This window comes from Myxocyprinus asiaticus, chromosome 34 (genome assembly GCF_019703515.2).
Source record: "Myxocyprinus asiaticus isolate MX2 ecotype Aquarium Trade chromosome 34, UBuf_Myxa_2, whole genome shotgun sequence".
Taxonomy (NCBI): Eukaryota; Metazoa; Chordata; class Actinopteri; order Cypriniformes; family Catostomidae; genus Myxocyprinus; species Myxocyprinus asiaticus.
Genome location: NC_059377.1, coordinates 6,733,144 through 6,877,322, shown reverse-complemented (window position 1 = coordinate 6,877,322; position 144,179 = coordinate 6,733,144). Strand labels below are relative to the sequence as shown.

General features: G+C 38.9%; 1 protein-coding gene across 2 annotated transcripts; it reads left to right on the top strand.

The window, feature by feature from the left end:
* The first annotated feature begins 26,269 nt into the window (after window positions 1-26,269).
* LOC127425688 (AT-rich interactive domain-containing protein 1A-like) lies at window positions 26,270-133,154 on the top strand. Of its 2 annotated transcripts, XM_051671907.1 has the most exons (20): window positions 26,270-27,451; window positions 66,607-66,819; window positions 77,611-78,156; window positions 79,632-79,748; window positions 113,752-113,992; window positions 114,198-114,272; window positions 115,320-115,484; window positions 115,692-115,998; window positions 116,798-116,937; window positions 117,104-117,201; window positions 117,589-117,798; window positions 117,961-118,165; window positions 126,382-126,514; window positions 126,675-126,847; window positions 128,787-128,928; window positions 129,251-129,361; window positions 129,517-129,613; window positions 129,742-130,537; window positions 130,627-130,757; window positions 130,901-133,154. In XM_051671907.1, the coding sequence occupies exons 1-20, from the start codon at window positions 26,570-26,572 to the stop codon at window positions 132,809-132,811; spliced, it is 6,693 nt and encodes a 2,230-aa protein (XP_051527867.1). In that variant the 5' UTR covers window positions 26,270-26,569; the 3' UTR covers window positions 132,812-133,154. The 2 variants fall into 2 exon arrangements, with proteins under 2 accessions (XP_051527867.1, XP_051527868.1); XM_051671908.1 differs by lacking the exon at window positions 79,632-79,748.
* The last annotated feature ends 11,025 nt before the right edge of the window (window positions 133,155-144,179 follow it).

Sequence of the window (144,179 nt, the reverse complement as noted above, 5' to 3'; positions counted from 1 at the left end):
TAGAAAGTAACTTAAAAGGAATAATTAATGTGATTAGTTTTCCTGTTAAGTAATCCATAAAGTAATCTGATTACAATATTAGAGAAGTAATTACTGGGTTGTAAATCGATAATTTTTTAAAATCTAATTAATTACATGGTGTGCCGATTAATTAATTGCAATTAATCACAATTAATCGAATGTAAATATTTGCTGAGAAAGCTCCTCAAATAAAATAATTCAATATATAATGATGAAATAATTATAAATAGTTGTATTTAAATAATTACAAATAATGTATGTATATATATATATATATATATATATATATATAATTATTAGAGCTGTCAGAATTAACATGTTAACGCATGAGATTAATTAAAAAAGTTTAATGCATTAATATTTCTTAATCACGACTAACGCATTTATCATTAATACAGTATAAACCAGCAAAAACACTGGTGTGAAGGGCGGAGCCTTTGTAATGTATCTGCCCAGAGTCGTTACACTGATGCACACGCCACAGCACCAGTGACCTTCTACCAAGATGAGCCTACAAGCTTAGCATAAAATAGCATATGCAGCGGTGCTTTAGACAGTTCACCATTACGTCTAAATAAAAGAATCTCTGAAAGCACTTCCCTGTCAGTGATAAAATTATGGAAGTAGTTCTTAAAGGAAAGGAGTGCTGGTGTTGCGTCGGAAACGCTATGGAAGCGGATAGCCATAGTCTGCCGGCAGATTAATATTGTGGAGGATGAGAGTTTAAGAGATTTAATGCCCATTGCAATGAAAATGTAACCTATGGGGAGACTAGTTCTTTCAATAAGTCCACTAAGTTCCACTTAGACTTTGGGAAACGTTTAATGTTACTTTAATTGGAGATATTAACTAAAAAAAAAATTACGCGATTAAACGTGATTAATAATTGTTATTTTAATAACACTCATTTAAAATATATATTATTAAAAAAAATTATATTCAGATAATTTGCATTACATTATTGTGGCAGAGAAGTTAAGCATTGATAAGACAATAAAAAAAGTGGCTTTAGAATCCAATGTTTTGTTTATTTGCATAATATTGAACATAAGCCGATCATTGGCCTATGGTTCACAACAGTTCATTTTGCAATTGAACTTGGCAATCAGTCTAAGATTTATTATGAGGGCTTGTCTAAGGACGCGTCAGTGTACACCTTCGTCAGACGTATACATTTGGAGCGTCTTACTTTTTCATAAACATTCTATTTTTAGGTTGCTGTGTCAAGTTAAACAGTTTAATACTTAAAAAAACACATCTTGAGATCCCTATATTCGGATTTGCACTCCAAGCTGTGTTTTGAACGCAAGAACGTGTCATTGTGTTGTGCTGCCTACTGAAGGGTTGGTTTGTTCACTGCATAAGCTGCGCATTGCTTATACAGCTGAAGTTTCGGTTACTTTTTTGAGTAATTTACCTAATTCTCAAATTGATAATAATACATTTAAAATTAATAATTTGATTTAGCAAAACATGCTGAGTAATCCAAAAGTAATCTGATTACCTACAAAGTGTAATATAAATGGTTACTGATTACAATTTATGTCGTGTATTCAATACCGGATTACATTTCAGAAGTAATCTACACAACACTGAGGTAAGTTGCATTTGTTTATTTGCATTAACATTGTTCGTTGTGTGCAACCATATCAGAACAGACTTGCAACCCCTTTTTGGGTCACAACCCAAAAGTTGAGAACCACCATAATAAAGTAACATTCATGGGGCAAAAATCTGCGTAGCTTTCTTTAAATGTTTGCGGGCACAGAATTTGGGGAGGCCTACCGAGAGTGAAGAAAAACCCTCAAAAGGTCAGGACAATTGAGCCTCAATGGTTTACATTAAACAACCAATATAAAGACTCAGAGCTTGGAGGTGTGCCTGGTAAAAGCACAATCAGTGTGCAATGCTTTCATCAGCATTTCAATGAGGTGTATGAGAAACCTTACTCCTGCCCGACTATACCTCCCACCCCCTCACCTTTTTCAGTCTTTCCCCTGGGGCAAAAATTCAAACCGGCCCCTCCAAACCTTAAACCCCTCATGGAGTGTGATAGCCCCCTGCAGGGGGCATGTTTTGTTTTCACAGTTGACTGGTGGGTGGTATACAGAGTTCAGTATGCGAGTTTAGGGTCATGCCTAAAGTGTGTCATTCCATACAGAGATATCCCAGCTGTCTCTGCTGCAGGCCACACAGTGAACCATTAAAGATTAGGAGGAAATGAGAGGTGAAGAATCAGAATGAGCTTTATTGCCAAGTATGCTTGCACATACAGTACAAGGAATTTGTCTTGGTGACAGAAGCTTCCAGTGCACAAACAATACAGCAACAAGACAGAGATAATAATAAAACAATTTAATAAAAATATAAAGTGAACAGAAAATAAAGTATATATAGAAATACACAATAGGACAATATATCTGTCTATCTATCTATCTATCTATCTATCTATCTATCTATATATATATATAGACGTCTGTACAATATACAAATACAAATCTGATATATACAGAAGCAAGGGAATGTAATGGCAGAAGAGGTGTGGTATGTTGGATAAATGTATATAGACTAAGTTGTGTATTGCACATTTTTGCTCAATGGGCAGTTTTAACTGTTCATGAGATGGATAGCCTGAGGGAAAAAACTGTTCCTGTGCCTGACGATTCTGGTACTCAGTGCTCTGTAGCACTGGCCAGAAGGCAACTGTTCTAAAAGGTAGTGGGCAGGGTGAGTGGGGTCCAGAGTGATTTTTCGTCATTATGGAAGTGTACAGTTTTTGAAGGGAGGGCAGGGGGCAACCAATAATCCTCTCAGCAGTCCAAACTGTCCTTTGTAGTCTTCTGCACCAAACCAGACAGTTATTGAAGTGCAGAGGACAAACTCAATGACCGCTGAGTATAACTGTATCAGCAGCGCCTGTGGCAGGTTGAAATTCCTCAACACACAAAGGAAGTACAACCTCTGCTGGGCCTTTTTCACAATGGAGTCAAAGTGGGTCTCCCACTTCAGGTCCTGTGAGATGGTAGTGCCCAGGAACCTGAATGAATCCACTGCTTCCACAGTGCTGTTTAGAATGGTGAGCGGGGTCAATGTTGCTAAAGTCCACAATCATCTCCACCATTTTGAGCATGTTCAGCACAAGGTTGTTTTGACCACACCAGTGAGCTAGCCGTTCAACCTCCCTTCTGTATGCAGACTCATCGTCATCTTGGATGAGACCGATGACAGTAGTGTCGTTTGCAAACTTCAGGAGCTTGACAGAGGGGTCCTTGGCAATGCAGTCATTTGTATACAGGGAGAAGTGTAGTGGGGAGAGCACACATCCCTGGGGGGTACCAGTGCTGATTGTACAGGTGCTAGAAGTGAGTTTCCCCTGTCTCACTAGCTGCTGCCTGTCCGTCAGAAAGCTGGTGATCCACTGACAGATAGACGTGGGAAAAGAGAGTTGGTGTAATTTATTCTGGAGTATAACTGGGATGATGGTATTGAAAGCAGAACTGAAGTCCACAAAAATGATCCTTGCATATGTCCCTGGTCTGTCCAGATGTTGCAGGATATGATGCAATCCTATGTTGACTGCATCATCCACAGACCTGTTTGCTCGATAAGCAGATTGAAGGGGATCTAGAAAGGGTCCAGTGATGTTCTTCAGGTGGGCCAACACCAGTCTCTCAAATGATTTCATGACCACAGACGTCAGAGCGTTAAAGGCCCAAACATACTGCGAATGCAGACGCACCTTGCTACACAAGCTCGATTCCACGTAGTGAAATGTGTCAGCGCTCAATTCATAACCCAACGCAAGTACGTGCTGCATTCTCTGCATTGCCGCAAGGGGCGCTAGAGCGGATTTTCTTCTTTCAACAAACACCGTCTGGGCCCTGTGCTTTAGAGATATGTGATACCAGCAATTTATCCCAAAGTTAGATGTTTACTAATAAAATATGATGACATAAACTCTACATTTTTACATTTTCCTAAAGGAAATGTTAACCTAAAATTTTTAATTCTGTCATAATTAACTCACCCTCATGTCATTTCAAACCCGTGTGACCTTCTCATGGGGAACACAAAAGAAAAAAAATATTTTCATTCCGGTCCATATTTTCAATACAATAGCAGTTTTATTGGGACTCATTTTAAAGCTTAAAAAGCCCAATAGTATCATAAAAGTCATCCATGTGACTCCTGTGTCACATTCCAAGTCTTTTGAAGGCATACGATAGGTTCTGGTGAGAAACACCAGTCAATTTCAATGAAAATCTTGATGGTTCTTGCTAGGATGTTCTGGTTGGTTGCTATTGTGCTGCTATGCAGATTCTAGGGTTTTATATGGTCGCTAAGGTGTTCTCAGTGATTGTAAGCATGTTGCTATGCACTTGCTAGGGTGTTGTGTGTGGTTGTTATTGTGTTGCTATGCAGTTTCTAGGGTTGTATATGGTCGCTATGGTGTTCTGAGTGGTTCTTAGCATGTTGCTATGCACTTGCTAGGGTGTTGTGTGTGGTTGCTATTGCGTTGCTATGCTGTTTCTAGGGTTTTATATGGTTGCTAATGTGTTCTGTGTTGTTGTTAGTATGTTGCTATGAAGTTGCTACGGTGCTGTGTGTGGTTGCTATTGTGTTTATATGCAGTTTCTAGGGTATTATATGGTCGCTAAGTGTTCTGAGTGGTTGTTAGCATGTTGCTATGCAGTTGCTAGGGTTTTATGTGATAGCTAAGGTGTTATGAGTGGTTGTTAGCATGCTGCTATGCAGTTACTAGGGTTTTATGTGGTTGCGAAGATGTTCTGTGTTGCTGTAAGCATGTTCCTGTGCAATAACTTGGATGTTCTGGTTGCTATAGCAATGCTTTGTGGCTGCTAATAGTTTGTTGTATGGTTGCAAAGATGCTCTGAGTGGTTGTTAACATGTTGCTATGCAGTTGCTAGAGTGTTGTGGGTGGTTAGTACAGGGTTGCTGTGTGGGTGCTAGGGTTTTGTTATGTGGTTGGTAAGAAGTTTGGATTGGTTGTCAGCATGTTCCCATGCTGTTGCTAGGATGCTCTGGGTGGTTGCTATTGTGTTGCTATGCAGTTGCTAGGGTTTTATGTGGTTGCTAAGATGTTTTATGTTGTTGTTAGCATGTTGCTATGCAGTTTCTAGTGTGTTGTGGGTGGTTACTATTGCATTGCTATGCGGGTGCTAAGGTTTTGTTATGAATTTGCGAAGAATTTTGGATTGGTTGTCAACATATTCCTATGCGGTTGCTAGGATGTTCTGGGTGGTTGCTATTGCATTGCTGTGCAGTTGCTAGGGTTTATGTGGTTGCCAAGATGTTCTGTATTGTGTTAGCATGTTGCTATATGGTTGCTGGGATTTTCTGTTATATTGCTATGTAGCTGCTAGGGTTTATATGGTTGCTGAGGTGTTTTGATTGGTTGTTGGGATGTTTCTTTGTGGTTGCAAGGATGTTCTGTTTAGTTACTATCACATTGCTCTGCGGCTGCTAGGGGTAGTAATGTGATTGCTAAGATTTTCTGTGTGGTTGTTAGCATTTTCCTATGCAGTTGCTAGGGTGTTCTGGGTGGTTGCTAGGGTATTGCTATGCAGTTGCCAGGGTGGTTGCTATGAGGCTGCTATGGTTTTGTTCAGTGGTTCCTAAGGTGTTCTGAGTGGTTGTAAGCATGTTGCTTTGCGGTCGCTAGGGTGTTCTAGGAGTTTGCTAGGGTATCGCTGTGCAGTTGCCAGCGTTGGTTTGGTTGGTTGCTAGGGTATTGCTATGCAGTTGCCAGGGTGATCTGGGTGGTTGCTAGGGAATTCCTATTTGATCAGTGGGATTCTGAGTGGTTACTTACTGGCCCAAGTCAAAAAGGGGCGGGTCCCTCCTTCAATGTAAGTCAATGGGATTTTTTTCAGCCCGTTTTATTATCCACCTGGTGAAAGTCTGATAGTTTAGGAAAGTAATAACACAAATGGTGTGGGATGAGTTAAGCACCAAAGTTTATTACAAAAGGGGTTTGTTTAAATCCATAACCTTATGAGCAATAATAAAAGTGACGCTTACATCAGCAACACCACTAATTATGTGCGTTTTAATAAATACAAAAAGACAGTTTTCTGTATTGCCATATAATTTATTTTCTGGATATTTTTTCTCTGTATCTCTGTACTCAGGATAACACTGCTCAAGCTCAGTAGCACATTGCCTCCCCTCCCCCTTCCTTTTGCAGATCAAACTGCGCAGTTAATATATTCCCTGCATTTGAATTTTGGGCCCTGGGTGCACAGCGCTGCTTACATTGCAAACAAGATAAAGTCTAAAGCAGAACCCTACATGAGCAGAGGAGCACATAGGCTCTTCTGCACACTACCAGACTCTTCAGAGACAATGCTTGAGTATTATAACCAAAAAGCACAGAAAACTCATAGGCTCACTTCACAATGTCACACAGTTACCAATACTAGCTTGATCTGTACCTTGGCTGCACGATTACTTTCTTTTGCGGAACAAAACAAAGAAATATTTTAATTAATATCCCAATCCATCTATTCAATGGCTGTCGACAGGGACTCCACATGAATAGTGCTTGCAGAGAAAGTCTTGTTTGCTTTTAGCACTGGCATTATCCACTTAAGAATAATCATCAAGAAAAATTAACATGTTAATGCCTGCGATTAATTTCAAATGTTTAATGTGTTAATTTTTCTTAATCGCGATTATTCTTACGTGGATAATGCCAGTGCTAAAAGCAAACAAGACGCTGCAAGCAATTTCCATGTGGAGTTCAAAGCGGCAAATCATTTAAATGCGGCTTCACTATAAATTTCGCCAGCTCTAAAAATAATATTATGTGGTTAATTACACGTATCGCGGATGTTCTGAGGTGAAATGTCCACTGTGTGGCACTAAAAGCGAGTTTAATTTTCTCCCAAACAGATGAGGTTTTTAAGGTTAATGCTCTATCGATTCTTTAAATAAAAAAAATCTACCTTCCTACCCTAAACCTTATAACTAAACCTAACCGATGAAAGCAAATGTGAGAGGAAAAAATGCAATTGCTGAAGCAACCACGTAATTTTGTGGTGCTCCTATGACACTTTTGGCTCACAAAATAATTTAATCAATCTCTTGGTTTCTATTTTTGCAACAACACTCAATGTTGCTTCACCCATTGATAAATATCACTGGTCCAAAATCCAACTTCTCGTAATAATACATTAAACATTAGATGTGTTCTGATTGACTCTGTTTGTTAGGTTCAGGGGGTCATGTCTTGTCTCCTCTTTCTCTCTCCCTGAGGTACTGATGATATCTTCAAATGCATTTTTGACTGTTGATTCTGAGAACTGAGGGAATTCCTAAGAGTTCCAGTGTGAAAATGCCTTGGGCGAGGTGAGTTTCAAGACAAAACGAGGAGTTCCTCTCAAAGAAAGAGCATTCAGACAGGACCTGCTTATATGCAACCTGAAAATTTACTTTAGCTTTGTGTGATTGTATGCCAGGGTGACAGTTACGGATTTTCCTGCTCTATTTTCACCTTTTGAGTGAGGGGGATCTCAGCGATATAGGTGGCATGGAGATTTGACTTGCTGCGACCAAACCGTCTCTATGAAAAGGGATTAAATGGCCACTTAGCATTTAGCGATAAAGCTGTCACAGCAGTATTTGAAAGCCAGCATGATCTTATTCTGTTTTTAAAGAGGCTGAACAGTACTCACCTGTAGAAAGAAAAATCACAAAGGAGATCTTTTTAATATCTAAATTGTTTCTCTTACAAAGCAGACTTAACCCATATAAATATATGCTTTTATTTTTTTATTTTTTTTGTGGAGCATTAAAGAAAGATTTATGAAGAATCTCTCAGCAGCTTTTTCCCCCACAAAATGCCCCCTAAAAAGCTCCGTAAAGACTAACTCTCAAATCAAGTATGAAGCCAGATCTACAACCTGACATGATGTTTCAAAAGGAGACATTACAGTGAAAAGCTCCAGTGAAAAGCAAAGTTTTCAATCAATAGTGACTTAAATTTAAGTATGTTTGTCACACAAAGTTGTCATACGGCTTCAGAAGACTTGAAACATGTCACACAAGCCATATGAACAACTTTAATGATACTTACATTTTTTTTTTTTTTTATGGTGTGTCATAGCTTTGGCAAATATGAACTTTTGTTTTAAGGAAAAGAGCTGATTAAATATTCTTTAAATGATCTTTTTGTGTTCCATGGGCAAAACTAACAGCAAACACAGGTTAAGGTGAGTAAATAATAACAGAAGTGATTAATAACAATAAATCTTCAGATTTCCATACAGTAGCAAGAAAAAGTATGTGAACCCTTTTGAATTAGCTGGTTTTCTGCATTAATTGCTCATAAAATGTGATCTCACCTTCATTAAAGTCACAATTATAGACAAATAGGATGTGCTTAAGCTAACAACACACAAACCATTATAATCTTTAATGCATTTATTGAACACATCCCATTAAACATTAACAGTGCTGAGGAAAAAGTAAGTGAGTCCCTAGGCTTAAGACAAAAAAAGAAAAGAAAAGAAATTAATTTGAGTCAGGAGTTGGCAAACCTGGCATCCAATTAATGAAATTAGATTGGAGGTGTGGGTTAGAGCTACTTTGACTTATAAATGCATGCAAACGTTTTGAGCTTGCTATTCACAAGAAGCATCTGCTGACGTGGACCATGCCTTGCGAAAAATATATCTCAGCAGACCTATGATCAAGAATTGTTGCTATTCATAAAGCTGGAAAGGCTTACAAAGTTATCTTGAAGAGCTTAGATATTCATCTGTCCACAGTTAGACAAATTGTCTATAAATGGAGATGATTTAGTACTGTGGCTACTCTCCCTAGAAGTGGCCGCCCAGCCAAGATGACTCAATGGGCACACCGCAGAATGCTCAATGAAGTAAAAAAGAACCATAGAGTGACAGCAAAAGACTTGAAGGAATCAGTGGAACTGGCTCTCTGTTCACGAGTCTACTATACGTAAAACATTAAACAGGCATGGTGTCCATGGTTGGACACCATGAAGAAAGCCGCTGCTTTACAACAAAAACATTCCTGTGCACCTGAAGTTTGCCAAAGACCACCATGACACTCCACAATGCTACTGAGAAAATGTTTTGTGGACTGATGAAACTAAGGTTGAATTGTTTGGGAAGAACGCGCAGCACTACGTATGGAGTAAAAATGGCACTTCATTCCAACATGAAAACATTATCCCAGTGGTGAAGTACGGTGGAGGGAACATCATGATTCGGGGCTGCTTTGCTGCTTCAGGGCCTGGACTACTTGCCATCATTGAGGGAAAATTTAATTCCCAAGTTTATCAAGATATCCTACAGGATAATGTCAGGGTTGCTGTGCACCAGCTGAAGCTCAGTAGTAGTTGGGTGATGCAGCAGGACAATGATCCTAAACATTGAAGTAAATCCATTACATAATGGCTTCCGAAAAAGAAAATCCACCTTTTGGAGTGGCCCAGTTAGAGCCCAGTCCTTAACCCAATAGAGATGCAGTGGAATGACCTCAAGAGAGCCATTCACACTAGACATCCTAAGAATATGGCTGAGCTGAAGCAGTTCTGTAAGGAAAAATGGTCCAAAATTCCTTCTGAACGTTGTGCAGGTCTAATCCGCATTAGACCAGGCTGGTCTTCTCTAGAGTTTCAGAAGAGAACTACTGTAATTCTCAAGCTGTTGTCAGATTTGCAGAGATACCAAAGTCTGCAATCAAGGTGAAATTTTAAAATGACAACTCAAACACTTCTCATTAAAATCCTCCAAGGCCAAATTACTTGGGCTATGCGATCCAAATCCATTATACACCAATCAGCCACAACATTAAAACCACCTGCCTAATATTGTGTAGGTCTCTCTCGTGCCGCCAAAACAGTGCCAAACAGCATCTCAGAATAGCATTGTGAGATGATATTCTTCTCACTACAATTGTACAGAGCGGTTATCTGAGTTACCGTAGGCTTTGTCAGTTCAAACCAGTCTGGCCATTCTCTGTTGACCTCTCTCATCAACAAGGCATTTCTGTCCGCAGAACTGCCGCTCACTGGATGTTTTATGTTTTTGGAACCGTTCGCAGTAAATTCTAGAGACCGTTGTGTGTGAAAATCCCAGGAGATCAGCAGTTACAGAAATACTCAAACCAGCCCATCTGGCACCAACAATCATGCCATGCGATTATCTAATCAGCCAATCGTGTGGCAGTAGTGCAGTGCATAAAATAATGCAGATACAGGTCAGGAGCTTCAGTTAATGTTCACATCAACCATCAGAATGGAGAAAACATGTGATCTCAGTGATTTGGACCATGGCATGATTGTTGGTGCCAGACGGGCTGGTATGAGTATTTCTGTAACTGCTGATCTTCTGGGATTTTCACGCACAACAGTCTCTAGAATTTACTCTGAATGGTGCCAAAAACAAAAAACATCCAGTGATCGGCAGTTCTGTGGACGGAAATGCCTTGTTGATGAGAGAGGTCAACAGAGAATGGCTAGACTGGTTCGAACTGACAAAGTCTATGGTAACTTAGATAACCGCTCTGTACAATTGTGGTGAGAAGAATATCATCTCACAATGCTATTCTGAGATGTGGGTTGGTGCTGTTTGGTGTATAGCTCTATACTATTACTGTATGTCAACAATTGACTCATATTTTTACTTCTTGGGAATTTTAGGAGCAACATTTTTTTAGGAGCAGATACTTAGATGAAGTTGATACTTATATGAAGCATAACATGGAACTCCAATAAGAAAGATCAACCTCTGAGCAATAAAATCTTTCCTGTGGCACATTTAATGGTGCAAATATGGAAAGCATTTAAGCGACTTGTAGACACTTCTGGCTGGAATCAAAGCCATGTGAAAAAATTCCAAATAGAGTAATATTCCAAATGTAATATATGACATTTGAAAGTATGGGCTATACAGATGTTAATATATTACATTAAGACCAGCTAAGAATACAATATTCATACTTCACTGTAACGTCTGTATTTCTTTACACAACCACTAAGAAGACTATTCCGTTTAGTCTTAAGTCTTTAGTAACATGTTTGTTTCTCTCTTCAGAGCCCAATTTCAGCTCTTAAACTTTAACTGAGAGTAGTGCTTTGATAGCATACAATCTTGCAAAAGAGCAGCTGCTGGCAGCTACCATAGCAGTAAGTCAGTTATGTAAATTTCAAGTGTATATCAACCAAATGCTGAAACGGTCCTGTTTTACTACACAATGACATCGCCAAATACGTCCAATGAAAATTAGATTCCATTCTTTTTATGACTGGACTGTTTGGATTAAATATCAAGGTTGCAAACATATTTTTGTGTAAATGTGTGTGTGTGAGAGATCAGTCTGGGAATGAGCTAAAATTCAGTTGCTCCATTCAAAGTGCCACTTCCTTCCTCTGCACACTCCAGACGGTGTGTTTTACCACTGCCCAACAATCCACTGGAAGGGCCCAGTCATGCCGCTACTTGTGTGTCATTTTGGTGTGACATATGGTTCCGTGTACTAAATCAATGTTCTTATAGAGTATATATTGTTGTTGTTAGCATGAACTCCCAAGATATGTTGCTTTATGTGCAAAATAGAGCACAACAGCAAAAAGCTATATGCAGCAGGCAAATAGTGCTGAGTTTTGTGAATAGGGCGCAATCCACGTATAATAAGCCTACTTTAAATAGAAAGGAACACTTCGTGTAAGTGCTGAAAAAATTACAATGACTTAATTTAAATATTTACAACACTGCACTATACCAGATGCTGCATGCAAATGTGGTGCAACTCTTTAGTGGATTCTTCTCTCAGTGTGTTCTTTTCGTGCCAAACCTGACTCCACTCTTGTTAGAAAATTCCACTCTGGATTATTGAGTTGTTTTGGCAATCCAGTAGCTCCATTCCCAGACTGGATTCCATGGGATTTACACAAAAAGGAAAAAGTACCTGCCATCTGTAATTTTTTCTCATGCCAGACAGTTTTACTGTCTTTTGACAGGGTCATAAAAGATTATTAATTGATAGCACTTATACACTTGCTTTATCTATTCATACAGTTAAACATTTGTTGCAGACCAGAAAACCTAAGTGTGGTTTACAAGCCCTCTCAGTGAATCAATGTACAGTTTGAGGGAAACTGTAAATGTAGCAAGCATGCAAAGTTGTGTGGTTGACACACTATGAAGCCTATAGCCTCACATGCCTTTACTTTGGTTAAGGAACAAAACCTGTGGCTTTCACCTCAGAGCACTCTAAAGACACTGTGGTTTATAAGGTTTCAGCAGTTTTGAGCATCAAATAAAAAGTGTGATTTTCTTTCTAAATGTTCTATTGAAACTGAGAGAGTGCATGTACTGAAGTTTGGGCCAAATCTTCACTTCTTAACCTTTGGTAAAGGGCCACACTCCAGAAAGCCACTGTCTACAGTGAGAATGCGACAGTGATTTGAGGCTTTATGAAACTGTAACATCACAGGCCATCACTGTAACATCATTTTCACACCTTTTAGAAAGACGTTGGTCTGATAAATGTTGTAAAAGTCTTTACCCTCAATTTCATTAGACTGTGACCACAATTAAGCCACACTTAAAATGTGGCTTTTATTCTACGGAATGATAGCACAGATACAAATAATCAAGTAATGCATTTTATAAGAGAAGAGAAGATGACCAAAATAGCCAAATTTGAAAGAACAGATCCTGTTGATGATGTGGACACAGTTGTTTTGGTGTCATATTTCAACCGCTTTGATCACAGCTGCACAATTATCATTTTCTTAAGTTACAGCGCCCCTCAGCATTGGAAATTGAAGAAATTTTGGCATGTGACCTCAGAATGTTCTGTTGTCCATGTGTACTAAGTTTTGTTAACCCTCCTATTGTTTTAAGAAACTGCACCCTCCTTTTGTCCTTCAGGTCATTTTTGACCCGTATTGAAAACCATTCAAAATGCATACATTTTGATTAGTGTACAACAGCACTAAAGACTCCCCTTAACGAAAATCTGATTTAATGTGGTTCCAAAGCATATAATGATATGGAAATATATATATATATATATATATATATATATATATATATATATATATATATATATATATATATATATATATATACAGGTGCATCTCAATAAATTAGAATGTCGTGGAAAAGTTCATTTATTTCAGTAATTCAACTCAAATTGTGAAACTCGTGTATTAAATAAATTCAATGCACACAGACTGAAGTAGTTTAAGTCTTTGGTTCTTTTAATTGTGATGATTTTGGCTCACATTTAACAAAAACCCACCAATTCACTATCTCAAAAAATTAGAATATGGTGACATGCCAATCAGCTAATCAACTCAAAACACCTGCAAAGGTTTCCTGAGCCTTCAAAATGGTCTCTCAGTTTGGTTCACTAGGCTACACAATCATGGGGAAGACTGCTGATCTGACAGTTGTCCAGAAGACAATCATTGACACCCTTCACAAGGAGGGTAAGCCACAAACATTCATTGCCAAAGAAGCTGGCTGTTCACAGAGTGCTGTATCCAAGCATGTTAACAGAAAGTTGAGTGGAAGGAAAAAGTGTGGAAGAAAAATATGCACAACCAACCAAGAGAACCGCAGCCTAATGAGGATTGTCCAGCAAAATCGATTCAAGAATTTGGGTGAACTTCACAAGGAATGGACTGAGGCTGGGGTCAAGGCATCAAGAGCCACCACACACAGACATGTCAAGGAATTTGGCTACAGTTGTCGTATTCCTCTTGTTAAGCCACTCTTGAACCACAGACAACGTCAGAGGCGTCTTACCTGGGCTAAGGAGAAGAAGAACTGGACTGTTGCCCAGTGGTCCAAAGTCCTCTTTTCAGATGAGAGCAAGTTTTGTATTTCATTTGGAAACCAAGGTCCTAGAGTCTGGAGGAAGGGTGGAGAAGCTCATAGCCCAAGTTGCTTGAAGTCCAGAGTTAAGTTTCCACAGTCTGTGATGATTTGGGGTGCAATGTCATCTGCTGGTGTTGGTCCATTGTGTTTTTTGAAAACCAAAGTCACTGTACCCGTTTACCAAGAAATTTTGGAGCACTTGATGCTTCCTTCTGCTGACCAGCTTTTTAAAGATGCTGATTTCATTTTCCAGCAGGATTTGGCACCTGCCCACACTGCCAAAAGCAGCAAAAGTTGGTTAAATGACCATTGTGTTAGTGTGCTTGACTGGCCAGTAAACTCACCAGACCTGAACCCCATAGAGAATCTATGGGGTATTGTCAAGAGAAAAATGAGAAACGAGAGACCAAAAAATGCAGATGAGCTGAAGGCCACTGTCAAAGAAACCTGGGCTTCCATACCACCTCAGCAGTGCCACAAACTGATCACCTCCATGCCACGCCAAATTGAGGCAGTAATTAAAGCAAAAGGAGCCCCTACCAAGTATTGAGTACATATACATTAAATGAACATACTTTCCAGAAGGCCAACAATTCACTAAAAATGTTTATTTTATTGGTCTTATGATGTATTCTAATTTTTTGAGATAGTGAATTGGTGGGTTTTTGTTAAATGTGAGCCAAAATCATCACAATTAAAAGAACCAAAGACTTAAACTACTTCAGTCTGTGTGCATTGAATTTATTTAATACACAAGTTTCACAATTTGAGTTGAATTACTGAAATAAATGAACTTTTCCACGACATTCTAATTTATTGAGATGCACCTGTATATATATATATATATATCATTGTATAAATATATTACCTATATAACTACAATTTCTGGTTTATTCTGCTTGTAGAAAATCAACAGTGTATTTTCGAACATGCCTATTTCACAAATGAATCTCTATTGTCAAAATGGGCCCACTTTGTACGCACATTGCAACAAATCCCTTCCCACTAACGTCAAACAATTTGTTACAAATTTATGCAGTTTAGAAAGGTGCCGTAATAGTTTTTTCAATCATCTAATGTTTTATGAGAAAATATATTCAATAGGTCTTTTACCATTGGGGGGGCCTTTAGCCCCATGGTACCCTATCATGTAAAATCATGTTAGTAAACTTATTTACTAATATATTGTTCAAAACTGTAAAAAATAAAATAGAAATACTCACATGTCCACACACACACATAGACACACACACACACACATATTCCATATTTGTGTGTTTGGACATGTGCATGTGTGCACAAAACCCGTTTGAGAGGAAAGTCTGCAATTTGTGGGAAAGATGCACTATGCAGTGAAGCAGGTGGGGAAGCTAGAGAACAGTATAGGGCTAGGGGCTAAATATTTTAGGTCAAATTTGATTCATAGATGTACAAAAAACTATTTAAAGCTGTATAACATCCAGAAAATCTTGAAAGTGAAAGGTCACAACAGGTTCTTCCTATACAGATAAAAATTTATCTTAAACATTTATATACAAAAATACATTTTCTTTTTTATTTTGTTTGTTTTGACGGTCTTGACAAGGTCACAACATTTGGTTCCAGTACCAAAAAGTATGGGGTATTTATAACATATTCTTTACCTGTCCCGGGTCAAAAATGACCCTAAGACAAATGTTAAAGGAATAGCACACCCAAAAATTATTAATCATTTACTCACCCTTATGACGCCTCAAACTCGCATGACATATCCATACAATGCAAGTCAATGGGGTCTAACACTTTCAAGTTCCAAAAAGGATGTAAAAGGTAATCCATACAACTTGAGCAACTGAAGCGATATGATCAGTTTTAGATGAGAAATAGACCAAACTGTAACTTCTTTTTCACTATAAACCTTGACTTCAGCAGTCACCTTGGCGCACCATGATTTAAAGCTCGATTACACTTTCTCGTGATTGACGCATGCACATGCACAGAATCTAAATAACTTTTTATCAGAAACCTATTGATTATACTTACCAAATTTTGTGCGAATCAGACAAATGGCCTAAAATGTGTTCGAAAAGGTACATATACATTTGGCAGATGCTTTTATCCAAAGCGAATTACAGTACCAATCCCCCTGGAGCAACCTAGAGTTAAGTGCCTTGCTCAAGGACACAATGGTGGTTGAACCAACAACCTTCTGCTTACCAGTTCAGTGCTTTAGTCCACTACACCACCACCACTCCAGAAAATCAACAGGTAGGTTTTTCAAAAGATTTAAAGTGGTAGAAACATTTCTAGCGGAAATGAAATCCACTTGACCATATGATTTGGGGGTACTTAGGGATTCAGAGGAAATAAAAAGTTGGTATTCAGCTTCTTGTAGACACCTTAAGGCCTTTGCAAACCAAATGTGGATTTTCGCAGCGATTAACATTTTGAATCGAAACAATAGATTCCTAGCCAATTCACACCTGAAGTGAACATTCGTGTCCATAAAGCTAGGTTTTTTTTTTTTTTTTTTTTAACGTGAGTGTATCATTTTTTTGTTTTCACTCCGCGATTAAATGCCCTGACCAATAAAATATGAGCTTTTGATCACGTGTCAGGAGCCGCTGCAGTTACCAAAACCAGGCAATTGGTGGCGCTAAAGCACAGAAAGCTGTTTTGACCACCAACATTAAACACTGAAGAAACGAGGAAGAAATCCTTAATCAGCAGTGAAGATGTGTATTTAATTAGCATCAAATGCCTTAAAAACTGAAACTTTTTTTTTTTCCTCATTTGGGTTCTCTTGATATTGCTGCATCACTGCCATGTTTTATTGCTTGGATTATACAGGCTCTTAGAGTGTTTAGATGTCGTCACATAATTTGTAGCATGCAGGGTTTTGAGAAAATGTATAACAAGTAGATATACATGGCAATAAGATACAATCAATTTTGTTCTAATTGACAACATTTGTTTTAACAGTCATTATGTGAGTGCATTATGCAGTGTATTTAGCACAAATAGGCCTATATGAAGTTTGCGTGGCAGTGGCTGGTGCAGCTTGTAGAGAGAGCAGTTTATTTTTTCGATCGGCACAGTAGAGAACTTGCTTGCTTGTTTTTCGCACTATGATTCCATGGTTGTTTACTATTTTTCTTCTCATTTATGATGGGCGGAGGGCTGACCAGCTGAAAGGTCCTTCGCCACCTTCTGTACTGGTGTAAAATTGCTTTTCGATTACCACCACCTACTATAAAGGTGTGCCCTTACAAAAAAATCTAAACTAGCCACAAGCTTGCCGCAAATTTGCCACTTGTTATTTTCACATACAAATGAGCTTATGATTCGCCACAAATGTTTGCCAGAAGTTTGCAGCTCTTCACTGGTAGTGGTGAAAACCTTTGGCTACAATGGACAATATGCCACAAAGCTCATTTGCATGTGAAAATGATCTGTGGCGAATTTGCGGCAAGTTTGCAGCAAATTTGCAGTGAACTCTCAATTTTTGTAAGGGCGAATGTGTTAACAGCAGTCATTCGCCTTGCTTTTTTTTTTTTTATTCCCTTTTTCTCCAAATTTGGAATGCCCAGTTCCCACTACTTAATAGGTCCTCGTGGTGGCGCGGTTACTCACCTCAATCCGGGTGGTGGAAGACAAGTCTCAGTTGCCTCCGCTTCTGAGACAGTCAATCCACGCATCTTATCATGTGGCTCACTGTGCATGACACTGCGGAGACTCACAGCATGTGGAGGCTCATGCTATTCTCCACGATCCACGCACAACTTACCACGCACCCCACTGAGAGCGAGAACCACTAATCGCGACCACGAGGAGGTTACCCCATGTGACTCTACCCTCCCTAGCAACTTGGCCAATTTTGTTGCTTTGCTTAGGAGACCTGGCTGGAGTCACTCAGCACACCCTTGATTCAAACTCGCGACTCCAGGGTTGGTAGTCAGTGTCAATACTCGCTGAGCTACCCAGGCCCTCATTCGCCTTGCTTTTAATGTGCAAGGGCCATTCGATTCAATCCTGAAATTTATTTCATCTCGTTTAGTGTGCAAAAGTCTTTACTTATGTATACAAAGTTAAATGACCATCGGTCATTTGCAGTTTAAGTAATAAGGTGCTGAAATTTGATCTGCAGCTGGTGGCCATTTTTGTTGATTTGTCCAATCAGTGGCTTTGTCCAAAAACAGGAAAATGCTGCCTTCAGAGGCTCAGTACAGAGGTAGTAAGGGATCAAGGCAAATCCGAATCCAATGTTCGCTTCACATCCTGTCTACTGACATACCTTCATCTAATTGATTTTTGAAGGCATTATAGATGTATCCTTCACTGCCTACAGTATGACATCCCACAATCCTCTCTGTGCGGTTCCACAGCGGTTTAGCTGAAGAAAGAAAATGGCTGCCGAAGAGGCAGTTTACAGCTTGTTTGTGTATAAATGTAATGTTTTTTCCACTTTTTTGCAACATTTGATTCCATTTCTAGTGAGAAATTAGTAATGTAGTTGTTATACACTTGGTTATCACCAAAACTCTCTTGATTTTGTTCTAGATTTTTATACCTCTGTTATTGGGTTGGACTGAATGAATGCTGGTATCCTAGCAACGAAGTGACAAATGCTGCCTAGGAAGCCTGTCCGAAACCAGTTTCCTGAGGTACCTTCGTACGCAAATGCTGTCTGTTGAGTCATTGACTGATAAGTTAGCGAGGCAACAAGGCAGCTACCTTAGGATTCGGATGCAGCCAATACTTTGAGAATTAAAGTACTTAAATCAAAGAAGATGCCAGCCAAATTCCATCTTTCTTGATGAAACAGTTGCAGAGTTATGACATATATTTAGTTATAGCGCCGCCTATGGGCAGAAGTGGAAGAAATTTGGTGTGTATTCTCCAAATATCAATGTGTTAAAGTTTACCAAGTTTCGTTAAGTTTGGACTTTGCATTTAAAAGATATAGGTCGATAAATGAAAATTGGCCACAGCCAAACATTTTATTGGCTTGTAACTCTTCGAAGCGCTTTGACGTATCAAAATGATTTTGATAACTTTTTCTCAGGAGGGTCTGTTGATGATGTGTACCAAATTTCAGTTTTTTGGACACTGTCTGGTTGTCAAACATGTGCATAATGTGCTTCATACAGCCACTAAATATCACCCTGACACTAATTGGTCATTGCAAAATTGGCTCAGAAAGTGAAATTAGTTCTGACAAAGCATCGTCATTTTTTGGGAATTCATAAATGGAATTGTGACTTGAGTGTAAAAATACATTTTAGGGCAACTGTACAGGCCCTAATACATTTTAAATATGTTCTTCTCTTTTAGTTAATTAAAGATATATGATGGCTTATAATAATTGTTTAAAAGTCAAAAACATTCATTTTAAGCAAACAGAGCTTCTCTAGCAGTAATACTGTTCTTTAATCAGCGTATGCTCACATATTCTCAACAGGTTGTTATTATAAATAGCTTCCACTTACTATTCCAGTGAGAGTATCTGCCTAATATCTAAATAAGGGTGTAAATCTTGCGATTACAGTGTATTTTTGGCCAGGTTCCTCTTGGATGTGTTCCAGGCTTGTCATGTGGAGACTGGGGAGAGCCCTCGGCAACGGACCGCAGGTAATGCATCACGCTCAGGCTCATGGGTAGGTGGTGGGGGTGCAGAGTAAACAGTCGTAGATCACTGTCCCGTCAAAGATGGGCTGTGTCACGGTGCCCATGCGGGGAACTCACAGCCAGGGGCCTGACACTATCTGACTTTGAGAGAGCTTTCCATCTGAGTTCATTAGCAGGGTTTTACAGCATTTATGTGAGTTTAACCAGTGGTTCTCAACTGGTGGGTTGTGGCCCAAAAACTGAAATAATAAAATGCTACTAACCATATTATCATGCATAGTTAAGATAAATAGGCTTATCAACTTTTAAAAGAGAGGAGAAAATGCTTTCTGTATCTCTTGTTATTGACTGCAAAGGCGGTGCGTCAAATCAATCTCTATAATAATTTGGCACAAATGCATTAAATTTATAGCATTGTTAAAAGAGAATATCGTCCTTTTTAAGGACCAAAAGTAATAGCAATTTGCTATATTAACTGGGAAAAAAAAATTTCTTCAAACTCTGTGATTTAGCAAAATGGACAGGTTGGATGACACACCCTCATCCTCGAAAACCATCGACAAAACTACGCAAGGTAAAAGAATATACAACCCAGACTACATTAAATGAAGGATAATTTGCAGCGATGATAAAAATGGTTTATGCCAGCCATGATAGTAAATTATTGCCTGCCCAAACCATTAAAATTCAACAGACATTTAGGCCATGTCCACACTCAACACTAATTTGTTTTCATTTGGAAAACGCTTGCCATTATTTGTTTTATTTATTTATTTTTCTCCCCATTTTGGTATGCCCAATTCCCAGTGCGCTCTAAGTCCTCGTGCTGGCGTAGTGACTCACCTCAATCCGGGTGGCAGAGGACGAATCTCGGTTGCCACGCACAACTTACATGCGCCCCACCGAGAGAGAGAACCACATTATAGCAACCATGAGGAGGTTATCCCATGTGACTCTACCCTCCCTAGCAACCGGGACAATTTGGTTGCTTAGTAGACCTGGCTGGAGTCACTCAGCATGCCCTGGATTCGAAATTGCGACTCCAGGGGTGGTAGTCAGCGTCTTTACTCGCTGAGCTACCCAGGCCCCCAACGTTCTCCATTATTGCATACTTTGGAAAACGGTGATGTTAGGAACTGAAAACGGATTAATTTTTCTGTCATGTTAATAATTCTGCATGTCATTAGGCCTGTGTAGTTCATGATGATACAGTATTAATAAATGTTTCCATGTTTGATTTTAAGAAAATTTTTGTTTACTTTTTTCGTTTAACAGTTTAACTGTGTTGGGTCGCCACTTGACGTACAATATAGAATTTGAGTCCTAGAGCAAAACCAGTTGAGAACCACTGAGTTAAATAATACTTATTCAGAAGCTTAATTTATCCTTGGATAACTATGACTAAGAGCGTGAATGTGAAAATGCATGTAGGTGTAAAGATCTGATTCATCCGTTTCAAGTGGAGCGAGCTGGTGGCCAAGCATTTCTGTTGCTATTAAACCTGGTCGCTTAGTCTGAAAGCCCAGGAGTTTAGTCAGAGCCAAATGTTTCAAAGGAGAGTGGCCCCTAAAGTCAATGACATTCAATGAGCTCGGCTTCTAAAGGCCTTTGTGTTGGATTCTTAGCATTGAACTTAAATCTTTCCTTTACAACTGCCTATCTGCTTAACCACAGATATAATGCTACCTTCCTTTTTGAATAGTCTGGCCTCAATTTATTCATTTATTTTTTGTGTTTTTCTTTTACTTAAGGCAAGTTGACATATGTCCATGGACTTATTTTGAACAACATCAAGATTTTCACTTATAATTTATATGAATGAATGCACTGCATGCAGCAACTGGTCACCATTTCTTTTAATTTTATCTGCATTTTTAATCAACTTTTGTTGCCTTCACTAGTTCATTTTAAAGTGCACGCAAAGTAATTACTAAAGAAATACCAAAATGCTGTTTAAAATAGTTTTAGATGGAATACAGCACTTCTCAAAAGTATATCACGTCAACTACCTTATGTATGGCAAGCCCTTTCAACATTTAATCATACGTAGGATATGAGTTATAGATATCAACGATTACATTTTTTTCAGTTAAAATGGTAATTTTCGGAATTACTACTAGTAAAAGTGCTAAGTTTTGATATCAGTACTTACATTTGCACTTGTAAAAATGTTAATTCTTGATATAAAATTTTTTTGTCATTACTCATGGAAATACCCATACTTGATGTAAAAAAAAACGACATTTCAACTAGTAAAAAATATATTACTAGAGTTGTCGATTTAACGTGTTAATTCAGTGATATAAAAAAGAATGCAATTAATAATGTCTCTGGACAGTAATAAGGAAAATTCCTTCCATATAGGCAATTCAAGCTTGAAGTACCACCTGTTTTCTCCAGGGGGCAGTAAACGAAACTCCAGCTGTATAGGCAACGCGCATTTTATACAGAGAACAAACCACACTTACCGAAAGCAGACAACACAAGGTGAGAACACGTTCTTGCGTACAAACACAGCTTGATGGAGTGTAAATCCAAATGCAGGGATCTAAAGATGTATTTAATTAGACACAGCGACCTAAAAACTGTATGTGTATGACACCAACGCAACCGAGATGCTTCAAAAGCATCCTTAGACAAGCCTTTATAATAAATGTCAGACTGATTGACGAATTCAATTTCAAAATGGATTGCTGTGAACTGTAGAACAATGACTATGTTCAGTAATATGGAAGTAAATTATATATTGCATTATAAAGACACTTTTTGTATTTTCTTTTTTAATGCTTAACTTGTGTGCCTAAATAATGTAATGCATTCTGTATTACTATATACAAAAATATATAGTAATATATAGTAATATATATATATATATATATATATATATATATATATATATATAATTATTTAATCATTATATATTGAATTATTATTTGAGGGGCTTTCTCAGCAAATGCGATTAATTCAAATAAATAATCGGCATACTATGTATTTAATCCAATTAAAATTTTAGTCGAATGACAGCCCTAATAATTACTGATCTGTTACTGCATTTTCTCTAGTACAATTTCACAATGATTTATCATTTACTCCTGTTCAAAATACAATTAAAGACATCTATAATTACTTTCTTACTAATTCCAATTTAACATATGAGCAATGTACAACTTACTAGTAAAAACGATTTTTTTATATCAATAATTACATTGTTACTAATGCAAATGTTGATTCCTGATACCAACAACTGACTTCCAACTAGTAAAAATGCTGTTTCTGTTATCATATCTGTTATCTGATTTTCATTATGTTAACTTAAGATATCTGGAAATTAATTTCAGATATCAATTAACTGACACGTAATTAAAGATATTGTAAAAGTCTTTCTTACTTGTGACAATCACATTACAGATATCAGTAATTATATTTTTTTAAATTCAGTCATTTTTGATATCAAGAATGGGTATTTTGATATTAAGAATGAACATTTTAAGTAGTTCAAATCTAAGTACTCATATCATTAATCAGCATTTTTAATAGTAGTAATTCTATTGCTGATATCAAGAATTGGCATTTAAACGTGATTAAATGTCAAAAGGGCTTGCGATACTTTATATAAACTGTTGAATTATGTTACAGACTGATTCATAGCAAAGCTGAAGGAGTATATTTCAATCAGGGATCGATAATAAAAGTAACTTGCTAGAGTAACTGGTAAAAATGCTTTGGAAATAATAAAATGTAAACATTAAGTTGATTTTAAATGCAAAAAACAGTGCGAGAGATTCTTGACCCCCCCCCCCCCACACACACACACACGGCCCATCTGTCTACATTCTACCAGCACAACACTCTCAGTTCTGCTGATATAGTCAGCCACTGACTGCCCCTCCTCCTAGACACACACACACACACACACACACACATAGATACAGACACACTTTTTTAAACACATTTTGAGTCTGTTTCACTTTATAACAGTAACAACTTGTTTCTAAGCACTGACTCAGGTCAGGTTGTTTGGCGCCTTTTGCAGGCGCATGTTCTGCATTGTAGAGAGAAAGAGAATCTGCGCTGTGCATTCCCATCCCCCACAGCCAGATAGCAAAGTTCTGCTGCTTTTGCAAGCACATAGCCAGCCACTGCTGTGAGAAAGCGAGCGAGAGAGAGAGAGAGAGAGAGAGAGAGAGAGAGAGAGAGAGGCAGACAGGCAGAGAGAATGAGAGGGGGTGGGGAGAGAGACAGGGAGAGAGCCGCACTGTTTGAGTGGGGGAAAGAGCGTGGCTGTTTCCATTTGGTTATTGGCTTTGTGTACTCTCTGAGCTCACCAGTATCTCTTTACCAAACCAAATAAACGTTGTGCTTCAGAATTTGTGCTAGGATTTTGGTGTGCCTGATTTGATTGCTGCGGCCTACGCAGTTTTTTTTCTTTCTCTCTAGCTTGCGCTGCATTTCACTTTTTTTTATTTTTTTATTTTCACTTCCTGCTCTCGGTCCATCCCCCATCCTCTTTCCCTTTCCATCCCTCTCTCTCTCTCTCTCTCTCTCTCTCTCTCTCTCTCTCTGAAACACATGCGCACATACACATTAGCACACAGGCTGTAATTTCATGCTGTCCTCAAACATTATGCTGCTGCAATAAACCCTCTTATTTGCTGGCTGAAATACACAAGAAGGCATTATGTCCTAAACATTTGGATATGCACTGTAATGTATAACAATGATGCTATAGTATTGTATCTAGTATTATTATATTTATTTCTTTATTAGAGGTGTTTTTTCCATTATTAGTGGTGATTTGAACAAACCATTAACAATAGGTGTTAAACTTTGATGAGTAATGACACCCCAATTCATGTGGCTTGTTGAGTACAGGTGTACTATCACTTTTATAAGCAATCAGATTAGTGATTTTCATATAATGGATGAGAAAAATTCCATAGACCTCGATCGAAAAGTGACCACACATATCTAAGGGTCAAAATATCGAAAAGACTTCAGGGTAGGCTCTTTTGACTTGGTCTAGCAACCACTATGAAAACCTGAGCAACCGCCTAGAAACACCATAACAACACTGTAGAAACCACTCAGAACACCAGAGGCAAGAAAACAGTCAGGCCAACTCCAAACACCTAGCAAACACCCAAAACACCCTAGCAACTACCTTGCAACACACTAAGAACCACCAACACCTTGTCAACCGCATAACATCACCCTGGCAAACACTTTGAACACTTTAGCAAACGCTTAGAAACCCCCTAAAAAACACCATAGCAAACACCCAGAACACCCTGGCAACACACAAAAACCACTCAGAACACCTTATTAACCTCATAACAATGCCATAGAAACCACATAGAACACCAGAGGCAGGAAAACTGTCAGGCCAAACCTAGCAAACACCCAAAACACCCTAGCAACTACCTAGCAACACATTAAGAACCACTATCACCTTAGCAACTGCCTAGCAACACCCTAAAAACGCCATAGAGATAACTGGGGAAATTGTCAGGCCAACTCCAACCACCCAGAACACTCTGGCAACACACTAAGAACCACTCAGAACACCTTATTAACTGCATAACCTGGCAACAACTCTGAACACCTTAGTAACTGCCTAGCAATACCCCAAAAACACCATAGCAAGTACTGGGAAAATTGTCAGGCCAATTCCAAACACCTAGCAAACACCCAGAACACCCAAGCAACTACATAGCAACATACTAAGAACCAATATCACCTTAGCAACTGCCTAGCAACACCCTTAAAATGCCTTCTCAGTACTGGGAAAATCATCAGGTCAGTTCCAACCACCCAGCAAACACACAAAACACCCTAGTAACACACCAAGAACCACTCAGAACACCTTACTTTGAACACCTTAGCAACTGCCTAGCAACAACTTAATGAACACCCTAGCAGGTACTGTAAAATTATCAGGCCAATTTCAACCATCCAGCTAACACCTAGAACACCCTAGCAACACACTAAGAACCTCTCAGAATCCCTTAGCAACCACCTTGCAACACACTAATAATGCCAAGGAAACCACTCAGAACACCAAGTACTTGGAAAATTGTCAGGCCTACTCCGCCCAGAACACCCTGTCAACTGCAAAATAATGGTCGGGCATCCTAGCAACTGCCTGGCAACATCCTAAAAATGCAGTTAAAAAAGAAGGAGAAGAAGAAGAAGAAGAAAAAAAAAAAAAAAAAGAATACCCTAGCAAGTGCTGAAAAAATTGTCTTGACTTACTTCAACAATCACAAAACAATGCCCTGTGCAACCACTGTGAACGCCTTAGCAACACCCGAATAATGCCTTAACAAGTACCGGGAAAATTGTCAGGCCAACTCCAACCAACTAGCAAAAACCCATAACACCCTAGCAACACAATAAGAACCACTTAGAACACCTTATCAAGCGCAAAACAATGCCTTGGCAACCACTCCCAAACCCTAGCATCCAGTAGCTGCGAGTTTTGCCTGGTTTTCTTCAGAAAATTTAAAAATCCAGTTTTCTTTTTAACAGGTAAAATAATTTTGCATTCAATGATTAAAAAAAAAAAAAAAAATCCATAATACTATTTTCATTGATCGTTTCACATTAAAATCCAAGGTTCATCGACACAGTTAGGTTTTGCCCATTACACGGACTGCAAGCCCAACTATGTGAAAGTACCTTGAAATGACACGCTTCTCTCTCCGAGTCCGGATCCGCACCGCGAATCAACTCCATGCCGCGTTTTGCGTGTGACCGCGCGCTTCAGTAAAATGGCTGTGTCTCGCGGAGCCTCGTGCTGGTTTGATCGGTTTCTCTCTCGCGCTCTCCTTCTGTAAGAGGCCCCCCTCCACACACAAACACATACGCATATTTGTGTCGGTTAAATTCACTCCCGGGACGTTTATATTCTCCGCGAAACTTTTTGGACTCAAGAGTCGTGTTCGGGAGAGAAGACCGAATTCGGTCAGAAAAGTCGAGGGAATGATACGGGACACGGGCACGTCTTTATAAGAGCGTTGTATTTATATTCAAAGTGACTTGCAGTGAAAGAGAGGGAGATCATGGCCGCTCAGGTCGCCACTCTCAACACTAGCCCGCCCGCCGAACTCAAAAAACCGGAGCGGGAGCCGCAGGAAGACTCGGTGCTCGGAGAGAAGCAGCCGGAAAACAAGGAGCCCCGCGCCGACGGCGGATCCCCGGGCCAGAAGGAGCTGCAAGACGGGGTCGATGTGGGAAATGCTGCTGCTGGGGGAGGAGGAGACCCTGACATGAAGATCGGAAACGGGAACCCGTCCAGGGTGAACAATAACCAGAATGATTCCGGCGGACCTGAGGGGAACAACCACCCCGGCATGGCTCACCACCACACGGGCGCCTTCCCTCCACCTCCTTACGGCTACAACCAGCACTACAACCGGGCCCCTTTTCATCAACATGGCGGACAACAAAGCCCTGGCATAGCAGGGCCGGCGGTGATGGACCCATACCCGCCCAATTCGCACGAGCACGGCTACCCCAACCACTTCAACAACTACAACCCCTTCCCGAACCGGACTCCGTACCACCAGGGCCAAGGCTACGGCATGAATTCCCCGCGGAACAGTCAGGCGCCGGCGGCCGGGGGGCAGCCAGGCAAACAGCCGCCGCCAGGAGGAACCGCTCCGATGGTCGCTTCCTACAACAACCAGAGGTTTAACATGGGAACTCCTCAGCCCACCTCCACCCCGACTTTAAACCAGCTCCTGACCTCTCCCAGCTCCACCAGGAGCTACCAAAACTACCCAACCAGTGAGTACAGCAGCCAGGAAGGAGCTGCAAAGGGACCAGGGGACATGGGCAGCAGTAGTCCGTATGGTGGGGGCCATCCGGGCTGGCAACAAAGAAGCCATCACCCTTCTCCCATGAGCCCGGGAAACACTGGACAAGCCCTCAGCAGAAACCAGGTAAACTTCGCTGCCCTCAGTGCTGGTTAAACTGCGAGAGAAAGAGTCTGCCATTGTTTCTGAGTCTGCTCCAAAATGGCTGCCTATGTTTTTCATGCTAACATTAGCAATGTAAGCAGCTTTTATTGGCTGTAACCAGCATATATATATAATATGACTTAGGGGTAGGTGTGTAAAACGCATGTCCAGTGCTCGGGCAGGGGTGATGGGGGCATGAGTTTGCATGAGGAAATTGAGAAGTAATGCTAATTTCGAGGCAGGACTCGCTGCATGCATGCAGCAAAAAAAGACCTGCACAAGTGCTGTTTTGGAAAGCCCAGCTTTGTTGTTTTTGGTATTTGCTGTGTGGAAAGTTTTCACGTGTGTTTTTAAAAGCCAGTTCGCGGCTTAAACCGCTATACTGAAGCATTTTTTTGGGTCTGTTTCTTTAAGATACACAATTCTCTCGCAAATCGTTTTTACACGGCTGGTTTATTCCCACCCTCGCTGAGGCGACCAGAAATCTCTCAAACCGATGCTAAAACAGCACTTCATTACCACCAGAGAGGTAAAACTGGACTTTAAAGCCGCATTAGTACTAGTTAAGATCCATTTGACTGGAAAATGTCGTATTTGGGAGTGTTTCGAGGCGTTTTTCGGCCGTGTGTGTGTGTTTGTGAACAGTCTGAGTGATGCGAGTTAGTGCAGCGGGCTGCTTTGCTTTGGGATTTGAATTATGGAGGTAAAATCCTTCTGTCAAAGGCAGGAGACAGTTGGTCTTGGGTTGACACGCGAGCTCAAATCTGATTGGCTGCCTCATCTCCTGCGCCTGGCCATTTATAATTCCATCTAATGCAGCAAAGAGCCCCGGCGACGAGCTGCTCCACTTGCACTCACTGTGTGCATGGATGCATTTAAAGCCTCTAATTAACAGTTTCAACGCTTTAGATGGTTGCTTAATACTTGCAAAGAGATTCTCAAAAATCATGTTGATTAATAAGATAATAAAATGTCATTTTTATTAAAATACGAGGCACAATGTTTACCATAAGATTGGTGCTTGCATTTGCGTTGAGGTTTTTATTAAGGCTTTTGTACTATGAAGTTTTAGACGCATAGACCAATATTATGAATGTTTTGTTGATATGCAACTTTGCATTTAATATGAGTTCTGAGAATTCAATTTATCTACCTACTAGGTTACATCTCGTTTCTTGTCAAAGTTCAAGATAACTACATCCAGATTTTCAATATTTCTTATTGGTCTGTGCAGCTTTGTACCTAATCTTGCTCATTTTTTGCCATACTAAACACTAATAGAGGTATTGTATTAATAAGAATACTTGATCTTATTTTCTATAAGTTGTTTCCCCAATAAAGATTCTTCCATGCATTTAATATGAATAATTTTTGTTGATATGCAACTTTGCATTGAAATGCATGCCATTAGAGGACTTTACATGTCAGTGGTGCACATGTTTTCTTTGCATGGCCTGACATATGGAATAATATGAGTGTTAAGGAGTTATAGTGGTAATACATGTAATAATATAAGGAATTCCTCATTAGAATTCCAATTACTAGGTTGCATGGATGTTTATATCTGTTTATCTGAATTCAAGCCATCTACATCCAGGTTTCTTAATATTTAAATTGCTCTATGCGGTTGCTGACTTATCAGATGCTATTTTTTCGAGTTATTTGAATAAGAAGATTTGATACGAATAGGTGTCTAGTTTTTATAAAAAAATTTTTTTTTTTAATTTAGAGTCCTGCTTGCCTATATCATGAATCTGTTTTGTCGATATTCAACTGCAGGAAATGCAATGCATTTAATCAGTGTTACATTTCAGTGATACCCTGTTTTTTTTTATTTGCATGGCTTGACATTTCCAATAATGTCAGTTAATTGGTAATTGAATTAGTATTAGCGATAACGTACACCGATCAGCCACAACATTAAAACAACCTGCCTAATATTGTGTCCCGCTCGTGCCTCCAAAACAGCACCAACACGCATCTCAGAATAGCATTGTTAGTGCCAGGCGGGCTGGTTTGAGTATTTATGAAACTGTTTGAGTATTTATGTCTCCTGGGATTTTCACGCACAATAGTCTCTAGAATTGACTCCAAATGGTGCCAAAAAAAAACATCCAGTGAGCAGCAGTTCTGTGGACAGAAATGCCTTGATAATGAGAGAGGTCAACAGAGAATGGCCAGACTGGTTTGAACTGATGAAGTCTACAGTAACTCAGATAACCGCTCTGTACAATTGTGGCGAGAAGAATATAATCTCAGAATGCTATTCTGCGTTGCGGGTTTGTGCTGTTTTGGCGGCATGAGGGGGACCTACACAATATTAGGCAGGTGGTTTTAATGTTGTGGCTGATAGGTGTGTGAGATAAGGAATTATATCATAATTTGAATACCATTTGCTAGGTTACATGAATGTTTATATTTCTTATTTGAATCCAGGCCATCTGCATCCAGGTTTCGTAGTATTTTAAATGCTCTGTGCAGCTTCTAACTAATCAGATGCATTAGGTGTGACCATTTCTATTATACACAGTATCTCTGTAGTATTGAAAGTAGCATGCTCCGAGTTCATGCCCAGTAAACGTGTTTACAACCAAGTGTCACTGCTGTTTCTCTATCATCCTGTTCTCATTCTAAACCTGTGACGATCAACAACACTAATATTCTGTGTCTCCCGGGCTCGTGTCATAAATGCTCACCTTTTTGAACCCTCAGGAATTCCTGCTGTTGGGGATATCTGGTTTTGAATGAGAAAGTGCTTGAAGATGCAGTTGTTCTCATTTCTGAAAAGTGTTTTTAAATGACGCTCATTTCCAGTGCAACAGATCTTTCCCTATTGTGTCGTTGCCATAAAGTGTATGGTAAACATTTATATAGACATACCCTGTATAATATTTTAGGAAACAAATATGAAAGTCTTGGACTTTTAAAACTTTTGCATTTGTGACAGTTCCGTTAATGAGAGCATGTTAAGTTCACAGTGACATTATTTTGTTAAATATAATACGTGATTCACTTATAATTCACAAACATTGCACATTAAGCATGCAGTTACCTACTTACAGGTTTAAATACTTAATGTTGTTTGTATGCTTTTTGCTTTTGTAGACAGAATACAGATATGTATGGTCTCTGAATATTGTTGAACATTTATTGCTATTAAAGGTAAACCTTAGGCCACATCCACACTAATATGTTTTCATTTGAAAATGCATTAATTTCACAAAGTTTTGGCCTTTTGTCCACACTAAGACGGCGTTTTTGTCCAGCGAAAACTGAGTTGAGGGGATACATTTGAAAACATCTGCATTGTCGTGTGGACAAGGAAAATGGAGATATTTGAAATGATGCATTTGTTGTCACATGACGCAGTCACGCAGGCGATGGGAAGTTTACTAGGAATTGCTGTCTGGCGGCGGAACAAGAGGACAGTTGTGTTTCAGACTGTACATGGAAATGATGCAGGGACAAGCTGCGTTTAGTATTTTTGCATTCGCATTAAGGGGATTTAAGCGTTTTCATATGTGTGGATGAGCAACTTTTGAAAAAGACAGTGTGGACTGAGAGCGATTCAAAAAACCAAATTGTCGTATTCAGATTTATCCGGACAGCTCTCTACATTGCGAGTAAATCACTCGCATATGCAAGTAAATTTCGCACTATGTGACCAAAAAACATCTGTTATTAACCACTGGCAAGTAAATATTAACATTTCACTCACCAGTGATAAGAGTTGTGTAGTGTCGAAGCACCGAGGCCCTTTTACTGAATAAAAAGCTGTAGATTAAGAAGTCGGATTCAGCCTTGTCTTTCCCTGCATGCTGTCTCATGAGCGCGCAGGTAAAAGCAATTGTGTCTCATTCAGTTGAACTCCGAGCATCTCAGGGAACTGCACCGTGGATGTCACGAGCAGCTCTCTTGAGAGCGTGTGAAGTTGAACCACTTCTCAAGCGCTCTGATGTGCACGCTGTCTACAGAGGCTTGCGCCAAACTCCCGCGAAAATATAAACAAGGTATAAACGTATTAATTTTGGGAACGCAAAACGCTCCAGTTTCATTTAACGGCCATGTAATGGCAAATGTCCATGGTCATTGTGGGTTTATTCACGCAGTGTTAATAACAAGCAGTGAGACAGAGGAGATGCCCTGCTCTATTTCTGTGGAGATGATAAAATGCAAGAAACAGAATCTCAAAGTCTTCCTTCACATACTTTGTTTTTCCGCGTGCCTTTCCGTCTTACTCACGGTCAAGCGCTCTAGTCTTTCAAAGTATGCCATTTGACCGCGAGCCCATACAGGCATCTTTGACTCAAGTGCAATACGACTTCTTCGTGTTAGCAAAAGGCCAAGCGCATGCGCCAACAGCATGCAAAGACGCAAACTGTCGTGCGTTTAGAAAAACTAGGCTGCATGCAGACACGCACTGTGCGCGAGATGTAGCGGCATACAGAAACTGATGTATACGTTGGCCTTTAAGTTTTATTGTACAAAGTTGCCAATTGAGATTGGTCATTTCTTTTGTGGGCATGTTAGATTATCTCAAACATGTCAGATGGAATTTGATGACACATTTTCTGTGTTGTTTTAAGGGAAAAATCTATGTAATTCTCTGGAATGTATTTTAACATTGTAAAATGTGTTGAAGTCGAGAGTACTACGCTCTTATTGGTAGTTGAAAGCATATTCACATTAGCTAAAATATTTAATAAACACACAAAGGACTTGTAATGATGACTGTTCTAATTTAAATTGGTGGGTGAAGATTCTAAGGAGTTCTTGTTATATCTTTGATGATTGTGGATGTGTTTGTATTAACTGAACTGATTGGGCTGTATGACAGCACACAAAAACAGTTACATCTTGTGTAATCATACTTTCAGTCTCAAACAGAATCACTACATTTCTGCATGTATTTGTGTATTAGAAGCTATCATTTGGGGGCTGTTTATGAGCAAGAGAAATTGTGCCTGGGTAAAAGGTTTTGTGACCAGATGTTTGCATGAATGTTCAAATAGACTTCTTGGGCTTGAATTGTAGATGATGTGTAATTTTCAAAAGCAACCAGCCATGTCCATATCTATGGTAATATTGAAGTAAGCAATTTTTGTATACAAATTTAAGAACTTCAAGAAAGTTTAGACATTGACTGGTTGATCAAATAACCTGAATTAACAGTGTACTGCTACTAGGGCTGGGTATTGATACAGATTTCCTGATTCAATTCTGATTCACAAGCTTTTGATTAGATTCATATGGATATATTTTACTTGGATTATAATGGCCATTTTGCTAACATATGAAAGAAATTCTCACCCAGCTAATGCTATTAATTATACAGGCAGGGTTTTTCCTGCATTGAAAATTTTTCGGCAAAAAAAATGAATGATATTCATCTGACGTTTGCCGCTTTATACGCATTGACAAAAAGTTTGCAGTTTCATATTAAATATGCTAATTTATTAGTCAGGGCTCCAGACTGCGACTAAAATGGTTGCAAATGCGACCAAAAATGATTGTGACAATAACTTAAAATCTAGTTGCCATTGGCGACAGTCGGGTTGTGTGTGTTCATATGTGGTTTCGTCAGATATCATCTTGTGAGTTATTGAATACATCTTTAGAGTGCACACCACCAGTGTGTCTCACGCCACTTTTCACCCATTCTGTTTCTAACGAGCTCGCTGCACCGCACGCAACAACAAACCCAGCGCGAGAGAGTCGAACAAATGACTCTTTTGAACCGGGTCTTTTTCATGAATCGCCCGAAAAGAACTGAGAGTTTGAACTCAGGAGCTCATGTTAGAAGTTTGAATCAGATTCACGAATCAACCATCAGTGAACTCACAACTGGGAGTGCAGACATTTCAAAATAAGAGTCCCATGTGTATTTCGGGCTTCTTTATAATGAAAAGTCCCATATTGTGTACCAGTTTTTGTTCTTCTGGTAATTATTGATTGGGATTGGAGTAGCACAATAAACTGCATTGGCATTTCATTCAACTTGCACTCTTGTAGTCTCTGTGTCTGGGCCATCTGGTAACAGTAAAAGACTAAGGCAATACTGTAAAACAATTTGTATATACATATATATATGATATCAAGCTTTTGACACTTAGGACAAATGAGGGACATGTAAACAACTATTACACAAGGCACAAACATTCATTGATACTCAAGAAGACAACAAACTACTATATGCATACTATATTTTATGTAATTATCTGTAATGTAGATTGTGAAGAGCAGTATTAAATAAAATCTTTTATCTCTTATATTTGTGTAAATTATTAAAGGGGTGTGAACATTTGAGACAAAAGGGAATGTAAACTTATCATCTCAACTATATATACCGTAATTAAACCTCCGATTAATGGGTTATCATCCGTCTTCCTTTTCTTCGGCTTTCTATCTTCTTTTTTTAAAATATTTTTTAGCCCCAATTTAGAATGCCCAATTCCCAATGCACTCTAAGTCCTCGTGGTGGCGTAGTGACTCGCCTCAATCCGGGTGGCGGAGGACAAATCTCAGTTGCCTCCGTGTCTGAGACCGTCAATCCACGCATCTTATCACGTGGCTTGTTGAGCGTGTTACTGTGGACACATAGCGCGTGTGGAGGCTCACGCTATTCTCCGCGGCATCCATGCATAACTCACCACGTGCCCCACCGAAAGCGAGAACCACATTATAGTGACCATGAGGAGGTTACCCCATGTGACCCTACCCTCCCTAGCAACCGGGCCAATTGGTTGCTTAGGAAACCTGACTGGAGTCACTCAGCACGCCCTGGATTCAAGCTTGCGACTCCAGGTGTGGTAGTCAGCATCTTTACTCGCTGAGCTACCCAGACCCCCTTTCTATCTTGTTTCTGAACAGCAATCTAAATCGAGCAATTCTGGGATACAAATCCATGTATTCCATCAATAAATATATTATATTGCATATTTTACATTTAGATACATATTTATTGTTTAATGCATAATTTATACTATTTACAAATATTTACATTGATTTGTAGAACAAGATCTTAAAAAATTGGTTTTGTCTCTAAGAAAATTGTCAGTTTTGTAAAGGGCGTAACGAGCATATTAACGAGAGAGGACTCGAATGGCTTCTTTACCTCATCCGTGCAATTTATGATTAGAATTAAATGCTTATGTTTTGTGGTTTTTGATCAACAATTGACTGTAAAGAACATGATTCAATGATGAATTATCTCATCTTTAGACACACATTACACAAAATTAGTCCAACTGAGCTTTTACTCTCAACACGCAGTGAAAGGATGCTGAACTTCTGTACTACTCTGGTAAGTGAAATCTGAACATTTATCAGCCAGTGGCAAATCACAGACATTTTTAGTCTAATAGTGTGAAATTCTCATGCAAGTGATTTACTTGTGTTGTAGAGAGTTGCGCATATTTAAGAATCAATATCATGATCGTTGAAATGAAGGTCGCGATGCATCGGAAAATTGATATTTTAACCCTGTCGTAACAGCCACAGTAATCCTTTCAATTTTGTTTTTCATTTACAAGCAAATTAACTTTTCAGTGAGATTAATTAGCAGAGAGTTGTAAATGCATCCTGTAGGTGAAATGAGTAAAACCTTGAGAAAAGACCAGGAATATTTTTAAATGTCTCTGCACATGATACTGTAATCCAAAAAAAGAGACGTAAACCTGTGTAGATATGCAATATCAACCCCCTTTTGATAACACAAGTACTAGATGTCCCTCCGGGCTCATGAAATAATGGAGACATGTATTCCACAATGTGCAAATATTGCTGTTTATTCTGTGCATTATTATACTGGTGCGTCAATTGATATTATTGTATTTGGGTGTTTCTTCAACTTTGGGTACTTTAAGCATTGTGGACTGCATCACAGGAGATTTATGTCATTTGTGTAATTTTTTTCTGGAAGTCATGTAAATTCCCACCGCAGTGTCATTTCCAGCACATCTCAAATTCTGTATTGTGTTTAATAGAAATCTGTAGTGAAAATCTAATTTTTTATGTTTTTGAAATAAAATACTTTGCATAATTTTGTATTTGCATTGTATGCCATAAAAAAGCATATTTTATGGCATACAATTTATGTATTAAATAATTTAACAATTAAATAATATTTTCACACTTTTTGCATAGTTTGGCAAAATTACAGCTTGATTGGAAATCAAATAATACTGTGGGTTTACTATGGTACATATTTTTTTGTTAGTGCTACATATAATGTGCTCTGACCACATAGATCTATTTCATTGCATTTAGCCTATGACTGGGATATTCTTTGAACTGATCTAAAACCAGTTCTTTCTGACCCAGACTGTGGCATTGGTCTTAAAGGTGAAGCATGAGACTGCTCTGAGATCAGTGTTTATGATAATAATGCTGGGAGAGTCCTGGCAGTGAAGGGCACTGTCTTGTTGCCTGCGGGGTAATGAGTGAACTGTTGCTGCCACAGCACACTGTCTGCATTGCTGAGTAATGAATCTCCACATGCTGCCTCTGTGTGTGTGTGTGTGTGTGTGTGTGTGTTTGTGTGTCACAGATACTTAGGAAAACTGCTCTGGGAGGGGGGTGTTTTTGTGAATGATCTTTGCTGGCTGCTGGTGACAGCTGTGCATTTGTGAATGTGAGCGTGAGCGTGCACATGCTCTGTATGTGGACGCCGGGGGAACCGCTCTGACCTGCTCATGCTTCATGCGAGTCATCATCTGATTTTTATGCAATTTCAAAATATGTAAAAAAAAAATAACAAACATGGAAACATTACTGTTGTGATGTTTGTTTTTTTAGTAATAAATCTAGGGATGCGTTGATCGATTGGCCACCAATTTTGTATGGGCCGATATTCACGTCGTATGACTCGATCAGTGATCGTTAATTTGGCCGATCGCTCATATCATGTCACGAAAACGCACAGCTCCTTTAAGTCTTGAGCGGCATTGTTATGGCATCACGGAGCATGTGGGGAATACTGGCATCAGTATTGCCATGTCCGCTTATTATAAGCGATTTTGGGCTTGTTTTTTCACGAAGTCGCTTAAAAATATAAGAAGTTGCGGTTTTTTTTGGGCTTGTTTCCAGAGTAGTGTCACGTTTTTGGGCTTGCTGATACTTTGGCTCCCAAAGCACAATAAACTGCCATCCACCACTAATAGCAGCTGCCAAATAACCCCATCTACTGTTCGAGCCACGCTCTACATCAGTGTTGTCAAACACACAAATTCTGAACTCGCGGTCTCGCAAATACATGCCTATGCATGCTTTTAATCTGAAACTGGATCGGTAAGTGACAGGACAGCCCAAAACAAATGAGACATTGTTATGCAAGTTCTACTCTACACACAAGCAATTTCAAGCTAATGAAATATTTAGAGTAAAGAAGAACTACACAGTATATATTCTTTATAGACTTTACATTTTTTAATATTCCCTTATTTTAAGGGTTTCCATGACATTGGGAACCGTTTAAAGAGCAATGAGTGTGTGCTCCCCTTTTTTATCTCCATAATATCCATTATTATTATTAAAGCAGTATAAAGTTGATTCATGATGGAGGACTCAATGCTGATCTGTGATTAAGACCTGGAGACCCTCTATAAGCAGCCCCCCCAAAAAACCATGCAATTTATTTATTTATTTATTATTTTCGCTTGTTTTGGTGAGGCAAGTTGCTTATTTTGGGCTTGTTTTTGCAGACCAGGTCGCTTGTTTCTCTTTCAAGATCTGGCAACACTGACTGGCAAAGTGTGTAAGACAGTAAACTTGATTCAGCAGTTAAGAACGATGCAGTGGGAGAGGTATGGCGAATATGAAAAGTTTGTGTACTGTACTGTTAATGTGGCGTTTCACACGCTACAAGGCAAAGGGAAAACAGCGCGAGCTGTGAAACGGTCCTTATTATCGTAATGACGACAGCTTCTCAGTCTCCGCCAGGCATATGTTTCTCCGTAATAATGCAAGTTACGAGATGTGGCGTAATTCAGACATCTTTATTAAATATCTCCCGATTAAATTACATTAAAAATAGTAGCACCTGTGGAGTCCAGTAACATGCACTCTTTCTCCGCTTTCCTTTCATCTCTTGCCCTCATGAGAGAGAGTGCGTGTTCCCCTCATTAAAGTTTAAGCAGCAACAAGTGAAAAATGAACTATTAATACAATCATCCAACTTAATGAAAAGACAGGGATGGAATTTATAAATATAATAATTCTTTATACAATATTAAGATATCATAATATAATGTATTAAATATAATGCAAGAATAAAATACAAATAAAATGAGGAATAATGACAATGAATAAAAACCACAAATGTCACACGTTTAATTGCACCTGTAGGTTATCAGTTTGTCTTCAGTTTGACACTATGCTTCATTTTTTTATAGGGCTTTCTTATCTTAATATCAAGAATATTTTGTTAGCCTATACTTGTTTTAAAGTCTTATTAAAAAAAAGCTTTTTTAGTAAGCCTTTTAAACTTTTTAATCTGTTTTTGTAAGCAAAAACTAGGCAAAGTGATATTACTGGGAAGAAGAAAATTGAAATATTATTAGTGACAGTGTGCAGAAAGCTTACATGTAGCCAGTTATGACAGAGATCCTGATAAAAGCTGAAATTATCGGGATCGGTATCGGCTGATCAGGTGGCAAGAAGATTTGTCAGAACATCCCTAAATAAATCATCCATAAACCTCTCTTTATTGCATGATGAACGCTCTTAGCATACAAACTGGCGGAAAATGAACATGATGCAAATGCGTCATCAATTAAAACCATGTTAAAAATTAGCTTTGAAGATGTTCTTTTCGGAATCGTTTGCTTTTAGTCCTCTGAGAATAATTTGAACATTGTGCAGCTTCTCATTCTTTCTCATGAATGGTCATACTTTACCTGAAAATCATTTAGCTATATCAGATACTTTTATACATAAAAGTTGAAGATGACACGTGTTGGTGGTACCTTGTGGTCTGAATCATCACAGCAACAAGCCGCAACTAGGGATGCACCGATCCGATACCTGGATCGGTATCTGCTCCGATAATAACGTTTTTAGATGGATCCGGTATCGGTCAGACGAGCCGATCCAAATCCGATACTGTGTGTTAGTCATGTTCGTTACTGTCAAGCTCAAAAAATGACATAATAGAACCATTAAAACACAATTAAAGTAGTTAATGACTCGTGCATTTTATTCAAAGCCACTTGAAGATGTGCAAAAACTCTGTGAATCACAAAAGGCTGTGTTTTATAAGTAAATATAAAATGCACGCGCAGCTCCAGCGCGTTATTGAATGGCGCTGCTCTGTTTACACACACACCCACGGCTATTTTTAGCCTTCACAGCGGTGCGCAATATTTGAGCGCTACTCACGAACAACATCTCAGATGTAGATGCTCAATAGTTCGGAGGTGCATTTTTACCAGAATTTGAATAAGAAGCGAATTAAACCACTGTGAACTTTCCTACAAACAGACACATACAGGACTTCCTGAGGAGTTTAGAATGTCAAAATAAAAGCGTGTAGGTTTAAAAGTTAAAGGTGCACGATTGAGATATATTACTATATATTATTATTATTATTATTATCATTTGTTTACAAATTATAATATTTAAGTTGAATGGGTTCCAAAATATAACTGTGTGAATGAAAAGTGAGCTGATATCTTACAACTAAATTGAACAAAAAAGAGATCTGTCCAGATACAAGTTGAGAAAATTTAGCAAAGAAAAAAACAGCTTCTTTTCTACTGATGACTTATACTGGAATTACTATTAATTTTGCTGCTACATTATCCAGTATACTAGTTAAAAATAAAGTTTTTCTTAATAAGCTATACATTTATATTGAAATAATGTGTAGTTAGAGGTTTGTGTTTCTTTACATATTAAAGAGTACTCCCAATTAGTTCCACGCAATAATATAAAGATATTCTAAACTGATTATGCAAAAATCAACACTGGTATCGGATTGGGATCGGTATCGGCCGATACTGAGATTTCCGATATTGGATCGGAAGAGAAAAAGTGGTATCGGTACATCCCTAGTTCCAACACAACGCACACTGACTTTCTGTCCGGGGCAGAGACAGCTCTCAACACTCTGGAGAAGCGCACAGCACAAGACGAGTTCTTCCTTACAAACAGCTAGATGGAGTGCAGCTGAATGGAACTGAACACAGGGTCTTCAAAACTGGTTTCAACTTAATGCAGCGTATTAAAAACACAATGGTTATGGCGTCTCCTGTCAAGTCAACTGCAGTTTGAAAATACACAGTTCAGACAGCCATGATTAAAAAAGTGTTGCAAGATAATTACTGTAACCTGTAGTACTCAAGTAGACAATACCATAAAGCTCCTTGTTGCATACTGTTTGCATTATATTGTAAGTGTTAACATCTAGCCAAATTCTTAATTTCACTTTTATGTTCGTGCATATAAAAACAGCTTTGGCTAAGCATTCCTTGTCATTTTTCTGCAACTGAAAGTGAGTGGTCACAAAAGGGCTTCACAATTAATTTGATAAATAATAAATCTTATTATTATGTCTGCCACCAGGGGTTGGCGATATAAGCAAAAATTAACATCATGATATTCTTTAAATTATTGGCTGGTTACGATATCAAGATTTACATATTTTAATGGAAAGTGATTAAACAAAGAAATTGTTGTGAAATTCCTGAAATCTTTGGTTGGTAATGATATATATCACAATATACAACTTTTTATTGAAAGTGATTAAAAAAATTTATGTTGTGATATTCTTAAAATGTATAGTTTGTAACGACCACGATATACACATTTTATGGAAGGTAATTTAAAAATTAAGAGAATTCATATCACAATATTCTTAATTTTTGGTCAGTGACGATATACATTATATCATGATATACTTAAGCGATATCACATAAGCAGGAGTGCGATACGGCACATCAACAATAATTCGGCTGAATCACAGCAGTGCTGATTAAGGGCCATAACATGACTGTGAGTGTGATATTGCTTGTATATGACAGTTCAATGAACAAGTACATTTTTAAAAATTGAGTACGGTCATAAAAAATGCATTTGTGCATGGAACTACTTTCTTACGCGACAGATCAGAATCTGCTGTTGCTAGTTCAAACCAAATGATGCGTCCAAATCTCTGTTAGTAAATAAAAAATGTCACTTTAGAACTAGTATGTCGGCTTGGACTATTTCAAACAAGTTATTGGAGAAACAAGGATGTGTGTGTGGGAGAGAGAGATATGGAGCGTGTGCCATCACCTGTGCCACTACCAAGCAGAGATGCTGTAGTGTGTTAGTCAGCTTTCAGAAGATAATGTCATTTTGGTCAAATGCATCCTATTTTCTCAGTGGACAAATAGCAGTCCAAGCACGGGTATTCCTCCATATTTCACAGTAGCTGGTGCGCAAGAGTCTTTCACTATAGAAACCGCAATCTCCTCTGCCATTTTCAACAGTTATGTCCTCTCTGATATGGAAACTCCAGTAAGAGGTAAGCGCCTTGAGTTTGTGTAATTAATCAGTCTGTTGTATCTCTCTCTGATGAGCCTTAATGCTGAAGTTGTGCGTTTAAAGCAGTTTAAAGCTACTTCCTAGTTTTATTAGTGTAGTAGTTATCCGAGCGATCACGTAGTGGTGATGAATGAAAACACTGACTGATGCTGACTCACTTCACGTCACCTGAACTGGCTTATGTTACACACAAAAATGGTCTTTTGCCACCACCTGCTGGCTAAAATCAGTAAAGTCACAAAAATAAATGTAAAGGGACATCTGCACTGCTCTTACACTTTAGTTTAGAACTGCACAAACACAAGCGGAGTGATTAACACAGTGAAACGTCCGAGTGCTAATGGTGTGAGACCATCAGTGCTCATGGAATGTCTCTTGTCCAGTCAGATTCGTAGACCGGAACTAACTGTTACAAGCCTTTTCTTTGATTCTGGACCCCTCTGCCAAGCTCCTGAAGTGCCCCCCACCACCATCCTGAACAGCACTGTGGCAGCAGTGGAGTCATTCAGGTTCCTGGGCTATACCATCTCACTGGACCTGAAGTGGGAGACCCACATTGACTCCATTGTGTAGAAGGCTCAGCAGAGGTTGTACTTCCTTTGCCAGCTGAGGAAGTTCAACCTGCCACAGGAGCTGCTGACTCAGTTCTACTCAGCTGTCATTGAGTCTGTCCTGTGTACATCTATAGCTGTCTGATTTGGTTCAGACAGAAGGAAACTACAACGGACAGTCAGGACAGCTGGATTATTGGTGCCCCCCTGCCCACCCTCCAAGACCTGTACATCTCCAGAGTGAAGAAACGTGCAGGTAGATTCACTCTGGACCCACACACCCTGCCCACTCCCTCTTTGAACTGTACACTTGGCATTAAAGTTCATTCTGATTCTGAAACCCCTCCATCATGTAGGCTATTTGTTTGCATTATTTTTACATTAAAATATTAATTTTTCTCACAGCCAAAAATCCAAAGGTAACTAATAATGATAAAAGCTAATATAATTATAAAATTATTTTTTTTGTAGTGCAACTACTGATTGTAATGCATTTTGTGTAACTGCGATTAGAAACGTCTCGGTTGACACATTTCTAGTGGAATATAGATTTAGCGGGTATATCGCCCACCTCTAGCTGCCACAATTCGCTGTACATAAAAATGGTTGATTACAGCATTCCATTTAGCACTACTCTTGCAACAAAACTTTTTTTTTTTTTTTTGCTGTGGCAACTGATCTTAAACAGCTAGTGTGAAATAATCTGATCCACAGGTGCGTGCTGTATGTTTCACTTGTTCGTGGTGCCACATGAATAAGAGTACTGAATAAACACCACCTGACACCTAACCAAATAAGTTTACAGTTATTTTGGATCCACTTTGACTGTGTACACCCAATTACACTGCACTCAACCAAAACGTGAAAAAAAACAAAAAAACAGTGCTCCCATTGTAATCATCAAGGCAGTTATCATTTCTTGAAGTGTAGACACTGTAAATAAGAGATTTCAGTGTTTCCCCTAGAATGTTTTTCAGCAGCGGTGCTGTTGTGTGCGCGTCCACAAGCCCGCAATGCCGGACCTGTATTAACGGTCAAAGAATAGATTAAAACGGGTGTCAAACTCAATTTCAGCCTGGGCCACATCAGGGTTTATTTGTGCCCTCAAAGGACCCGTTGAAAATGTGGCACCAGCACCTGCTTTGGTAGCACCCATGCAAATAATATTACATGTTATGTGCATTGAAATGCATATTTGACAGTACAGCATTGATTTTGAGGTTGGGATGCAGATTAAAATTATGATATTAACAGTAACATCTGTGGAGAAAATGAACACCTTTTTTATATGGCTAAATTGAAATGTTCTGACAGTGTGACTAAGTTGGGTCTTCTTTACAGATTCCTTTCATCAGGATTTTACTCAAACTACAGTCATCTCTTCGAATTTATGAAGGCAAACAAAACAACTTACATTTTCCTACAATCAGAGAGCATTACAAGAGAACAGATTTTACACAGATGGGAAACTGATAGCTTGGTCCATAATTATGAAAATGCACCATAGTTCTTCCATAGAATTCCTAGTTTTAACAATGATATTTGTAATAGTTCATGGTAACTATAGGTAAAAGCATGCATGGCTCCTGACTATGGTTTCTATATAAAGAACTATGGCATTTTTGTAATGAATAAACGGCAGTTTAAATACATTTAGAAAGTTTTTCTGCCACAGCTACCATAGTAATACAGTACTGTTAGTGTTACTGCAGTAAATCCATGGTAAAGGTTTGTAAGTGTTGTGATTTTTAGAATTGAAAAGCCTTCAAAATGTATGTTTTTAAACTATTTTCATCACCGAGACATAAGAGTTTTGCTACAGACAATTCTGTACCGCATTCAAATGGGTTTCGCGATCCCCGACACGCATCTCACTGGTTCACAGGCACATTTAAAATAGTCTGTTGTTGGGTTGAGACAGACCACACTTGCTCTGTCCTCGTGCTGCTATGATTAAGCCGTGTTGATAATTGACCCGTGTGGCGCTGTTTCATTCCACTTTTGAAGCGAGCAAAGTGCGCTCCAAAACATACAGGTGACAGGGGAAGGCTCATTTATATTCACGAAGAAAGCGCTAACTGATTGTTCAGTGAAACGTTGCGATCCCCTGCTATCCTACGCTTCAGAAATGGGCTCGCAGGCTGCTTGAAATGAAGCGAGTTTAAAACGTGTTATGCGGTGATGTCACTGTAAGTAAGTGTGTGTGTTTGTGTGGTGTGGTCCCTTTCTCAGTGTAGAAAGCGCACAGCTGACTGGGGCTGGCAAGCGTTATGTTGTGTCTATAATATTAAACGAACCATGTGAAATCCCAACATAATTCAGCAGTGGCGCTGCGCCGATGCAAAATGCATATAGGGGAAACACTGAGATTTATTTTGCAATCTAGACAGCTTTGTTTAATTTAATTTAAGCGTTTGTATGAGTCCAGTACATAATTGCAACAAACCACTTAAGAAATCTATAAGTGAAAATGAGGGTATTTCATAAGCAAGGGTAACCTGGTCCACGGATGTCCTCCTTTGTTTTTACTTTTGCTGATTTTCATCTTGGTAGGAGGAAGTTCTGTATGCTGTACAATGAGGAACATCTCAGATTTGAGGGTAATGTATTTTCTTTTGACATTTATTTTTAAAATGTAGCAGATTAGCAGTAATTTCCTCCAAACTTGTGGGCCCCAGAGTCTGCAGTCAACATTTACGTGACGTGTGTGTTGTGTGGAGAAATGTATTAACCTTTTACTGGCTTATGGAGGCAGCAAAATAAATCAAGAATGTGTACGGTAAACCCAAGTGATATGAGCTTAAGAATAGGTGGGAAAGGTAGCTTCATACTTTTCTTTGTCTGCTTTTTAGGTAATGACGTCAAAATATGAATGGGTGATTCTAACGAAACCTTTCAAGAAGATGTCCAGGTCGGGGGCCTGGGTAGCTCAGTGGTAAAAGATGCTGGCTACCACCCTTGGAGTTCGCTTGTTTGAATCCCAGGGTGTGCTGAGTGACTCCAACCAGGTCTCCTAAGCAACCAAATTGGCCCGATTGCTAGGGTGGGTAGAGTCACATGGGGTAACCTCCTCATGGTCGCTATAATGTGGTTCGTTCTTGGTGGGGTGCGTGGTGAGTTGAGCTCGTTCTTGGTGGATGGCGTGAAGCCTCCACACGCGCTGTGTCTCTGTGGCAACGCGCTCAACAAGCCACTTGATAAGATGCATGGGTTGATGGTCTCAGATGCGGAGGAAGCTGAGATTCGTCCTCCGCCACCCGGATTGAGGCGAATCACTACGCCACCACGAGGACTTAAAAGCGCACTGAGAATTGGGCATACCAAATTGGGTGAAAAAGGAAAATAAAATAAAAAAATAAAATAAAATAAAAAAATGTCCAGGTCGTGTTTTAATCCAAAATGAAAAGAAACAAATAAGACTAGCTATATTTGGCATAGAAAAAAATAAAGCCTATTTTTAGGACCATTAAAATTTACATTTTTACATTTTTAGGATGGTTACACACATTTTACCCACAATTCTCAATACCAAATTGATATATTATTTAAATTGTATAGTATGTATCAGAGTGGTAATCCCTTGGAGCTGCCTTTCATTTTTGCTGATTTCAATTAAAAAATAATTGTACAGCAGCATCTTTTCATTGTAATTAGAGCTGCCAGAATTAACTTTTAACTTTTAAAGCATTAAGTTTTCTCTTTTTTTTGGGGGGAGATTTCCCCCCTTTTTTCTCCCAATTTGGAATGCCCAATTCCCAATGCGCTCTGTCCTCATGGTCGCATAGTGATTCGCCTCAGTCCGGGTGGCGGAGGACGAATCCCAGTTGCCTCCGCGTCTGAGACAGTCAACCAGCGCATCTTATCACGTGGCTTGTTGAGCGCGTTGCCACGGAGACATAGCGCGTGTGGAGGCTTCACACCATCCACCGCGGCAACCACGCTCAATTCACCATGCGCCCCACCGAAAACAAACCACATTATAGCGACCACGAGGAGGTTACCCCATGTGACTCTACCCTCCCTAGCAACCGGGCCGATTTGGTTGCTGAGGAGACCTGGCTGGAGTCACTCAGCACGCCCTGTGATGCGAACTAGCGAACTCCAGGGGTGGTAGCCAGCGTATTTTACCACTGAGCTACCCAGGCCCAGCATTAAGTTTTCTTAATCGCGATAAAAGCATTTACCGTTGATACAGCATAAACCAGCATAAACACTTGTTGGAAGGGCAGAACCTTTGTGATGTGTCCGTCCGGACTCATTACACTGATGCACACTTCAAAAAACACACAACAGATAGAAATCAAGTATTTTTCCACCTATGTAAGGCGCATTTTAATTACCACAGGAGCACGTCAATTCTTAACTGTCACCAAAATGCGGAATGAGACGTTTTGTCTGCTAGTGCTTTTTATGTGGAGTTCAAAGCAGCTCTTGACACTGACCTAGCCGTCCTGACATGAATCATAAACGTGGCTCCACTATTGCTGTAGGAAAGCGGATAGCCATAGCCTACCGGCAGATTAATATTGTGGAGGATGAGAGTTTAAGAGATTTAATGCGCATTGCAATGAACATGCAACCTATGTGGGGACTAGTTAGACTTTGGGAAACGTTTAATGTTACATTAAAAAAGCATTTCTGTGTTACAGTAATGAGAATCATCATTGAAAATGTGAGGAATAAAAAGTAAATTGCGATTCGTTACGGTAATGAAAATTGGGGGGTAAAATGAGCTTTAAGTGTCTTAGTCACATTGCAAAAATTCTTAATGGTCATAAATAATGTAGCCTTCATATTCTTTATACGGTATAATTTTAATATTTTTTGCATCAATTTGGGGTTAGATATAACCAGGACATTTTCTTAATAAGTTTCATGAGAATTAGCCCAGATGCATTCCTGAATAGCCTAGATGTTCAAATTATGTTGTATGAGCTGGTACTATTATTGAGCACTAGGCAAAACCATGCTGCAAGAGTCACTTTTTGCTATGTCACATCTTTTTATTTGTCATCTGTCAGCAATTGAACATCATTGACTCTGCTCGTACTCTTGTTATGAGTGTGAACGGTGAATTCGCCTAAACAAACAATCTGGCAGCTGGAAAAGATGCTTTAGAGTGGCACGGCCTTGTCTCCAAATGTCACCGGTGTTTAACTTGGTGGGAAACGCACTTGAGTGCAAGTGTGTGGAGGGTTACAATTTCTAGATGCAAGAGAAAATTTGGTGGCAAACATAATTCGATATGTAGAAGTCAATTTTGACAGGTTTACATGTTTAGAATGGTTGCACGGTAAATGCAAGACAATTTTTATGCCCATTATGGAAGGTGGTGTCAATGTTGTTGAAGGCTGTAGCGTTGGACGGCACCTTTGGCAGTGAAACCTTTAAATAGTGGTTTGGATTTTGTGGTGATTTCTTTACCATTACTCATCGTTAAGCCAGAACGAACATGATTTAGGCATGGTATATTATGCCGACTCGATGAATGCAAAATGTTTGTAGCGTGTGTGTATTATATGTGTGTGTGGAGTCTTACTATCCACATAAACACTGGCCTGTAGATTTGCATGCAACGGTATTTGAGCAATATGCAAAGGATGGGTGCCACTAAACAAACCTGTTGTTGACATGTTTTTATTTAGCAGCATAACATAAATCACCTGTTGTTTAGACTAAATGATTTTTAATGTAAGCTGTAGTTCTGTATGATGAAAAAAAGACCTAAGTCTGTGTTCTTGATGTAACATCTGGCTTGTTCTCAAGGTTGTTAGTAGGGATGGAACGATAAAAAAATTATACCTGAACTATCAGTATCGGCCGATACCGATACGATACCAGTGTTGTTTTTTTTCTTAATGAGTTTAGAACATCTATAATTCACTGTGTGGAATTGAATGGGAGTACTCTTTGTATAAAGAAACAAAAACCTGGAATGGATTATTTCATGCTGACTGCATATTTATTATTAAACAGCCTTTTGCAATTCACTAAGCTTTTGGATGACTGTAATTGCACTTTTCCACTGCATGTTACGGTTTGACTCGACTCTGCTCGCTTTACTTTTCTGAGCTTGCTTTTCCACTACAGTTTAGTGTCGCCTCAACGTGGGTGGGATTATAGGCTGATCGTCATAGTTGCGTCACCCCATCCAGATCTCGTTGGATCTTCTCCTCGGCTACTAACGAGAGGAACGTCTGCACCTCGTTTATTGACCATGGCATGGTTTTACGCACAGCCATTTCTTTTTATAATTCGAAAGTCGCATGAACAAATGACACTGCTATTGCTGTTGATAACTTTAAAACTAGCAGGTTGATGTCCCGTGTCGCAAATCCAGTGACGCTGGTAGTGTCGATTCTCTCTGACCAATCAGTGATCTGCTGGATTTTGACGTCACATTTAGTATCGGCTCGGCTCGCTTGGAACCTCGACCGAGGTGGTACTAAAAAGTATCAGGTACCAGGTACTATCCACAGTAGAAAACACCAAAAAAGTGAGCAGAGTCGAGTCGAGCTGTACCGTGCAGTGGAAAAGCCTGAATAGAATGCACTAGTTATATGGACTACTTTTATGTTGATTTGAAGGTTATGTAATAATTTGAGCTTAACAGTAACATAAATGACCAATGTGCGGTATCGGATTTGGATCGGGCTCATCAGACCAATACCCAATCCGTGTAAAAATGTCAGTATTCAACCCGATACCAATTCAGGTATCGGATTGGTGTCATCCCTAGTTGTTAGTAGGAAAAGGATTTGTATTACACCAATGAAAGCCTTGGTTAACTAGATAGGTGCTTTATTTTAGGGTTTTCTGTGGCTAATTTGAGACTGGAGAGCAGTGTGCTGATGAATGACAATGTCTGTATAAATATATAATATATGGGAGTTTCTTCAACTTTGAGCACTGCTGACTGCTAGAAAGTGAAGTCTTGTTAAACCATTTAACACTCTCGCTTTTTGTCTACTACCAATGTCCAACAGTGTATGTACATAGATCCCTCAATTGTCCTAAGTGTCAAAAACTTGATATCATATATATATATATATATATATATATATATAATTTTAATTGTTTTAAATATTGCCTTAGTCTCTCTTTACTGTGACTAGATGGCCCAGACACAGAGACTACAAGAGTGCAAATTGAATGAAATCCCAGATGTATTGTGCTACTCCAATCCTAAACAATAAGTTATTTTCGGGTGATTCATGAAAAAGACCCGGTTCAAAAGAGTCATTTGTTCACGACTCTCTTGCGCTGGGTTTGTTGTTGCGTGCGGTGCAGCGAGCTCATCACAACAGAATGGGTGAAAAGCGCCGCAAGACACACTGGTGCTCGCTCTAAAGATGATATCTGATGAAACCACATATCCACACACACAACCCGACTGTCGCCAATGGTGACTAGATTTTAAGTTATTGTCGCAGTCAATTATCAAAAGTCGCAGTCTGGAGCCCTGCTTCAGGAATTTAGACCCATAAAGATATGTTTAAAGTCCTTCAGACTTGAGTTATACAAATGCAGGTATCTTCTGACCTCCTCACACGCATTCTTGACGTGCACATCCACTGTTGTTTACACATTTGTCTCATATGTTGTTTGAAGTTGAGTTGACAACAGCCTTTTAATGTTGTGAAATGCTCTCATCTGCCTTGCTGTGAACAAAAACCCGCTCTCATGGGGTTATTTTAACTGTGTATAGTAAATTGTAGCGGTCAAACATAGAGGTATGTGAAATTACACAAATGTGCAATTAAAGTAAATCTGGGGTGCTTTAAATAATACGATCACGATAGCACACCTAACTGAACTCAGAGCACATCTGTCACTCAGGGCACCAGATAGATAGAGTTTGAAAACACATGTGTAATACAACAATCCCGTTTACATGTATTTAAGAAAGACACTACAGACAAAACAGCCGTGCACATAGACGCAGCACAGCGGGCAGTGCGTTGAGACTATTTGTTTTTTTAAATCGCAGCCATCTCTGTTTGAAAATCACACTGGGTCATTTTGTGATTTCGATTTTATTTCGGTTAATCATTCAGCCCTAGCCTATACATACTTTTGGGGGAAAAAATGTATTTATAGATATTAAGGGCAAAATTGTTTGGGGCAGTCGTATTTTTAAAAAAATTGCTAGAAATCATTTTTCACAAAGTATATATTGAAATGGTTTGTGTTTTTCACTCTTTTAGATTATCGTAGTTTTTAACATTTACTATCGTCATTATTTGTATTTTTATAATTTATTTTCAAAGTATTGAAAGTCTGGGTCAAGGCTAAAACAATAAAATTTGTACATTTTAGCAAAAATAAATGAAGGCTTGGTAAAAAGTTTCCAATTCTGTTTTAGTGAGACCCTTCAGATGTCAAACAGAAAAATGTAAATCTGTTAGTTTTAATAAAAACCAATCCCTGGGACATGAAAATGCTTGAAGTTGAAGAAACACATACCCACTAATGTAACACAATGTAAGGAAATTTAAATGGACACATTTACTTAATTCACTAAAAATACTTGAACAGAAAATGTGTTCTATCCACTGACAAGGCTCTCTGTAGATTTTGGAACTGACATTAGGCAAAATGACCATTTCCAATAATCGACCAGGTAGGCACAATTATTGGCCAAAGCTGATAATCTCAAAATGCCCAAATATCGGCAGATTAATCGGCCTGTCACTAATTTTGTGTTACAGGCCATATCTGGAGCAGTTCTTTATTGAACTATCCACCTAAAGTCATTCTCTCTGCTCTATTTGGCTGAATACCTTAGAAGTGCGATCTACACATATTGCCCTCCTATCTGATCAGACCTTCTCTGCATGAAGTCTTAAAGTCTTTTCTTCCAACTTTTTTGTTTTTTGTTTTTTTTTTGTACAAGCTCTTCTGAGGGGGTCTGAATGGGAACAGTATTGCTGTCATCATCCCTAACTTGTGTCTGTCACCACAAAACAATGAAAGTAACCACTGGGATTTCAAAAGCACAGCTTTGATGGGTCTGGCTGATGGATTGAAATCAGTTCAGCAGCTAGGAATTGTCCTGTTAGTTTGATTTCCTCACTCTACTGTCATTGTAGTCCATAACATTCTTCAAATGGGATTGGAATAATATTTTATTACAGGATGATCCCATATAATTGTTTGTTGATTATCCCATGTAGATTTCTGAATGTGAAGATTGAAGATCAGTTTAACATCTGTGCATCTCCTACTTTCCCAGCTAGTTTATTAGATTCATTGGGGTGTGTACTGCACCAAGCCTTTTTCATTTGCTCCAAATCTTCAGAATTCTATAAACATTTGGATAAACATCTTGATTGGTGTTTTTTATCGGTAACTGTCATGCAGTCCTGCTCGGATGAGTAGAGTGTGTTTTCGACTTAAAAAGTCCTCCGTCCTTGAAATCCTGTGTTGTCACTGGTGGTAGTTGTCTGAAATATAGCTTTGATATTCCTCAACTTAGTGAGGTTTAATTGAGAATTGAGGGAGTACTGCTTTCTCCTTCAGAGATTTCTTTACAAATAAAGAAAATTTGCTGTTTAAATCGCAGTTGAGAAGATGAGACTTGAGAGGATGGAATCTCATTTAAAGAGCATCTGATTGCAGAGAAAATCAGGGAACAGATGAGGTGAAAATATTGCTGGCTTCTGTTCGGAACGGCATGCTTTTAACCTCATTTACCTAATTTAATCCCAATTTACTCCTGTTTGTCATTCTTCTCCCACTTTTTTGCAAGTCCATTTATGTTCCTTAATATAAGCTTCAGTTTCTTTGTGCAGAATATAGTCTTATTTTGTTATTTTTGTGAAATTTGACCCGAGCATTTCATCATGAGTTTTCCCTATAGTGTAGCACTCTCAGCTCAATTTAACACATTTTACCGTATTTAAATCTGTAACACAGAGTTCCATAGGGTTTTCCACCCAGATTCAGTGTGGGCTCAGCTATAGTGTACAGACTAGGATAGAAATAGGCATCTATTTTTTCTCATGAATCGCAGTCTGCATTTGAGCGATCCTGTTTTCGATTCTTAAAATCGCAATAGCGATCTTTTCCACATGCTGCTCTTGGCTGGATAACTAGTAGCTTTAATGCATTATAATCATACTGTGAAGACCAGTAATTTAAGTCGTTTTATGTTACCTTTTACTACTTTTTTACAATTTCTGAATGTTTACTTGAATACTTATTAATGCTGTTAAAAACTTTGTTGTATTTTTTCCATTGTTTTCTTTGTAGTTTGAATTTTTTGAAAATAGACATAATTTGAAGGCTGAGACTTTGTTTTATGAAAAACAATACAAAACATATCAAGTTTTTGACCAAATATATTTGTTTTCCCCAAAAACGTCCCATTGTGACTTCTGAATCAGATTGATAGTGTCACATGTTTTTTTCTTTTTTATTACATCACAGCCTTTTAATTATCACATGAGGGCATATTTTATTAACTGCATTAATACATTAATTTGATCACGAATATGTCAAATTCCTTAAAATTCTGTTCTATAGTTAATTCTATTTTTATATCTGGATTGGGTGATTCCATCCATAAAAAACCCTGCAATTTAAAATGTGCATCTTTGATTTTTTTTTTTTCTCCTATTGCTTGTAATTTGTTTCTTCTTATTTCATTACAGACTGTTTACTTCAACAATTACTACTCAAATTAGTTTGCCTAGTATTTGGTTTGAGTATCAAGATTGTTATTGAGAATTGTCAAATTGCTTTCAAATGGAAGCAAAATGGACATTCTAACTGAAATACACCCAAATTAATGGTAATCGAAATTGCAATCAAATCTAGAGCTTGGAAATCATAATTGGATATGGAAATCAGTATCGATACTAGGGCTGCACAGTATAGAGGAAAAGTGCGATATGCAATGCGATAAGTCTACGATGACGTCATCGGAGCGCGCAGACATCGGAACCCCCACAAACTCTGGAGTCCGTGCTGAACTTGAGACTGAGAGGAATGATTCACGGGACAATACAATAATTAAAACCCATCCTTTGATATATCCACAGATCCACAGCGGCCAATAAACAAGCCAAGTTTGAGATTGTAAACTGGCATCTGGTCAATAATTGTTATTATCTGCACACACAACACCGAGTGGAAACACAGGACAACGCCGGTTACAGTAACATATATGTAAGTGACATGCTCCGTCATTTGAGTCAGATGGAGATTTGGTAGAAACACTATTTTAATCTCAGCTTTCAAATAATGTCACAATACATAAAATACAAACAATAAATGTTGTTTTGATGCCCTCTTGCGGATGATTGCTGATGTACATCTTTGTTACTTTAGAGATCTTCATTCCACATAAGGCTGTCAATTGAGCAGAGAAACTAAATTCAAATTTTTACTTTAAATATTTTCAAAATTAGAATAATATTTCGAATTTTAAAGTCCGTTGATTCTTAAACTGACGTTGTTTCCTTATTCCACAAGAGGGCGCATTAAACACACAAACCATGCAGCACCATTTATATTATTGCAAAGAACATTCCTGTCTGTCAAAGAGCATTTCATTTTCAAATAATGTGCATAAAATAAATAAATAAAAGTTTTAGTCGGTCCATATTCTCAAATGTTAAGTCAAAAGTAAAATGAGTGGGGGAAACGCTTCAATAGGCAATTCACATGGTGTTACACTTGCACTGATGCCACAGTATACTACTCCAGACTCAAGCTTCATAATAACAGCGAAATACCACATTGTTTTTTATTCAGTACAGTTGTATGTAGAGTAGAAATATTCCCAGACAGCAGAGGTATTCGGCTGAACTCAGTGGTGAAGCAGCTCAGACTAAGCACAGGGGCTGTTCAAACAGAGAACACAACAGAATGGAACCAAACGCAAGCACCTCGAGACACACATTTCCAAGTTGAACATCTTTCCTGACAAAGCGTTTAAACAACTCATTGCTTAATCTGAGAAACGCTTATAAGAGAGCAAGACGCAGTGGCCAAAGACCTCCACCAACTGTAAGGGGCTGTTCAAACCGAACGCTTTTGCAACCATCCATTTGTATTTCTATGTAAACACGCGCTAGACTAACATCTTTGTTTCGCTTTGTTTTTGTTTATTCAGCGTCTCGTGCAGGGGTGCTGTTTTTTTTAAATGCTGTGTCTAATTAAAAAGAACATTAAAAGCATCTTGAGACACCTGCTTTCTGTTAAACTGTGTCTAGCCTTTTTTAGCACAAGAATGTGATCGATCTGAAGTCATTGTCAGTTCTTGGCACACATACAAAATTCGAATGCATAGTTTTAGCGTTCCAGTGTGCATTTTGTTTTCTTAAATTCAAAGAATATTCGAAATTAAATTTTAATTTTAATTTTCTAATTCCACATGCCTGTTCAGAGCAGGAAAGGGTGTTCTGCTCTTACTGGACCAACGTACACATCAGTGAAGTGTCTTTTGTATTAGCGTGTATTGGTGTTTTGGCAGAACAATAGTTCTGTGCTGTGGGCCTGGACCATGTATCCGGGTGGAGGAGGATTTAATTAGCAGCAGTTGTTTATCGTCCGTACCCAATCCATCTGTCTAACTCTGTAGAGCCGGCGCTTTCTGTGCCAGCATGCTTCACTCCAACGGCCGACCTCTAAAACAAACACACACACACACACATCCGGAACAGTCCACACCCACTTCCCCAACAGACAGTGAGACATTCCACCCGGTGTAACCTCTCTGCCAAGAGTGCTTGGCTTTCCTCTATGCAGATTAGCCATGTGCTAATTGCAGTTATTTATTTTTTTTTCTTTTTGGAAAGGGAGTTAGAGGAAGGAAAAAAGCCAGAGACAAGTTTCCTCGAGCGATTGATTGGTGGATGAGGAAGAGGAGGGGTTGAGAGAGGTGAACCAGATATAATAAGTGTATCTGAACCTGAACATATTTGTTTGTGAGAGAATGGCACAACTTAACGAAAATTTTAATGTGGGTATTAAGTCAACATAAAATTAAGTGACTTCACAGTCCTAATATGCATGTACAAAGAATAGAAGTTTGTCTTCATAATCTTTCATCAAAATATTGCCTAATAACTTGCTCCGCCTTTGAAACGGCTTGTGTATTTGTATTTGCAAGCACGTTATATTACGGTTGCGAACAGATATGGATTATTTGCCATGTTTTACATTTAAACAAATATGAACTATAAAAAAAAATGTCTTAATGCAGATGCTTCCGATTAAAACAAGCCAAAATACGTGATACGATGCGTAGATATTGAGGTAATCATCAAAGGAAAGAAGTTGGTGACTCCTGGGTGCTAATGCCACAAAAGGCAAACTCTGTTAGGCTATCAGTGCAACTTGTACATGCGAGATGCAAACTACCGACCTTTTGGTGAAAGTCACATTTTATTAAGCAAATTTTCCCCAATTTTTGGTACAGTCTTTCTACATTCTACTTAGAAAATCAAGTTGAACCTTTTTGCAGGTGAGTTTTATCCTGTACTGACAGACGCCCCATCATGAGTTCTTACCTTACACTTCACAGCAGATGCACTGAAGGTCAGGTTATATATTATCAAACATATAATGTGGTTTTTAGATGTTTATAATGATTGATTTTGATAGATGTGATCTCGATTGCGTTTGCCAGCTATGAGCGCCGCTATATTGTTTACATTGCAGTGCAGCATGGGATTCTGAGTTCATGATAGAAGCATAGAAAGTTCTAAAAACCTAGTCCTTCCACTTTCCCAGCACTGGTGGTGGTAAGAATGAGTGACGGACGGAATGGGAGAAGGCTTGAGTGGATTGACTAGTTTGTATATTCTTTGTTTGATGTCAGAAAATATGGCCACATCGCTGCATCAAAACTGTAACAGCTTTAAACTTATATTGAGTGATTGTTTGAATGTTTGTAACATATAAAAATAAAGATATTGAGATGCTGAAAAGTCTATTTGAGCAGCTGGTTCATTATGACAACCGCTTCAATCCCTCTTTTGCTGGTGAACAGCCGCTTCAGTCCCTCTTTTGCTGGTAAACAACAGCAGGATTGCAGATCACACCAGTTTGATTTGTACGTGTCTGTGCCCAGCCTAGTGTAATCACACCAGTTTGATCGCACATGCGATCTTTAAATTCATCAAACTAATCAACTATGTATTGTTTCATTTTTCCCCCAGAGGATCCATAATTTCAACCAAACCTCCATTGTATCAAGTAGACTGAAAATGTTTAATGCATGAAATAAAATTCTAAAAATTATGAAGGCATGTTTTTTCACAGATTTTTCACTAAATTAACAGAAGGAAGAACAATAAATAATTTTTTTCATTTAGATGCACAATGCAGTAATAAAAAGGAATCTTTACCTACATATATTTGTACTAAATTATTTATTTGTGAAGCACAGTTGAATATTATTGTAACACAATATAATACTGAATTAATATTATTGTTGTTATTATGAGAATTCTACTTCACCTGGAACTTTTATTTTGGCAGAACACTGAAAGTGCACTGCAGTGCCGGTGTCTATTTGACAGTTTGCAATGTTGCTCATTACAAATCTGGTGAAATGCTGTCACCTTTTCTGTGATGCTGTGTCCCGTTTTTACATTTGTATAATAACTTGTAGTGGTTACAAATATTTGGAATTGCATGACTGCGTGAATCTGCAGTGCTTTGCTTTCACAATGCACGTGAACCAGGGATCTTCTAATATTGAGATAACAACCTCCGTGCTTTTATCATTGGAGAGAGCGTTACGGCCAACTAGCGTGTTACGGCAGTAAGTAACAAAAAGTAAAAAAAATCGCATGACTTGGTCTTGGAAATACCATCGTGCATATGTAGGTAAATTTCCACCAGCTCACTGATAACTGTACACACCGGTGTATTCTTGTCGCCTGATTTTGACTGACTGAACAACATAAACAGAATGAGCTGTCGGCGTCAAGGTAGGTGGAGCTCCAGGTCACACGTACCGATGACGTGTTTAGCAGCTGGTTAGAAATTTTCCTAAAAGTAATTGAATTAAATTGGCTTTTGTGGTTTAATAATCATATATGACAATACTGAGATTTTAATGTTATTTTAATGAAATTAGTCTAATAACACGCTCTTTAAGAAATATTGACCCAAATAAAAAGCACAGTACAATCATCGCGATATTCACGATATTTCTTAATTTTATATTGCCAGCAAAATCATATTGATAATATCATGAATATCGCACAGCCCTTACCTCAAGCGATTTTTAATTGTGCCTTTAAAATCTATGCAAAATTGAATGTCGGTCAACATTAATAAAATAAATGTTACAGCAATAATAGCAAATAATGAAAGATTTGAAAAAGCAGTTAACAGTCTCAGTTCCCGATGGATTAAATCAAGCACTGCTGTATTTCTCATTGAATATCCTGTTTCACTCAAAAATATGTCACACTACAGAAGCAACCTGGGTTGCGAATGCCATTTCATGTTGACTTTTATGTCTTCAAGGTTTAGGGACTCTCAATGGTGATATCAGGAGAAAATCCCCTGACTGGGCCATTGTTATTGTTACTGTTAACTAGTACCATTCATTAAAAAAATGAAAGGGAAACACTTGCCCTTAAGTGAATAATCCTGCTGCGGGGAATCCTTAAATTCCCCTCAGGGATCAATAAAGTATGTCTGTATATTTAAAAGTGAGAGACAGCAAGATATGGTGCTGCTTATCTTTGACCTTGCCTGAGGATAAATTAAAAGCACCTCTTTTCTGAACAACTGTCATTCTCTCTCACTGTCACTTCCAGTCCTCTTTCTCACACTTAAGGGCACCCTGGGGTAATTCATGCACATAATACTGCATGAACGCAACCTCAGCGTTTTTCAGCCTGAATGCAGGAACATGCGTACGACTGCATGTTTACCACTGTCTCTGGAAGAATGTGAATATAGCTGTGTATTGGCCTGCAATCTTGATTTGTGGGCCAATCAGTCAAGGCAGCATTCAGATATGAATGTTAATGTAGTCTTCACTGAATGTATGCTAGGCATTAAATCTTATTTCAACCACGTAAAATCCAAAGGATTTAAATGAAAATGGTAATCAGAAGTTATATGTTAAACATCATTCTAGGGGGACACTTTTTGGTCACCAGATTATAATTACTTTTGCTCATTGGGGTTAGCGGTTTGTTCAGATACTTAAGCCTAAGGCTAGAAAAATACTTAACACATGTACTTGTACACAGCTGGCTTTGCCAACGCATTGACAAAGTGCAGTCTGGTTGAACATGCTTAACGTGCGTTCTTGCTTTACTGTGACGCAAACAAACCTCAGTACTAAAGGGGGGCGATAAAGTTACCATCAAAAATCATTACCATTAAACTGGATGTGTTAGTATTCAGCTAAGTTGCTAAAAATATATTGACTTATTTGATCAGCAGTATTCTCCTCAAACTGTTGCTCTGCCTGAACAGTAGTTGACTGGAAAGTGAAAACTCACCACAGAAGCAGACAGTTCACACTAATGTCAACTATTGCGCCCCTTGCAGCAGCGTTGAGAAATGCAACACACATTTGCGTTTGTATGAATCGCTGTTTGACACATTTTTGTAACGCAACAAAGCACAGAATCGAGCCTGCGTAGCTAGAAGCATCTGCTTTCACATACATGTATAGGGTACGTTTCGGCCTTTAGTGTTAAGCGTATCTCGACCCACACCATATTTGTGCGGCCTTTTGAGTAGAAGTGTGCTATTACGTCTCTTGTGGATCAGAAATATGTTTTTCACCTGGCAGACAACAAAAAGAATAAAATCACGTAAATTTATATTGAAGGCGGGACCTGAGCCATATCAAGGGAGTAGAATATAAGACTTTTTTTTTTTTTTTGGTGGGCCTTTTTGAGCTAATAAGCAAAAACCCAAAACACCCTAGCAACCACATTGCAAAGTGCTAAACCACTCAGGACACCATAGCAACTGCACAGCAATGCCCTGCCAACATATTACATTGTAGAAGGTACCTCCCATTCTTCTGGAATTAAGGCCAAAGTATACTTCGTGTGTGTGCATTGCAGATCCCTCCGTGCACAGTATGTGTGACGCAAACTGCATCATCAGCACAGCCGCGCGTTTTGACTGGTCCTCATCTGTGCTTATCATTTGCGCCAGCGCTAGCCATTCGGTGGGTTTCCATCAAACTATTTTTATGCACATTTTGAAATTGCACATTAGAAATCCTGAATTGAAACGCTTGATATCCGAATAAACTTTCTGAATTCGCTTAAAATTGAATGCGCTAGGAGGAGGTGGATTTTCTAGAGTTTCACATTAGTTAAAATGCACATTTAGGTGATAAATGGTTTATTTACAAAACGATGACGTGTTTTGACCATTCACGCATGTGTTATGAGTGTGCGATAGCTTGATGTGACTAGCCCACTGAAAGGTTTGACCTTGGCACACAATTCTTTGAACATACCGCTTGTCATTTGGAAATGTTTAACCCACAGCTGGTCAATAAAGTGGGTCCTCACAATCCACCAGAACAGTGTTGAGAGCGGGTGCTCCCAGGTATGCAGAGACTGGCGGTGTGTGGGTATCGCAGCTATTTCAGGTACTATCCACAGTGTCTTGTGGATGCATTTAATAAAGTGAGATACTTTCACCAATCTTGCAAATAAAACTGTCCCCAATGCAGGGAGAGGTCATTCAGCTGCTCCATCATGTCGAGGTGGCTCCCTCGTGATAATGCGCATTATGTAGTGGATAGAAAAGCGCAACAATTCATAATTTCTTAAGTCAAATATTTAGAAATGCGCTTAAACGCGAAACATTTTGGATGGAAACCCAGCTATTGACTATACTACAAGAGTATCACAAAGCAGCTGTAGTGCGCATGCGTGAAACGCGTTCATGTTCGCTTGCGGTCAGAAAAGCATACTCACAAAGGCAACACAGTTGACCAGGCACAAGGGGATCCGGAACGTGCAAAAATAAAGTATACCTGGGCCTTTAGACCCTGTTATAACTCCCAATATTGACACTAAAGGATTTTCAAAAGTTAAATGTACACTTGCAAGGTAAATCACTTAAAGGCACCCTCTTCCTCATTGGACCAAACCAGGTCTGTTGACCACTTCCATCCTTATTACAGTGGAGAAAATGCTTTACATCCAGATTTAGCTCAGTAGTCTCAGGCGTGTCCAATCTTACAGCTCTGCTCTGCTGTCTAGAGTGCCTTATTAAAACAGCAAGAGCAGCAGCACTCTGTCACAATGGGTTGCGGTAGCAGCTGAGACCTGTTACACCACTTCAAACATGCTGCCCTGTGTCTCTGTGCCATTACTGGCCCTAGCGATCCAAGTGGAGATAATGAAAGTGTGTTTGCTAATCAGAAATAATAAATACATTTAATACAATTCTACTAAAAGGCATGTTTACATAGACTCTTTACTGGATGCAATCCAGTAATTGACCGTAACTGTGAATTAAATCAAAATTACAAACCATTTACTTTCACTTACAATGAAACTCAAAGTGTATCCACATTGTCATATGAACAACCAGTCAGTGACTGCACTGCCTAATTGAAGCCTTAAAGAGTTATTGTTTTACCGTTGTTTTTATTCAATGACATCATTCGCAGTGCTTCAAGGGATTGTAGTCCCTGCCCTTGTGAAAGACAGTAAGTACACAGTCTTGTACCTTTTCTTTTTTGTTGGATTTTCAAAAATGTTTTTGCCTCAAAACAAAGTTCATGGTGTTGCGGTTTACCTTGGTTTGGTTCATGGCTTACAACTCTTATGAAGGATTTTTTGAAAAGTCTATGGGAAAAATAAATGGGAAAATACATCCTGAACCTAGATGGCTGAATAGGTGGGCAGGCACTGTTGCGCTCTATTGTGCATTATCGCATCATCAGTGTCTCATAATTATTTATGAGACTGTGTGGCCTTAACCAATGAGAAGGCACCATCTCATGATTATTCATGACACCGCATGACATTCTTGTAAGACGAGCGCTTCAAACTCTAAACGCTTCAGTGAGTGTGTTGATACCGGGTCACGAGTGTTCAAGACTGAAGGGCTTCCCCGTGATGCTGACAGAAGGACAGGCTTTCAATCAATGGTGAAACTTTTAAAATGTTTGTGCAACACACATTTATTACATGAGAGTTTCAGGCTATGCGGTGAGGTGGACTGGGGCTCGTTTAGTTTATATTGACTGTTTCATCCGCAAACGCTATCGATTCCATCCATCCTTAATGTGGGTATGACGATCCAAGCGCTTATATTTGTAATTCAGCGTCTTGCAATAAGTCTCAAAAGTTATTAAATTTTTTTAAAAGCATTCACATATTTTCAATTCAGAGTAAATGGCTTGGCATTTATTTGCCCATTAAATAACAGATAAAATATGACTGGTGAGATTGTGTAATCTTACAAAACCGTGTAAAACTTCTTTGTGCATTTTGTTATGAGCAATTGGGAAAATCTTTGTTGCCGTTAACTTGATTAGTGAAATAAAGCGGAGTGACTGGATCAGACACTTGTTGTGTTCTCTCCACCCTTCTCCCCTCACTCGGCTGCTGACCATGCCCACTTTTCCTTGCATTTTTTGAAACTGTTGTGAGAACTCAACTGTGCTGAATCCGGGGGTTTCACGACCCTTTAAGTACAAAATTACATAACTCTGTAACAGTTCTTATTTCATTTCGAGTTGGACATGACAAAGTCAAAACTTGCACATCAGTAATGGGGCTTTTCCACTGCACGGTGGATAGTACCTGGTACCTTGTACTTTTTGAGTACCGCCTCAGTAGAGGATCCAAGCGAGCCGAGCCAATACTAACTGTGACGTCAAAACCCTGCAGTTCACTAATTGGTCTGAGAGAATCGTCACTACCAGCGTCACTGGATTTGCAACATGGGACATCAACCTGCTAATTTTAAAGTTAGCAACAGCGATAGCAATATCATTTGTGCACGTAACTTTCGAATTGTAAAAAGAAATGGCTGTGCGCAAAACCACGCCGTGGTCAATAAACGAGGTGCAGACGTTCCTCTCATTAGCGACGAACGAAATGACGCGAAATGAAAAGTCTTTCAGGAAGTGTCTCAGCGGTTGGACGCACACGGACCACAACAGCCGGAGTGGTTCAAACAGAAGAAAGTGGAAGTGGTTTGACCAAATAGACGCTATCTATGGCAATAGACCGGCAAGCAATGGGAGGGAGAGTGCCCTGGACTTGGCCACGGCGTTGTTGGAGTCCACGATGGAGGATGGTACATTTTGTTACGTTAACTCTATATTCTGCTTGAAAGCTTCACTTTATTTAGTTGACCAGCTACTGGAAAGCTTGCTTCTAAAACAACCAGGCCAATTTAACTGTTACACTTGTGTAAAATCACCATGCAACAACTGCTTTATGCAGCACAATGAGCTAGTAGCTAACAGCTAGCGGTCGTGTTATTGTTTATGGTCAGTAATGTTTGTGTCACGTTTAAGATGATGTCACGGCAGTAGAGGCGGCGCATCTATGACGATCAGATTATAATCCCACCCATGTTGAGGCGGCACTAAACTGCAATGGAAAAGCAAGCTCAGAAAAGTAAAGCGAGCAGAGTCGAGTCGAACTGTAACGTGCAGTGGAAAAGTGCCATAAGATGAAGTAAATTACTGCTGTCTTTTGAATTACTTAAAAAAAAAAACTGTCTAGGAATGCACAATTAAAGAAATATTCTGGGTTCAATACAAGTTAAGCTCAATCAACAGCATTTGTGGCATAATGTTGATTACCACAAAAATGTATTTTAACTGGTCCCTCCTTTTCTTAAAAAAAAAAAAAATAGTTCCAGTGGGTTGCTTACAATGGAAGTGAATGGAGCTAATCCATAAATGTTAAAATGTTAAAATACTCACTGTTTCAAAAGTATAGCCATAAACAGTATGCGTGTTAACGTTTTTAATGTGATAAAATCACTCTCTTCAGAAGTTCACCATTGACCAATCACTGTTTCACAATTGAGCACCCTCTGAAATACGGAGGCACAGATGTTTAGAAAGTATCGTATGTCTCGTATGTGTGCCACTCTCAGTAGTGTTTTACACATACACTGGGAACATGCATAAATCTGATGCTACGGTGTTTCGCAGGTCTCAGATCGGTTCTGTGCTTGATACACATGAATTTCTTCTTGTGCTCTGATTGTGTGTTATACAGCAAACAGCTCTGCTTTGAATTCAGTTTGTGCGCATTGCTATCGTCCACTGACGACGTTATATTTAAAGAGCTCCACTTGTTCTTCACTTACATAAGTGTCTTCATTTGCATAATTCCAAATATGTTTGGCTGTTACAAGTTTCTAAACAAATCTAAAGTAACCCCATGACACATGGGTTGTGTGGAGCGAGGAAAAGATGAGAGCATTGTGCAACAGCTTTGTGCTCCTCCTTCCAAACTAAACACGGAAACAACACACACTTGCTTCATTTTCCCATCAAAATAAAGGCTTGAGACCATAAAGCAATGCTGCGAGCAAAATTATTACAGAAATATATTTCTATTGAATATGCAATAATGGTAATTATTTTAAAAAAATGACCTTTAAACAGGACTCAAGCCTGAACACCCTACAGAGTAAAGCATTGGCAATCATTTACTAGTTTGTAGTTTTAACACCTTGTTCAACATGAAAGCTGCTGTTTAATGTAATTTTATTGTATTTTTTTTTTCTTTTAGAATTATGGCAGCTTTTTTGTATTTTTTTTTTTTTTATTTATTTTTTATCGTGCAGCCCTGTAATATAGAAGAAATTCTCAAATGACAGAATAATCGTGATTAATAATCGTGATTAAATATTTGAACAAAACAATCATAATTATAATTTTAACTATTCATGAACTGGCTCATAAAGTGGTAACGCTGTATCGTTCGCTGTATAGCATATATTCAAAACAACAAAATTTTCTTGGGATTTGGACTACACTGGATGTAGATTCAATAGAACCAGCTCAGGAGAGTCATTCACTTGGGAGTCGGACTACGCTGGTGTGTTTTTGGCTATAGACTCAGTAGAGAATAAAATGCTGCAGCAGAATTACGTAGAAAAAAAATAAAAAATGTAATTTAATTGAAAATTTAGTAGAAAAAGTATTTTATTTTATTACAGTGTATAGTCCGCATCGGCTGGAAATTGAATGTTTAGATAGTTACCATTAACAAGAACCGTTTCATTGTTCTCTCAGTGTTGCTCACTTGTAGTGTAGAAAAAGCTTGGTCTAAGTTGGGAACAACTTAGTTTTAATGTATCAGGTTGCACTTTTATAATAATCAAAGCTGTCTGCATTGCAAATGAACAATGTGATTTGCTTGCAGTGTACACATCTGTTGTTTTAAATGAGAAAGTTTTAGTTGTTATGCATCATGTTATGCTTTTTGGACGCTTTTGTAATAACCAAAACTTTCTACACTGCAAAATGTGTGACATTGCTCGCTCTTTTGCAGCGTAGACATCTTTGATTATAATGGGAGTGGTTTTGTTTTGCTGCATCACACTGCCTGCTTGCAGTGTCACATGTTACAATACTGCTTTTCTGGTTAAGCCTCTTAGAACAAACTTGAAAGCGATTCCAGTACCTCTATAAATCGATTTTTTTTCTGCCCTAGCTGATGTTTGGGTCACAATCCAGTCACCTTACACATTTGTTTCCTCTTGTCTGTTTTCAAAAGGGAAATTCTCTGTTCATGCAGCCTCCAGCCGCTGGCACTCAGGACGGCCTGGCAGATTGAACCACTGCTTTCATTCTCTCATTTATTCAGCGCCAATTTCCCCTCCCTTCACCCTCTTTGGTTTTGGTTTTGGTTCTATTTTTGACTTTTTTGTTTTTGTTTGTTTCTTTGCTTTCCTCTGGCTGTGCAGTGGTATTGCGTTTGTTTTATTCATAACAAAGGAAACAAGCCCCTATCACTGTGATATATAGCCATTACGGGTGTAATGGTTCAAATTTCTCATGGTTCGGTTTGTATTACGGTTTTAGGGTCACAGTTTCAGTACAGTTTGATATTTGTTATGTTCGGAGGGGGAAATATTACTGCCAAATCCAAAGTAAAAAATATTCTGTTTGGTAAAAGACATTTCAAGAGATTTGCTCTCACTACAAATCACCATGGTTTTACCACAGTAACCATAGTTTAACCATAGTCTTTGTAGTAAAATCATAGTAACCACAAAATTAACATGGTTACTGTCATGGTTACAATACTATAGTAAAATCAAGGTTACTATATGGCTACTACAGTATTATAACCATGGCTAATTGTATCAAAACTATGATTTCTGCCAAGAAAACAATGGTGACAGCAGTCATTGTTACTTCGATCATGGCTACTACAATATTACTATAGTAAAACCATGGTTAATATATGGCTACTACAGTATTACTACATAAAACCATGGTTAATTCTATCAAAACCATGATTTCTGCTAAGAAAACCATAGTTAATTTTAAAGTTGTTAGGGTCCTCCAAAAAAACTTTATCTAATTACTAACTTAACATTTTAACTTAATACCTGCATTATTACGCGACATGCATTAACATGAATTGTATTTCAAAATCAACTCAACGTATATCCAACGTTCAGAGTCTGTACATCACTTTAGAAGAAATAAACTTGCTATTAAAATGAATACGAGAATGGGTGTATTACCAGTATATGGCACTCGTGTCGAGCAAAGTCTGCAAACAGTGCATGTTTTGTAAGTTTTTTTGACCATCTCTGTTGTAATTGACAGCATAAAGACAAAGTTCCCAGACAGGAGACTTGAATGACGCAGGGGCTTCTATCTTGCAGCTTGTTTTCTCCACTTGCCATTTTGCCAACTAACGTGTGCAGAACTGTGATGTCATCAACTGATTAACATACTAATAGGACAGCTTCTCTCTGTAGAAAGCTGACCCATGTGAAACACAGGTGGAGTGTGTCCATCTACAGAGCCATACAGGTGCATTAGTGGAGGTTACAACTGTGCATGTTGTTTGGCACTTTACTTTCTTCACCAAACTGTATGATCCAGATGCGTTATTAAACTAGAGATTTTTTTTTTTTACCGAGAACCATTACACCCCAAATAACCATCAATTTATTCAAAGATGGTTAAGTGAATGCTTTCAGAAAATTAATCCAGATGGTTTGTGTGAAGCTGACTGAATATTGTTGGATGCCAAAGCATACTGAAGTTTCACCTCATTAATGGCACTAAGTTTTAGCAGACTTTTTATCTGAGACTGGCCACTTCTATTAAAATGAATGGGAGAAATTGCAATGCCCAACGGATGTAGAAATGAACTCCAGCCTTACAGGTAAAATAGCCAATGACCTTTTAGATACAGACATCACCTGTCAATCAACTCGAGAATGCGCATTAGCTATACAAGCTGGGAAAATGTTGTTTTTTTTAATGTAATCTGAGGTAAAGAGGCACAATTTATGATTCCAGTGTTGTCAGATTTTACTGCTGATTTGAAATATGTTCTTTGATCGTAATCTTGACTAACCGTTTTTGAGATTTTGATGTTCCCCCATTCAAGTATATAGCAGCTGCACTTTCATGACTGGAAATAGCTTCACAAGAGCGTTCCAAAGATGGCCACCAGTGGACTGACTTACTAGAAACCTGATTTTGACCTTTACAGCTGAATTTTCAAAGTCAGCCTATCAAAACTGACCGCATTTACTGTCTTGACACACGTTCCTGGTCTTATTGGTCCTCAGTCTTTCATCAAAACGTAATTTAAAGTGAATATAATTTAAAACTTGCTCTACATCGGAAACAACTTAATTTTTCGAAAGATGCCACCAATTTCTCTTCAAGCTCTCCCTTCCATTTTCTTTTGTAACACCCACTCCTTATGATTCAATCAGTTACCGATGAATAAAATCAAGCTTTTTCTTGTTGAATGTATGCTTTCACTCGGAAAAACAGGAGATTACAAAAGTAAACTAGGTAACAAATGCTGTTTGATTTGGACTTGAATTCACAGAAGTACTAACCATCTCTCTTTCTCTTTTTAGCCTCCTGTCCCTATGGATCAGGTGGGAAAGATTCGAGGGCCGCACTACGCTCCAGGAAACCCCTACACTCAGCAGCAGGGGCCTACCCAGGTCACCCAGCAGGGAACGTCCTACCTAGGACAGGGTTATGGACCTCCAGGACCTCAGAGGTACCCAATGGGCATGCCGGGACGCACTCCTGGAGGCATGAGTGGAATGCAGTACGGACAACAGGTCAGCCTAAAGTTGTCATATAATGCTGATTTGAATAAATTGCACTATATTGCAATTTTCCATAAAAATAAAAAAAAAATCACCATCCAAAATTTTCATCTGAAAATGGCAGAACGACTACAAATGACAATTTCTAATTTAAATACAATAGAAAGTTTTATTCTAACACTTTTCAGATCAATTTGTTATGTCAGCATGTATTTGATTTGACAGTTTGAGAATTTTGAAAATGTCAGCTGGACCATTTTACATTTGGAAATATGCAAAAGGTTAGATTCATCAGTAGAATATACAGTGTTTCAGAAAATGTTGAAACACATGTTGTGTGGAATTTATTCAGGATCATCAGCACTTGCAACGCATTAATTGTGGCAGCTGTGCCTCAATTCACACTGTAACTGCCATTCACAAGTCTTGTGATCAATGTTACAATGAATTATGTCGTTAAATGCTGACGAATCTGATTATTTTATATAATGTGATGCAATGCAGTTTAATATACTCTAATTGCTATTGCTGTGACTGACTTTTCAATAATATTGGCTTGTATGTATATTAAAAAGTGTTCTTGTTGTTCATTTCTAGAAACCCTAGCTTTAGCTAACCCCAACCATTATTGAAAGGTTTAAGGGTCAAGGATGTGACGCAATTTTTTTTTTTTTTGTCCAGATCTAGCTATTAAATCATCTGTTATAGGGCTCCAGACTGTGACTAAAATAGTTGCAAATGCGACCAAAAATAATTAATTGCGGCATTAATTTAAAATCTAGTCGCCATTGGCGACAGTCAAGAACACTTCCCTGTTCATCTGAGGTTCTGTCAGATATCATCTTGTGAGTTACTGAATGACATATTTAGAGCATGCATCAGTGTGTCTTTTGCTGCTTTTTAACCTTTCAGTTGAGATGAGCTCACTGCACGCAACAAAGCGTTAGCCATAAAGTCCAATTCACATCAAGATACAGTTGTGCTCAAAAGTTTGCATACCCTGGCAGAAATTGTGAAATTTTGGCATTGATTTTGAAAATAGGAATGATGGCTTTTTAAATGGCAATTAGTGTCTGTGTATAAATAGTCAATGATTCTGTTAGCTCTCACGTGGATGCACTGAGCAGGCTAGATACTGAGCCATGGGGAGCAGAAAAGAACTGTCAAAAGACCTGTGTAACAAGGTAATGGAACTTTATAAAGATGAAAAAGGATATAAAAAGATATCCAAAGCCTTGAAAATGCCAGTCAGTACTGTTCAGTCACTTATTAAGAAGTGGATAATTCAGGGATCTCTTGATACCAAGCCAAGGTCAGGTAGACCAAGAAAGATTTCAGCCACAACTGCCAGAAGAATTGTTCGGGATACAAAGAAAACCCCACAGGTAACCTCAGGAGAAATACAGGCTGCTCTGGAAAAAGACAGTGTGGTTTTTTTATATTTATACACAGACACTAATTGCAATTTAAAAAGCCACAGGTGTGGGAAATTAACCTTTAATTGCCATTTAAACCTGTGTGTGTCACCTTGTGTGTCTGTAACAAGGCCAAACATTCAAGGGTATGTAAACTTTTGATCAGGGCCATTTGGGTGATTTCTGTTATCATTATGATTTAAAAAGGAGCCAAACAACTATGTGATAATAAATGGCTTCATATGATCACTATCCATTTTTTTTGCATGATCAGTCATATTTTCAAAATCAATGCCAAAATTTCACAATTTCTGCCAGGGTATGCAAACTTTTGAGCACAAGTGTACATATTCACAATATGAGTTTTTTGGAAATTAATTATTAAATGGTGTTTTAAACATTCCAGTAAGTTACAAAAACATTTTTGATTATTGTAGAGCAGGGGTGTCCAAACTTTTTCTACTGGGGGCCAGATGCATAAGGTGTTGCGGGCCGCACAGTTGTAATAACAATAATAATAAGAATAATTATTAAAAAAAAGGCTTGATGCCACTATTGCATCATCTTTATATGGTATACTTAATATAATGCAAGTTTTAATCACATTTTGTTTTGAGGATATTTCTCTCACCAAGAACGCTTGTAACAGAACAGTGATGCAGGGTCAGAAATTAAGGGGTGCCCCCAAAAGTGACAAAAAAAAAAAAAGCTCGAATGTGATTTCTGTTTTTTTTTTTTTAAGTTTTTATATACCATCTGATATAGTTCTTAAAATTCAACTTTAAGAGTAGCATTACACACTATAACACAAAATATGTTTTGAATAAAAGTATGACACCATACATTTTATATGTTTAGAAAAAATGCCCTCATTAAACATAAAAAATTCTCATAAAAATTATATCCATAGGGCAGTTATTGTCCTGTTTATGGAAAAGTTAATTTCTGACAATGCAGTTATGTAATTTATTATACTGGGTAAGATCTTGTTACTTTCAGTGCCCTTGGATTTTGCCTGTTTTATTTTTATTTTTTTATCCCCATTTCTCCCAGTTTGGAATGCCCAATTCCAACTTGGGTCCTCGTGGTGGTGCAGTTTACTCACCTCAATCCGGGTGGCGGAGTTGCCTCTGCTTCTGAGACCATCAATAAGCGCATCTTATCACGTGACTCGTCGTGCATGACACCGCGGAGACTCCCAGCATGTGGAGGCTCATGCTACTCTCCGCGATCCACGCACAACTTAACATGCACCCCATTGAGAGCGAGAACCACTAATCGTGACCATGAGGAGGTTACCCCATGTGACTACCCTCCCTAGCAACCGGGCCAATTTGGTTGCTTAGGAGACCTGGCTGGAGTCACTCAGCACACCCTGGATTCGAACTCATGACTCCAGGGGTGGTAGTCAGTGTCACTACTCGCTGAGTTACCCAGGCCCCCTTGAATTTTGTGTTGACTTTTTTTTGACATCCATTCAGTGTCACTGCAAAGCACAAGTAGCTTTGGGTGTGACGTATAACAATAATAAGAATGTTACATTTTCCTTTCATGTCGTGATTTAAGGAATTACTCTTTATTTATTAGGTATTCAATCATAGTTTCTGTTCTTTTGTTACTTGTGTTACATACATTGTACATTGGTTGATACACAAGTGCGAGCTGAGCGTGCGCAATACAAGCAGAGATGCGCAAGTGTTTTAAATGCTCTCTCTTATGTCCTTGCCCTCAAATGGCACTGAAATGTCTGTGAATAATTATTCTTGTTTCAATGAAACATCAAAACGAACCAATTCACAATTAATAAACTTCCCAGCTCTTCAGAAGACATTCTTGGACAGTGTGCTCAGCTCGCGCGCCTCTGTGCACTCTCAATAAACTCTTTGCGGCCGGTTGCGCTGCACAACGGCAGCTCTACTCAGTTGTACGATGCGTGGTATCAGGACATTTTATTGAGAACGTGTACATGAGCAAAGTATCTAACCTGCTACCAGTCCTATAACAAACGCATCATTCTTTTTGTGTGGCGCTTTATCTGTGGAAATCTGGAGGATTCCAAACTCCTGAACTCTTCCAGTGGATGAAGCTGGTGACAACTAAAGAGAATGCACTAGTGGAGACAAATGCACTGTGAAATGTGGCTGTATGTGATAGTGACACCTTGTTCAGAATACGAATTTCCTATAATTTCTCAATAGCGTGCCAAATTATGTTCTATTTCCAAAATCTCTGTAGTTTGGACATCCCGTTGTAGAGCATAATGAATATTACGGCATGAAGGGAGACCTAGGGAGATATTTAAATAACCTTTATTGATTGTGTAGTTCATGTTGATTTTGACTGGTGGTGTTACTTGCAAAAAAAAAAGAAAAGGTCTGTTTTAATAATGGCGTATTATCGTAATAACGGACATTTATGATGCGATTGCTGATGATCTACTGTTAATGAATTACTGCTCATCTTGTTATACGAGTATGCTGACTTTGTAGTGTTTATATTGTAATATATTGTAAATGATTGTAAGAGTGCATATTTTGTTTCCCTTATCTGTTTGTGTGAGCAGCAGTCCCTGTTGTATTTCATGCGTTTTTTATAATTAAAGTACCGCTTTATGCACCAAATCGTATTTATTTTTTTTTCTGGTTTTTATTAGGATTTTGCACAATAAACTGCATCTGGGATAGGGGTATGTAAACATATCGATTTTCCGATGCATCACGATCTTGATATCGATTCTTAAATCCCAAAGATCGATCTTTTACTCTATGGGCAAACCTCCAATACAATGAGAGGAAATCACTCGCATTAGCAACCAAATTTTGTGCTATGCGACTAAAATGTATATTGACTGGTAAATGTTTAGATTTCACTCATCGGTGATTTGTGTAGTATAGTGTTAAAGGATTATGATGTTTAGAGTTTAAAAGTTTCATGTCCTCTAAACCTTGTCCAAACAACGTCTTGAAATATTCTCCAGACCAAGCCGCACAGAAATGTTAATACAGAATTTGGATTTTTCACTCATTTACAGATGCTCTTTACAAAAATGCCGTTTTCTTAGAGACCGTACCGTTTTCAACAAATCAATGTAAATACCTGTAAATAGTACTTAAGTTATTAAACAATAAACATGTAACCAAAAATGATGTATGCAATATATTAACATATTTATTGATTAAATACATGGATTGGTTCATTTTTAAAAGCTAAAATGTGACCAAAATGATGAAAAACTAATAAAATATAATTGGTAACATTTATATTTTTGTAATGTACCTAGTTAGAAGATCTCCTGTATAATTAACAGCATTAGCTGGGAGAGAATTTCTTTCATATGTAAGCAAAAGGAACATTATACTAAAATATACCCATATGAATCGATATTGAATCGAAATCGAATCGAGAGCTTGTGAATTTGAATTGAATTAAATTGGAAAATCTGTATTAATACCCAGCCTTAATCTGGGATGGCATTTAATTGGACGTTTTTTTTTAGCTACTGTGTCTGGGCTGCTCCATCACTGTAAGGAAAGACTAAGAACATTTTGAACACTTAATGAATATTGATTTTAAAAAGTAATCATCCAATTAATCCGTTGTCAGGTTTCTTTTCATTGGCTTTCTATCTTCTGAATAACCATCTACAGTAAATGGAGCAATTCTGTAATATGGCAACTAAAAACAGCTCCTAAATGTTTCATGTTTCATTTTAGGAACAAGTGGCTCCCTTGAGATTTTTTTTCCTGGCTGGAGCCCTGCATTAAAATACATTTAAAAAAAAAAAATATGCAGTTTATGCAAAACAGTTATTTGACTGAATACACATTTACTTGAACATGTTTTCTGTGTTTAAAGTAAAAGAAATTATAAGTTCAATTTAAGTAAAAAAAAATATTTTTTTTAAATTAATCGGATATTTTGACATTTTAAGGAAAAGGCACATTTTGTTCAGGTTAAATGGAGTAGCTGTAAGAAAACTTTTGACTTGAAAAATTCATGATTTTTGTAAAAAAAAAAAAAAAAAAAAAAAACGGTTCTTGAATTTAATTAAGTTGTGTACACATGTGTATTTAAGTGTTTTAATACCCTTTACTTGATCGTTACACCACTTGACATTTTTTAAATCAATATAGAATTTCTCCAAAAAATTTAAATGTTTTCCAAAAATGTTTTATTTATTAATTTATTTAATGTTCTTTATATCATATGTTCTTCAGGTGGTTGATGCATCACACCTTCTTCTCGTGGTCACTTTTTACATTTTCTCTCACTTTGTGGGCAAATCTTTACTGTCATGCCAGATTGGGTTTTTCCTGGTCTTTATTTGAATTTGAACTTGAAGTTTTCAGACATTCTTGAGCTCATGCCTTCATCTCTGCTTTCAAAGAAGGTTGTGATGAGGTCACAGTGAAGCTCAGTCACATGGGGATTTCCATGCACAAGCTTGTATTTTTGTGTGTAGTCTGTTCGCATGTGGAGCACCCAGTGCCCTATTGTGCTTGTGATGAGTAAGCACGCACTAGAGTGCCACCCATTTGTAAGACTAGCATTGAACATGCTCTTCAGGTTGTTTTTCTAAAACCTCCCTGTCAGACGCATTTTTTCTTTTCCATTTTTTCCCCCCTTTTCCTTGAGAGGGAAATTGCCCTGCTTGTCACCATCAGGCTTTTGTGTTACACAGTACTCTCTTCAGCAAGGTCAGTTTATTTTGTATGCTGCCTGAAAGTAATAAAAATTCAAGCATTTCCCTGAAAGCTCATGTTCTCACTGATTGGTTCAAGTGGATAAGAGCTCTGAAGAAAACATTGACCTTAGCCCAGGTGAAACCTAAACGCCTTTTTACTGCCATTGTGAGCCTGATAAAAGTGTGTTAAATGGGAACGCAGTATGTGTTAAATCACTTGTGTGGGAGCATTGAAATGATTAAACATATTCATCGTAAACAATAAACACATTTTACACCTGTATTTGCTCAGTTGATTTTATTAATTGTAGTTTATTGTAGGGAAGCATCGATGGTGAAATATTGGCCAATACTGATGACCGATAATACTTTTTTGTTTTATTAAAACTAGGTCCAGATGGAATCTACAGATTTTATTGGCTTTATTGGCCCAGGCTTCTTTTGGTCAAAAAGAGTAGATTTTAGACATAAAATTTAGACACAAAAAGGTGTCATAAAATGCTCTTTTTAATAGTTGTATTATCTTCCCTGAGGTCCACTGATAATGTTAGTAAATTATTATTATCAGTCATCATTTAGTAATATATGGTCATTTTCCACCCTGTTTTTGGCCTTCTATCTGAAATGCTCAGTTTTGGCATAAGCACCTCCTTAAAACCTCAACATAAATGCCCACTGTTATGATTGACTAACATCGTGCAGCCTCTCGAATAGAGCCATTTTTGAAACTCTGTCGGAAGAGAATGAACAAGCTCAACAACATTATAAAACTAAACGTCAGGATTTACACATAACACTCATCCAACACATTGCATCTGAGCATATTAAACTGCATCTCAAGCACAACTGTTAACACACACACACACCCTGTCTACACCAGACGTGAGAGTAGCGTCAAAACTAATAGAACCCATTATAATCAATGATGCTGTCGGCCATGGAAGCGCCGACAGTAAACAGATATCCCGTTCTAATTTGCGCTGCACGCACTAAAGCTGCTACTGCCAACAACACAAACGGTTTTGAAAGTTTGTGTCGACTGGCCCGGTGTTGACAGCCTCAAGCCGTTGCGTTGCGTCAATGGATGCACCCGGTGTAAACAGGATGTCAGCACCATAAACTATCACACAGTCATGACATTTGAAATATTCATGAAATAAACCGTTTACTCATGTTTTTTGCGATCGTGTCCAAGTGTTTTTAACTGCCCCATCCTTCAATAACTGTGCCTTTGCAAAGCTTGAATCATATTATGACTGGTATGATATGAGCCGAACATATAATACACTCTAAAATACGCTGAAGACACACCCACATCAAGTTTCCAGTATCATTCCTTCATGTTTTCATATACCAACAACTTAAAATAGCGCAGATGGGCGAAAGAACACATCCATGAAACGTATGTTCTCAGCTAAATGACAGAGAGCTTTACCTTTTCGGAGTTGTAACTTGACACCGTGCCTTTTAAAAGCAGCCCGAGATATGTATCAAGCGGTCAAAGATGTCTGTCTGTGCATGTTTATGTAGAAAAACATTTAAATCCAGATAGGCACATGAAGGTGTCCTGTGTAATTCCACTTTGGATGAATCTCCCATGACAGGCCCATCTCTCTCCTCTTCACGTGTGACTAACTGAGAACCAGTGGGCGGGGCCAAGGATGCAATGACGGAAAAATAGGCGTTGCGTATGCAGATGTATTTGGTCCTTGTGATGTAACAAGTATCACGAATTACAAATGAGCCGTTTTTGCAGCTTGGTTTAAATAAATGCTCTTTCTATTAAGGAGGAATTTTTCAGTTCTGAAAATTACAGTATGTTTTTATAGTACAATGACCTCTTATACAGGGCTCCAGACTGTGACTAAAATGGTTGCAAATGCGACCAAAAATAATTGATTGCGACAATCATTTAAAATCTAGTTGCCATTGGCGACAGTCGGGTTGTGTGTGTTCATATGCGGTTTCGTCAGATATCATCTTGTGAGTTATTGAATACATCTTTAGAGTGCACACCACCAGTGTGTCTCACGCCACTTTTCACCCATTCTGTTTCTGACGAGCTCGCTGCACCGCACGCAACAACAAACCCAGCGCGAGAGAGTCGAACAAATGACTCTTTTGAACCGGGTCTTTTTCATGAATCACCCGAAAAGAACTGAGAGTTTGAACTCAGGAGCTCATGTTAGAAGTTTGAATCAGATTCACGAATCAGCCATCAGTGAACTCACAACTGGGAGTGCAGACATTTCAAAATAAGAGTCCCATGTGTATTTCGGGCTTCTTTATAATGAAAAGTCCCATATTGTGTACCAGTTTTTGTTCTTCTGGTAATTATTGATTGGGATTGGAGTAGCACAATAAACTGCATCTGGGATTTCATTCAACTTGCACTCTTGTAGTCTCTGTGTCTGGGCCATCTGGTAACAGTAAAGCAATATTTTAAAACTACCTGTCTGTCTGTCTGTCATCTATCATCTATCTGCATAATATACTTTGTTATATCTGTAATGCAGATTGTGAAGAGCAGTATTAAATCAAATCTTTTATCTCTTATATTTGTATAAATTATTAAAGGGAATGTAAACTTATCTCAACTATATATACTGTAATTAAACCTCTGATTAATGGGTTATCATCTGTCTTCCTTTTCTTTGGCTTCCTATCTTGTTTCTTTTTTTCTTTGCTTTTTATTTTCTCCCCAATTTGGAATACCCAATTCCCAGTGCACTCTTAAGTCCTCCTGGTGGCGTAGTGGCTCGCCTCAATCCGGGTGACAGAGGACATATCTCAGTTGCCTCTGCGTCTGAGACCGTCAATCTGCGCATCTTATCACGTGGCTTGTTGAGCGCCTTACCGCGGAGACCTAGCGCATGTGGAGGCTTCGCTATTCTCTGCGGCATCCACGCACAACTCACCACATGCCCCACCGAAAGCGAGAACCACATTATAGTGACCACGAGGAGGTTACCCCATGTGACTCTACCCTCCCTAGCAACCCCATGTGACTCTACCCTCCCTAGCAACCGGGCCAATTTGGTTGCTTAGGAAGCCTGACTGGAGTCACTCAGCACGCCCTGGATTCAAACTTGCGACTCCAGGTGTGGTAGTCAGCGTCTTTACTTGCTGAGCTACCCAGACCCCCTTTCTATCTTGTTTCTGAACAGCAATCTAAATCGAGCAATTCTGGGATTTGGTGACTAAAAGCAGCCATTTGGCTCCTTAATGTTTCAGTTTAGGAGCCAATGGCTCCTAAGTAATTTTTTTTAGTCTGGAGCCCTGTTATATGTTAAAAGATCAAAGAAAATTTGATTCCTCATGTCATGAGCCCTTTAAATTGAGCAAAGTATACTACTCTGGTAGCTGAAAACATAAAATCGGCAAAATATTTTCTAAATGAATGTACATCGGGTGAAGTATGTGTAGAACTATTTGAATTACATGCGTTCAAATTCTGCAGAAATCTGCTGAGCTTTTTGCAGATTTTGTGTGGGTGAGCCAAGAACCGTTATGATAGCCGATATTATATTGCCTTTTTGTTTTGTTTTACTTCGTGTTTACATGCTTCCATGTGAAATCAGGCATTCAAACATTATGGCCGATGAGTCAGTGTTGTTATGCTCTTATTTTGTTGTTTTTTTTTGTCCACATCTATTTAGTTATTCAAAATTACATTAAAAATACAATTCACACAAAACAATTACTTAACTACATGTCTTCTATGATGAACATGTTTTCCATTTCTGAGTTCAAATCATTTTAGATTTGTAAAAAAAACAAAACAAAAAAAAAAAAGAATTAAATTAATGATTAAGATGTGTACACACCAGAGTCATCTTATTTCTGTTTCTTTTGCACTATAACACAATGGACTATGCATAATGTGATATAATAATGACAGTAAACGTTTGTTCATTTTAGCTGATTTTCCATATTAAAAAAACAGCAGTGATAGAATTAGCGTCTAATAAAAAAAAAAAAAAAGCATTCAAAACAAAAACAGAGTGCAAAGCAAAATGATAAACTGCAATTTGCCACATATCTTTTCATTCACAAAGAAATATTAAAATAACAAAAATCGAGAGGTTATGTCATAATTTCTCACCTTGGCTATGACATAATTTCTCTTTGTTACTATTTTCCTCTGATTTTACACAGCACAGGAGCGTTTTGCTGCCAAAGTGAAATCAAATGTGTGTAGCGTTTCTCTGCAGCTTGAGATGCACATAAGCCTGGTGTCCTCCAGAAGACTGCAGCGCAAGGCTGTTTTAATGCAATTCTTAAGTGAGAGCTTCTCACTGCAGGCATGCGAGATGGGAAAAACACAGGCTGGCAAATGGAAACCCTGATACACATGTGTATTCAAGGTGCAAGGAAATATTTTTAATGCCTTTTACTTTATGGTTACACCACTTGACATAGTTCAAGTCCTGAAGTCAAGTTTTTGTGGAAAATGCTTTAAATGTCTCAATGTATCAAGCCAACACGGACATAAAGATGACATTTCTACAAACTTGACGTGTTTTAAACTAGTTTTTGAAAAGATTTCTCAATTTTATCACTTCAGACAAACTTATTTGTCAAAGACCCCAATGCACGATACAGTCACTGATATGTGCCCTTAGTTCTTAGTTATAAGTTGCAAGAGAGTATTGTTTACTTGCTAATTGATGGTATACTTGGTTCTTGTGTTTTTCCTTATAGATCGGCTATGGACAGCATGGCCCAGGTGGTTATGGTCAGAGCCAGAGTGGCTACTATGGACAACAGGGCTCTTCTCCACACGGAGGTCCTCAGCAGTCTCCATATCCTCAGCAGACCCCCACTGGACCAGTCTCCCAGCCCCCATACTCTCAGCAACCCGCTGGCCCTCCCCATGGCCAGAGCGGATCCCCTTACGGTCAGCCTCAGGGCCAGCCTCCATACTCCCAGACTCCTCAGACACAGTCAGGCCAGCCTCCTTACCCCCAGTCCCAGGGCCCCTCACAGTCCCAGGGTCCCTCTCAGGGCCAGCAAGGACCTCAATCTCAGCCTGGATACCCTCAAGCATCTCCCGGTACAGTGCAGGGTCCCTCTACACAGCAGCAGGGTCCACCGCAGTCACAGCCGCCCAGCTCAGCACCCCCACAGTCGACCCAGCAGCCTTCAGGACAGGGTCAGCCCTCGCCGTACTCACAGACCCCTCCACTGCAGTCTCAGCAACAACAACAGCAACAGTCACCCTTCCAGCGCTTTCCACCACCACCACAGGTAAAACTAGCTACTGTTAAGACACAAGATGAAATTTTACCAAAATAATATTACTATCAACCTAAATGTGGAGTGTTGTGACAGACCACTTGTAAAATACAAAAAACAATTGGCTGTTAATTTGGCACATCTAAAGCCCAAAGTACTATACTTCGGTTGTCCTTGTTGCTGATCGTTCAGTATGTGTGACGCAAATGTCGTCATAAGCACAGTCTGCGGACTGTCTGCGCATGGCCCAGATTTTTTTGATGTGATCGATGCTGCATACACCACCTGTTGACTGTACTTAAGAGTATGAAAAAGCAGTCGTAGTGCGCATGCGTTGAATGCATTCGTTTTTGCTCATGGTCAAAAAAACGGTCGACTGTGCAAGTAGAAAAACAAAGTATACCCGGGCCTTTAGTGTTTGCCTTTAACTTTATGTTTTGCAATAATTGAAGGCATGGCTATGTTAGCATGAGTGGAAAATGAAGGTGAATGCCACTGGTTAAAACTGTCTGATTCAAATCTAGAGACTGGACATAATGCCATCATACCAAAGAACCCATGAAATAAAAATGTTTTGCGACTTTTAGTCCGTTTGTTTGCTTTGAGGCCATCTATAAGCTAGTGTACTGTTGCTAAAATAATATTTGCAGAATTTTTTTTTTTTTTAGGTTTTAGCACTGGTGCTACTGAAATTAATTGGCATAAATTACAATTTATTTATTTTATTTTTATGAGTATGGTTGATATTGTTTTTAATTATTTAATATTATGTTTATTATTCACTACTACAGTTTGCTATCTACAGTTTGATTCTAGGTCATATTTTTAATGACTTATTTGATGATATATATTACTATAAAATATAAATATTGATCACAAGATAAATCATGGTACTGCAATACCCTGGTAATTTCCTTGACTGGACTTTTCCCCCACACTGCCACAGAATATGAATGTCCTTATTTCCTGTTATGCAATTAAAAATGATACTTTGTAATAATATTTTATCCATTATCCAAAAATCTATCAACCATTAACCTAAATAGTCTATTAGAGGGACGTTTCTCTGAATCTCAGAACATGCTGAAGTGTTTCTGAGTCAAAAGCATTACTGTTTAAGCTCGTCCCCTGGAAATCGAACAACTAGATAAGTAAAGCCTAATCCCACCTTAACTTCCTGGTTCAATAGGAAATGTGTGAACACAGTAAATAATTCCATTCATCAAACTTTCATTGGGTCTTTAAGAGTCAGGGTTCTTGCACCCTATCTACACCAGACGCGAGAGACAGTAAATGGTTGTCCCGTTCCATTTTGCGCTGCACGCACTGGCGCTACTACTGCTAACGATACAAATAAACGGTTTAGAATGTTCTTGTCAATGAACACGCCCAGTGTAGACAGGGTGTTAGATGAACACCATTCTTACACAAGTGCAGGGTTAGTTGCCCTTGTTGCTTATCTTGTTGTCATCCTCTTTATTCCTAAGGAGCTATCTCAAGACTCGTTCAGCTCCCAGTCATCAGCCCCATCTTCCAATCAGCCTATGGTGTCCAGTAAGAGTGGACCAGAGGAGAACATGCAGGGACGACCTTCCAGCCTACCTGTGAGTCCCATCAATGTTCATAATCAGACTAACGCTAATATGCTAGCTTTCAAAACCAAGCTGAAGTATTTCAGATGGGACAAGCTCTCTTGACCCGACAATCAGTTTGATTGTGTTAACTCTTTCTTGGCGTAGTGCGTTTATGTGCACTGCTATCTATGCAAGTGCTGTGGTAAACACATTTTATTTTTAGTTAATCCGCCAAATCTAGCTAATGCTTTTGTGCGAATCTTGGCCATAAACACTTTTCCATTCACCACTTTTTGTCCCAGACCAGTGAGTGAACCAGCTAACATGACCTTGGTTTGTGTTTTGCATCCATATGTGGTAGTAATTGGCTGGAGAATGCTGGTCCTAGCCAATGCTGTATGAAGATGTAAATTGTGTAAGAGTTTAGCTAGAATCTGAATATCAATTTCAGACATCTGGTCTAAAATCTAGTTCTGTTTTGTGGAAGATGGAGAGTTAGGATAAGTGGAGGTTAAGATTAGTTTTAGCTCCAGACAGCACGCCTACAGACAGTCTGATGCATTTTGTACACAGAATGGCAAGAGTGGGTGAAAATCACAAGTTCAAGTCTTATTGTTTAGTTTTACGCAACTTCTGGGAGTCGGATTGCAAAATATATTTTACAACGTTTGTTTTATGATACCAGGCTGCTACAAAGTGCATTTGAAAGGAAGAACTAGATCCTGGTAAAGTTTGCAATTTTGTAAAGATATTCAAGAGTTTTGTTGGGGCGCCACAGTCTATTCTGCTTTATGCTGATCAAAATAGAAGATGCTTAATGAAACTTTGTAGTAGGGCTGCGAGGATCACCGTGACAACTGCCCCAACGCAGTGGTGATGTGCCACCGGCAGTGATGTACACGTGAACGTATAAGCTTATGTAAGACCTGGAGACCTGAAATAAATTCCTGAAAAAATTGCACATTATGAGTATAGTGAAGTATTAGATCCTTGGTTACTATGTTTCTGCTAGATTCTTCATGCTAGAGACGTATTAATTTTCATTTTTTTAGAGACTTTAGGATTTTGCGCTACATAGCGCATAGTTACAGCAATGGCCTATTCACATGATTTTCACATCTTGCATGCTACTTAAAGTTCAGCTGTGCAGTCGCTTCTTTTAGTTGTAATATTTATTTGCGTTTCTTAATAGAGCTGATTAATCTCATATATATATATATATATATATAGGATGCATTTGATAAAAGGTGATGTTGGTTGGCTCAAGAACTGTCGCTAAAATGCTCAGGATTGGTGTGTTCGTTTACTAGGCGATCAGGTACAAAAAGCGTCATCAGATAGGCCAAATGATGAGAATTTAAGAAAGAATGGAAGAAATGTAGGTTTCAACTAGAAAGTAGGTAAATAACTAGAGATAGAAGAGCAGCTGAGGGCTGAAGAAGGTAAAAGTGGGATGAGTGAGGAAACCGCAAGATCATGCTGTCTGTGCCAGTGGGGGATGCCCTCAGGATGTGATTTCCTCTTAGTTCTTTTTTTTATTTATATATTTCTGTCTTACGTAGCCAATGACTGAGATTGACCGAGATTTTATTCAACCCGAGGAGTCCCCAGGGCTGGCTGTGAGAGAGGCAATAATCTAGCCCTCGATTGACCTACCACCACATCTCTTTCATGATATGTTCTCACGGTAGATTAGCCCCTACTGCTTGCTTTAACCCGGCCATTATAAAAGGTAAAACACCTCCAAATCACTACTTGACCTGCATGAGAGTCATCCAACTATGTAACAAACAGAAGCTGCTATGAGTCTAAAGGTGCCCCACCACACTGAGAAACAATACTGGAAAACATAAACCACACAAGTGGACACGTCCTTGGACATAATATCACAGCATTTATTTGTTTCAGGGTCAACATTTAAGAAAGGGATGTCGAACTAACTAACCAACTATTCGATTAGTAAAGTTGACTAGTTTGTCTAGGTTTTTTTCTTTTCTTTTTTGTATTAATTTAGCCTTAATGTTTTTAAAGTTGGTAGATGTTGCATCACATCAGTGTCTCACACCATCATCGGTGAATAAAAAATAAATAAAAAATTAAACTTTTAACAACTGGACGTCTGTGTACTGTTCCATTCTCCATATAGCTGTTTTTGACCACTAGAATGGCTGTTAAGAGGGATCTGATTGGTGTCTAATTGAAATGACCTTAAACCAGTGTCATTATACAGGGCGTCCTTAAGACCGACTAGTCGTTCTGACAAGCCACCGATAAGTCAGTTATGAAAATATGTAGTTTTTAGCATCACTAATCAGTCTAGTTGCATTCAGAATACATTCAATAAAACTATCTGTACTTTTACAGGGGGTTTTAGCATAGTGGAGCTACAGTCTTCATCTCTTTGACTGTTCCAATGCATATTCGAATATTTAAAGGACGGACAACAAATACGCTGGGTTAAATACAGGTCACGCATAACCTGTCTTTCAGAGCATGCGTACAATGCTGAGGCCAATTTTGGCCCAATTTACAAGTATGCTTGTTGGACGAAGCCGAGCTGTAATCGCTTTATCTAGGACACTTTCAGTTGGACTAAAGCGTTTACATTATATTTTCAAAAGGCAAATTTGTTTTAGTCCGACTGAAATTGAACTTTTAAAGTGTATGTACTGTATAACTGTATATAGTGTGTCCACCCACTGGAATAATCCATACAAGACTTATCTTTAGGACAGACTTCATGAACAATAACATGGGAAAAAAGCTGCCAGCTACTGAGACTTCAGTGAGTGAATAGGAACCAGCCTGACTGGTTCACCTAGTTTCCCGATAATTGTTGCTTCACGCCGCAACGAAAGAACACATCTAGAAACTGCAAACCTTTTGTACACTAGATTAACCGTTTGCTCTCATGTGTGAGGTTTTCTTCACCAAAGGATATTTCCATTCGATTTGATCTCTTAGAGTCTGTGCTAGTCTGATTAGCAAAAAGCAGCAGTTTGTTTAGCATAAATGAGTTAAGCCTAATTTGAGTGCTTTTGTTAAAATAATCATGATTGTGCTTCACTTCTAGTGAATAAATAGATTTCAGCAATTTTTTTACATTAAGGAATTTAATAGTTAGCACAATAATTGAAAGCTAGTTATTGAAATAACAGCAAATATCAACAGATTTGAAATAAGAGTGTTAAAGTGCTCTCGAGGATAAACTTGACCTTTTAAAATACACAAACTGTCCTCATATCAAGTCCTAACCACTTTTTGTCCTAACTGGCTGTTATGATGAGCAACAAGACATTTTATTGGTCACTTGGTTTCACTTCTGTGGCATTATGCTGGGCAGCTCTGCACGCAGTGAAATTTCATTGGTCGTTTTCACACAGCTGTACGTTAAACTTTACTGTTCTGATTGTCTGTCAAGTAGCATTTTTGCAACCAGTGGACAGACAAAATGCTTTCTGCTGGAAATTTGCATTGCACCAAGTCTCAGCCTCAAGACCTGGGTGTAATTCCTTTTTTCATGCCATTCCATCTTGTGCTCGGTCGAGCGCTCCGCTTTTCAAAGGATACTTTCTTGACCGCTAGCCCATAGGGATGCATTCGATGCATGCACACTGTGACTGCTGTGTGATACTTTTTTAGCACAGTCAACGGCAGGCGCATGTGCTGCCAACATGCAAAGTCACAGGGGATGGACTGTCTTTGTGTCAAGAAAAACTAGGCTGTGCAAGGACAGTCTGCCCGTATGAAATTTGCATCAAGCACACTTTGTGCAAGACAAACCGGCACACGGAAAACGTAAGTATGCTTTGGCACGGGGACCTGGGTAGCTCAGCGAGTAAAGACTCTGACTACCTCCCCTGGAGTCGTGAGTTCGAATCCAGGGTGTGCTGAGTGACTCCAGCCAGTTCTCCTATGCAACCAAATTGTCCCGTTTGCTAGGGAGGGTAGAGTCACATGGGGTAACCTCCTCGTGGTCGCTATAATGTGGTTCTCGCTCTCGGTGGGGCACGTGGTGAGTTGTGTGTGGATGCCGCGGAGAATAGCGTGAAGCCTCCACATGCGCTATGTCTCTGCGGTAACGCGCTCAACAAGCCACGTGATAAGATGCACGGGTTGACGGTCTCAGACACGGAGGCAACTGAGATTCGTCCTCCGCCACCCGGATTGAGGCGAGTCACTACGCCACCACGAGGACTTAGAGCGCATTGGGAATTGGGCATACCAAATTGGGGAGAAAAAAATATATATACTTTGGTGCTCAGATGGTACGCTCATTGACTGCCCGTTCAAGATACCATTAAAGATGTTTGAAAGATATTCAAAGTTTTGAGTTAGTAAACTAGATATCCACGAGCAGAACTGTAAATTACACTCACTGAGCACTTTATAAGGAACACCTGTACACCTACTTATTCATGCGATTATCTAATCAGCCAGTCGTGTGGCAGCAGTGCAGTGCATCAAATCATGCGGATACGGGTCAGGAGCTTCAGTTAATCACAATGTGGAAAAATTCTGATTTCGGTGAGATCCATTGCATGATTTTTGGTGTCAGACGGACTGGTTTGAGTATTTCTGTAACTGCTGATGTCCTGGAATTTTCACACACAACAGTCTCTAGAATTTCAGTGAGTGGCAGTTCTGCGGACGGAAATGATGAGAGAGGTCAACAGAGAATGGCCAGACTGGTTCGAGCTGACAGAAAGGCTATGGTAACTCAGATAACCACTCTGTACAATTGTAGTGAGCAGAATAGCATCTCAAAATGCACAACACATTGAACCTTGAGGCGGATGGTCTACAACAGCAGAAGACCATGTCGGGCACTTTATTAGGACCATAGTGTTCCAAATAAAGTGCTCAGTGAGTGTATATTGTGTTTTTGTTATGTCTGTGAAATAGTCTGAATTTATTATCTGCATTGCACTGTACTTAAAAAAAAAAAAACACAGAAATAGCGGAAAACCGCACGGTCAATACAAACTCTTAATTGCTCATTTTACATATCAGATGACTCTTCCTGTCTAAGTGGGCGGTTCTTGGCCAAAATAAGTTGCAATAAGCTCCAGGCCTTACATTGTATGTTTTGCGTGGTTAGGACACGATGTCAGCCATAATTCACTTATTTACATATTTGTGGGCTACGACCTGGCATGATTGTAGCTCTGTATCGTGGTATCTTAGGCAACAAATATACCAATGAATTTTCGATAAAATAGATAATGAAAATAATCTACTAATCAATAAATAATTATCAAATTTCATTTGAGAGTTTTTCTGTATAAATGTTATGATTTCATAGTCATACGCATATTTCTATTTCGCAAAACCGTTTGTATTGCGAGTAATGCGTGCGTCCACATTAATCAAACCAATCGCAACAAAGAAAGGGGCCGCAATAATTTTGATTAAATTATGCAGTTTGATAAACATTTGTTGCTGGACATCAAATTTAGATTTAAATGTAACTGTAATTAAAATCCTTCATATAATGCAAGCAATATTTTATAAGAATAGCAATTGTTCAGAATCTCTTATATTTATAGAATAAAGACATTGAAGTAGAGTTGGGGTACTCTAGTTCGGACTGTTTAATGGACTTGGACTTGTCACGGACTCGGATGCGTTTTTACTCGGACTTGACTCGGACTCGAGCCTCTTGGACTTGGGATTTTTTCCAGAGTCTGGCAATGGCATTTGTGATGCAATGAAAAACAAACAAACAAACAAACAAACAAAAAAATAAAGTAACACAGGGTGACCCTATGTCCTCTTTTTCAGATCTGAAAAAAACATCTGTCCGGGATTCCAAAATTGCCTTTAAATGTCTGTGATTTGTCTTGGTCTTCATATTGATGTGCTCTCTACAGTTCATACTTTCATACATTCTGTGTATTTGATACTGCGCATCAGTTTTCATGCGTATATGTCCTTATATGTGATTATTCTGGTTGAGAGCAGCAGCGCGCACTCTTTCAAAGTATACTTTTTTAGCTCTCTCGCCTGCGTGCCCGTGCTGTGTGTGTGTGCGGGAAGGAGATCGCCATTCGCCAGATGTGCTCTGCCGCTCTCATCCAGAAATAACAATAACGCAAGTACACTTTTAAAAGTACGTTCCCCAACTCTGCAAATTATTAAATAGAACACAGTTTATCAGACTCACGCTTACTACGCAAAGTCATTTCTAAATGAAAATGTTGACTATATCGAGACAAAATCAAATTTACTACGTATCAGGGACATTTAAACAAATATGATGGATAAAATGGACCATGATGGAAATTGTATAACTCATTCCATCACATATTTGTAGGACAATCTCTGTGTGTTACCTGTAAAGCTGGCACTTGCGTTTCAATGGCAAAAAAAGTCTGAAAATACAATGAAGAACACAAGTGAGGAGAGAAGTCTCTATTCACCTATTATCCATGCTAAATATAATGTGAAAAGAACGAAACGTCAGCTCAAGGAGAGTTTGATCTTGACTTTAGGGAAGCAGGCTACACCTGGACACAGCAGGAGGACTGAAAAAGTGTGAAGTGTAGTAGAATAAAAATACATTTCTAATGGTATCTGATCTTTTTCTGTTTTTATTTTGTTGTTGTATTTAATTTTAATATTACCATTTATTAAATGTATTAAACACATTAAATGTATTTAATTACATTAAATGTATTTCACCCATAATTTTAGATAAAACTAAACTAAATTGAATTGACAAATTAAAAATGAAGTAGAAATAAAACCTAAATTAAAATTCAAAATAATAATAACTCTGGTTGTAATGACTAATGCAGCTTTCACTTTCTTTAGTCTTTGTTTGAGTGGAGGGGAAAAAGCAACAAATAATTGAAATGTCAACAGAACGCAATAAGTATGTTGAAGGACAGTTTTCGTACACCTAAAGCATATGCTTTCATTCTGAAACCAATTTGAAGTTTGTTCAGCAGGATGTTAATAATGTTTTTTTGTTTGTTTGTTTGTTTTTTGCATTTATGTTGACATTGTTTTTCTTAAAATAAGCTTAAAATATTGATGTTGAGTTTACGGTTACAATTTTAATTCAGATTCTTGAACAGATTCATTTGGACTCGCACTCGACTCAGACTCGGCCTGTTATGGACTTGGTCTGGAGTTCGACTCAGCCCCTTTTTGGACTCGGGACTTGACTCGGACTCGACTAAGGTGGACTCGAACCCAACACTACATTGAAGTAACGTGTTACGTTTAGAGAGAATGTTTGTGTTCCTGCGAAACGTTCTACCTCTCACCAGCACTTAGAATGTGGTTTTGTTATTTTATTTTTTTTTTAAATCATCTAGTGAAAATTTCAGTAGTCAGTACTGATACCAGTGAAATTTCACGGTTCTCAATACCAATTTCGGTACCACAGCATAAATATGCTAATATGACAATGTTCTATTGAACACACCCATTTAACCTATTTAAAAAGTAAAATTTCAATATAAATAATAAATTAAAAGAAATGCATGTTTCCTTCAAGAGTTTCTCAATCAAGGATGCATTGCGTAAGTGTTTTTAAGTAGCACCCTACTGAAATCTGTTTTATTTTTTCCCAAATCATGTTTTCCTTTTTGTTATTATTATTATGTTCCAGAACTCCATGTTTTATTTTAATTCCATCATCAAAATGGTGTCTAATCAATTAATTCTTAACCTTTAACCATTGCATTTTTTTGCTAAACTTTCAACAGCAGTCTTGCTTGTAATATATTGCTTTATTATTATTATTATTGTTATTTATTATTATCATTACAGTGAATATTACATTTTACTATACAGTTTTAATATATTTCTGTCACAATTTCCTCAATTTCAGGGCTCTAGCTTATATTTTAAAACATGCTTTTATTATGACGTGCATTTTTTGCCTGAAGCTTCACTTTCCGGATAAACAGTTTGCGACACAGAGACTTTTAAGTCACATCTGAAATCTCATCTCTTTACACTGGCCTTTGAGTCAGACAAATGAAATGTAGGACAGTTTTGGAGTGTTTGTGTTTTAGATTACTGGTGTTTGTGTATGTGGTAATTTTGAAACGCTATGTTTATTTCTGTGAAGCTCTTTGGTCAACTCTGTTGTTTTAAATGCTATATAAATAAAGTTGAGTTGAGATTAAAGCGCAAATGCTGTGATTTAATAATATGAATATATAGTTTACATGTGCTGCGTGGTTCACAGTAGAGTAGTGCTCTGCTCTGTCATCTGATACAACATGTCATGAATTATTCTCAATATGTGTGAGTGGTCGGATTTATACATTCATTCAAAGTGCGCATCTCTTCCACACTAAGATTGCAGCCTTCAGCGGTTTAATAAATCACACTAGGACATGTCACTATTTTAATTAGATTAATTGTCCATTTCAGTGTAAGGAGTAACAGAGCACACGTTCAGAATGAGCATTTTAAAGCAGCCGTGTGTCAGTCATACTGTGCGCTGGTACCGGATTGAGTTGGTGCTCGGTACTACTGGTACTGCAGAAACACTGGTATCGTTACATCTATTTTATTTTAGTATCGACTTGGTACCAAAGTACCAGACTGATTTATTCATTGTCTTGCTACAGAGCCCCTGAGAGGACAGGGTGGGTATTTTTTACCAATAAATTTACCATGGTTTTACTAAAATAGCCATATTTTAACCTTGATATTCATAGTAAAACCATCATAATAATACTACTACTAAATTACTTAACTTACTTTTCATAGCAAATATAATAGTACTACAATATTACTATAGTAAAACCATGGTTTTCTTCAAAAAAAAAAAAAAAAGCCTACAGCAATCATGTTATTACAGTCTACAATATTGGTAGCACTTTATTAAAAGTTTACATTCGTTAACAGTAAACAATATTTATTCATTTTTGTTAATGTTTAATAAAAATAAAATGTTTCTTTGTTAGTTCATTGTTAGTTCATAGTGCATTAACTAATGTTAACATATACAACTTATGATTATAAAAATGTGTTACTATATGTTGAAATTAACATCCAAGATTAATAAATGCTGTAAAAGTATTGTTCATTGTTAGTTCATGTTAATGTAGTTAACTAATGTTAACAAATGGAACCTTATTGTAAAGTGTTACCACAATATTACTGTAGTAAAACCATAATTAAACTATGGTATTGCATAATAAAACCATAATACCCACAAAATTATTATTTTATTACCATGGTTTTCATTTTCCTGTTTCACTATGGTTTCAATTCAAACATCATGGTAAAAATATGGTTACTGTAGTAAAACCATGGTAAACTTATTGCGAGGGAACGCAAAACTATTTCAGAAAACACCCTGTCCTTTCGGGGGCTCTGTATGTTGCTGCTTCCAAACTGGAATTTTTTTTAGAAACTGAATGCAATTTATATAATAACATTCGTATTTTACAGCTTTTTGGTACACAGCATACAATCATTTACATTTGTAATAAATACATTTTAATAAAATACATGAAATAATAATTTTTATTATTTATTATTTTTATTTTTTTTATCATCTGATTAATCAATAAAATAAAATAAATCTTTTATCAAAATGATTAATTGCAGGCATAAAATAAACTCATGTCTAAACATCATGTCTGACGTGCAAACTAACAAACAGAGGTTAGGTGGAGTGTTAAAATTTGCCTTGGATTTTTAATTTGATTTAAATGTCATGTAATGGAAACATTTACTAAACCAGTAATTCAAATATGCATTGCGATGGATTTTGACACCCCTAATCTAACCTTTGTTTTTATGCAAAATAATGTTGTCATACTATTTAAAACTTTTGGTAAATGTATACATTTTTTGTACGGGAATCCTGCACAACCCACGTTCACTGTGCTCTATATAACCTGGAGCCTTGATGCTAGTGCATAGAGACTTGAATAAATGTACAGCCACATTTTATAATCGGCTATTATGTTGACAACAAAAATAATTGGACTTTTTTTTTTTGTTGGCATACTTCAAGCTTCAGGCAGCTTTTCCTTGAATGCCCACCATGAGCCAGCATTTGCCTTACTTAATACCCATTTGGCATGTTCCTCTGTAGACGCACTCTAGTTTACTGTAATGTCTTGTCATATGCATGCCGATACGTGCCAAGATGGAGAAAACCTGGACCCGACTGGACTGAGAGAAGTGTCGGAATCCAAAAAACTGATTCCCCAGATTGCAGACTGCACAAGCAGAAAGACTGGGCATCTTTTGATATGATCCTGATTAATTAGTTTTGAATTATGTTTTTCTTTTTTCATTTCCTAAATTAATCTCGATGCAATGTGGTTCATATCAGTCGAGGATCAAATCAAATCCTCCTCCATTTGGTTGATGATAATAGTGTTTATGACTGCATATACTAGTGAGATATATCTGGCACTGGGAGATTTCCATTAGCTGGGGATTTCAATGTGGGACGCCCTGGAAGTGATATATCCTCTGTGTGTGTGTGAGAACATGAACGCTCCTTCCAGTCTTTCTTAATCTCCTTCAGTTCTTTTCCAACAGGCTTTTGTGCCCCTTCCTCAAAGTGCTGCTAATCCGAGGCAGTATCCGCCTCCCCTCTGTACTTCTAAACACCGCTGTGACTTCAGGGGTCGCCGTTCTGTCACGCTCGCCCTCTCGCTTCCTTTATATCTCTCTTGCGAGCTCTTTCTGTTTTCAAGTCCGTATCCTCTGTGTCCTGTAAGTATTCCATTTGAATCGTCACTTAAACTTTTTTGCTCCATCTGGTTCTGTTATGCATAATAAGTGACGCTCGGGCCTGAAGGGGAAGGTCACATGTTGGTCACACGCTCATTTTTTTCTCTCTCTCTCTTCCTCTTAGAGGAAAGGTTTCATATGGAGCAGTTTAAAGGAATAGTTCAGCACGTTTTTTTTCATCCTCGTGTTGTTTCAAACCTATTTGACTTGCTTACTTTTGTGGAACACCAATGAAAAGTGTTGCATACAATGAAAGTGGATGGGGACTGGTGCTTTCAAGCTCCAAAAAGGACAAATAAGCACCATACAAGTAATCCATATGATTCGTGCACTATATTTCAAGTTTTCTGAAGGTATACCATGGCTTTCATTGATAATCTTCCCCTCTGCTTTATCTCTCATTTGCTGCAATTCAGTCGTTCACGGCACACATCATCCAGTGGCGTTTGGCCTCGACGGCATTCCTTCTCGATACGTCAGCATGCCATTTTTGTTCTTTATTGTCATGTTTGGAGCTTGACAGCCTCAAGCCCTAGGTATATTTCCATTTTGACGTGAACACTCAGCGTCTGCGTACAGTCTTAACGCGAGCCTGTCAAAGTATACTGCATATAACTGTGCTTGCATACACAGGCGGTTGCTGCATGCGTGCTACGATTGGTATGAGACACTGGACTATTTCGTGACAGCAACAAGTTTTGCCTCCTTGTGGACTCACTAATTAGTGCACAACTCCAGGCACATACGCATTCTGTGCGTTCAAAGACGTGTGGTTAGAAATATCAGGCTGTACGTGTTCAGTGCTCGAGCACTCTGCTAATGACGAGATTTATACTTTGTATACTTTGTATACTCATTTTGTGTTCCACAGAAGAAAGAAGTTATACAGGTTTGAAATGACAAGGGTGTGTAAATGATGAAACAATTTTCAATTTTGGCCGTACTTCCTTTAATTCAGACTTGGATGGGCACAGCCAGTCTAGAGAAAAAGAAAGAGGTTGTGACTTAGAAAATGTGATGAGAATACAGAGAGATGCCGATACAAGGATGAAAGAGGACTGATATTGAGTTAAAAACAGAGTGTGAGGATGGATCTGTGCAGGAAAATCAGGAAGGAAATGGAAAGGAAAGAGGAAAAGTGTGTTGAAAGAAAGAGAACGAGTTCGAGCAGTTTTCACACAGGAAACCCAGTGGCTGATATCATTTCTAGACCACCCGCATGTTTCTCCAGCACTCCCACCCCGACAGACCACTCAGTGCCAAATGCTCCAATACTGTCAGATGTCTGCTGCTCCTTCCATTAGTCTTTCCTCTTTCTCTGCTTCCTATTCACTTAGTTTCCCATCTAACAGTTTTGTCTTTCACATGTACTCTTGAGCTGTCTGGTTGCAAAGAAAGCATTTTTTATCTCTTTCCAAAGCATTATTTTCAACCTCTTTAAACGAGAATCAGTCTTATCCAGAACTGGCTCTATTTAAAAAAAATAATAAAAAAAAAACTCATTGATTGTCATGACTGTTTACGGTTCTTGAATGAGCATTTTTCCGTTTATATGGACAGAACACCCTGCTAAAGTACTCTGACAGTGTTTTCTGCGGTACCATTCAGCAGCACTGCAGCACTGCTATTGAGTCAGCAACGCAAAACAAACAACGCAACCAGTGTAGTCCGATTCCCAAACAAACTACTCTTGTGAGTTTGTACTTTTGAATCTCCAAAAGCAAACATACAGCACTACCTCTCGAACAAATGACTCTTATTCACCGTTTTGTAAATTTTTATTTTTTATGATTTTTTTTAAGTGAAACTAACAAAACCACACATCATTTATTTCAAAATGTCCAACTCCAAATGATGCAAGAACGGTTACTTTGTTATGTGTTCTTAAATCAGAGTGATTAATGGATGGTTGTTGATGTGACAATGTGTTGTTAATATTGCACAAAATGTGTTTTGATGTAATGACTGGTATTTTATTAAAACATATTTCAATATATTTACATCATATACATATACAGTGGCAAGAAAAAGTATGTGAACCCTTTGGAATTACCTCCATTTATGTATAAATTTGTCTTAATCTTGTTTGAACTTCATCTAAGTTACAATAATGAACAGACACAATCTGTTTTAACTAATAACACACAAATTATTGTATTGTTCTTGTACATATTAAATATATCATTCAAACATTCACAGTGTGGGTTGGTAAAAGGCTAATGACATCTACAAAAGTTAGAGTTAGGAGTTGGCAAACCTGGCATCCAATTAATGAAATGAGATTGGAGATGTGAGTTAGAGCTACTTTGACTTATAAAAAGCATTCAAACATTTTGAGTTTGCTATTCACAAAAAGCGTCTGATGATGTGGACCATACCTCACAAAAAAGAGATCTCAGAAGACCTATGATCAAAAATTGTTGCTTTGCATAAAGCTGGAAAGGGTTACAAAACTGCTTACCAGCAAAAACATTGGTGCGCACCTGAAGTTTGCCAAAGACCACCATGACATTCCACAACGTTACTGGGAAAATGTTTTGTGGACTGGGTAAAGTTTAATTGTTTGGGAAGAACACGCAGCACTACGTTTGGCATAAAAAGGGCACAGAATACCAACATGAAAACATCATCCCAATAGTAAAGTACGATGGATGGAGCATCATGACTTGGGGCTGCTTTGCTGATTCGGGGCCTGGAACGCTTGCCATCACTGAGGGGAAAAATGAATTCCCAAGTTTATCAAGATATCCTACAGGATAATATCAGGGTGGCTGTGCACCAGCTGAAGCTCAGTAGTAGTTGGGTGATGCAGCAGGACAATGACCCTAAACATCAAAGTAAATCCACTACAGAATGGCTTCAAAAAAAGAAAATACATCTTTCGAAGCGGCCCAGTCAAAGCCCAGACATTAACCCAATAGAGATGCTGTAGAATAACCTCAAGAGAGATGTTCACACTAGACATCCTAAGAATATGACTGGGCTGAAGCAGTTCTGTAAGGAAGAAGGTCCAAAATTCCTTCTGAACATTGTGCAGATCTAATCCGCAGCTACCGAAAATGCATGGGTGAGGTTATTGCTGCCAAAGGAGGATCGAGCAGTTATTAAATCCAAGGGGTCACTTACTTTTTCCACAGCACGGTTAATTTTTAATGGGATGTGTTCAATAAAGACATGAAAGATTATAATTGTTTTTTGTTGTTGTTAGCTTAAGTACATTGTGTATGTCTATACTTGTGACTGATGAAGATGAGATCACAGTTATGACCAATTAAAGCAGAAAGCCAGCTATTTCCAGAGGGTTCACATACTTTTTCACTGTGTGTTTAAGAGCTGTCGAAATTAACGCAATAACCCATGCAATTATTTTTAAAATGTTTAATGTGTTTTTTCTTTAATGTAATTAACGCATTTACCAATTTGACAACTACAGTTGAAGTCAGAAGTTTACATACACTTAGGTTGAAGTCATTAAAACTCATTTTTCAAATTATAGTTTTGGCAAGTCATTTAGGACATCCACTTTGTGCACGACATGACTAATTTTTCCAACAACTGTTTACAGACAGATTGTTTCGATTTGAAACTGAATTGGTGTAAGAACATGCATGCAAACACGCTCGTAACCATCGCAATTTCTGGAGTCACTCTTGCATTCCATACACACGTGGAACAATAATGTAGAGGATTCATTCCCCCATCCCACAACCACATACCAACATCATGTCAGTGAGTTTTGTCCTTTAAGCACAACTCACATTTTCTCCAGAAAATTAAATTGTATGTAGTTTTATTTGAAGTGTATCCTTCAAATACAGTCTTTTAGTATCACACTATAGTGTGTTACTCTAAATTGAGTGTGTTTTTCCATCTCTGTCTAATGAGAGAAGTGTTAGTGAAGGCAGTGGTTCAGTGCAGCTCTCGGCCATGTTTCCTGTTGCTATTCTGGGTCTTCCTGTGTTCGCGTATCTTATTCAGGTTCAGGGGCCGTCACTCTCACTCATTCGCTCTCTTTTGCACCCCCACACTCTTGTTTTTCCCTCATCCTGTGCATTAGCTTAATTAACGGAATTGAGATGCGTTGCAGAATTAGTTAGCGACTTGAACATTTTTCACCTTTGAGTCAGATTTTTAAAAGGATTCATGCATCAAACATGCATCACTCCTATTTTTCGTCTTTAAGTGTTCTATTCCTCTGTTTGTCCTTCCCTCCCTTCGTTTTCTGTCTCTCGCTCTCTCATTCACACACCAACTCTCAGTCCTCCAGCGTCTCTCTCTCTCTCTCTCACAGTGCTCGGCTGACGGCAGCACAAAGGCTGTCTCACTGCAGCACTCTCTCTCCGCTGCCTCTCCTTTTCTTCCTTGTTTTTCCTCCTCTTCCACAGTTCTATGAATTGTATTAGTTTAGTGTTTTTATTCAGTGTCTTGTCTTAGGGAATCAAAAACCTGGTTTTATTACTGGAACCGGATGATTTTCATGATGTTTGGTTCATTTAACGGTTCTTAAGCGTCCGTATTCTTCCGCCAAAAGGGACATAACATCGTACTAAAATACAAAAATCATAATTGTCAGATTATTTCCCTTGACATTGTAATGCTGATTGCTCATTTCGTTTAATATTAATTCAAATTAGTATTTTGTGTGGGTTAACTGCATACTATACTTATTCTTTGTTGGCTACACATTCAGAACAAGCTGTGAACTGTTTATTACTTTATTGCTTTTATACACGAGTGCCTAAATCATTTGTATACAAAATCAAATGCTTAAACTTCACATTGGCTTCATCATAACTGTTATTCAAATTGAAATAAATGAGGCATGTCCACACTAAAACGTTTTGGTTTAAAAACACATTGAGTGTTCTACATTTACGTTTCTCATCCACACTGGAACAATGTTTTCTTGGAGTGATAAACGCTATCCATTACTGCATACTTTGGATAAAGAGGCTGTTAGGAATCTAAAAGCAGAGTTCTCAAATGAAAACTGATTAGTGTGAATGTTGCCTTAGTTTTTTAGAATTTTTGTTTTTAATTTCCTACCCTCGGGCCCTTTGAAATCTGTTCTTTGTTTTGTTTTTCCAAATTTCGTTTCATTTTTTTCCGTTGGATTTTTTCAAAATTCTGTATACGACAGTTTAATTCAGTTGTATGAAAAAAATGGTGTCTAATTCGTTAAAACTTTAATCAAATGAAAATAGAACAATTAATTTTCAACACATTGCATTATTTTTATCAAATGATGTGCTTTTATACAGATCCTCACAGCAAAATCAAAAAGAGTTTTCTTAGTCAAATAAAACGCTGCACAACAGAATATCATATGCGAGATATTGCTTAAATATATAATAATATTATATTTATTATTATATATGTTATATCATTATTATTACAGTGAATATTACATTACTATACTGTAGTTATAGATTTTTGTCTTTTTTGTCTTTTTTCTTTTTCGAATTCACGTGTCCATTTATATGGAGCATTTATTTTGGTGGGAAACTGAGTAAAGCCCTTTAAGTGTCAGAGTGTATTTGATGGAAGTTTTCCACCTCCGGATAAGCAGTTTGCAACATGACCCAGTTTGATAATTAAACCACAAAAGGCTGTTAATAAATAAATATGTAGTCTGTATGTGCTGCGCTCTTCAAAGTGAATGAACACTCATTCATCATCTACTAAACATAAACAGCATGTGTGATGCTCATGATGTGGTGTTTTTAGTATACGAGTGGCTGGCATCACACTGTTATTTTGAAGCTAGAGCGCATGCAGATTATATATTATGTATTTAATTAAATCGCAGCCTTTTGTGGTTTAACAATCACATGAGGATTTATAGCAATTTTAATTTTGATTAATTGTACATTCAAGCCAGGGATGTGCTACGGTGGTCGACTAATCGTCCAACAACTGACTAGTCGATAAGTGGGGTCGACTACTAACATTTAATATTTATAGTGGTGGTGGTTTTAATGGGAGACACAATTCTCAAATTAATTGATAGACACAACTTCTTGGAGAGCTGCTCGATGTTATGAACTACATGTGGACATGCAATTATTATCTTTCAGTTTTTCGCTCATTCTTTATCGGAGCCTTTCTTATCTACTACATTTCTTTGATAGTTTTGTGCCATAAGATGTTATATTTGTTTAGCCTTTTTATTTTTTTTAATATCTGTTAGTTACCATGTTGAAGTGCTGTGCTTGGCATCCCTATATTCCTCTGAAATGCTTCTGATCGGGGTCACGTGACCATAACGGAGCCTATATTATACACTATTGTCCTTAACACGACTAGTCGACTACTCGTTAAAACAACCGACCGACAAGTCAATTATGAAAATTGGTAGTTTTGCATATCCCTAATTCAAGCATTAATTTTTGTCCCAAATTTGTCAAATTTCATGATATTCCAGGTTTTTATAGTTAATACCATTTTTATGACTGGATTCCTCGATTGCATGCATGTTTTTCGCATCGTGGATATAATAGGGCCCTACTAATTTCGTTTTTTGTCTAAAGTAAGCAGTAACTTTCGAAATTCTTTGTTTTCGGTCGAGGAAAATGCCATTCTAGTGTGAATGAGCGACTTAACATAGCAAAATGAATGCTTTTTTGAAGCAAGAATGTATTAGTGGATGTGGTCTTATACACAAATTAAGACACGACTGTACTAGAATGCTCCAATTATAATCACTGAAGCTTTCTTTGTAGGTTTACACAGTTACACAAATGCTGAACCACTGCTAAAACCATGTAAACAGAAAAAGCTGATGCAAAAGGACTAGCCCTAAATGGGATGCTTTAATTTACACTTCGTTATTAGTTAATCGTGGCAGTTGGAAACGCAATTATGTATTCGATTAATTGTGTAGCCTGCTAAGGCCACGTCCACACTAAACCTTGTAGTTCGAAAGATCAGTGAAAGAAAACGCCATTCTAGTGTGGATGAGAGGTGTAAATGCAGCAAAATCACTTAATTCTCTTGCATTTCCCACCTCTCTCTGTCTCTGTTTCTTGTCAGTTATGCTGTATCCCTGTCTCCATCCCCGCGCTCTGCTCTGGAGCCGCTCTGCTGTGGGAGGGGCGTTGCTCTGGAGAAGAGAAGGTAGACAGGCCATTTTTTTTTTCCCTAGTATTTTTTCTGTCAGGCACCCAGCCCCCCAGTATCGTCCTCTTCTCTCGCCCTCTGTTTTCACCCAGACGCGGCGGCAACCTCCCTTACCGAAGCATCTGTGGCTCCCGCTACTATTGTGAGCCACACAAAAGGCTCCCTAGTACACACACCCCTTTCCAACAGCATCACACACACCAGAGAGAGACTGTAGATCAGTCCAGATTGCTGTGAATAGATGTTTTTAATTACCACTCTCGCCTGTGGGGCTCACATAGTAGCATTTAGCTTACAAAATGATTAAACATTCATCATTGAAGGATGTTTTAACTTGATGGAAACCCTAATTTTTAACACTTAATTTGACAAATTTGTGACGTGATGTAGTTATTAACCAAAAGATGACGAAAAATTCCAAAGGATGCAGCATTCATCATGCTTTAGCTTCATGGCTCCAGCTTTGATTGGTTTACTGGTAAATCCAATCACAGACCTTCATTCACTCTTAGAGAGAGTCACTGTGGTGTACAGCACAACAGGGTTCAGGAATTAAAAAATTCAGTTCATCAAAACAGTTTTTTAGTGATAACATATAAACCTTTTAAGAGAGATCTGTTGACCTATTTCATGTGATGTCACTGTATGACCGCACCACCATGTTTGTGACCAAAATTCCATATTTCTTCATAGTGCTGCGCTGTGAGATGAGGCAAAAGCTGGCGAAAATTTTATTTCTATTTATAAATCTTGAAAAGGTGATACTGCAGTTTAATTACCAGAGCCAAAATGTCATTTTTCTTTCAGTAAAGTTTTATCTTTTAAGTGACACGGCTTCATTTCGCCAAAGTCAAGCTGCGATGAAGGTGGAAAGCACGGAAAAAAACACTTGTGGGTCTTTTTTTTATTTTTATTTATTCAGACATGTCAGTTATCTGTAAACATGTCAAATATATTTATAACATCATCGATTTGTATACAGTTAAACAGGAAATGCACATAGGACAATGTTATAAAGGTATGTCATAATTGTAACACATTGTAATAAATAAAAAGCACAATAATGTGAATATATATATAGTACATATTTAATGTGCATGTCAGTCAATAAACCACACATCATAAGATCACGAAGCACAGACTTTATTCACACCGCCAGACTACAATGTAAACATATTAGTTCTATTCACTAATATACCTCGGTTGCTTTCAGTGTATTCTTCATGAAAAGCAGCTCTTACATTTGTACAGACATCAACACAGACATTTTGTAATATTTTGACCAAAGCAGAGCAGAAAACAGCACAAACATTTGTGACTTAAGAATGATGTAGGCGTGTGCACTCACTGGTCACACATCAGACTCGCCAGCATAAATCGTGGAGAAAATATGTTTTAATGTCTGTGAAAGTCAAATTTGGCAATTTTCTGCTGACCTCAGACCTTTCCTGGGACTTTGCATGGAGAAAAAGCATTTTTTAATGTTGATCGATTTACGGGTGTTTTTCTGTTCACCACCATTGTTTTCTCCCGCTGATGGTCACAAATATGGCGGCTGTGGAAAAAAGTGATATCACTGAAACGGGTCAGTTGTGAGCTCCGAGGTTAAGCAGTGATGTATTCTTTTGTAAAAGCATTAACTTCATTTATAAAAAAAAAAATTCCTTTTGAAGAACTGCACTACCCATAATTCTGAAGAGAGATCAACCAATCAGAGAAGTGGCTGATACCACAGCATAGGAACTGTCACTCCCATGAAGCATTGTGAATCACGTAATCGAGTTGGTCTCCCTACACGCTCAAACAACGTTTATATTTGTATATATTTTAATGTTTTGCAATAAGCTTCAAAAATATTATTTTATACTTCTAATCAATGACTAGAAGTCATCATTTGCTTGATATGTTTGTCATTTTGTTTTACATTTGATTTTAATTATTTGCAATGCTTCATGGGATTGTAGTTCATTCTCTAATAAAATACGTTAAGGACAAAGTTTTGTACTTTTTGCATTTTTCCAAATCCTTTTTTTGCTTCTAAGTTTGTATTGTGATTCATCTCAGAACAGGTTTGGTTCATGGCTTCGAACTCTCTATTGAAGAATTAAATCTCTTAAATCTTTTAAATAGAGAAAAATACTTCCGGAACCAAGGCCGCCAAAAAAGTGGGCGATCCCAGTTGCACTTTATTAAAAACTTCAAGGACTGCAGTGTGTCAGCATCATCTGTGACTACATAAATCAGCATTATATCAAAGCAGAGATCATTCTGGTATATAATGATAACATATGAAGTCATGTAACAAATCACGCCTCACAGTATTTTATATATTGCTGTTGATTAAGCTTAATTTGTATTGAACGCAGAATATTCCTTCAGACCCAGACGCATGAATTCTTGTGTGTGGTTTTACCATGTTTTGCTAATAATAACTGCAATAATAACAATTTTTGAAGACAATGTGAGTGGTGCTTGTCAATGCAAAAGTAGCTGTCACATCTCGGTGGTTGCTTAGTATGAGTACTTAAAGTAACAGCACACCTCTCCTCAACAAATCACACGATTTAAGGTTGCTTACTCTGATAGCACACATACATCACCCAGACATCTATTTGATGGTGTTTACATCTGCAAGATGTATTTCTAATGTTGTTTGCTGATCTGCAATACATCTATAAGACATTCAGCAGATGTATTTGAGACTGAAGTTTGAACAGCAGTAACAGTGATGCTTGCTTTAGTCAGCTTGTGTATGTAGTGCAATAACTGTGTATGTGCTGAGACTGAGGCAGTAATGGCTGCTGGTTGAGGCCTCTCCCCATCACACAAACACACAGTCAGTGGGGTGGTGGTGCCCCCTCATGGATGACATCTGCACAGCTTCAGCTTTGCCTTCTTTAGCCTGGAAAGAGATGTTTGTAACCTCACATCCTACAAACATGAATAACAATTAGGTGCTTCATAATCTTACATTAAACCTTCAGTGTGTGTGCATTGTGAACTGGTTTCTATGGGTCTGCTTCATTAATGATTCTCAATGATTTCAAACTTGGATATCATGTTGCTTATCTAGATATGGGGATGCTGAGTAGACTTGGTTGACAGTGTGGTGAATGCGTATGTGTGTGTGTGTGTGTGTGTGCGTGACTGCACCGTGACCTCAGCGCGCTCAGAGGATAGAATGGGAATGCTTGGGGAGGGGGCGGCGGCGTCTACTTTGCACTTATGTGTCAAGCACGTGGACACAGTTACCATAGCAACCTCACAGATGCAGCTGCGTGTGTGTGTGGCATTTTTTTTTCTTTCTGTCCCCCTTTCTCTCTCTGTCGCTCGCACGCTCACTGCTTTTCCTCAGTCTAGCGTTTTGGCAACAGATGAGTGGGCGTGTGTGTGCGTCTGCGAGGGAAAGTTTGTGTGTGAAAGCAGGAAAAAGGCGAGGGAGTGGATCAGCGACCAAAGCCAGTGCGAGGCGCATAGGGTCAAAGAAAATCTGTGACTCAATTCTGAACCCTGACGTGTTTCACCACTGTTTTATCTTTGACAGGATTTCTCGTAACCCTGTTATGACTGGCTTCAATAAAGCATCACATAAACAGCATTTATGTAGTTTAGAAATGTCCTCTGTTTTTGTAGTTAGGCTTGTGTGAAAGAACATGGCTGCCATATTGACTCAATTGATATTTAACGTTTATTTTAGACTGGAAACGTATCTTTTTTTTAGGGTTTTGACAAGTTTATTACCCTTTGGAGATTTTAGATTGGGCAGATATGTTTGGGAAAGGGTGTTTTAGGAGTGTACAGGCTGGTTAGCACTGGAGCGAACATGAATTTAAGATGGCTGCCGCACTGCAACACGCAGGCCTAAATCTCTCTCTTGTAGTGTTGATAGAGGCGTTAAGAGCATAATTTAAATGATTTTAAATGTTAATTGTCTGGTTTTAACTATTAATTGATTAATTTGTAAATGTTATGTATTTGTTACCATAGGATGATGTTTTTTTTTCTCTTGTGTTTGATAGGTTATGAGGTATTTGAAGATATCTTTGTCAGTGGCTGTTATTTAGCAGCTCTGTGCTAGGCTAACAGTGAGCGGTTTAATGTATCACAAAGTCAACAGAAGAAACTTTCATCAACTGGCTTTTTTGGCAATTTGAATTTCTAGAAATTAAAGTCTTAGTAAAACATTTTTCACACACTCATTTTTTTTTAAATGTATATACATGCATCACAGGAGATCTGTCATTTTTTGTATTTTCCCCTAAATTTCCACCACAGTGTCATTTCCAGCACATCTCAAATTCTGTATTGTGTTTGAAATGGAAATGTTTTTCTCCTTTGTCTTGCTAAGGCTAATTTCATAGCTAACATTTTATGTATCCTAAATATACACAATTAAATAATATTTGTACACATTTTGCAGAATTTGGCAAAATTACAGCTTGATTAGAAATCACGATTTTTCTTTGTTTTTGTCAACCATCACTTGTCTTATTTCATCTCAAGCATGCTTTTCACTGACACATTTGTCCACTTTAACAAGTGCACTGACTTTTGAAAAATCATTAGCATTTGTATTTAATTTGTATTTTTATGATGGATTTTCAATCTGACCAACTCCTGACTGCTGCTGTTTAACCTCCTGAGAACCCCACGTGCATTTTCCATTTCATTTTTTGATCTGTAATTAGTAGCAACTAATTAACAAGCCTATATATATATATATACACACACAGAGCAAATAGTTTTCCTAAAAATGTATGTCCTCATATGTTGACAGTGAGGCTAAGTTGTGAAATATTAGGAAATACCAAGCTGTAGAAAGTTTTTTAGATTTTTATTTTATTTATTTTTTTCATCAAATTGTTTGTTTTCAGAAGTGTTAGTTATTCATGTTTTTGAGAATTTATAGACATTACAAATGATTTTCTAGAAAGATGAATACATAATTCTCATTAAAAGTAATGGCTGGCATCATCAAATCACTGCCAAACGTGTTAAAGGATTAGTTCACCCAAACATGAAATTCTGTCATTATTCACTTACCCTGATGTCTTCCCAGATGTGTTTGATTGTCTTTCTTCAGCAGAACACAAATGAAGATTTTTAGAAGAAGATTGAGCTCTATCAGGTCCTTATAATGGAAGTACATGTGTGCCAGCACTTTGACAGTCCAAAAGTCATATTTAGTCAGTATAAAAGTAATCCATGTGACTCCAGTCGATCAATGAATGTCTTCTGAAGCAAATCGCTACATTTATGTAAGAAACACGTTGATAAAGTTTTTAATAGAGCCGTCAGAATTAACGTGTTAACGCATGCAATTTATTTAAAAAGTTTTACGCATTAATTTTTCTTAATCGTGATTGATGGATTTACCATTAATACAGCATAAACACTGGTGTGAAGGGTGGAAACTTTGTAATGTGTCCACCCGGAGTCATTACACTGACGCACACGCCACAGTGCCAGAGCCCTTGTACCAAGATGGGCCTACAAGCGTAGCATAAAATAGCATAACATGGCAGTCCTATAGACATTCTATGGGCGGAACTGTCTTAACACGCTTGTTGATTGTTACACTCTCTGCTATGATAGAAGAAACTCTGACAGTGCTTCCCTGTCAGTGATCAAATTATGGCGAAAGGAGCTCTTAACACTATTTGATGTACAAAACAGGCACAGATGGGACTTGCGATAGAAATCAAGTATTTTCAGCCTATGTAAGGCATGTTTTAATTACCACAGAAGCAGATCAATTTAACTATCACCAAAACGCAGAATAAGACGTTTTTGTCTGCAAGTGGCACGTGACGCTGGCGTTGCCGCTTTGACGTGAATCATGAATGCGGCTTCACGATTGCTGTAACAAAGTGGATAGCCACAGTCTACTGGCAGATTAATATTGTGGAGGATGACAGTTTAAGAGATTTAATGCCTATGGGGAGATTAGTTCTTTCAATTAGTCAAACTCCCACTTAGACTTTGGGAAATGTTTAATGTTACTTGAATTGGTGATATTGTAGGGGATTGTCTTTTATATTGTTTAAGGTTTCATTTGGAAAATGTTAATAAAGCATTATATTGTTACATATTTTTTTGTTTTCTTTCCTCTGATGAAAATTAATTTTGACAAGAAAATAAGTGTATCTATAGTGTCAAAGTTCGGCACTTTTAAAAATTGGCAATTAATCGTGATTTAACTACAAAAAATTATGCGATTAATCGCGATTAAAAAATTTAATTGACTGACAGCACTAGTTTTTAACTGTAAAAAAGCGCTTCCTGCCAGCAGCTGACACAAAGCATGACGTAAAAGCGTCGGCGAGTTCACGCGAGAGTTCAGCCATTTCAAACAGCCACAGAGACCTGGATGGAAGCACCGATTTAAAGTTAAAAAAGTTTTAATTTTTGAATTGTTTCTTACCTAAACCTATTTATACACTTCAAAAGACATTAATTGATTGACTGGAGTTGTGTGGATTACTTTTATGCAGCATAAATGTGACTTTTGGAGCGTCAACGTGCTGGCACCCGTGTACTTCCATTATAAGGACCTGACAGAGCTCTATCTTTATTCTACATTTGAAAAGTGTCAAAAATAAATGATAACGGCATGGTAACAATCATTGGGGTTTACGATCATATTTAATCAAATTACACAATGATGACTGTAAGACTTCATAGATATTACAGTTTTCATTTTCTGTTCACGCAAGATTTTCTGTAAAGCTGCTTTGAAACGATGTGTTGTGAAAAGTGCTATACAAATAAAAATGACTTGACTAAAAAGTTTCCAATTCAGTTTAAATGAGACCTTCAGATAATAAAAAGAAAAAAGTTGAAATCTGTTAGTTTTCATAAAAATCAACCCCTGGGACATGAAAGTGCCTAATGTTGAAGAAACACCCTTTTACCTTGACATTTTTCCTTACAAACATTTTCCATGTTAATGCTTGTGTCTTCCATAGTTACTACTATTGTCTGTACTGTAAAACCAAATATCAAGTTTCATTGTGGTAACTATAGCTACAGTATTTAGTCAGAAACCATTGGTAAGTTTTTTTTGTATTTGTTATATCAGGCATGTGGTTGTTTTTAAATAATAATATGCTTCGTCTTTTGTAAGCATGTGTTGGTAGTAGTTCAGGACAGAGGCTGAGTTTGGAAACCTAGAGAGCTTCCTACCTAGACAAAATTTTTGGGCATCAAAGGTGCTTTCGAACATTCAAATCTTACGGCCAGCGAGAGAGAAATATAAAGAGACATAAAGATAAGCTGAGGAACAGCCTGGAGGATCTGTCTGTGAATGAGTGTTTGAGTCTGGCATATTGCTCTGTCAGACAGTGTAAAATGTCACTCAGTGCTTCTCTCATTCCGTGACCTGTGCTTCTCCACTTGACCTCTGTGTGAGTTTTCAGGAGAGCTCAGTCTGACCTCTGATGACGACTCCATCTTTAGGGATCACTGGGTCAGGTAGACTCATGTGAGGCTGCTGTGAATGGCTTCAGATAAACTCTCAGCCCGACTCTGAGTCAGATGACTACTCTTATGATAGCTGTGTGAGAGCGTGGGGGGGGGGTGGCGGCACAGGAAGGGAATAATTTTCTCTTATATTCATTTCTACCAGTGTCCTATTCCTAGCAGATTAATATTTATTGGGTCCATATTCTACACTTTTTGTAGCATGTGTTTATTCCCTGAAGTCAACTTGTAATATCAAGGTTTAGTCAAGGTGCTCCAGGGTGCTTTCATGTTCATTTTCCACCCTCTCTCTGACTCACGCTGTGGATGTGTGTCGTCGTGCTTTCTATCAAAGCCACGGGTTTCAATACTTATAATATTTTGATTCTTATTGAATTCTACTCAATTGATTATTTGGTTCTTGTTGGAGACATGGAAACCAACGGACAAGGATCTGCTTTTATGGTGGAAAGAAAATGCGTAGTGGTACGAGAAACTCATTTTATCAAAACCAAACTTTCAGCTCTTGTTTTTCTGAACAGTAACATTTGAAATGATAAAAATGGGATGGCCTTTATGTAGACTCAGAGTTTTTGCAGTCAGTATTGGTTTTTATGTTTCTTAGCTTCGGGTGCATGCAAATGTATTTACTTGTAATTTTTATGCATATTATTAGTTTCATCATAGTTTATTGAAGTTACCTCATTTTGAAAAGTTCATGGTAAAATTTGTGAATTAAGCAAAATAATAATTTTCATGTCATACTTATTATTTTTAACTTTAAATTTACAAGTAATCGATTACAATTTTTTTGTGGGTTTGTTACTCAACTAATATTTATTTTGAAAATGCACATCTGTATCTCTCTCTCTCTCTCTCTTGCTCTCTTTCTCTCACACACACACACATACACATGTACACATACACCCTGCTGTCCTCGTAGTCTTCATTAATTAATGCCTCTACTTTGGGATCAGTGATGCTTTGAGATCAATCTCCCCAGAGTGCAATCATGTTGCATTCTTTCTGGCCACACAAACATCACTTAGGTCAAATACACAAGCACACTCATGCACATTGAGACACTCAACCATACACTCCTGGGTAATAAACACTTTCCTCATGGGTCACACTCTGGAATCTGCTATTAGATGCATGCATGCCAACACAAACACACATTATAATTTCCTGTAAGTAGACTTGGGTCATACAACCCCAATTTCGAAAAAAAGTTGGGACAGTATAAAAAATGCTAATAATAACAAAAATGAGTGATTTGTCAATTATATTCACCCTTTGCTATATTGAAAGCACTACAACTAAACATTATATGATGTTATACCTTGTGAATTTCATTGTTTTTTTTAATGTACAGTAATTTCAGATCAGATGATTGCAACACACTCAAAAAAGTTGGAACAGTCGAGTGTTTACCACTGTGAAACATAACCATTTCTTTTAATAACACTTATTAAGCATTTAGGCACTGAAGACACAAGTTTAAGTTTATATTCATCCATTATACAGGTCTTCAGCTGCACAATTGTACAGGGTCTTCATTGCCATATTGTGTACTTCATAATGCACCACACATTCTCAATTGGAGATGGTCAGGACTGCAGGCAGGCCAATCTAGCACCCGCAATCTGTGCTAATTTGGCCAGTATGTGGTTTGATGTTGTCCTGCTGAAAATGCCAGGATGTCCCTAGAAAAGACGGTGCTGGGTGTGGAAGTATATGTTGCTCCAAAATTTGTACATATCTGTCCGCATTAATGGTACCCTCACAGATGTGTGAGTTACCCATGCCATGGGCTTTGACACACCCCTGGCACATACAGACACTAGCTTTTGGACCTGACGCTGATAACAGCTTGGATGGTAATTTTCCTCTTTGGCCCGGAGAACACGACGGCTGTGTTTATCAAAAACTAGTTGAAATGTGGACTTATCGGACAAAAAAGCATGGTTCCACTGTTCTACTTTCTTAAGATGAGACCGAGCCAGGAGAAGTCGGCAGCGCTTCTGGACATTGTTGATGTAGGGCTTCTGGTTTGCACAGTAAAGTCTTAACTTGCATCTGTGGATGCAGCAGCGAATGGTGTTGACTAACAAAGGTTTACTAAAGTAATCCCAAGCCCATGTTCATGATATCCATTACGGATGAATGGTTTTCATCTTGTCCTTTATGCACTGAGATTTGACCAGATTCCTTGAATCTTTTAACTATATTGTGCACTGTAGAGGGTGAAATGCCCAAAATCCTTCCAAATTGTCTTTGGGGAACATTGTTCTCAAAGTGCTGGATTATTTGCTGAAGGATCTGTTGGCAAATTGACAAGTCTCGAATGATCCTTGATCTTAAAGGACTAGGCTGTTTTTGGAGGCTCCTTATGTAAAATGACACAATTGCCTCATCAGTTTAACATCTCCTGTTTCACATTGCCTTATTTTAACTTGTGAAATTGTTAGTAGTCTTAAATTGCCCCTGTCCCAACTTTTTTGGAGTGTGTTGCAATCATCTGATTTGAAATTACTGTACATTTAAAAAATAAATAAATAAATAAATAAAAAAAATGAAATTCACAAGGTTAAACATCATATGTTTAGTTGTAGTGCTTTCAATATAAAAAAGGGTGAATATAATTTACAAATAACTATTTGTTTTTAGCATTTTTCATACTGTCCCAACTTTTTCGGAATTGGGGTTGTACAAACACTCTGTGTGTGTGTGTGTGTGTGTGTGTGTGTCTGGCAGTTAAAACAGCAGTCTGAATCAGCGTCGTCCTCCTGTCTCTCCCTCTGAGGTTCCTCCAGCAGGTCACAGCCCAAAAATAGCAGCGGGCGCCGTTTCAAGTGCAAAACCACCGACTTTGGGGCCGCAGCCAGTCTGCGAGTGTGAGATTTCTATGGGAATACTTGGCCATGCTCCAGTCGGGCTCTGTGTGAGTGTGTGTTTCTCGTTCCACTCCCACTTTTTTTTTTTTTTTTCCCCTACTGATCTGACTGGCAGATGAGCTTGCAAATTTTCACTGAACACATGGGCTCCACGTGACTATGGTTTAGTGTGTAAATATTCAGGCACGTTCGTGAACACACTCCTCTGCTGGGAGGCTTTATGACTGACTGCCAGAATGATTTCAGCATCACATCCCATATGGACTCACTGCTCATTTTGCTCTGGCTTGTTTTCAGGCAGCTAACGCTCGGTAATGGGCACAAGCCTAAAATAATCAAAAGCACATGGTAGTGCAAAAATATCCATGTTTTTTTTTCTTCTTCATATATATCGCTGGAATGTGTTCTCATCTAATACTAGCTTATTTCTTTATTGTTTCCCAAAGTGGGCTGCCCGTGTTTCCATAAGTCATTATTTTTGTATAGCTGGTGTTTGTGTTATTTGTATGTTTCTTGTTTTGTTTTTTGTTTTTTTGCACAATTAGTTTAAAAGGCACAATTCACAGGCTGTTGTTTGCCCTTATTTAACACCATACCATACATTTAACTAGATTGATTTTCTGAAGAATATACAAGTGTATGTGGTTGCTAAGGTGTTCTGAGGAGCCATTTTTGTGTATTGTAACCTATTACAGAACATTCTTAATGACAAGTTTAAATGCTTTTTAAACTCTAATTTAATTTGTTTTTTGACTTAGAAAAGAACCTTGAACACTAAGAAACTAAATAAATAGTTAAATACACAAATACATATATTAAAATAAGCATTAAATAAATAATTGAAATTAAATATAAATCAAGTGCTCACTATGTCTTAAAATTCCTCTTTCAGCCATGCTTATCGTCCAAGATTTTTTATTTTTTTACATTCTTAATCTCCATAAAATTAAATATTTATAAATGATAATAAAGTTTACCATTCATAAATTATTTTTACCAGCCATGAAACTATTTTGCATTATATTTTATTAAAAACAAAAAACTGTTATGTCCTTTAAAACTGCGCAGAACACTGTGCCACTTGAGATGAGTAAGTCTCTGTCTCTCTGTGAAACGGCACTTGACATGATGATTTGGTGTGATTTGGTAGTTTTGTTTTCTTAAATTGGCCGAATTCTTTCATCTGCTCTTCAAAATATAATAAAATGTGTTCCTTCAAGCGCACATCTCTGTGTCTAAGCAACAGCATCTCTTGTCAAATGTCACTCTTGCCCTTTTCAAACCTGGTATTTAAGGTATAGTTTACACAGAAATGAAAATGTAGTCAGTTTACTCACCCCTGTGTTATAACCTCATATAACTTTCTTTCTTTTTCTTAACACAAAGGGAGAAACTGTGGACTTCCAGTTTAGACGATATAGGGAGCGGATGGTCTGCGTGAGTCTCTCAACAATTTTAGCTTGAATCATTTTAATCCCCACGAACTGCTAATAGTAACTGGACCGATATCTTCTAAAATTAATCTTCTTTCTGCATTTGAGGTAAAATGCCCAATCCAAAACATAAAACCGATCAAGGCACGAAGGAGGCTACAATAAGTAGTAAAGTGGCACAAATGGTGGCAGCCTCGGGCACAAGAGTCACTATGCTGACTGCAGAGCTTGAAAAACAATGCAAATATTTTAAAGAAGACTGGAGTGCAATAGTCAAGTCCTCCTTCGCTCCTATTCAGTTGTCGATAGACACTTTTCAACAAACTGTGGATACATTTGGGAAGCGCATCACTTCTGTGGAAACAATGGCGGGTGAGAACAAAGCGGTGGCGGATATTTCGGAATTAAGAGCGACGAATTAAGCACTTTTGGACCATCTAGATGATTTGGAGAATCATTCGCACAGAGCAGATCTTCGGAAAACGTTCCGGAGAATAGCGAAATGGGAACCGAGATGGTCAAATTTGCCTCCGACTTGCTGAAAGAAGTCATGGGGAAACAGGTGTTTGAAAAATCACCTGAACTTGAAAGAGCACATCGCACATTAGCACCAACACCTAAGGAAGGTAGTCTACGAGGCCCATTATTGTCTGTTTTCATCAGGATAAGGAGTGCGCTTTCAGATGGTCCAGACAGCGTGAGCTGCAATATCAAGGGAAGACTCTGAGGCTTTACCTCGACGTGAGCCCAAGCCTCTCTAAAAAGCGTGCAGCCTTCAAACACATTAAAGCAGCACTGTACCAGAAAGGAATTCACTTCAGACTGGTGTATCCTGCCCGACTGCGAATTACATATGAGGGGGAGACCATCACCTTTGAGACAGCATCTGATGCCGAAGCCTTCTATGCTCAGCAGATCAACGCGAACGCCACTGCAGAAGAGTAACATGACTTAGCCTACTCATACTGGAATGGAACAGACCGAGGAATAAAATAACGGTATGCAAGTACCTGATGACGTTCCAGTTATGGACCTCATGGATAATCTGGCTAGTGACACTTGGAGATAAATACTGGGCTGGTTATAGTTGAACATTTGTTGAACTTATGTTATACTTGGAGTAATATGGGAACGATATTGTATGTCGATGCACTGGTTATTATGCTATATAACTCTAACATTAGACTTTTTTTTTTCAAATTGTTGTGGGGGGTGAAACGTATAACTTTCATATTTTTGGGAGCTCTAAAGAGGAGTGAATAAGGTTATGATGGTTTACTGGAAGTGTTATAGTATTGGAGTCCTGCAGCTTGCCTCAGTTGGGGAGGCAAACATAGGAAAAGGGGTTCTAAGGAACTTGGGACGGGAACTGCCTTTTTCTTAGACTTTTTGTTTTTGTTACCTTTAGGGTGTATTTGTAATGTTTTTACATGGTTCTTGATAAGTTGCAAGGATATTGTGAAATTAATTCTGTTACCTGTTGAGATGAGTCATAAGCACTACACTGTTCTTTGTTACAATAAGTAACTGATGACTGATGCATCAGGAAATAGAGAGAGAGCGGGGATATCAGCCATCAGATTCACATCCTGGAATGTAAAGGGCTTAAATGGGCCAATAAAACGGACAAACATTTTCTTTCACCTTAAACATCTTAAAACGGATATAGCCTTCCTTCAGGAAACACACTTGCTTAATTTGGATCACCTTAGACTGAAGAAATCATGGATAGGTCACATTTTTCATTCCAAGTTTAATGCAAAACAAGTGGAACAGCCATACTAGTACACAAAAGAATACAATTTTCAGTTTCTAAGATTAATGCTGACCCCCCAAGTTTGTTATATTATCGTTTGGGGGCATTTCTTTCACACTCCTGTTGTGCTGGTGAATGTTTATTGTCCCAACTGAGACTGTTACATTAGTGAATAAGCTTGTTTCTGCGCCGCCCAATTTAAATCCACACTATTTGATTCTGGGTGGAAACTCAATTGTGTTATTGATCCAATCTTAGACTGCTCTAATCCCAAATCACATGCTCTCTCTAAAATGGCAACCTGCTTATCATCGTTTCTGAGCCAAACTGGGTGTGTAGATCATTGGCGTTTCCTCAGTCCTCATAGTAAGGCATTTTCTTTTCTCACATGTGCATCGTTATACCAGAATTGATTATTTTTTCATTGGTAAAAACCTTTTGACTTCATTAAAAGGGGTGGAATATCCAGCCATTGTGGAATCTGACCATGCTCCCTTACTACTTGATCTATCATTTTCTTTGAACTACACTGGTTGTCCTTTGTGGCGGTTTAATTCTAGGCTCTTGTCAGACAAAGCATTTTGCCAGTTCATATCAATATCAATTGATAACTTTCTGAACTCTAATTCATCAAACTTGGTTACTCCTTTCCTTTTATAGGAGACTTTTAAAGTTGTTATCAGGGGAGACATCATATCATATTCTGCCTTTGTGAATAGCGAGAGAAGGAAAAAACAGCAACAGCTTATTAATGCAATATCAGAAATTGATCACAAGTATTCCACATCACCTATGCCTGAACTTTATAAAGAAAGAATTGCTCTTCATACTCAATACAATTTGATTTCAACATCTCAAACAGAGCAGTTTATTCTTCGTTCACGTGGATTTTTCTATTTTCTACGTGGGGAAAAGGCTGGTCGACTAATAGCCCATCAACTTCTTCATCACAGATTATTTCTCAAATTGAGGTCGAATCTGGCGAATTGTTTGTAAATCCCCTCAATTAATAATACTTTAAAAAAAAAACTTTATTCTAATTTATATAAATCAGAGAAACCAGTTGTGATCAGTTATTGCTTGTAGAATTCTTTAATAAAATAAATGTACCAACCATTTCATCTGAACAAGAAGAGTTGGATCAACCCATTCATTTTAAGGAAATTACTAAGGCAATTTCTTCAATGCAGAGTGGCAAAAGCCCAGGGCCTGATGGATTTCCAATTAAATTTTATTAGACATTTTCTGTCAAATTAGCCCCCTTAGCACTTTGTCGACATCCCTTACTGAAGCATTAATTAACCTTTTATTGAAACCCAACAAGGAGGCAACCAAGTGTAGTTCATACTGGCCAATTTCTCTGCTAAATTCCGAAGTAAAATGTTTTGGTGAAGTTACTGGTTATTCGTTTGGAGTCAGCCTTCATCAATATAATTTCAGCCGATCAAACTGGTTTCATTAAGGGCATTGGAACTTATTTTCCAATGTTCGCCGACTTCTCAATGTCCTTCACGCTCCCCCGTCTCATGATATTCCGGAAGTTATAGTATCACTCTATGCGGAAAAGGTGTTCGACTGCGTCGAGTGGGATCATCTTTTTTTTTTTTTTTTTTTTTTTAAATAGTTAAGACATTGGAATAAATATAAGAATCTAGGTAGGACATTCATTTTAACACAATTCACCCTGGCAGCTAAGCTCATATATAAGCCCTTTTTTATGTCTTTGAGTAGCTCATGAACATTAACTTTTGTTTTATGTTGCAGTTTAAAGTTGCTGGTCACTGATAACAAATGCAAATAATTACTTTCATTTGGCGAGTGTACATTTTGTTCCCTGGATATGTATCTTGATTTGTGGTTGGAAGCTACAGTGCGTTCAGAAAATTTTAAATGATTTGGCTAATAGTTTATCCAGATTTTTTTCTAAATTTTGTAGCGTCCTTGTTGATAACTGTTTGGTGATTATTGCGGTATACTGCATTACCAAATACCGGTATATCTAGTTCTGAGTTGTTTTTAGCACATTGCTGTGCTGTTGATAGGGCTTTCTGGGTGATTGTTAGGATGTTGCCAGGTGGTTGCTAGTGTTCTGGGATTATTTTTTGGCTATTCCATGGTGAAATCCAGGTCCTTGAAGCTGGCATGGCTTTAAAAGCATACAAGCAGCTAGTATTTTGGGTGGTTGCTTGTTAACCCAAGTCAAAAGAGTTGAGGGTTCTTTGCTTTTTTTTTTTTTTTGCCATTTTATCATCTGTCAGACAAAAATTCTAAAGAACTGTCTGCGTGCCTCCCAGATTTTCTCGACAGACGGACAATTCGCATCTGTGTGCATGCGCCTGCCATAGTCTGTACTAAAAGCTTATCACAAAGGAGTCATAGTGTGCATGCGTTGAATGTGTTTGAATTCGCTCTCTGTCAAAAGAGTATACTTTTAAAGGCTGAGCACTCGACCATGTGTAAGATGACACTGAAAAGCGAAGTAAACCTGAGCCTTATGTCTGATTACTGAAAGGTAACAAGATGTATCATTTATTTGTGTAGGGCAAAAAGTGTGGGATGATTTAAACGTAACAGTTGGGGTTACGTGTTTGTAAGCAATAACACTAGTAACACATATTCATTCCTTCCTTTATTTTGTGCAGGATCTGTCAGGCTCCATTGATGATCTCCCCACAGGCACTGAAGGTGCTTTAAGCCCAGGTGTGAGCACTTCGGGCGTATCTAGCAGTCAGGGTGAGCAGAGCAACCCAGCGCAGTCACCCTTCTCTCCCCACACCTCCCCTCACCTACCGGGCATACGTGGCCCTTCACCTTCACCTGTCGGCTCACCCGCCAGCGGCGCGGCCTCACGCACAGGACCTCTCTCACCCGGAACCATGCCAGGTAGGAAGCTCATTTACAGCATTTCTATATCATCGCTTGCTGTACTTACAGTTTGAAGTTTAAGTATAGTATTCTGGAAATGCAGAAAGCTGCAGAAGAATACAGTAATTATTATTATTATTCTTTTTTTTTTTTTCTGCATTTTGAAGAATACGATTATCAAAAGTTGCCCACTTGTTTACTTTTTTATTTACACTATCTCTAGGAAACCAGATGCCCCCCAGGCCCTCTAGTGTCCAGTCAGATGGCATGTTACATTCCTCCATGGGTCAGGATAGAGGTGAGTCTTGTTACTCTTGAATGAGCTACTGTGACATTTTTGTTACGACCTGAATTTACCCTTCTGGGCCCACCCCTTAAAGTTATCTTGTGTAAAGAAACATTTTGAACTTGTGTAGCTAGAAGCTCTTAATCACTGTAGTGAAGCAACAAATTAGGAGGAGAAGGTGCTGGAAATGGACTGAATTGCTCACCTTTTTTCACGTTTTGGTAGTAAAACCAAAGTTTAACATAAGATAATGCAGTTATTTTGGTGCTTGTTTTAATTGGGAGCATCTGTGTAAGTAATGATATGCCATTTTCCATATACTGTTTGTTTTATGATAAGTGAAATAACGAAAAAAGCATCGTTTTATGTATGAGGGGCAATCATTACTGTGTTGTCACGTTTAAATAATTCACTTGCAGCTCCAGTGTAAATGGTTAAAAGTAAACTATTAAAGGTTTAACTGGACCGCAAAGCAATGCCGATGCAAATGTAAATTAGTACATAATATGCTACTGTTTTATAATAATAACAATAATATACAAAAATATATTTCCATAATAATTTCTTTAAAATAAAAAAAAATATTATTGGGTTCCAAAAAATACACAGGTACACAGTAAACGAATACAAGGTGATGTGAATCTATTTTATTTTTCTCCCTCCATGTTTTACTGTATTTTCTATTTATTTAGTCTGGTTCTTTTTAATATGGCTCAAATGTGAACACACTTTCTTGAACAGTAATTCTTTTGGCAGTAGAGTATCTTTGCACATGACTTAATTTTGGCCAAAAGGAAATACAAGTTGTTGTTTTTTATGTTAATAATCATATCGCAGTTAAAATCGCTTTTGCGATATTTTTCAAAATAATTGCAATTTGATTTTTTTGTCTGAATCGTTCAGCACTATTGTATCCCTAGTTTATAGCTGACTTGAATGTCGACACAAGTTGGGAAAACTGTTTCCACACCAATCAAATGAGCTCTGGTCTGCACTAAAATCTCTAGTGTGAAAAAGTCCTAAAGAGTACTGAAGAGTAATCGTGTCCTCTCTCTTCAGTATATATGCGAAACCCTCAGATGCCATACGGCTCTCCACAACCGGCATCCACTTTATCTCCACGGCAATCATCTGGAGGCCAAATGCATGGTGGGATGGGTTCCTTCCCGCAGAACAACTCCATGGGCAACTATGGACCACAGAGTGGCCAGTATGGACCACAAGGTGAGACAGTTTGATTTAACACCAGTGATGCTGGTGGAATCTAGAACATTAAGAGCAATGGGAACTGACCAGCATTGAATAGTTTGTAGGCCTATTCACACCAAGCGATAAAGACTGGTTACTTTGTTCTATGATTTTCTATTATGTTCTGCAGGTATATTCTGGAGTACTGTTTCCATGATTCTTACATGCATCTCTTTTGCACAGGTTACCCGAGGCCACCAGGTTATGGAGGTATGCCTAATGCTAATTATCCGGGTGGTCCTGGAATAGGTGGCTCCATGAATCCTATGGCAGGGCAGGGTGGAGGGGGACCGTATGGAGGGATGCCTCCCGGGCGCATGGGTCCGGGACAGATGAGTACGAGGCCATATGGTCCTGGCATGGCCCCCAACATGGGCGGCATGCCCCCTCAGGTGGCATCTGGGATGTGTCCTCCTCCTGGAATGAACAGGAAGCCCCAGGATCCTGCTGTGGCAGGCATGCACCACGGCCCATCCAACTCAATACACAGGTAGAAAGCATTACATGATTCATTCGAAGTAGCTGGATTGTAAAGTGTTAGTGTTGGGCAAAATCTTACCCACTTGGACGGAAAAGCCTGATCAAAAAAATGTTGTAGCTTATCATGTAAATGCAGTCATAATTAAACAGTACTTCAGTGTAGATGATGTAGTATAGAATACTACAGTTTATTTTTGTGTTGAACCTGGAACATTCCTTTACATATAACTGATATTGTTTTTCAGTTGCAATGCACAAAATAGCCTAATAATACATACATCACAATTCAAAAAATTGTAATGGTCCTAAAATATGCTAAACACACTCACTGAGCACTGTATTAGGAACACTGTACACCTACATTTTCATGCAACTATCTAATCAGCCAATTGTGTGGCAACTGTGCAGTGCATAAAATCATTGCCTTGTTGATGAGAGAGGTCAACAGAGAATGGCCAGACTGGTTCGAGGTGACAAAGTCTATGGTAACTCAGATAACCACTCTGTACAATTGTAGTGAGCAGAATAGCATCTCAGAATGCACAACATGTTGAACCTTGAGGCAAATCGGCTACAACAGCAGAAGACCACGACTGGCACTTTATTAGGACCATAGTGTTCCTAATAACGTGCTTAGTGAGTGTATATGTTTGTTTTGATACTGATGTGAAATGTAAGCTGGTCAGTTAAACCCTGAAAGTGTTGACAGCCAGTAACAAGTTCTTCCCTTGTTTTGCTTAGTAATAAAGGGTTTGATTGTGGTGAGTTAATGCTGTTTGCCCCATCTTTTTAATCTGTTCCCCTCTTAGGCCACCTGTTTATCCCAACATGGGCCAAGGCATGATGGGAGCTGGGTCTGCTTATGCACCACCAATGAACAGCATGCAAGGAATGATGAACCAAGCAGGACCATACCCCATGCCCGGTAACATGGCCAACAACTCTTCAGGTAAGCGCTGAGCTGCAAGCTTACATTCAACTTCATGTATTTTAGTGTAAGTAGTTTAACGGCATCTGTACATCAGTTGGTCCTTCATTTAAAAAAAGAGATTTTGATAATAGCCTATGGTGAAAAACAACAAATATCATGCGGAATATTTATCTCTTTCTATAAGGCATGGTTCCCAGTCCAGAGTTTGGCATGGAGAAGCTCAACCAATCCCAGAAGTTGAATAACAAAGTAGATGGGACTCCCAAGACCGAATCAAAGAAGGTAAAGAGCTATTAATATTTAAATGCATCAGGGCTGTGTTGATGTAGGCTGCCATGGCTATCATAAGCTGAAAGACATGAACGGTGCCGAGCTCTGTGAACAGCAGTTGACTGATCGTCCGTATGGAGGGCTGTAAAAGCTTGGGAATGTACAGGCCAGCTCTCAACGTGCATTCAGGGGTTTTCAGATTGCTCCCTGCAGTCTTGCCTTCATACATCATTAATGAAAATTCTTTTCCACTGAAATGCACATTGCACATGTACACCGCTAGATTTTTTTAATCATTTCTGTTTGTGAGTGGTTGTGTATGCTTTTCCGGCTGCAACTACACAGCTGGAATCTAATTTTTGCATCTTACGTTTTTCCATTTTTATTATGTCCTGGCAGAAATCGAGTTCCTCTACAACCACTAATGAGAAGATCACTCGTTTATATGAACTGGGCCCAGAACCAGAGAGGAAGATGTGGGTGGACCGATACCTGGCGTTTGCCGAGGAGAAAGCCATGGGCATGAACAATCTCCCCGCGGTGGGCCGCAAGCCCCTTGACCTCTTCCGCCTCTATGTGTCTGTCAAAGAGATTGGCGGCCTCACTCAGGTGTGGAGAAAAGTTAAATTACTTGATATTTATTTCAGGGGTAGAGAAAGTTAATGAATTATTTTTTATTTAATGTTGTCTTTAAAGCTTATTGAAATGCTTACACTGAAGGATCTCTTCATCCTTTTGTAAATGTTATTATCTTCTTTCTGCTGTTATCAGGTGAACAAGAATAAGAAGTGGAGGGAATTAGCCACTAATCTGAATGTGGGCACATCAAGCAGTGCAGCCAGCTCTCTGAAGAAACAGTACATCCAGTGTCTGTACGCCTTTGAGTGCAAGATTGAGCGAGGAGAAGACCCACCACCCGAATTCTTCAACAGTGACCCAAAAAAGAACCAAGCCAAGGTCCAGCCTCCATCACCAGGTCAGTACAGACATGCATAAGGGAACTTGAAAATGTTTTTGCCTTTTTATAGGTATGGTTATGATCTGCAAACAACTCTAATGTGTTTTAACCACATCAAATCTTGCCATGGTACCAGCTGCAATGTCGTGTTGCGTAGCCCTGCCCATTGTGAATTCTCATTGGTCCAGAAGCTGTTTTTAAGGGTGCTTTCACACTAGCGATTTTGATGCGCACCCGGGGTTGAATGACGTCAAAGGTTTGTTTGGATGATGTGAATGCTGTTTTCCGAACTCAGGTGCGCACCCGCAAACCGCACCCAGGTCCACATGAAAAGGTGGTCTGGGGTACGGTTCATGTGAAGTCTGGTACAGTTCGCTGCTGATATGAACGCAATTGTACAAAATCGCGGAAGTGAATCACTTGTGATAACATAATTTGCTTCTTTGCAGGCTCGCGATTGCAATAATTGTGGTATAATTCATTTCTCATACCTACTTGTCTCCAAATAAATTCCCTTCAGAGAGCAACTCACATTCTTGCAACGCATCCACAGGCTCGTGGCAGACAGACGCTAATATTCATCACATCATCGCACATTCAATGCATCTGTGGGAGAGGAACACAAGTGTTTTCTGTGCATGGCAAGTTTTCGTGGTAAATCCAAAGAGACAAACTTTAATACTTTACTAAACACAGTGACGTCTTCTCGAGTTATTACCTACTTTCAGTGGTAAACAGCTGCCACTTGTACTCACACTGATGACGTAATCGAGGTTCAGACCCAAATAATATGATGTGAATGGAGACCAGCGGGAGGGGGAGGAAATTAACTCTGCTTCGGTCCAAGCAATTGAAGCAAGTATGAAAGCACCCTTAAACATCAGTATGTTTTGATCAGTTGTGGATTTGATTGCTTTGCAGTGTATTTCGGTTTGCTTATTACAGCTTATCACCATTATGTTTGCTTGCACAAGGTGTCAAGGTTTAAGAATCATGTGTCACAGGGCTCCAGACCAAATGCGACCAAAAATAATTAATTGCGACAATCATTTAAAATCTAGTTGCCATTGGCTACAGTCGGGTTGTGTGTGTTCATATGTGGTTTCGTCAGATATCATCTTGTGAGTTATTGAATACATCTTTAGAGTGCACACCACCAGTGTGTCTCACGCCACTTTTCACCCATTCTGTTTCTAACGAGCTCGCTGCACCGCACGCAACAACAAACCCAGCGCGAGAGAGTCGAACAAATGACTCCTTTGAACCGGGTCTTTTTCATGAATCACCCGAAAAGAACTGAGAGTTTGAACTCAGGAGCTCAGGTTAGAAGTTTGAATCAGATTCACTTTCTCAGCGAATCAGCCATCAGTGAACTCACAACTGGGAGTGCAGACATTTCAAAATAAGAGTCCCATGTGTATTTCGGGCTTCTTTATAATGAAAAGTCCCGTATTGTGTACCAGTTTTTGTTCTCCTGGTAATTATTGATTGGGAGTGGAGTTGCAATAAATAAACTGCATCTGGGATTTCATTCAACTTGCACTCTTGTAGTCTCTGTGTCTGGACCATCTGGTAACAGTAAAAGACTAAGGCAATACTGTAAAACAATTTTTATATACATATATATATGATATCAAGCTTTTGACACTTAGGACAAATGAGGGACATGTAAACAACTATTACACAAGGCACAAACATTCAATGATGCTCAAGAAGACAACAAACTACTAAAGTTTTAAACTATTTAGCAGTACTAAATAAAGAAATCTTTTCTTTCTTTTATTTGTATAAATTATGAAAGGGGTGTTAACATTTACGAGACAAAAGGGTATGTAAACTTCTCAACGATACAGTATATACTGTTTATTAAACCTCCGATTAATGGTTTATCTGCTGTCTTTTCTTTGGCTTTCTATCTTTTTTCTTTTTTTTTTCTCTCTCCTTGTCTCCCCAATTTGGAATGCCCAATTCCCAATGCGCTCTAAGTCCTAGTGGTGGCGTAGTGACTTGCCTCAATCCGGGTGGCGGAGGACGAATCTCAGTTGCCTCCGCGATAAGATGCACCGTCAATCCGTGCATCTTATCACATGGCTTGTTGAGCATGTTACCGCAGAGACCTAGCGCGTGTGGAGGCTTCTCGCTATTCTCCGCGGCATCCACGCACAACTCACCACGCGCCCCACCGAAAGCGAGAACCACATTATAGCTACCACGAGGAGGTCAACCCAACGTGACTCTACCCACCCAAGCAACCGGGCCAATTGGTTGCTTAGGAAACCTGACTGGAGTCACTCAGCACGCCCTGGATTCAAACTTGCGACTCCAGGTGTGGTAGTCAGCGTCTTTACTCACTGAGCTACCCAGGCCCCCTTTCTATCTTGTTTCTGAACAGCAATCTAAATCGAGCAATTCTGGGATTTGGCGACTAAAAACAGACATTTGGCACCTTAATGTTTCAGTTTAGGAGCCAATGGTTCCTAAGCGATTTTTTTTGTCTGGAGCCCTGTGACATAGCTTAACTTGATGAAGTTAACATAACTTGACCAGTAAAGGGATTTCAGTGACTTTTCAGTGTGGACGAGCATCTTTTGAAAAACGTTTGAAAACGGCAGTGTGAACGGAGAGAATTTGGAAAACGAAGATGCTGTTTTCATATTTATCTGGATTAATGTGGACGTAGTCTGAAGAAGCTGATGGTAGGAGAAGCATCTTGAACATATTAAGTATAGCAAACATAACATTTGTCTGCTAAAATGTCAGTTTCTAGCTACCCTACTTAATAGATAACTGGTTCTTGCACAGAGTGAGAAAAATGTAAAGCGAAAGATTGACAGAAGAAAAAAAATTTTCTAGACTAGAGCGCATTGTACCTTTTTGTACACCCCCTGTTAAAAACAGAGTAAGTTCGGATGAGTGTGAGAGAGGGAGGCGAGTTAAAGGGGATCCCCTGTGATGTAGAGCATGTCTGCTTGGCAGCGGGTCAGGTGCTTCAAGCACACAGTTTTTTTCGGCTCTTTCCTGGCCTCAGGAATCACAGGCAAACCCCTGGAGGGCTGATCCGAGCCAGAAATAGATGAATGAGGAAAAAACGAAGGGGGTGTTTTTTTTTTTTTTATTATTCTCTCATCCTTTTTTTCCTCCCCTCCCCCACTCTTTATCTATGTTAGAGGGAAATCCTTGCCCAGAGGAGGGAGGCTGAGGTATTGTGTGTGAAGTGTGAGATATGGATACGTCTGACCTGGCAGTGACCCTAGTGTGTGTACGAGTTAATGAATGGAGGCATGAGTCATCCGACAAGCATGCCAGTAGTAATCGTCCTGGAGCTGGCCGCAGGATGAGCCGCAACATGTGGCGCGCATTCGTGCTGTTTATACACACACACTTTTTATCTTTCCCTGTCTCTGACATTTACACACATGTACATTGCCTCTTTTCTACAAAAGCACATGGTAATCATGTTGTTGGTATCGATGGACACAATTACTCTGAAATGACAGCAATGATCGAATATGAAAAGCATAAATTATGTGACTTGGTGTTCTTTTCCCATTAACATTTCACACTGATCAGTGTATACTAATGACTATACGCAAGCGTGCCACAATGGGGCCTCATTTTGTATTTGTGACTTCAGGGTACCTGCGGGTCCTTGTTGTCTTAAAAAGTCTTAAATTTACTTTTTAAAATTTTAAGGCAATAAAAGTCTTAAATTACCAGAAGTCTTAAATTTAGTTTGCTGAGGTCTTAAATTTTTGGGCGTTAATAGAGGAGACGCTTAAAACAGCAGAGTTTTAATCATCTCATGAGTCAAAATCATCCCACACTCTCTTTCACTCTCTCGTGCAGCTAGCATTTAGCAGCTGCCGTTCGAGTTTAGTGTGAGTGCGCACGGGGAAGCGCAAGCAAGATGTTGAACTTAAGATGTTACACATGTATAAACCTTAATAACCTGTTCGTCCGAAATGCAAATGCCGTTATTCTGCGTCTCTGTAAGCGAGCGATGCACTAACACTGTCGCTCCTGTTTATAATGGACAAAGCTGTCAGTGTTGCAATTTGCAAGCGTGCGAGGGTGGAGCGTCTTTTGACGCCTTTCAGATTATGGCACTTCCTTATTTTTCATCATCTTTGACAAGAATTGTAAAGCTAACAGAACTACTCAGCTGCAGAGTTACACCTTTTACATCTCTCATCTCCACCTCTCTAGAGCTCCATCTGACATATACAGGTATTTTCTCTGCCATCTGAATCAGTCAATTTTAAAATGTTTGTAATAATGTACAAAACAATAATAATTTAATTATATAAATATTATAATATTAATAATGTACATATGAAAATATATTATCTATATTTATAATTTAGTATATAATCTGTTTTCAATATACATCATAATTAATTATGCAGCACAGTTTCTTTCATAAATTTATTTAACATTTTCAGTACATCTTGTCAACTTTAAATGGCCACTTTAAAGGTAACTGACAAGTTTTTAATTTCACTTGAGATATTTCACACAAAAAATGAAAATTGACATCACTTACCTTCATGCTGTTGCAAACCTGTATGACTTATTTCAGTGGATATAAAAAGGAGATATTAGGAATTTCAGTCACCATTCACTTTCACTGAATGAAAAAAGATGCAGTGACAGTGAATGGTGAATGAGACTAAACGTTTTGCTTTTTTGTTCCACGGCAGTGAAAAATGAATACAGACTCGAGTGAGCAGTGATGACTGAAATTACATTTTTAAACAAACTGCCCTTAAACTACCTGTTAAAGTGTTTGTTATAGGTATCTGCCAAGAAAAATATATGTTATTAAGCACATGCTAGACCTTATTCACAGCAGTGCCATATTAGATTTTTGACAAGAATGACAACGAGGCTATGAGGGTTAGACGTACAGTCTCTTTGATGAGCTGTACTGCAGTTTAAAGTGTTTTTGGATAGTTCCGCGGACAAAACATTGAAAAAATGTCTTCAAGAACACTCAGTAGACAAAAAACTCCAGACAACATGAGATGTGGAAAATCAGATGGGATCTTGGAGCTTTTTACAGCTTTATACCGTGCATGACATTGAAGAGTCCCATTTTCAGTCCCATTAAAAAAAATCAAACATGACGCTACTGTGAATAAGGTCTATAGGCCAGTCCTCTTGTTTACAAAAATGTCTTTGCATGCGCATTAAGTGGTGGCAGAAAGCCTGTTGACTGTTGTGTTAGATTTGACTATACAATTACTGTAATGATATAGAGTTAATAATAAACATGTAATCATGTTCGCTATAAATTTTTGCTGCAAATTATTTCCTCAGTCCAGTCAGCTCTGCTGATAGATTGAAGCCACATCAGTCAACAAGAGCCCTCGAAATAATTTTTCAACAATGTAACCTGCAGATACCCTGGACTTTTTACCGTGACTTATTATTTTTTTTGGTAGTGCCTTGAGGGGGATGGCAACTTGCATCAACACTCAATGTAGTGACTTTTGGCCGATCCAACAATAACAAGTGAGATAATCTCACCGGTCTCTGTAACGGCACTAGACTGTGTAAACAGCAAAAAAAAATAAATAAATATTTGACCGCAGACACATTCTTTGATCAGCCAATCAGAAGACTTTGATGTGCTTTCTGCCTGCCAATCATTTTCACATTCTCATAGTGTAGTAGACGCAATGCTGCTCTACTGTTCCGTGTCCATTATCTGGTGAAAGATGGGGCGTGTCTAATTTAATGGCTCATTCTTTGGAAGTTCCAGAATGCCTAAAATCACTTGCACGTTTAACACAGTTAAAACTCTTGTTTTAGAGCTGCAGTTTATAGACCGGTAAGTTGGTGGGACTTCGCTGCTGTTCGAGTGCCTTTTGAACAGATGACATTTTTTATCCAATGTGGTCACATGCATTTCACACCACTTTCGACCACCTTCAAATGTGGACAAATCTCAAAATGTTTTGGACCCTGCAACCCTCTATGGACACAGAGAAAGAATCACCATTGGCCAGTTAATTTTGTTTTTACTCGCCAGACTTTTGACAACATGCAAGCATAATGCAACTGAAGATATTAAGCAAACCGGGAAGGGGACATCTTCACATACACCGATCAACCACAACATTAAAACCACCTGCCTAATAATGTGTAGGCCCCCTTGTGCCACCAAAACAGCTCTGACCTGTTGAGGCATTGACTACACAAGACTTCTGAAGGTGTCCTGTGGTATCTGGCACCAAGACATTAGCAGCAGATACTTTAAGTCCTGTAAGTTGCGAGGTGGGGCCTCCATGGAATGGACTTGTTGATACAGCACATCCCATAGATGCTCAGTTGGATTGAGATCTGGGGAATTTGGAGGCCAAGTCAACAACTTGAACTCTTTGTCTTGTTCCTCAAACCATTCCTGAACAATTTTTGTAGTGTGGCAGGGCACATTATCCTGCTGTAAGAGGCTACTGCCATCAGGGAATACCGTTGCCTTGAAGTGGTGTACGTGGTCTGCAACAATCTTTAGGTAGGTGGTACATGTCAAAGTAACATCCACGTGAATGCCAGGACCTAATGTTTCCCAGCAGAACATTGCCCATAGAATCACACTGCCTCCGCCGGGTCAGCTACGCAGCCCATAATGTTTTGGCTCATCAGTGTACACCGATCAGCCATAACATTAAAACCACCTGCCTAATATTGTGTAGGTCCCCCTCGTGCTGCCAAAACAGTGCCAACCCGCATCTCAGAATAGCATTCTTCTCACCACAATTGTACAATGCAATTAAATGAGTTAGCGTAGACTTCGTCAGTTTGAACCAGTCTGGCCATTCTCTGTTGACCTCTCTCATCAACAAGGCATTTCACGCACAACAGTCTCTAGATTTACTCAGAATGGTGCCAAAAACATCCAGTGAGCGGCAGTTTTGTGGATGGAAACGCCTTATTGATGAGAGAGGTCAACAGAGAATGGCCAGACTGGTTCGAACTGACAAAGTCTATGGTAACTCAGATAACCGATCTGTACAATTGTGGTGAGAAGAATGCTATTCTGAGATGTGGGTTGGCGCTGTTTTGGTGGCATAAGGGGGACCTACACGATATTAGGCAGGTGGTTTTAATGATTTGGATGATTGGTGTATATTTAATTTCATATTTAGATTTTCAGAATTGTAATCACGTTAGCTTTTAAAAAATGTACAAGTTTCACATTCTGTTCATTTATATGATGCCATGAATTTATAATGATACAGATATAATGAAAAGTTGTTGTCACTGTTTAAAATTTCATTTATAACAAAATATTCAAAAGATTGGAACATAATAATGATAATAGAATTCCACATAAAACATTTAAGTGCTACTAGATCCAAAGTATTTATATTTACAATTTTTTTTACACTTATAACATTTTTTATGTTTGTTTATATGCATAATACGATTCGATTGACGAGTGATTGAATATTCAAGGAATCAGAATGACCAAATAACTTGCACACATGCTTGCACATTGCCTCATTTGTCCTTAAACACATGGTTAAACAAATGGGCTCATGGTTATGATGTTGTTAGCTGTTGGTTGAGTGGTAGTAATGGGAGGGGATCTTGTCACACTGAGATACAAGATTTAAATTTAAGGATGGTTCTCTCTGAGCACGTAAGCTGGCAGAGCACCCCATGCTGTGTTACCAGTGGGGAAACTCCTCAAATGAGATTAAGCACCATGGAAAGCAGTGTAATTTCAGGCTGAGGAAGGTTGCCAAATGAGCCGAGCTCAGCGTATTTCCTAGAATGCATGTTGGCATGCTGTCTGTCCACACTGACAGTAAAATTGCTGCAGGAGGCAACAATCACTGCCAACAGCAGATTTGATGTTTAAATTACAGCCATGTGAAGTGGAATTTTGGAACAATTTAAGCAAAATGTCTTGTTGCTTTACTGTGTCATGCCTGGTTAGCTGCAGTATTACTCTTAATAGATCTTTGGCCATGTTTCTGTGCATTTAAGTCATCCTGATGCCCAGTGTATTATAACACATAAAACCTAGCTCAAGTCATTGTTTTAGCCTTTGCGTTTTCTCTTACTTCGGGTCAACATATATCCTAGAATAATTTAATTCTTGTTTTTCTGGTATTTGGTTGGAGTTATTTGGAGTTTGCGTTTTAACACTTTGACCACCTGAAATTCCTCTAGGATTTGCTGACTGACGAAATTGCGTGTTTGCGTTTGTTTGTTTGTTTCAGCTGGATCAGGATCTTTACAGGGTCCTCAGACGCCTCAGTCTACAAGCAGCTCCATGGCTGAGGGTGGAGACCTGAAGCCCCCTACACCTGCCTCAACGCCACACAGCCAAATGCCCCCCATGCCTGGTGCAAGGTAAACAACTACAATCACTACTTTAATATTGTAACTGCATTATCACATTAGTATTCTGTATTATCATATTGAATGTCGTTCAGGATCAGGACAGTAAATTAAGAAAAATTGCTTAAAGGAGCAAGTATTTCTCATTAAAAGAGCTGACTTCCTGCCGCAGGAGCAGTGTGAATTTGCAGGACCCGTTTGCTGATGGTGGGGATCCAGCATTTGCCAGACGTAACTCAGTGACCCCCAATTCAGGTTATCAGCCTGGAATGGGTGGACCAGAATTGATGGGCCGTATGGCACCTTATGAGCCCAATAAGGACCCCTTTGGTGGTATGAGAAAAGGTGACCGATATATGAAGTTATCTGTTTGTATAAGTTATGTTCTTTGTGATGTGGTGTTGGTTCTTGCAAATGTTATGAACGATTTGTTCTTATCCTAGAATAATTTGCATGACTAAAAATACTGTATCATAATGGTAAAGTTGGTATAATATTTCAGTAGCACTAAGTTTGTATATACTTTCAAGCTTTTCGTTCTTCGAAATTATTGGTTCTCACAAATATGATGTGCAATGTATGGTTCTTATTCTGGTGATTGATTTGCACGACATCACTAAACAAAATACACTGCTCAAAAAAATTAAGGGAACACTTAAATCACACATCGGCTCTTGATGAACGAAATCTATTGAAGATCAAAATCTTTACTGTACATTGTGTAATTCGTTGAGAACAAAATGACATAACGGTCAGTGGAAACCAAAATCACCAACCTATTGAGGGCTGGATTCAAACTCACACCGAAAATCAAAGTAAACGGTTGAAATCACAGGCTGTTCCAACTTGCGTGAATTTCATCACGGCAAACTCATAATGTGAATGGCCCCCACGTGCCTGTATGCACTCCCGACAAAGTTTGGGCATGCTCCTGATGAGACGGCGGATGGTGTCCTGGGGGATCTCCACCCAGACCTGGATCAGGGCATCAGTGAGCTCCTGGACAGTCTGTGGCACTACTTGGCGGCGTCGGATGCACCGATACATAAAGTCCCAAAGGTTCTCAATTTGATTCAGGTCTGGGGAACGTGAGGGCCAGTCAGTGGCATCAATGCCTTCCTCATCCAGGAACTGCCTACACATTCTGGCCACATGAGGCTGGGCATTGTCCTGCACCAGGAGGAACCCAGGGCCTACTGCACCAGTGTTAGTTCTGACGATGGGTCTGAGGATTTCATCCCGGTACCTAACAGCAGTCAGGGTACTGTTGGCTAGCACGTGGAGGTCTGTACGACCCTCCAAGGATATGCCTCCCCAGACCATCACTGACCCACCGCCAAACCGGTCATGCTGGATGATGTTGCAGGCAGCATAACATTCACCATGGCGTCTCCTGACTCTTTCACATCTATCACATGCTCAGTGTGAACCTGCTCTCATCTGTGAAGAGAACGGGGCGCCAATGGCAGACCTGCCAATTCTGGTGTTCTCTGGCGAATGCCAATCGAGCTGCATGGTGCTGAGCTGTGAGCACAGGTCCCACTAGAGGACATCGGGCCCTCATGCCACCCTCATGGAGTCTGTTTCTGACAGTTTGGTCAGAAACATGCACACCAGTAGCCCGCTGGAGGTCATTTTGTAGGGCTCTGGCAGTGCTCCTCCTGTTCCTCCTCGCACAAAGGAGCAGATACTGGTCCTGCTGCTGGGTTGATGCCCTTCTACGGCCCTGTCCAGCTCTCCTCGTGTAACGGCCCGTCTCTTGGTATCTCCTCCATGCTCTTGAGACTGTACTGGGAGACACAGCAAACCTTCTTACGACGGCATGTATGGATGTGCCATCCTGGAGGAGCTGAACTACCTGTGCAACCTGAATGTGCTGCAGGTACCACCTCATGCTACCAGTAGTGACAAGGACACTAGCAAAACGCATAACTAGAGAAGAATCAATCAGGAAGGATAAGGAGAGAGCAATTGTCTGTGGCCACCACCTGCAAAACCATTCCCTTTTTGGGGGTTGTCTTGCTTTTGCCTCTCCATTGCACCTGTTGTCACTTTAATTTGCACCAAAACAGGTGACATTGATTCACAATCGCTTAGATTTCCTAACTGGACAGATTGATATCCCTGAAGTTTAACTGACTTGGTGTTATACTGTGATTACGTGTTCCCTTAATTTGTTTGAGCAGTGTATTTGCCTTAACTCTCTTACTCTGACTTTGCTGTTAGTACTGTATACATGACATGAGATATCCGAATCAGTGTAATTGTCTGCTTGTATTTTCAGCGGGTGAGCAGTTCATGAGTCCAGGTCAAGGCCCAAACAGTGGCATGGGTGAACAGTATAACCGAGGCCCTCCAGGACCTATAGGTAACATGCAGATTGGTCAAAGACAACAGTACTCGTATGGTCCAGGATATGACAGAAGGTGAGAGCATTTATTCAAAGTATTGACATTATATTAAGTGTTGCAAGTGAATTTATTATAGTATATGATAAATTACAACAGACTTTATATGAATGCTGTTTAAAACTTTAATTTTAGTTTATCTCCTGAGCTGCTTTTACGTTTAAAACACCACAAATCAGACAGTTTTCAGCTATAATGTGTTGTACTCCTGTTTTTAAGCTACATTGAAATTCAAATGTATGCAGTATTCCAGATTTCTCCTAATGTGCCCTATCGAACGCTTGGCACAAAAGCTAATCAAAGGGCAGGGTGTTGATCAAATGCTCTTATTTCCTCACAGACCAGAATCAAATTTGGGCCCAGATGGTAACATGGGTCCACAGCCTAACATGATGCCTTCCGGTGCAGATGCAGGGATGTACTCACCCAACAGGCCCCCACAGCAACAGAGGTTAGAATCAGAATAATTCACAATTTCACAAATACTTATTCTATTGTTTTCCATTGGCAATGGAACATGCTTTTTTTGGGGGTGGGGGGCAAATGGGAATAATATTCAATACAAATTGCTTTTGCCCTTTCTGAAGCTGTCCTTTTGGTCTGTAGGCATGATTCTTACAGTAATCAATACCCTGGCCAAGGTGCTCCTCCTAGCGGACCATACCCAAACCAGCAGCCAGGAATGTTCCCACAACAGCAACAGGTCAGTGCAACATAACTTTTAATAACTTTTAAGTTATGTTGTTAGAAGGTGTGTTTGCCTTCACATATTCAGACAGATGTATGAGAACATGTATACACCAAATTAAGAAAATCAAATCTCTCAAACAGAATTACACACAGAAAAGGCCAGTTGATGGTGTTTATGGTCCTCCTGCGAAGCGTCATGAAGGGGACATGTACCCCTACAGTGGTCAGCAGCAGGGACCCCAGGCCCCAAGTGGACCTCAGTCCCAACCAGATATGTACAACCAGTACAACACCTATCCTGGCTCAGACAGACGTCCACCTGGTCCACAGAGCCAGTTTCCATTTGGTTTTGGGCGAGATCGAGGGCCTAATGCAGGAGGCCCCAATTCCCAGTCCGCCATGCCATCAGGCCCTGACGGACCCCAAGGTCCCATGTGGCCTGGCCGTAATGAGATGAACTACCCTAACTATCATAATCGCCAGGGGGGCCCTGGTGTCCCATCTCAGGGCCCAGGATACCATGTCATGAATCGCTCCGAAGACATGATGCCTTCAGACCAGCGCATGAACCACGAGGGTCCTTGGCCTGGCCATGTTAACCAGCGGCAGCCCCCATATGGGCCTGGAGCCTCTGGACCACCAATGTCCAGACCTCTTCAGCCCAACTATCAGTCCTCTCAGAACCACATTCCACAGGTGTCCAGCCCCGCACCCATGCCAAGACCAATGGAGAGCAGGATCTCACCCAGTAAGTCCCCTTATATGCACTCGGGGATGAAAATTCAGAAGGCTGGACCTCCAGTTCCTGCCTCGCATATTGCCCAGCCACCAGTGCAGCCCCCTCTGATACGGAGAGATGTGGCATTCCCACCAGGATCAATAGAGGCCTCACAGCCCCTTTTGAAACCACGTCGTCGGCTTACTATGAAAGAGATTGGTAAGAGGCATATTGAATCTTTCCCTGTGAATACATGTGTCTTGATTAAATTTGGGGTGGTCTAAATATTGGGATTTGTTGTGTTTTAGGAACGCCAGAGGCCTGGAGAGTCATGATGTCCCTCAAATCAGGCTTGTTAGCTGAGAGCACTTGGGCCTTGGACACCATAAATATACTTTTATATGATGACAACAGCATTTCTACCTTCAGTCTGAACCAGGTGAGAAAACATCACGACTATTGAGATTAGATTTCTTTTTTCGTTTCTTCCATTTCTTTTGTGCTTTGAAAGGTATGAATTTGGTGATGTCTTCTTGTTGATGATCATTTGATTCTCATTTATGTTCTTTGTTTTAATTGCAGCTTCCTGGCTTCCTTGAGCTCATTGTTGAGTACTTCAGAAGGTGCCTCATTGAGATCTTTGGCATCTTGAAAGAGTATGAGGTTGGAGACACTGGGCAACGTACCCTGATCGACCCAGATGCTATTGACCCTGAAATGTCTGATGATGAGGGGCCAGAGGCAGAGCAGATGAAAGATGATGAAGAGGATGATGAAGATGATGTAGAAAACGATACTGCTCAGACATCACATGTCCAGGTTAAGCAGGAGAAAGAGGAGACCATGGTGGTCCAAAAATCCAACGACAAGCTTGACCAAGAAGAGAAGGAAGTAGAGGATTCTTCATGTAAAGATCATCTCAGATCATCTACGCCTTTGCAAGACAAGAGTGCTGCCCAGGAGAGACCAAAGCAGGCTAGTAAATTCGACAAGCTACCCATCAAGATAATGAGAAAGAAAGACCCATTTGTGATTGGGCAGACTAGTAAATTGGGCCGGCGACAAACCTTTGATAGTGGTTTGATCCATTGGAGTGTGGGTGGTGGAGATACCACAGAGCACATACAAACCCATTTTGAGAGCAAGATGGAGCTGCTGAAGCATCGGAAACAGGTGCCAGTGAATGTTGAGACTCGTAAAAAGGTACCTCATGTAATGAAACCTATTACGAATGACACTGAGAAGGCTCAGACAAGTGAAGAGCAGCAACAACCACAAATACAACTTCAGCCATCCACAGAACAGCCAGCAGAGGACAAAAGCACTACAACAGCTAGTACGTCGACAAGCATAACGGCCACCATTGATGACATGCTGTCGGCTCGGCAAGGCTCCGTGACAGAGGAAGCAGTCAGAGGCAACCATGAGAGCGACAAGGAGCACAAAAAGTTTATCTTTGGTATCGACCTTGTGCAACAGAGACGCAATATTAAAATCTTGGAGGATGAGCCACACAGCAAGGATGAGACCCCACTCTGTACACTCTCAGATTGGCAGGATGCCCTTGCTCGCCGCTGCATATGCATTTCCAACATTGTTCGCAGCCTTTCCTTTATTCCCGGTAATGACCTGGAGATGTCAAAGCATCCAGGTCTTTTGCTGTTACTGGGCCGGATTGTCCTACTGCACCACCGGCATCCTGAACGCAAGCAAGCACCAGTCACCTACGAGAAAGAGGAAGAAGAGGATGAAGGTGTCAGCTGCGAGCGAGATGAGTGGTGGTGGGACTGTCTTGAGGTTCTGCGGGAGAACTGCTTAGTCACATTAGCAAACATCTCAGGCCAGCTGGACCTTTCCATCTACCCTGAAAGTATTTGCCTGCCGCTGCTGGATGGCCTGCTTCATTGGGCCGTGTGCCCTTCAGCAGAAGCCATTGACCCCTTCCCTACGTTGGGACTCAATGGGACGCTTTCTCCTCAGAGACTGGTCCTCGAAACACTCAGTAAGCTTAGCATCCAGGATAACAACGTTGACCTCATTCTGGCTACGCCGCCTTTCAGCCGTTTGGAGAAGATCTATGGTTCTCTCGTGCGGATGGTTGGTGACCGCAAAGTGCCCGTCTGTCGAGAAATGGCAGTGGTGCTGCTAGCTAACCTGGCTCAAGGTGACAGCGTCGCAGCTCGCGCTGTTGCTGTGCAAAAAGGCAGTGTTGGAAACCTTCTTGGCTTCCTGGAGGACAGTCTTGCAGCCACTCAGTTCCATCAGAGTCAGGGCTCGTTGCTGCACTTGCAAGGTGCACACTTTGAGCCCACTAGTGTGGACATGATGCGGCGGGCGGCACGTGCCCTGCACGCCCTTGCCAAAGTAGAAGAGAACCACTCGGAGTTCACGCTGTATGAGTCACGGCTATTGGACATATCTGTGTCCCCACTCATGAACTCTATGGTGTCCCATGTAATCTGTGACGTACTGTTTCTGATTGGCCATTCATGACAGACGTGGGTTTGATCATGTTTTTCCCCACTTGTTTTTTTTTAATGTGTGTGTGTGTGTGTCTGCGTGAGTGGAGAAAATTTAACAGCAAAACTGACTGTTTTGTTTTTTTTATTTATGCAAAATCACCTCAGATTCCATTGTCTATCCTATCTACCCTTGCTTCGCTCTTAAGGATATACCATTAAGTCATAATGGATTTAACACGTACGGATAAGAATAAAACTAACACTGATGTGCCGATTGAGACCCTCGCCTGCAAGAGTGCGCTGCCCTTGTACTTTTTTTTTTTTTTTTTTTTTGTAAGGAAAAATAAAATGACAAAAAAAAAAAAAAAAAAAAACTGTAACCAAAGTTGCTGTCACGTTTACAGTGAGTTTGGGGAAAAATCGTGCCCATGATAACTTCATGGTAAAGATGGGCATGGAGACCACCATAATCTGGTTCATGTTTGGAGCCTAAACAAACTCGCAGACTCTGGTGTGTGGTATAAATTGCTGTAACTTGGATTATATATACTTAGCCCTAAAGGAACCAGGTCATTGGGTGCGAACAGACATGTAAATGGGAGGCCTGTGCAGTAGATTGTAGGACTTTTTCTGTACTGTACACCTTAAAACTGTAAACATACTGTAACAACACTTTCACACTGAGATAATGCTGGCTTGGCAGCAAGAAAACTGTAGTTTTAAAAATGATTTTAGTTCATGTTGAGAGAGGAAAAAATGGCTTTCCCCCCCAAAGTAACGTGAACCTACAACACCCTGACCTCTTCTTTGTCCCTCGATTGTATGACTTGACCCTTAAAGAAATCACCTCTTAGGACTGGTCTTGCGCTCTAGATGCAGTCCAGGCTGCAGTGTATATAATGATGTTGTAAATTACACTTTGCTCTTTTTCTTTCTCATCTTATGGCGCTCTTCACCATTTTTAATCTTTGATGAATTAAAGGTTTCACTCAACAGATCTCTCATTGCGCATTGCCATGTGTTTATTTAACACCTTTCTTTCCTTACATCCATAAGGAAGCAATCTTTTGCCCTTGCGATCCATACACATAACATTTTTATCTCTTTTTGTTAAAGCTGTAGAGGATTATATCAAACCATACTGCAACTGCTTTCATCATTCACCAGAAGAAAGATCCAATAAACAAGTTTGGTTTTCCGTCTTTCCCAGCGGTTTCCTTAGTCGATTCCAGTGCGATGGATTCATATTTGTATTTCAGATGATGTAGCTAAAACTTGTTGTAAATTCCTTTTTTTCCCTTTTTTGGCTTAATGAATATCATTTATTCCGTATGAAATCTTTATACTATATGTTCCACGTGTTAAGAATAAATGTACATTAAATCTTGGTAAAACGTTTGTGATGGATTTATTTCTAAAATAAATTTGACTTTGTAGTTGGAAGTCTGACTTCAATACAAGTTCAGCTCTGTTGACAGCATTGGTGGCATGACAATGATTACCACAGAAAGCAATTTTTTACTCGTCCCCTAGTTTTTGTTTTTTAAGCAAAAATTGTGGTTACAGTTGGGTAATTAAAATGGAAGTAAATGGGGCAAAGCTATATAAAAATTTATTTTGAAAAAAGTTTCAAAAGCATAGCACAAATCTTAAACATTTAATGTGTTCAATTGAGGATAGTGTGCACACTGAACATACACTGTTGGTATATGATTCTATCAAAGTTATAACACATTATTTCTACCCATGTCATGATCATGGAAAACCCATAAACCCGATGAATCTAGGAACTTTTGCATGAAATGTGCAAAGATATTAGACAAAGACCACCTACAGGAATTATGCCAGTGATGAATAAATTGAAGTCCATCCGCCTTGTACTGTAGTTTAACTGCAAAATGTCAATTTAGATAACATTACAGTTCAAAAAATGCACATTTGTTTAGAGTCCATCGCATTAAAAATATTAGCATCACAGTTCAGCTTTAAAACCTTTGAAGTGTATGAACCAGTTTATTTCCAGTTTAGGTGTATTACGGTAACCTAAAAAATAAAAAAAGTGAACAACAATATGCTGTCGCTAGAACTTGAACTATACTGAACATTCCTTGAAGTTATTATATCATTAATAGCTTTTTGTTTGGCATTATATTAAATGAATGACATTGGATATGTTGTGTTGGAGTATATTTATAATGGTGTATAATCACCAGAGATCCTGCCATATCATATGAACCAGGGTACCACGGTAGCTGCTTTACACTATATCTTTGATGTTTTTATTAAGATTTGTGTTTAACTGCAGTATGAATGACTTAAGTATGGCCCGGTAATTGCAAGTCACGTCAAGCTTGTTTTTTTGGATAATGCTGTCCAATTCAAAGGGAGCAACTTCTGTCGGTTCTTCTACTGCACACTTTAAATGGTATGTGAAGCAGTATGCAACCAAGGAGGTCTTTATTACCTGAATAAAGATATCTGTTAGCATTCCCATTTATCTCAATGACAGTTGTTCAGCAGACCTTCTTGAAGTATGCATGCTGCCCTACTTACTTCATGGAAACATTTTTCTTTTTGAGACAATCACCTTGGTCTCTCTAAGAAGCAATGTAAAAGAAACTACCAAAACGAGTGATCCAGATGGAGGACAACAATTTTAAGTGTTAGTTGAGCTAAAACTGAGTTCAGGCTCAACTGCAGCTGTTGGCTGTCATAAAAACTCGAAGTAGTTAATGATATGAACGTAACCTCAGGCCCTTCATGTCATCAACCCACTCCTTGTACTTTGACAGGCAAAAGACGGTCATAGTGTCTAAAGTATCGGTAGTATGGAGCCATAATTTTTATTTGGCAGTTGTTACAAATTTAATATGCTAAATATCAAGTTATTCGCGAAACAAACACACTGATGCAAATGAAAACATTGGAGACCGGAAAATGAAAACAGGCTTTAGTTATAATTCGTGGAACAATTCTGCATTCAGGAAAAAGGTGGATGCTAGAACTCCTTGCAGCAGAGGAATAAGCATAGGCTAAATCTACTGTTTTTCTCAATATACATTTTGTTGTTTTGTTACAGAACTGCTTCAGCTCAGCCATATTCTTTGAATGTCTGATGTGAAGTGCTCTCTTGAGGTCACTGCGCAGCGTTCTATCTGGGCTCTTTCTGGGCCACTTCAAAAGGTGGATTTTCTGTCTTTTTTTTTTTTAAGCCATTCTGTAGTGGATTTACTTGAATGTTTAGAGTCATTGTCCTGCTGCATCACCCAACTACTACTGAGCTTCAGCTGGCGCACAGCCACCCTGACGTTATCCTGTAGGATATCTTGATAAACTTGGGAATTCATTTTTCCCTCAATGATGGCAAGCGGTCCAAACAGCAAAGAAGCCCCGAATCATGATGTTCCCTCCACCGTACTTCACCGCTGGGATGATGTTTTCATGTTGGTATTCTGTGCCCTTTTTACACCATACGTAGTACTGCATGTTCTTCCCAAACAATTCACCTTTAGATTCATCAGTCCACAAAACATTTTCTCAGTAGCCGGAGTGGAGTGTCAAGGTGGTCTTTGGTAAACTTGCAGGGACACAGCAGTGTTTTTGTTGGAAAGCAGCGGCTTCCTTCATGGTGTACTGCCATGGACACCATGTCTGTTTAATGTTCTCAGGGCCTGAAATTCATTTCTGAAAATGAGGGGGAATTCCCTCCTTACGCGGCTCATATGGGAAGGATTTACACACTTTGGGGTGGAATAAAACTCGTAACACTAAAACAATCTCACAGGGGGCTACTTTTCTCAATTAATGTATAGGTCAGATGGAACCAGGGTCAGAATTCAACTTTTCCATTAAGAGGAAATATTTTATTTCCAGGGACATTTTTTTTCTATTCTAACCTTATAAAATGACCCTGTCATCCTTTTATGTTGGAATTTAAACAATTCATTTTGAAAAATGACAATTTCAAAATTGCATGATCTGTACATTGCATATGTGCATTGTTACCAAAACAAAACTTTTTTTCCCATTCACATATTTCCAAATATTTTGTCTATTAAAACAACATAGCATACAAAACGAATGCACCGACATAGAAGAGATGACAGCATTTCTCCAGATTTTGAATGAAAAATGAAAGATTTTGTAACTCCATGCCAACTGAATAAAACAATGCAAAAATAAACATTTCACAATGAAAATGTCAGATTTGGTTCATACACAAAGTGATTAATGTAAAATTATTATTGTATCATTAATAATGTTTTATTTCACATCAAGTCTATTTATTATCAATTTAGGGGGCATTTTTGCCCAGAGCCCCTGTTAATTTCTGACCATGGATGGAACACTAGAGATGGAGATGAGAGATGTAACAGGTGTTTAAGTGTCTCCCTTCACCACGCAGCTGGTACACAAAACATGTTTGCTATTTCTGCCTTTCTTGTCAAATGTGCTGCATTATGACTAATGATGGAGTGTCAAGATATGAAAGGTGCAAAACTATAGATCGCTCCAAAGTCACGCGCTTGCAATGTTAACAGCTTTGTTCATCATAAATGAGCGATTAGTTTTATCACGTCGCTCGCTAATGGAGACACAGTATAATGCCATTTGCATGTCGAATTAACAGGTTTAGAAAAGTTTATACATCTGTAACATGTTGCGTTCAGTAACTGTCCGACAAAGCACTCCCTCACTGCATGCGCTCACACTTCTGACACTGCTGACAGCTGCACGGGAGATAGAGTGGATTTAATTGCGCATCTTCTGGAGTTACAGTTTGATACAAATACAAGTTTATTGATTTGATTTGTTCATCTGTATCTATTGATATAATAATTCGCAGCTGCACTGTAAAGTGAATAAAATTGTGCAGGAATTTCCCACGATATGAATGTGGAACATGCAGGAATGATTAAAATTGTGCACTATACCCGCAATCCCGCGCCGAATTTGAGGCCGTGGATGTTAACCAGTTCCAGTGATTCCTTCAAGTCTTTAGCTGTCACTGTAGGGTTATTTTTTTACCTCGTTGAGCATTCTGTGGTGTGCCCTTTGAGTCATTTTGGCTGGACGGCCACTTCTAGGGAGAGTAGCCACAGAACTAAATCGTCTCCATTTATAGACAGTTTGTCTGTGGACAGATGAATATATAAACTCTTTGAGATAACTTTGTAACCCTTTCCAGCTTTATGTAATGCAGCAATTCTTGATCGTAGGTCTTCTGAGATCTCTTTTTTTGAAAGGCATGGTCCACATCAGCAGATGCTTCCTGTGAATAGCAAACTTAAAATGTCTGAGTGCTTTTTATAAGTCAAAGTAGCTCTAACCCACACCTGCAATCTCGTTTCACTAATTGGATGTCATGTTTGATTGAATGATGTATTCATTATGTACAAGAACAATACAATAATTTGTGTGTTGTTAGTTAAAACCAGTTAGGTTTGTTCATTATTGTAACTTAGATGAAGTCTTTTCGATGTGTGTGTTTACATCTGTAAGACGTATTTTTAATGTTTGCTTATCTGCAATATGTCTATAAGAAGTATGTCAATAAGTATGTCTGGGATGTCAATAAGACATCTGTCAAACGTCTGAGACATTTATGATTTGTAATGTTTGTAAATCTGATCTTTTTAAGATGTTTAGCAGTTTTTAATTAGATTGTGATGCGTTCCAGATAAAATTATCTAAAACAGACATCTCAGAGATGTACATATGCTATCTGGGATGACATGCATAAAATTCACATACAGGTGCATCTCAATAAATTAGAATGTCGTGGAAAAGTTCATTTATTTCAGTAATTCAACTCAAATTGTGAAACTCGTGTATTAAATAAATTCAATGCACACAGACTGAAGTAGTTTAAGTCTTTGGTTCTTTTAATTGTGATGATTTTGGCTCACATTTAACAAAAACCCACCAATTCACTATCTCAAAAAATTAGAATACATCATAAGACCAATAAAAAAAACATTTTTAGTGAATTGTTGGCCTTCTGGAAAGTATGTTCATTTACTGTATATGTACTCAATACTTGGTAGGGGCTCCTTTTGCTTTAATTACTGCCTCAATTCGGCGTGGCATGGAGGTGATCAGTTTGTGGCACTGCTGAGGTGGTATGGAAGCCCAGGTTTCTTTGACAGTGGCCTTCAGCTCATCTGCATTTTTTGGTCTCTTGTTTCTCATTTTCCTCTTGACAATACCCCATAGATTCTCTATGGGGTTCAGGTCTGGTGAGTTTGCTGGCCAGTCAAGCACACCAACACCATGGTCATTTAACCAACTTTTGGTGCTTTTGGCAGTGTGGGCAGGTGCCAAATCCGGCTGGAAAATGAAATCAGCATCTTTAAAAAGCTGGTCAGCAGAAGGAAGCATGAAGTGCTCCAAAATTTCTCGGTAAACGGGTGCAGTGACTTTGGTTTTCAAAAAAGACAATGGACCAACACCAGCAGATGAGATTGCACCCCAAATCATCACAGACTGTGGAAACTTAACACTGGACTTCAAGCAACTTGGGCTATGAGCTTCTCCACCCTTCCTCCAGACTCTAGGACCTTGGTTTCCAAATGAAATACAAAACTTGCTCTCATCTGAAAAGAGGACTTTGGACCACTGGGCAACAGTCCAGTTCTTCTTCTCCTTAGCCCAGGTAAGACGCCTCTGACGTTGTCTGTGGTTCAGGACAAATTCCTTGACATGTCTGTGTGTGGTGGCTCTTGATGCCTTGACCCCAGCCTCAGTCCATTCCTTGTGAAGTTCACCCAAATTCTTGAATCGATTTTGCTTGACAATCGAAAGGCTGCGGTTCTCTCGGTTGGTTGTGCATCTTTTTCTTCCACACTTTTTCCTTCCACTCAACTTTCTGTTAACATGCTTGGATACAGCACTCTGTGAACAGCCAGCTTCTTTGGCAGTGAATATTTGTGGCTTACCGTGAAGGGTGTCAATGATTGTCTTCTGGACAACTGTCAGATTAGCAGTCTTCCCCATGATTGTGTAGCCTAGTGAACCAAACTGAGAGACCATTTTGAAGGCTCAGGAAACCTTTGCAGGTGTTTTGGGTTGATTAGCTGATTGGCATGTCACCATATTCTAATTTTTTGAGATAGTGAATTGGTGGGTTTTTGTTAAATGTGAGCCAAAATCATCACAATTAAAAGAACCAAAGACTTAAACTACTTCAGTCTGTGTGCATTGAATTTATTTAATACACGAGTTTCACAATTTGAGTTGAATTACTGAAATAAATGAACTTTTCCACGACATTCTAATTTATTGAGATGCACCTGTATGTTGCTCAGTATACATATTATATACAGTTGTGTTCAAAAGTTTGCATACCCTTGGAGAATTGGTAATATATGTACAATTTTTAAAGAAAACATGAGTGAGCAGGCAAAACACATTTATTTTATTTCTTATGGGATTCATATTCAACTGTAGGTTATAACAGAATGGCACAATCATAAAACAAAACATGGCAACAAAGAAAAAAAAAATGAAATGACTCCTGTTCAAAAGTCTGCATACCCTTAGTTCTTAATACGGTGTATTGCCCCCTTTAGCATCAATGACAGCGTGCAGTCTTTTGTAATAGTTGTCTATAAAGCCCCAAATTCTTGCAGGTGGTATAGCTGCCCATTCGTCTTGGCAAAATGCCTACAGGTCATGCAAAGTCTTTGGTCGCCTTGCATGAACCGCACGTTTGAGATCTCCCAAGAGTGGCTCGATGATATTAAGGTCAGGAGACTGTGATGGCCACTCCAGAACCTTCATCTTTTTCTGCTGTAACCACTGGAGGGTCAACTTGGCCTTGTGCTTAGGTTCACTGTTGTGCTGGAAAGTCCAAAAGCGTTCCATGCGCAGCTTTCGTGCAGAAGAATGCAAATTGTCTGCCAGTATTTTCTGATAACATGCTGCATTCATCTTGCCATCAATTTTCACAAGATTCCCCATGCCTTTAGAGGTCTCGCACCCCCAAAACATCAGTGAACCACCAACATACTTCACAGTGGGGATGGTATTCTTTTCACTATAGGCCTTGTTGACCCCTCTCCAAACACAGCGCTTATGGTTGTAACCATAAAGCTCTATTTTGGTCTCGTCACTGCAAATTACAATGTGCCAGAAGCTGTGAGGCGTGTCAAGGTGTTGTCATTTGTGGCTTTGGCACAGTAAAGGCTTCTTTCTGGCAACTCGACCATGCAGCTAATTTTTGTTCAAGTATCATCGTATTGTACTCCTTGAAACAACCACACCGTCTTTTTCCAGAGCAGCCTGTATTTCTCCTGAGGTTACCTGTGGGGTTTTCTTTGTATCCCGAACAATTCTTCTGGCAGTTGTGGCTGAAATCTTTCTTGGTCTACCTGACCTTGGCTTGGTATCAAGAGATCCCCCAATTTTCCACTTCTTAATAAGTGATTGAACAGTACTGACTGGCATTTTCAAGGCTTTGGATATCTTTTTATATCCTTTTTCATCTTTATAAAGTTCCATTACCTTGTTACGCAGGTCTTTTGACAGTTCTTTTCTGCTCCCCATGGTTCAGTATCTAGCCTGCTCAGTGCATCCACGTGAGAGCTAACAGAATCATTGACTATTTATACACAGACACTAATTGCAATTTAAAAAGCCACAGGTGTGGGAAATTAACCTTTAATTGCCATTTAAACCTGTGTGTGTCACCTTGTGTGTCTGTAACAAGGCCAAACATTCAAGGGTATGCAAACTTTTGATCAGGGCCATTTGGGTGATTTCTGTTATTATTATGATTTAAAAAGGAGCCAAACAACTATGTGATAGTAAATGGCTTCATATGATCACTATCCTTCAATAAAAGACTTTTTTTTTTTTTTTTTTTGCATGTTTTCAAAATCAATGCCAAAATTTCACAATTTCTGCCAGGGTATGCAAACTTTTGAGCACAACTGTACTGCAGAAATACTACATGAAGGCAATATGCCATTCCGTACAGTATCTTAAAATCAGTTCATAATTACAAAATTAAACTGGAGGCTTTTTTAATAGACGCTAAAATGTGAAAACATCAGAAAATCAATAATTTTATCATTATTACTATGTGGTATCAGCATAGGTCTGTATAGTGCATCAATTCAGTTGAACCTGCTCACAACGCCTTTTTCAGAGCTTTTTAGGCATCATCTATGCATGAATGCTTTTATAAACAAACCTCATGATTATGTGAAATGTGACCACCGGTGATCAGCGTCATCCACTTCGTGTCAGAGGCTCGAAGCATCTTGATACCAACAGAGTCCCACAGGCCCCGATTGTAATTGTATTGTGTAATCCCACAACCCCATCTAGTGGTTATGTTTAAAACATGTTTGGTGGGGTGGGGTGGGGTGGGGTGGGGTGGGCGCGCGCGCGACTGTAAAAGCACAACAATTTTAAATAAACTGAGAGAATGGATTAGCATGAAGGTCGGAACGGATGTTGTTGATTTGGAGGTATAATGGGTGAATAATTAATCTTAACTAAGTATTTTCAGTTAAATGGCTATTAGGGTTGCGTGGGATCATTATTCAGGTGTAATTATTGTCCAAGTCGCTGCTAAAATAGCACATATGAACGCGTTGTCACGTAGTAGCTGTTACTTTTCTCAGCGCTGGTCACGATGACCGATCTCTGTGTAGTTTCTGATTATTTGAAAACTATTTCTTACAATCATTTTTTATAAAGAATGATAGGGCGGATTTCCATTTTTATTTAAGGTACCAATCCTTGAAAGAAATTAATTTCATCTATTATACTTTTTTAGCAACAAATGTGTACATTAAGTTAAAAACACCCTGTTTTTGTCTGCGATATATATGTCTTGTGAATATACTCCGTTATTAACTAACATTTGCCACCCAATTGTGCCATCTGTGGAGGGATTCGTGAACTTCATATTTCTCTCTGCACTTTGCTCCATAATTCCAATAATTATATTTTTTATTAGCAGTCTCTCACAGAAGTAAAGGCATGTTTCTCTACTTTGTGTGGCTGCAGTTCAGATATGAATGACATGACTTTTTTTAAAAAACATTCTTTGTTAATAGTTGTATACCAAAATTTTGATCAGGTGCAGAAAAAAGTGATAACTATATATTTACATTTAAATTTTTTCATTTGGCAGACGCTTTTATCCAATTGCAGGCCACATAAGTCTTAGGCTAGTTGGTGAACTATAATGGAGTTATAATATCTGGTCTATCTGCCACCCAAACCTCTCCTCAGCTAAATAACTAAAGTAGCAGTACTCATCAGTCTTTTGAAGCAATGATTTAACTGACCTTCTCCTAATATGAAGAACAATGAAACACATAAAGGTGGTTTTAAAATATTGGCATATGTTACTGTACACTACAGTTAATTTTCTCATAGACATTCACCATGTGCCATCAATTGCCTAAATTGTTTGTTTAAAAAAAAAAAAAATATATATATATATATATATATATATATATATATATATATATATATATATATATATATATATATATATATATATATAATCACACACTATATTGCCAAAAGTATTCGCTCATCTGCCTTTAGACGCATATGAACTTAAGTGACATCCCATTCTTAATCCATAGGGTTTAATATGACGTCAGCCCACCCTTTGCAGCTATAACAGCTTCAACTCTTCTGGGAAGGCTTTCCACAAGGTTTAGGAGTGTGTTTATGGGAATTTTTGACCATTCTTCCAGAAGCGCATTTGTGAGGTCAGACACTGATGTTGGACGAGAAGGCCTGGCTCGCAGTCTTCGCTCTAATTCATCCCAAAGGAATGTGCAGGCCAGTCAAGTTCTTCCACACCAAACTCGCTCATCCATGTCTTTATGGACCTTGCTTTGTGCACTGGTGCGCAGTCATGTTGGAACAGGAAGGGGCCATCCCCAAACTGTTCCCACAAAGTTGGGAGCATGGAATTGTCCAAAATCTCTTGGTATGCTGAAGCATTCAGAGTTCCTTTCACTGGAACTAAGGGGCCAAGCCCAGCTCCTGAAAAACAACCCCACACCATAATCCCCCCTCCACAAAACTTCACAGTTGGCACAATGCAGTCAGACAAGTACCGTTCTCCTGGCAACCGCCAAACCCAGACTCGTCTATCAGATTGCCAGATGGAGAAGCGTGATTTGTCACTCCAGAGAACACGTCTCCACTGCTCTAGAGTCCAGTGGCGGCGTGCTTTACACCACTGCATCCGACGCTTTGCATTGCACTTGGTGATGTATGGCTTGGATGCAGCTGCTCGGCCATGGAAACCCATTCCATGAAGCTCTCTACGCACTGTTCTTGAGCTAATCTGAAGGCCACATGAACTTTGAAGGTCTGTAGCGATTGACAGAAAGTTGGCGACCTCTGCGCACTATGTGCCT

Bases quoted from the DNA above. Each gene is read 5' to 3' on its own strand.
- LOC127425688 (XM_051671907.1), top strand. From the start codon at position 26,570: ATGGCCGCTCAGGTCGCCACTCTCAACACTAGCCCGCCCGCCGAACTC. The intron at 126,848-128,786 runs GTGACCGATATA...TTGTATTTTCAG, and splicing joins CTTTGGTGGTATGAGAAAAG to CGGGTGAGCAGTTCATGAGT. The intron at 129,614-129,741 runs GTCAGTGCAACA...TCTCTCAAACAG, and splicing joins TGTTCCCACAACAGCAACAG to AATTACACACAGAAAAGGCC.